At 42.8% G+C, this 144,179-nt stretch overlaps 6 protein-coding genes and 2 long non-coding RNA genes across 17 annotated transcripts in view; 4 read left to right on the forward strand and 4 right to left on the reverse strand.

The window, feature by feature from the left end:
- The first annotated feature begins 4,259 nt into the window (after nucleotides 1-4,259).
- Nucleotides 4,260-27,826, forward strand: fxr2 (FMR1 autosomal homolog 2). 3 transcript variants are annotated; one of them, XM_079491395.1, is made up of 17 exons: nucleotides 4,260-5,070; nucleotides 8,485-8,537; nucleotides 10,153-10,246; nucleotides 11,161-11,232; nucleotides 12,221-12,369; nucleotides 13,237-13,330; nucleotides 14,053-14,169; nucleotides 15,001-15,171; nucleotides 15,773-15,851; nucleotides 16,139-16,312; nucleotides 17,430-17,518; nucleotides 18,817-19,039; nucleotides 20,190-20,369; nucleotides 22,873-23,076; nucleotides 23,900-23,998; nucleotides 24,408-24,496; nucleotides 24,847-27,826. In XM_079491395.1, exons 1-17 carry the CDS (start codon nucleotides 5,020-5,022, stop codon nucleotides 24,955-24,957), a joined length of 2,049 nt encoding a protein of 682 aa, XP_079347521.1. In that variant the 5' UTR covers nucleotides 4,260-5,019; the 3' UTR covers nucleotides 24,958-27,826. The 3 variants fall into 3 exon arrangements, with proteins under 3 accessions (XP_079347521.1, XP_079347523.1, XP_079347522.1); XM_079491397.1 differs by having other exon boundaries at nucleotides 16,139-16,297; XM_079491396.1 differs by having other exon boundaries at nucleotides 4,261-5,070; nucleotides 16,139-16,305; nucleotides 17,432-17,518.
- A 13,510-nt stretch (nucleotides 27,827-41,336) lies between these two features.
- LOC306914626 (RNA-binding protein 4.1-like) lies at nucleotides 41,337-55,280 on the forward strand (the record flags this gene model as incomplete). Of its 4 annotated transcripts, XR_013788714.1 has the most annotated exons (6): nucleotides 41,337-41,469; nucleotides 41,936-42,361; nucleotides 42,441-43,098; nucleotides 44,577-44,679; nucleotides 44,826-44,936; nucleotides 46,761-47,044. XR_013788714.1 is itself a non-coding variant. In XM_079491757.1 (4 exons), the coding sequence occupies exons 2-4, from the start codon at nucleotides 41,953-41,955 to the stop codon at nucleotides 53,271-53,273; spliced, it is 1,065 nt and encodes a 354-aa protein (XP_079347883.1). In that variant the 5' UTR covers nucleotides 41,337-41,469; nucleotides 41,936-41,952. The 4 variants fall into 4 exon arrangements, 3 of the variants coding, with proteins under 3 accessions (XP_079347883.1, XP_079347881.1, XP_079347882.1); XM_079491757.1 differs by lacking the exons at nucleotides 44,577-44,679; nucleotides 44,826-44,936; nucleotides 46,761-47,044 and adding an exon at nucleotides 53,189-53,273 and having other exon boundaries at nucleotides 42,441-43,011; XM_079491755.1 differs by lacking the exons at nucleotides 44,577-44,679; nucleotides 44,826-44,936; nucleotides 46,761-47,044 and adding an exon at nucleotides 43,454-44,207.
- On the reverse strand, nucleotides 48,757-57,370 carry LOC306914627 (TRAF-interacting protein with FHA domain-containing protein A-like). 2 transcript variants are annotated; one of them, XM_079491759.1, is made up of 2 exons: nucleotides 57,247-57,370; nucleotides 48,757-49,592 (listed from the first exon to the last, which is right to left on the reverse strand). In XM_079491759.1, the coding sequence occupies exon 2, from the start codon at nucleotides 49,571-49,573 to the stop codon at nucleotides 48,956-48,958; it is 618 nt and encodes a 205-aa protein (XP_079347885.1). In that variant the 5' UTR covers nucleotides 49,574-49,592; nucleotides 57,247-57,370; the 3' UTR covers nucleotides 48,757-48,955. The 2 variants fall into 2 exon arrangements, with proteins under 2 accessions (XP_079347885.1, XP_079347884.1); XM_079491758.1 differs by lacking the exon at nucleotides 57,247-57,370 and adding an exon at nucleotides 49,730-49,837.
- Nucleotides 57,371-75,798: 18,428 nt separating this feature from the next.
- On the reverse strand, nucleotides 75,799-80,142 carry LOC306914046. Its single transcript, XR_013788636.1, has 4 exons — nucleotides 79,647-80,142; nucleotides 77,774-77,980; nucleotides 77,471-77,673; nucleotides 75,799-76,413 (listed from the first exon to the last, which is right to left on the reverse strand). It is a non-coding gene; the product is annotated as an uncharacterized lncRNA (long non-coding RNA).
- A 1,982-nt stretch (nucleotides 80,143-82,124) lies between these two features.
- On the reverse strand, nucleotides 82,125-89,179 carry LOC306913965 (uncharacterized protein). 4 transcript variants are annotated; one of them, XM_079490809.1, is made up of 4 exons: nucleotides 89,003-89,179; nucleotides 86,321-86,471; nucleotides 82,928-82,972; nucleotides 82,125-82,704 (listed from the first exon to the last, which is right to left on the reverse strand). In XM_079490809.1, the coding sequence occupies exons 2-4, from the start codon at nucleotides 86,459-86,461 to the stop codon at nucleotides 82,429-82,431; spliced, it is 462 nt and encodes a 153-aa protein (XP_079346935.1). In that variant the 5' UTR covers nucleotides 86,462-86,471; nucleotides 89,003-89,179; the 3' UTR covers nucleotides 82,125-82,428. The 4 variants fall into 4 exon arrangements, with proteins under 4 accessions (XP_079346935.1, XP_079346933.1, XP_079346932.1 ...); XM_079490807.1 differs by having other exon boundaries at nucleotides 86,321-86,468; nucleotides 88,999-89,179; XM_079490806.1 differs by having other exon boundaries at nucleotides 88,999-89,179.
- A 4,991-nt stretch (nucleotides 89,180-94,170) lies between these two features.
- On the forward strand, nucleotides 94,171-100,102 carry LOC306914037. The gene is made up of 4 exons (XR_013788635.1): nucleotides 94,171-94,298; nucleotides 95,898-96,000; nucleotides 97,662-97,709; nucleotides 99,320-100,102. It is a non-coding gene; the product is annotated as an uncharacterized lncRNA (long non-coding RNA).
- A 5,045-nt stretch (nucleotides 100,103-105,147) lies between these two features.
- On the forward strand, nucleotides 105,148-106,897 carry LOC306913640 (uncharacterized protein). Its single transcript, XM_079490429.1, has 4 exons — nucleotides 105,148-105,191; nucleotides 105,650-105,773; nucleotides 106,028-106,081; nucleotides 106,325-106,897. The coding sequence occupies exons 2-4, from the start codon at nucleotides 105,663-105,665 to the stop codon at nucleotides 106,601-106,603; spliced, it is 444 nt and encodes a 147-aa protein (XP_079346555.1). The 5' UTR covers nucleotides 105,148-105,191; nucleotides 105,650-105,662; the 3' UTR covers nucleotides 106,604-106,897.
- A 7,465-nt stretch (nucleotides 106,898-114,362) lies between these two features.
- The window catches only part of sema4f (sema domain, immunoglobulin domain (Ig), transmembrane domain (TM) and short cytoplasmic domain, (semaphorin) 4F), a 79,244-nt gene continuing 49,427 nt past the window's right edge, over nucleotides 114,363-144,179 (reverse strand). Inside the window, exons 2-15 of the mRNA XM_079491189.1 lie at nucleotides 129,837-129,988; nucleotides 128,653-128,712; nucleotides 123,685-123,783; nucleotides 122,834-122,945; nucleotides 122,340-122,459; nucleotides 121,392-121,546; nucleotides 120,820-121,001; nucleotides 120,021-120,162; nucleotides 119,507-119,720; nucleotides 119,215-119,324; nucleotides 118,901-119,052; nucleotides 118,589-118,644; nucleotides 117,909-118,099; nucleotides 114,363-116,750 (exon numbers count right to left, since the gene is read on the reverse strand). Coding sequence (XP_079347315.1) covers nucleotides 116,040-116,750; nucleotides 117,909-118,099; nucleotides 118,589-118,644; nucleotides 118,901-119,052; nucleotides 119,215-119,324; nucleotides 119,507-119,720; nucleotides 120,021-120,162; nucleotides 120,820-121,001; nucleotides 121,392-121,546; nucleotides 122,340-122,459; nucleotides 122,834-122,945; nucleotides 123,685-123,783; nucleotides 128,653-128,712; nucleotides 129,837-129,988 — 2,456 coding nt within the window. The 3' untranslated portion in view covers nucleotides 114,363-116,039. The remainder of the gene's footprint in view (nucleotides 116,751-117,908; nucleotides 118,100-118,588; nucleotides 118,645-118,900; nucleotides 119,053-119,214; nucleotides 119,325-119,506; nucleotides 119,721-120,020; nucleotides 120,163-120,819; nucleotides 121,002-121,391; nucleotides 121,547-122,339; nucleotides 122,460-122,833; nucleotides 122,946-123,684; nucleotides 123,784-128,652; nucleotides 128,713-129,836; nucleotides 129,989-144,179) is intronic.

The raw sequence follows: 144,179 nt of genomic DNA on the forward strand, positions 1-144,179 counted from the left end.
CTCTGAAGTTCTGTTGAATTATGAATGTATGTATCCAACTAACTCAGTGAATGGAGGATTGTGCCTGTAACACCACCAGAGGGTGGCGTTGGACTGTGACTGTGTGTGTGTGTGTGTGTGTGTGTGTGTGTGTGTGTGTGTGTGTGTGTGTGTGTGTGTGTGTGTGTGTGTGTGTGTGTGTGTGTGTGTGTGTGTGTGTGTGTGTGTGTGGAGTTATCCTAAACTGCTTTGTATTCTAGGTATAATATCTACATGATGATAGCAAGGAACAAAGGGGAGATAGTCACAGTGAAAACTTCCTCTATTATGGCCTTGGGGGATACTTGGAGATATGGAACATTCCTCCAGCATCTACACAGCATTGGCCCATGTGAAAACAGTGGCGTTGTCATGGTTACTTATGATTGCCATTGCAAATGCCTGCATTAAAGGAAAAAAAATTCATATCTGTTCTAACCAATGCTCATAGTCATCATAGGACTGTACTATTTCTGTTTACTTGCTCCGTCCAACTATGATGTGACTGCAAGTTAAATAGTGGAACTCGGTTCATTACATTGCGGTGTTCATATGGGCGAGAGAGAGAGAGAGAGAGAGGGCCAAGATAATATCTCCACTTCTCCAGGCTCCAGCCACCAACTACTTTTTACTGCCTTTTTATATTTTGTGAGGTGCTTCTCCTTTCTGATCATCACCCTACCACTCTGACTGTATGCCAAGAATGTCAGACTGCTTTTACCTTTTGATCACTTAATTACCAAATCATGCAACATATTGGTATAGTGTAAACAGTAAACACAGTGTAAAGCCCCATTGAATGTAAAATGCAATTAATAAGGAATAAAAGTGAAGTGTTCCTTAAACGATTTATGTAACTGCAACATAATCTCACCCCAAGGTGTCACCTTTGACCAAGAGGCAGTATTTGATGAGTTGGGAGGTCAAATATGATGCCTCAGGGCAGGCATACTATGTGGACGATGTGGTCTAAACATTAAAACAGCCATTAAAACATTGAAAACAACTTAACCACGTAATAATACTTATACGATTAGTTGACCAGGGTCCCCCAGGGTCTGTACCTTGTCCCCTCTTTTTCCTCCTTCTATACCAAATCTCTTTGCCGAAAATAGCTGATCTACAAGCTCACAACAGGTCACCCGTTTAGCTTTATCTCCAGATGAGGGTATCTGTATATTGTTGCTGTGTTTGTGAATGTTGTTATCCACTGCATAAAGGAACGTCTGAAAGTAAACTAAAGTAATTTGAAGTTGAGAAGAAAAATGATTCAGTTCAGTATGTTTTAGGATTTTAAAAATAGCAGAAGATATTCTCCTGCCTTAGTGTGGACCTCATGGAGGGACCCACACGGATCCTGCTCGGGCTCCTGGCTCAAGCAGTGTTGTTCATCAGTAAAACAAAAACAGAGAAACACTTTGGCCTGCAGTATCAACAGAATAGTAACAGCTGTAGTGGTGTAACAACGACACCTTAAACAGGTGCTCCACTGCTGACAGATGCCTGCTGAGAACATTTGCCTGGATGGTTTATGTCACTGATTTCCATTGTCGCGTGCAGGAGGTATACATTTAGAAGAACACATTCCAGAAACATGAGACTTATTACAGTATAGCCTACAAAACGACTTTATACCACAAAAAAAGGAAAAGAATGCAAACATAAAATAGCTTACTGTCCCAAACATACGTAGGCATGGAAGCTCTTGCTGAAGTGAGCTCTGCTGTAGGCCTACTTATGTCATGTATTTGTGATTAGAGGGAGAATGATGTGACACGGGTGGGTGGTCAGAGTAATTTCCGTGGCAGGTTGCTGCTGGTGTTAATTTGGGTTGGGGAGCTATGGGTTTTAGCAGCTGTGGTTTAGATTTTAAGAAATGTCATCCAGTTTGTAACACTACTAATGCTGACCTCTGGCCCATCATGCCCTCTCTTCTTCACACAGCTGTTTTCATACAGCTATTATACCCTGCCTATATTCTGCACAGATATTACTGTTTGCTCTTTGTTCTTCATTCATTTAAAGTGCTTCTGTACCTTCACAGTTACCTCACTACTTTACAATGGTGGAAACTTGGAAAGTATGATAAGTATCTAAGTATATTTACTTCAAGTCAAGTATTAATAGGCCTACATCTCAGAGACAAATGTACTCTTTCCTCTAATACAATTATTTGACAGGTTTATTTTCTAGATCTACTTTGTAGATTTAGATTATTAATATAAAACATACAAGGCTGATGTAGTGGTGATGTAGCCTATTATAGCAGCACACAAAGTATTTTTTTGTACTGTTCATAATGTATAGAAATAAATAGTGAAAATACATAAAAACACATTATCAGCCTTCTTTTTACCCTACCACAGTTTTCTCCACCTCTCACCCCCATGAACCAGGGTTAATAAAGCTTGTTAAAGGTTTCATTACATTAATCACCTCGGCAGAGTGCATTTCTAGTTTTCATTTATTTTTGAGGGGCACTATAGCCCCTCCTATATACAGGTTTATTAATGTTTGTTTTTAGTTCAATGCTTCAAGGTAGGTATATATATTTTATAGAGGGGCTGATCGTAAGTTCGTAGAGGTCGGCAGTATAGGCCTACTTGCGCGCTCTGCTTGCGCACAAGTTGGCACCTCGGCAGAGTGCATTTCTAGTTTTCATTTATTTTTGAGATGCACTATAGCCCTAGCCTGGCTAATAAGCCAGACTAATATCACACAACACTGTCGCGGTATATTAGTCTGGGCTGGCTCCACTTGGATTTCATTTCCCGGGGGGCGGGTTCAAACATTTTGTCTTTGACGCAATTGGTCAGAGCTACTGTCAGTCAAAGGTCTCAAGCATTGAACGTCACTGTACCAAAGCCCGCCCATATTGCATACCGTGTCCCGATTGGCCCGACCTGTTCTCGGTTGTAGGAAAGAGGCGTGCTACTGAGCCTCGCCAGACCCTAATCCGCTGGCAGGCAATTTTTTTTGCCAACGGCTGATTCGGTCTGGTTTATTAACCAGGCTACTATAGCCCCTCCTATATACAGGTTTATTAATGTTTGTTTTTAGTTCAATGTTTGTTTTAAAAACGCAATTGACAATGAAGGGAAAATTTAAGTCATCTTGTCCCTAACACAAACATTAAATCCCATTAACAATAAAGAGAATTTAATGTTTGCTTTACATCATAATTACAACACCTAATCATAGAAACATGAGTTAGACATTAATATATTAGCGCCCCTCACTTCACACGGGTGTGTTTTTTCTTTTTCGTTTTCTTTTAGGTTTTATGACCTCAATTACATCCAAAAAAATCTGAATTTTGAACATTCCGTGGATTTTCTGTGGTCTGGAGTTTTCTCTTGGGTTTGGAAGCTGCAATGAAAGCAGGTAAAACTGTGAAAATAGTGACATCTGCTGGCATATTCCATTGACATATGGGATTGCAGGCAGTGACATCACAAACAGCAGGAAAATCAGAGCACTTGTTTGAGCAGAAAACCCCAGACCACAGAAAATCTACTGAATGTTAAAGTTTTTTGGGTGCAATTGAGCTCAGAAAACCTTAAAAAATTAAGAAAAAATACAAAAACTGTTTCAGTTGTTACTGTTACAATCACCAATAGACTAGTTATAATTTGGTCAAATGTATTGTAACATAATTATAGTAAAAAGGAGGCTTTGGAATTTAGCGCATATTATGTTTATTGAGACAAGAATGTCTACTCTATATGATTGAGAGTAAATTGCCTTCACCAAATGTTGTTTGTATTGTAATTCTGGACTGACAAATAGTATTGCAATAAACATAAAACCACTAACTTTTTGTAAACAATCACTAAAACTGAAATGAGCAAACCCAAAAATTATGCCTCACAGCCTACTGTGAAATTCCACTGTGAGATGCAATTTTGTGAAAATTATTTGTTGGTGCATTTCTTTATTAGTAGTAGTAATGCATGAGATGTTATGTAATAATTTCTATGACATAATGTAAAACATGCAGAGTAGTTTTTCACACTGGTTCTCACTCATCAATGAGTGCGCAAAATTGGACATGGGAGGCATTTAATCTGAGAGAGGATAACAGTCAGCAAATAAAACCAATAGATTAAGTCAAAATGGGATTACGGTTGTTCCATTGGTCAAATGTATAGGCCGGCCCTTATTTATTAAACCAATTAATGGATGCTGCAATTGACTGTCGAAACTACGGACCAATAACATGTCCACGTTTGAGGTTGGGCGGGTGTTGTGCTGTTGAGGGGTGGGGTCTCCCAGGTCATTCAGTACCTCTCTGATTCACTCTATCGGCGTGCGTTTGAGGGGACGGGCGGCTGGAGTAAGGAGTTGCCGGGGCAATAGTGCACCACAAACAGGGTTTTTTTCCCCCCACGGGAGGACGCTCTGCCGCAAATAGCATAACGGACAAAAGAAGAACCGATCCCCCAGCGGCGACTTTTTGTTGTTGTTGCAATTTTCCAGCGACTGCGCCTGTTTACCAAACGCAACCAGCTACCTTTCTATTAGCCAGCTAGGTTAGCATCTCCTCTCCGCACACTGACGGAGTCACAAGGTGTTGATAGCCTCTCGTTATCCCTCCGTCGTAGCATCGTTAGCTCGCTTCGCCTCCCTCTCCTCCTCCTCGTCGAAGCTTCACGACCCAGTAAAACCCCGGAGACACGCACCACTAACGCAGGCTTTTCTCGGCGACCCGGCCGTCGGTGACAACGTTCTGCCTCGCTATCGGTTCATCATCACACCATCATCACACCCATCTCTCTCCCCAACCCCTTCACCTCTCTGCCCCCTCTCTCTCCCTCCCTCTCCCCTCCTCTCTCTCTCTCTCCCTCCGTCTGGCTGTCTCCCCCGCCACCCGGAACACTGGAAATCCACAAGCGACCGGAGAGCGGCGGCGACGGGCCGGTGAAGCTGGGGGTGTCACCGGAACCGATCGCAGTCGTAGCGGCTTCAGACACGCTCAGCCGCGGGGAGTTGCCGACAGCCATGGACGGGCTGGCCGTGGAGGTTCGCGGCTCCAACGGGGCCTTCTACAAGGTACACACAGAGTGGCTGAAAGACCAGGAATCCCCCCGCTGAGTGGCCGCAGAGCTGCTCAAAGTTTCAACCAAGGCAGACTAGTTAAGGATTTAGCGTCCACTTGGCTAATGTTAGCGTAGGGCCGATCCAAACTAACCAGGATGGGCTTGCTTGGCCATTGTGGGGTGGGTTGCTAGCTCATGATAGCTCATGATAGCTTTCAAGCTAGCTCCACTTGTCATCATGCATGGCCTATATTTGAACGTTTTCAGAATGTCAGTGTAATTATCCTCCACCACCACCAACTCCTCCAAGGAAAACAGATTTTCGTAGATTTGGAATGGCAGGCATCATTATTCAGGGTTTTTGCTTGCTTGGTTTGCGAGTGTGTGATGTAAGCTTTTAAAACAATAGCTAGCTCGCTAATCATAGTTGTCCAGATCTTGCATGCAAAGTGTGACAGGATGCAACATCTAAAGCAACCATGCTACAGTGTGTTTAATAAAGATTGGCCCATTATTTTTTTTGCCAGAGTGCTCAGTTCTGTGTATCAAATGTCGTTAGGGGTGCTATGGGAAAGATACGCTGGGTACTTGTGTATGTGTGTAGCTTTCAGTTCTTTATTGTCTTCTAGGGAAAGTAGTCCAGTTTCATATTGAGTCACGTGGTATTGCAGTCATCATTGCTGTCTCCGTGCTTGTTTTTCAATCTAGTAATGATGACATGGCTCTTCCTCACTTGCAATGCTCCTCATTTATTATATTAAAAGGCACTGGGTGGTTGTTTTTCTCTTCTACCACTTCTTGGAAATGGTTGCCACTGTTTGACTTTTGGGCATGTAGAACAACAGATTAAATCTTAAACCAAATGGGACATAACAGAGCAGGTGTCCTGAGGACAGTGAGCCTCAGCAACTGCAAACGTTGCCAGTCAGGGTAGCATCCTCCTCATAGTTTATCAGCTTTTATCCTGCCTCTTAACTTTTGCAGTATCACCTCCCTTGATCCAAAAACACCTTTACTTTGCTTGTCATGCTATGCTATTTGTCACTTTCCTGTCCTCCTCGGGCCTGCATTAGGTCAACTGACTCCCTGCTCCGAGCACATGGCGGTTTAGAGATGAGCCTATATTTACTCCCCACATGCCGCCTCACCTGTCGTTCTGTTTAACTGTGTGACAGTCAGGGTCTGGCATGAATGGTCACTTTCCATTAAACCCTTTTTACTTAATCACATAAGCAGCCTAAGGGTCGATTCATACTCCTATTTTAGAGCCGAATAAAAGTCGGTTCGGCTCTGTAGAGCCTACAATGTGACGTAATTTGAGGTTCGGGGGGGGCGGGTACCGTCCTAAAGTCGGCTCTTCGGTGCTGCTGAAAATTTCTGACGAGCCGAAATCATTTCGGCACTACAGCGCTGAAACAGCGGTAAAATAGGAGTATGAATCTGCCCTTATACCTACTTCATTGACTGGTAACTGTATGTATTCTACTGCTTTCCCTCAACACCAAATGTCTTAGTCAAAAATAGTCTACAAGCTCCCTGAGTTTGCTGCCAGTATAGGGACACTAGGTTTCACGACATGTGGTCAAGTTATCTCATATCTCCCTTTTTTATATATGGAATCTAACCGTTGGTGGCATTATAAATGCCAAATTATAAAGTATTGTTTAACCTATTGTGAGTTTTGTGTAGGTGGAATTGTATTTCAGAGAGGTGCTTTTTTACCCAGCTAATTTGTTTTTACATCATAGCAAATCAGTCAGAGAGGGCATTGAAATTTATTTATGAGTCAACATGGTCATTATGAACCTGTGTGAGTGATTATGCACCTGTCAGGAAAATGGCGCCCCAGCCCTGTTTATAGCCTGCCCTTTGGCAGCAGTACACTACACATACAAGCAAGCAAGCTGAAGAGAGGCTAGATGAGGATTCAGTTGAGGGTTTTTGGATTGCAGTAATTGTGAGCACTATTTGCTTAGAATCTTCATTTACTTGCCCTTGTAAGTGTAGTACTGTATGCTGTTCGCGCATACAGTAGCAAACTTGATGGAGGTGATCTCCACATGTATAAACTAATATAATACACACATCACATAGTGGAGGTGTTGGGTTGGAAAGTGTCAAATTGCATTGGAGTGGGTTTCTTTTTCTTATGATCTATTCTCCACATGGACCCTGTATGTGGCCACACAGGGCGTCGGATACTGGCATCATTAGTAGTCCGACAGTGGCCACTCTACTTTCCTGCCCCCACACCAATCACAGGCCCAAAGGATGGTTTTCCTGCCCTTTGACATGGTAGTACTACACTGAAGCGATCCCTTCCCTGACGTAACCCACACACCCGACTGTGTCCTTACGCAAGCTCTGGAAACCAGCGGAGGATGCTCGTGTGTTTTCTGTTGAGCCGCCTCTCTGTGGTTCTTTTCCGCTGGCTGTCTGAAAACCCTCCAGCTTGACTGACAGTCCCATAGTCAATTTTCCTTTTGACGTCCCCAAGATGGCCATTCATAGAACAGGAGTGGAGCTGTTCTCGGATAATACAACTTTGAGTTCTTCTGGGTTGTTATATGTGGAAATCCCATTGCTGTGACATTTGTAAATGTAGATTACACTCCCTGCACCTGGCCGAAACCCTAGTCAGCTTTCCACCAAAAAAAACAAACTCTCCCTTTCAAGTAAATAAAATTCTCACAGATACAGTGCTCACTCTTGCACTTGCACCCGACTGCCTGACCTCTCCCAATGTCCCATATAAGGCAGCATCACTCTGCATGCCCCCCACTACCTCTACTTCAGAACCCCCACCATTCATTACTGTGGGCGTTGTTGGAAGTTTATAGCACAGTATGATTTGTGGAGTGCCCTAATGGACACAGGACCAATTTAGAGGATCTCTCACTCTTTGGTAAAAGTTGTCGCATCAAAAAAGTTGTCGCATCATGTATAATACATGTCTTCATTTATTTATATATATATATATATATATATATAGGCCAAGTGAGCTCTCCCTTTCGTTTGTGGCTTGATGCACATGGCCTCATATACACATCACTCGCACGTAACAGCTCTGCCACCGACCACACATTAAGCTCATACATTTTACTCTTGTTAAATGAGTGTGATTTATTTTCCAGTGCTGTCGGGAGGAGTCTGAGCACTTCCTCGTCACTAACAGCCAGAGAAAAAAGTGTCAGTGACGTGATGGCTTTGGAAATTGCCCTAGATGCTTTTTTTTCCAGCAGCAATGGAAGTGTCAGACAGTGTAGTGCAGCTCACAAGCCGATTGTTTTGATAATAACTGGAGCTATCCAAGGCAGCGGGCTGTAAATTAATGTTGAGGCTTCCTTTCCTGTACCTCATTGCTGTCATATAGTATTGTTCAAATTTGTCTATTTGTTGGCTTAACATTGCTCTCGTCTCGTTTCAGGGCTATATCAAGGATGTGCACGAAGACTCCCTCACGATAGTATTTGAAAACAAGTAAGTTTACTTTTCAAAAGGTCATCAAATCAATCGGTGGTATGCTCGCTAACCATAAGCAGCTTAACCCCTAGTTATTGGGCGTTGCATTGAGTCCTCATGTCTCCTATGTTAGCCCGGTCTCGTCCTCAACAGCCAAAGAAATCCCCCTCTTTTAGCACCTGTGCGTGTCGCACAGCTGTCGACACAACTCTCTTAACAGGTTTTTACCTCCTATTTTGCCCCTACCCCATCTCCTGTCCTACTAGTGTACCCCCCCCCCCCCACACACACACACACCATGATAGCAACCCCTGTTCCGCTTTATCTACTTGGCTCAGCCTGGTTGTCCCTAAAAATAGTCCCCCGAGGTATGCATGCTGGGCGGGGGGGCAGGACAGTGGCCCCCGCCATTCTCGGGATGGTTCTTCTATTCCACCTCCCCCCTCTCTGTGCCTGACCACATGGAGATGTGGAAGTAGCCATTTGTGTAAGATACTGCATGAATGAATGATGCCCCCCTTTTAACTGTCTTACTACCGGAGAATTTTTCAGAATAAAGGCGCTAGAGTGCCAAGCAGATGGGCAGATTTTACTCTGAAAAGCCCTCTCCTTCCATTTCCTCCCAAAACCGGGAGGTGAATTCTTCCATTACTACTTCGCACTGGGATTAATGACAGTCTGACCAATAGTATGTCTAAACTAAAGCCTGTCTCTTTAGAAACATTAATATCCCAAATGAGATGCTTGATTAAGTCAGTAATGAGGACTGAACATTGTCGTTACGATCAAAACCATGGAGAGCAACGTAGATTTAGAGATGAGACATTTTAGGCGGGCCGTAAACAAGGAAGTGAATGGCAGTGCGCATGCACGAAACATGTCTAGGATGCTACATACTAATTCCTACACGGGTTGTGTTTATAACCACGCGTTACGTTTACTGAGGTTAGGGTTAGGTATAGTTTTCTTGAGGTTAAGCTTAGGGTTAGGTTTAGGCTGTCAATCACAGCGACTGGCCAATCACAGTTCGTCGACTGCACAACCCGTGTCGCATCTAGGATCGCTGAAGAAGGCATGGCCAAGCAAAAAAAGAAATGAAATGGATTACAGAGATCCCGTTTTATATCGTTAAAAGCTTTAATGACGGAGAATTCCATCGGAAGCAGCTCAAGGTTGGATTTTATATGACGGAATATTCCACCATAAGCAACTAATGTGTTAAACGGCCGATGTTGGCAGTTCTTGGGCATCGAGTGTAGGTAAACGTCTCAGCTTGAGGAGAGTTCATCATGGAGTCATCAATGTAGATGTCAGATGAATCACCTCAACCTAGCTCTGAAGATGATGGATGTTCATTTGGTCACGGAAGCCTTATTTATACCCCACGCTGCTTTTGAATGTCAGACGGCAAACTCCAAACGCTCTAGAATTCTCTTGGGTTCTCACCGAGTGTTTTATGTAATCTGACAGTGGCCATACAGTCCAGCAATGCTGAAAAGTGAAAGCCCAATGAACTGTCAAAGCCAATGAACCGATTTTAATTATGACGTTTTGAGGTCTGTTATGTTTGTTTTCTTTGTAGTCTGACTCTTTCTATGTGTGTCTTTCATCTCTCCACCAACACCCCTAAAAGCTGGCAGCCAGAGAGACAGCTGCCTTTCAGTGATGTCCGGCTGCCTCCCCCAGCAGACTACCACAAGGACATCGGCGAGGGAGAGGAAGTGGAGGTAATTCATATCGCTGCCCAGCCCACCTCACTTATTACATGTGCAACGGCTGTAAAATTGTAAACTCACTCGGCATTGAGATTTATTTGACTAATATTTCGGAGCATTAACGGAGGTCATGTCTTTTGTGATGCGTCCAGTCTCCATCACTGCGCGCACACGCACGCGCGTGCACCCCGCCAGCCAGCCTTACAGACAGCATGCCTAATAATCCTAACCTCTGCAAGTGCAGCAACTAAATGCCTTGACAAAGGTTTAACAGCAGCTCTCGTTTTGACACATAATTAGACATGATTATGTTCTTGAAACAGCGGTACAATCTTGATTTAATTGTCACTCCAACTCACAGTTCTGAGAGCTATTTTCACCCCTGCAGATGATATTTATGGATCTCTGTTGGTGGAAAAGAGTCATACATTTGTCCAGCCTTAACACCGTTTCAGATGGGAAGAGACTGACGCGCCTTGGTAATTCGTTTATTATTTAGAGGCGGGCAATTATTTTGGACGTGCTGAGAAGTTGAGGGCCGTTGGCGCAAGCAAGTGTGGTCCTGTGAAATTGTCGCGTGCATGCTCGTTTGTGCAGGTGACTAGAACTGGATTGTGGTGAGCTTTTCTTTTTTCTTTTACGCTACGCGTCCCTCATGTGCAGACACGTTGCTGATCCATGCGTCACTCGGCCCCGTCTGAAACGGCCTTTACTTGTCACAGCTGACAAACTGTCAGAATTGCTTTTGGATGATGAGTTAATTAAACAGATTGTTAACCAATCTATGCATTGTTTTTTACATCCCAGGAACCCCAAGCAGGTGTTTTCTCTGTTCTGCTCTACTAATGGTTTGTCCGCACAAACCGAGCAGTTTTCTGGACGCACATAGCCTCACCATTCTCTTCCATGGCTGTCTCTCCATGCAGGTATACTCCAGAGCCAACGAACAGGAGCCATGTGGCTGGTGGTTGGCCCGTGTCAGAATGATGAAGGGAGAGGTGAGTTCACTTGAGGAATAATGTTGGTGAATTGCAGGTCCGAGACAATGGTATGGCATGTGTAGCTTCAAAGCAGACGTGTGGTAAGACTGACCAGCACCATCAGTTTGGCCTACCGTCATACCTGGCTCAAATGATATCTTTATATTCTCCCCGCTTGGTTGTAAACACCAGAGCATTTTTGGCTTGCATTTTGATGCAGGGCTTTCTGCCATGCCCCCAGTGTGGACTGCCGGTTGAGTAGTGGGTCAGTGGGATGTGTGTTGGGGAGGGGGAGGTGGTGGGGGGGTGGCATTAGCCGTTCCTGCAGTGCTATAGTGTCAGGGGAACTGCTGGTGCTGTTATTTGGAGAGCTGCGTGATAACAGCCTGCAGGAATGTCTAGTGTTGACTGATGGCTCCAATTCTACTCTTGGAGCACAGAGTGCATCGTCTTGACTCGCTCTCCCTCATCTCCCTCACCCTTTCTCTTTGTCAACATGTTTGTCTCCATCTTCCCTCTCTTTTCAGTATTTCTGCTCTCATTTTCTCCTCTATCTCTCTATCCCCCCCCCCCCCCCCCCCTTGAAGGATTATTGTTTCATTAATCAGATGAATAGGGCTGTGGATTGAACATTTAAAACGGAAGTGGCATTTCTGAGCAACTTTGGACAGGACACCTGATGAATCTTTAATGCCATGTACAGGTGTTTATCTTCTTGGCAAGACATCGGGGGCAGCAGGTTATATTGCTATCGCACATTAATATCCAGTCCTTTAGTCAATATTTCACATCAAGGTTGTAAACTGTCAAGCAGACCTGCCATATAAGCCTGATTTATACTTCGTTGTACGACGGTGTTGTGGACCGAAAATAGCAGATCAACACTGTTGTACAACAAAGTATACTATAAAGTATGCATTAGTCATCTCGGTTTACTGTTGACACGCCATTTGTTCCCACATCCCCCTGGGATTCCTGTCCTAATGACGATATCATCTTTTTTCAGTTCTACGTTATTGAATATGCCGCATGCGACGCCACATACAACGAGATCGTCACGGCGGAACGCATCCGGCCACTCAACCCCAACAGCCCTTCCTCCCGGAACTCCTTCCACAAGGTCCCCATCGCTGTCCCAGAAGACCTGAGGGACATGTAAGTCCCTTCTGCTCTCCCACATATTCAAACTTTAACCGCTTATACCTTAGAGTCTCGGGGTCTCTCTCCCTCGACACCAAATGACAGATCTACAAGCTCACAATGCGTCGCAACATCTATATTCAATGTATGGGCTAGAACAGTGGAGAACGCGACATACCTCCCACTGCTTTGAAGACCAATAATGACACCGTCCCGTTTTGTTTTTTAACATTTCTGAATTGTTTCCACCCAGTCTAAGCCTCTAGATTGAATTTACATGTCATTACACATTTGTGGAGTGGAGATCTCTGATATGTCTAACTACGTGAGACTAGTGTCAGTTCTGATGTTTTTTGAGGGGCACTAGCCCCTCCTATGTCCAGCTTTGAGGGTGTGTGTAAACACATTGTCCTAACATAAATATTGAATGCCATTGAAAATGGAAGGCCATTTTGGAGTGTTTGCGTAAACACAAACATTACGTAAATGTATGATGTACATGCACTTCACACGGGTGTGACTTCCCCCCCCCCTCCCTTTTTTTAGATATTGTTTAGATATTGGCCTTTTCTGTTTATTGACAGTATATATATGTGTGTATATATATATATATAGACAGGAAATGGGGAGAGAGATGAGGGGAGTGATTCAGCAAAGGTCCGTCTGGATAAGGGATTTGAACCCATGACACACTGTCAGGCCGGACCAGTTCTGATGGGTTTTAACTGGACTATTACTAATACTTCCCAATGGCTGAATGCGGTAGCCGTTGGCGTCCAACTCTGTTATCGGTCACAGCGTGCAGCGGTGATGTAGTGATGACCCAAAAGCTGTCGCATGAATAACAAGACTATGTCCTGTGGATTGTTTTGTCATCTACAGCTGTGCAAACGACAACATTCACAAAGACTTCAGAAAAGCCATCGGAGCCAACTGTATCTTCTTCAGTGCCCAGTCGCACGAACTCATTGTGCTGGTAAGTACTCTTTGCCAAAGCAAGTGCATAAATGACAAGAACTCTAGTCTGTGATGTCATCAAACACCACTTTTTTTGCTTCATTGTCAACAAAAGAATGAACAGTGGCCATAATCATCATACCTATGTTTTAGTTTGCTGTCAGGCAGAAACCTTAACCTTGTGTGTCCATTTTTCATCTCTTTATGTTTTGTCATAATTGAATGGTCCATTTTGTCATGTGACAATGGCATATAAGATCTGCTAATAATGTCATGCCCAAAATAGGGATGCCTGGTTGTCTGTGGCAGTCAGTTTTGCAAATATGTTTGTGTAACCAACAAGAGCTTGTGAATAACAAAGTACATCCATTGGAATTATTTTTTCCCATTTCCTGAGAAGTGACGGTTTTGACATGCAAGGTTAACGTCCGACAGCAACTGTATACAACGCTACTTAAACCGTACCCATTAACACATGATATTATGATGACAGAATGTGTTTCTCAACTGTTTTATTACAGCAGGAATGCAATTTTAAGTGGCTGTCTGAGAGATTTTCAGTCCACAAGGTTATTCTGTCAGTGGAGCAGCTCTGGAATGTTTATGGATGACATCAAGTAGTAGAGTCTTTGTTCTCGTTTCATGTTCAAACATTGATTTTTAATGCTCCAAGACTACTGGAGTAACATGGAATTGTCTCTCTATCTGCCTCTCTCTTGTCCCCCCCTCTCATCCGTACAGTCTACGAATGAAACCACAGTAAAGCGTGCTTCGCTCCTGAGTGACATGCATTTCCGCAGCATCCGTACCAAGCTCATGCTCATGTCCCGCAACGAAGAGGCCACCAAACATCTGGAGGTAGACGCATCCTGTCTAAACACATGCATACAGTCAAAACATGACCGGGAGAACGCTCACCTTGACCTTTACATTTACATGATTAAAAGCACCTGCATTCTCATTCAGTACATGGTATAAGTGCTATTTATAAGAAGATAAAATGAACATGTATTAATCCCCAGGAGGAAATACAGGTTTCATAGCAGTAACAGCAGTAGGAGTATGCAATCATGTGGATGATGTCCCATCTATTGCTGGATTATATGACTTAAAAGTGTTATAATTAAATTAATATGGATCAGTGTCATCAAATGTTGACATTTGATGTCGTCTTTTTCTAAATGTCCTTTAATGACACAATTCAACCTTCTACTGCCTCTGTTAAGTCTATTTACTTTAATCAGTGTGTGTGTGAAACGTTTAGCCTATAATCATATGTGCAGAATAGGAGCACCATGTTGAAAGCGGTTCAAGATGCGTGAAACCGCAGGCTGATTTTTAAGTTATTTTTAGACAACGCCGCTGCCACTAATAAAACTAATAATGGTTGTCGGATATGTATGCCCAGAGCCATGAGTGAGACCTAGAGTAGTGTACTCGACTAAATGTATTACCCTCATTGTTGAAGTGTTGCTACAACAATGAGGGCACACCGTGACGGTGTATGTACTATAAGGTCTGTCTGTATTACGCAGCCTACCATGTTTTTACCCTGCTGTAGTTTTTAACTGGAACTGGAACACAAACTATTAGAAAGATCAGGCTATGGTTTTGTCGCTCTTTTACGTGCAACCGAGCTCGCTCGCACATTCTGAACACAAAATAACCTCCCCTCCGTCCTCTCCTCAGACGAGTAAGCAGCTGGCATCAGCGTACCAGGAGGAGGTTCGGGTGAGGGAGGACCTGATGGGCCTCGCCATCGGCTCTCACGGCGCCAACATCCAGCAGGCCAGAAAGGTGCTCGGCGTAACCGCCATTGAACTGGAGGAGGAGAGCTGCACCTTCAGGATCTACGGAGAGGTCTGTCAAGTCGAAACATTTATTATATGCAAAACTATTGTAATGAGAATGTCTGGGTTTGTTTTTGTTCGTTTATGCATGCATGTCACCCTGTGTGCAAATCTGGCCTCAGAGTTCTGAAAACACCAAAGCAAACTACTTGAGCTGAAACACAGCTCGACTGTGCATTCTTATTGCCTTATTTCCTAAGCACATTTCAAATTCAGGTTTCTGAAGGAAAGCAAAAAAATGGTGCTCCTAGTGGACCCATATTATAGATGTTTGTGGCTCTGCAACAGGCTAGTCGTCTTAAGACGGGGTGGATGCGTGTCTGGAGCTAATAACCTCGACCAATCAGCGCTAAACCTTTTTAAATGCACGTACAAACTTTCTCCCTTTTTTTTTTTTAACACTTTTCTTTTAAATATGTACTGTAACTTTAATATTCTAATGTGGGCTTTGATCAGGCTGAAACCTTGCCCAAATTTGTAGCCGTACGCCATAGAGGACTTTTGTGTATGGGTGAGGGAGCTTTTAAAACTGTGTATATAAAACAAGTTTGCGTGGCATGTGAGTCAGTCAATGTCTTGCTATATGTTGTTTGTTTTCTGCTGTCCCACAGACCCCAGAGGCAGTGAGGCAGGCTCGAGTGTACCTTGAGTTCAAAGAAGACTACTTCCAGGTACCCAGGAACCTCGTAGGTGAGTGCACAATGTCGAATACGCCTGAGGGAGCTCATTTCGCCAACTGCAACATCATCTCGGATGTTGCAGACCTGTAACTGAACAGTTATACCTTGTTGCGTGCGGGTTTCATGCACCAAACATCTTTTGATGTGCAGCACCAGCAATGCTATATGTTGTCTCTTTTCTGTGTGTAAATTGCATTCATTTATATGCCTCCATACCCAGCCCCTAATGATTCCTTTCTTTTTTTTCAATGTGCCTCGTTTGTTTGCTTTCTCTCTTTCACACACGCATGCACACAGGCAAAGTCATCGGCAAGAATGGTAAAGTCATTCAGGAGATTGTGGACAAGTCTGGAGTGGTTCGTGTTCGAATTGAGGGCGACAACGACAAAAAGAATCCTAGGGAGGACGTAGCCGCCAGGCAGGCGGCTGACCGAGACGACATTTCCAGCAGCAAAGACAAAGAGGTGAATGACCGCTCGCCTGGTCTTCCAACCTAAAACAAAAAAAGCGACCCTCCTTATTCTACTTTTCTGGGCGTTAATGTCCAATGTGTTGTTTCCACCTTTCTGCTGCCTCGTCTGTCTGCCTAAAATCACCCAGTGTTTCCATTGCCATTACATAATGTTTGTCAATTATTTTTGGCTCTCCAACTGAGATCAAGTTTCTGTTGATGGCGTATTCTTTGATTCTATTCTACACTAAATAATGTCATAATTATATCTGCACTTACAATGTTCCCTATGAGAAAGTGGCACGGGTTTGTTTTTTCCAAATCGGTGATCCCTCTAAACCCGTGCCTTGGACTGTGCCAAGTGTTTCTGACTAAAGGTCCTTGCACACAAGAGCTCTTATTAATTTAAACTGCGGTTTGTGTCAGGGGTACATACATGGCAATATAGTAATGTTATGTTTTTTGAGTGGTGTAAACCACTCCTACAACTGGCTTTTGTGTGCATAAAAAAATGACCATGGTTGCTATGTTCAAAATAATTTCTGACGTAATTAAATCACACCCGGGTGAACTGGATGACCGTAGCAACCGTGGTCATTTTCTCTGCACAAAAAAAGCCAGTTGTGAAATCACATCCAGGTGTGATTTCATTACGTCAGATCAGAGCTGATCAGGCTACATAATACCTTACCTTATTTCATTACGTCAGACAACAGCTGATCATGCTATATAAAACCTTACACCACTCAGTTCACACGGGTGTGATTTTTTCACTGCAACTGAAAGCATCACTGAAAGGCAAACTCCTTCTCTTAAAGTGAACACGGATGGCATAGGTTAACTTAATTTATGCTAACAGCTAGCGGTAGAGAGAATTAATGAGGCATCACCAGTTGAATAGTTTCATGTGAAATATTTGCTGAAGGGCGTGTGTCTGTAAGGACCTTAATCCAATACCTCAACACAGACTGACTCTATTTGCTGAAGGGCGTGTGTGTGTAAGGACCTTAATCCAATAACTCAACACAGACTGACTCTCTATTTGCTGAAGGGCGTGTGTGTGTGTAAGGACCTTCATCCAATACCTCAACACAGACTGACTCTGCATCCCTCTCTCTCTCTTCTACCACCACCTCCAGGGCATGGTTCCATTTGTGTTTGTAGGAACTAAGGAGAACATCAGCAATGCCCAGGCTCTGTTGGAGTACCACGTGGCTTACCTGCAGGTGAGTCTGTCCTTCGTCTCCCTTGCACCACTAGAGGGCAGTGTCACCCTCACCTGCCTGCCTTCCACTCTGTTTGTGGTTTATACACTCGGTTACTTTGGTCAAACAGCATTTCTATCTTCTGCCCTCAGTTAAAGCTATTTTGAGTCTGAAGTTCTCCGAATCATTCTTCTCATCAATCATTACTGGTAGTTAATTGGAACTTGGAATTTTGCACTGATCGAGCCAGCGATATTTTGACTGATATTTTGTTAGGTGAAAACTATTTAGAATCAATTTGAAGAATTCAGAAAACAACTTAAAATTCTTAAAAGGTAAAAAAGGGACAGCATTATTGCTGGTGTCGATGACTGATATATTGGCCAAACTGGTATATCGATCAGGCTCTGGTCAAGTAGGGTAGTTTTGGGGTCGTAGGGAGTGGGGACCAAACTCCTATACTAGATGGACTAGAATAGAGGCAGGCGTATGTATGTGCCTGGTCAATCCAAACTGGTCACCTGTTTCTCTCTCTCTCCCTCTTTGCTCCCAATGCCACATGTAAAAAACCTGCTGAGGGCGCCTCATTTTGCCCTCAGCCGTGCTGGGCTATTATAAATAGTAAAGAGGGGGGGGCAGCAGGAGTTTAGATTACCAGCTATCTGGACCCTAAGCATCCTAAAAATAACACCCGACCCCCGTCCCTCCTTCACGCCCCCCTGCTACCACCTCCTGCAACGTGCAGCTGTCGTTGGTGGAGGCAGCTGTCAAAGTTTGAGGCGATCCGCCCCATGACCACAGGAACTGCTGCCAGTGCACTTTAGCCCAGCCCTTAGACGCCGGTGTTGACCCGGTCCATCCTCCGACACCCTTCCTTCCTGTCGGCTGTGACTTGGCTGAAAAAGACGAGATGAGCTCATGGCATTCCTGAATGAAAATGTTGAGCTTTTTCAAGAGTACTGTGATCTCATCCAACATGACAAACATGTCCACATGGCACATGCTAGCAACTGCTGGCTGTGAGCTGACAGACTATGAAACACTGGCTTTTGCCCATCAATGGCCTGGACAATTCAAATAATAAAAAGTCACACCTGTGTGAAGTGAGGGGCACGCTTATCATACAGCTCATTCCGGCCAATCAATTTGCGTCCTCACTTTTGTCTTCAATGTTTGTGTTTATGTATTGTTTGTGTTTACACAAACTCTTCATTGTCTATGGCTCCTTGTCCACTATTTATATTCATACCAACTATCAATAGCGATTGCATACATGTATACAAAAAGTGTTGTAGATGTCATTGTCCTTGTCTTTATAGGAGGTGGAGCAGCTACGAATGGAGCGCCTGCAGATTGACGAGCAGCTCCGTCAGATCGGCGTGGGTTACCGCGCCCCAGCCAGCCGGACCGGGGGGCCCACTGGTGACCGCGAGAAGGGCTACAATACGGACGACAGCAGCAACAACTCGCTCCACACTTCACGCACGTATGGCGGCCGGGGCCGTGGGCGCAGAGCCTCCAACACCCAGTACTCCGGATATGGTGAGACATGAGAGCCCATGATGCGTATCACATTATCATTCAAGAGGTGCGCGCACACAAGAAAATGACTACCCCACACTTTTGGTGTTTTAAGCATCATGTTATGCTTTAGCTGTTGAAAAATAGCAGATCTACAAGCTCATAGCGCAGCACAGAGTGCCGCGCTATGAACTTGTAGGTCTGCTATTTTTGAAAAATCGTGAAAATGTGGCGCAAATCTTTGAATAGATATTCTTTCAGAGCGAACCTGCTTAACGCAAATCTTTGCTTCTGAGGGGTTCCTGGAACAACATATTTTGAGATGTGGGCTGGGGGCCAATTACATATAATTTTTGCGGTCCTTGACATGAAATATTGAGCATCACTGATATAGAAACATGGGTATTTCAGAAAACTGTCAGGATTTAGAATACATTTTTTTTAAAACTTCGACGTTGGGCCTAAATGGGTTAAAAGAAAGGGGAGTCTTAAAAGTCTTAAAAGCTCCCAAAATAATGTATTTATAACCTACTGGCCTAACTGGCCTTCGTCAGGTATACTGAAGCTACCAAAATAATTTATTTATAACAGAGGGGACCTTCGTCAGGTATACTGAAGCTTCAGTGTACCTGACGAAGGTCCCCTCTGTTATAAATAAATTATTTTGGTAGCTTTAAGTTTTAATTTAAGACGGTGTGTGGATCTCCTCTTTCTTTGCATAACCGTACAGGTAGCATCCTTATTCTGGCCATCATAATGTTCAAACTTTCTGCAACAATGGTAGAACGCCCTGCGAAAATGGCACATCTACAAGATCGGCAAAGAGTTTTGGGGTAGAGGGGGGAAAGGGGGTCCCCAAGTACAGACCCCTGAGGGACTCCGTTCAAGGAAGTATAGACTTAAGTGGTTAACCACATATTGCCCGTTTTATACTTTGTCGTATGATGTGACGCTGCATGGAGAAAACAGCTGATCTACAAGTTAAATCTGAGCCTGCCGATCATCTGGTTTCAATACCGTCAAAGGTTTTGCCTATAATAACATGATGCCCAGAGCCCCATATTAAAGATGCCAGGTTGAAAGTGGTTCATTATTTGTCTCGTGATGCGTAAAACGTGACGTGTTGTTCACAAAAAAGCCCCCTCTCCCCCTTGCACTGCTCCTTCTCCAGGCACAAACTCCGAGCAGTCCAACGCCTCCGAGTCCGAGGAGGTCACTGAGCGAGACCAACGGCCCCGCGGTGTGGGAGGAGACGAGAGGGGCTCCCGGCGAGGGGGACGGGGACGTGGTACCAACACGGGCAGAGGTCGTGGTGGACCTGGATCCAGACCCACCAACTCCATCAGTTCAGGTGGGCAAATACCCAGCATCATATTCCCTCAGATCAGGGGTTTTCTCTTCTTTTTTTCACTTGCTTTTAGGAAAAAGACCTGTCCAAAACACAGAAACATACATAAAACAAAAGACAATACAAAGGAAAATGTAAGTGCTGCATTTTTCATACATTACGATTAACACAATCTATAAATACAATATTTGAATTCCTCATACATTGGCAATGGGCTGGAGGAAGACATCCCACTTTTTGTAAAAAAGTATCCTCTTGTAGTCAGAGTATGAATGTTAGTTTTTCCATGACCAATATTTCCTCAGTAATGTCCATCCAATTATCTTTCTTTGGTGGGTCCTGTTGGTACCAGCGTTGTGTGATCGCGTTCTTACTTGTTGCTAAGAGGATCTTGATTAAATATTTGTCATGTGTTAGAATCTCTTCAGGAATATTTCCTAACAATAAAAAGGAACAAGTCTGAGGTACCGTTATCTTAAAACAGAATTGTTTCCATAGGGAATGGATATCCTGCCAGTATTTCCAGAATATATAAGTGTGGCCCGCCTCCTTGTGGCCACACTGTCTCCAGCATGGCTGTTCTGTTTTCAGTTGCTTTGATTTAATTTTAGGTTATAAAAAAAGGTTCTTCCAACAGAATTCCCTCTACATTCTTTAGTTGGCGGACGTACATTGTGTTTTACACATATTTTCCCATTCATCTTTAGTGATGGAAACCTCCAACTCTTTTCCCAACAACTTTTCACATCAAGGTCCATTATTTATTTGCCATATGGGCCCCCAGACCAGCATTTGATGGCCTAGCATCTCAGACCAAAGACTTAGAATATTTTGTTGTCTGCTGTATTGATGGAGAAGAGAGATGACAGGCAAAATACCTTGGTTACCCATGTTCTCACAATCTGCTAACTGTGATCCTTAAATTGTCAAAGTTGTATCAAATCAGGTTTGAGTTAGGTGCTGGTGTAACACCTCGTAAGAACACTTCTATACTTTCAAAAGCTTTTTTTTAACCAGTTAAACCTTTCACAGAATGTTTCCCTATAATGACATGCCTGCCCAGAATAGGTATGCTATGGGGTTAATAGTTTGCTTTGTATCTGGATGATATAGCAGTGAGATAAATAATTCAGCAATAGATTTATACATACTGACCTAATAGTGTAGTCATAAATCAGTTTAACATTATTACAGTTTGGCTGCTTCATAAAAAGTAGAGTGAGTAATAATATTGGAATTTGGTTTTTGTAGTATGCATATTTAATATATTCTCATTTGATTCATGCATCCCTCCCAAATTGTGCCCTAGCTGGCAAAATTACAGATATGCGTCCTGGTAAATAAGCAGCCAGAATGCATTTGCTTTGCTATCCTGGGGATGATTGCCATCAATTGTTACCATCGAAGGCTACGCCATATCTCTTTAACGCTTTCACTTGTATTTCTGACTCTAGCGCACTAAACTCTGAAGAATTTACTTCCAGTGCTTTGAATCTGAAGGAGTAGGGAGTTTATAGTTTGAGGAATTTCTGATTGAGACAAAAATAACTAATAATGGCTTTGCAGCAGGCAGCAGTCCAATCTGCCATTCGTGAGAGAGACTATGGGCTATATCTTCCGCTACCCCTTGTCCCCTTATAGTTCAAATAGCTGATCTACAAGCTCACAACATGTCGCTGTAGATCGGTTAGTTTTGTTTTTCAAAATGGCAAATAAGTTTAGGGATAAGGGTGTCACAAGATAGGGCCCTCAGTATTAGTGTGACAGAACTATATTAGCAGTTGTTATAACTTTACAGTACCATTCTTTTGAAAAGCATACATAATAATAAGGCTGCAATGAGGTTGCAGGATTACTTGTAAACCTGCAAGACCTCAAAAGCGATAGATGGCTACCTACTAAAATTATTTTTCTTTTTCATAAATTGATGCCCCGATATTTTATAATTTGATGTTTGACAGTGTCATACAACAGTGTCACACATTGTGAGCTTGTAGAACTGCATTTCTTTCACGATATTGTGGAAAACATTGCCTTTTTTTTACGTCTTCACGGATGATGACATTGTTGTTAAGTTTCTCACAATGTAAAAACAACAGCACGTCTTTGTCAGACTCACCACCACGCCGCCTCTGTCTCAATGTTCTGGTCTCTTCATTTCACTCTATCATTTCACTCAATCTACACGCAGCACAACCTGAGACACCACAGGCCGGAGGGCATCTTATTCTCCACCCACAACACGCTTCTCAAAGTTTTTTCCCTGCTACTGTGCGACTAGTAGCCGAGAACATTAGGGACGGTAGTCAATATGAAAGATGAACTTAATTATTATGCATGGTTTTTAGGAAGATTATGAAGCACTTATTTATTCTAGGATTGTATGTTGCATGTTTTTTCTTATCTGTCCCTTTTTTTTTTTTATTATTGTTGACCCTGGGAGCTGCGCTCCAAGATTTCTTATGCACTTGTGGAAATGGCAAATAGTCTATTCTATTCTCTGCAGTGCTGAGAGACCCAGACAGCAACCCCTACTCCCTGCTAGAGGGAGAGGGCGAGCAGGCTGATGCCGACACCAGCGAGGCCGGAGGAGACCGCCGCAGACGCTCACGCCGCCGCCGCAACGACCAGGAGCCCAGCGTCATGGACGCCGCGGGCGGGGAGTCGGACGGCCCGGACGGCCAGGCCGGCCCCAGCGAGAACGGAATAGGTTCGGCAGAGCCCCCACATGGGCCTTTTTGTGTCTCAGCCTAGGCTGCAGTTGTGAACGGCGGTTTGCCATGTTTATCCTGTAGCTCGTTGTTCAAAAGATACACCAGTTGCAATCCAGTTACAGGGATGACGTTGATGTTTTATTATACCACAGGTCGTTTCGAGGAAGCAATCTGATTGGTTGAAACAGCCTTCTAGCCGTGGGTTAAACCAGCACCATTCACCACCTAATCAAAACAAAGAATTCAGCTGCTCTGTTCTCCCAGAGCTCTAGCAAACTCGGTGGCTAGGCTAGCTAGTTTCTTGGGACATTTGTGGTCGTAGTGACTACATCTGTCATTAAAAAAATATATTCTTTCAGCGATTTTCTTAGTTTTAAGGGTAACTGTTGTATAATTGCAATATTACACTCGAGGGTGTGGGTTAACGTGATTATTGCCACTTCAGTGATGCTTGCGGAACTCGACTTCGTCTCGTTCCTCACCGCATCCCTGTCGTGGCAATAATCACGTTAACCCACACCCTCTCGTGTAATATTGCTTAATTGGCCAACTTAAATTATTACACAGGACGAAAATCTTATGTTGAACTATGAACATCCTTCCTATACATGAAATCAGGCAGAAAAGCAAATGTGATAAACATTTGGTAGCTGGTGACATACATATGTTAACTGTGCATTCATCTTGGTATTTATAGATTGTATTTGGACCATGTGAGATCCCATGTGAGGTATTTGTGAAGCTGGGGTGTGACGAACCCACCTGATTCACTCACTCACCCTCCATTTTGTGTGGGTTTTTTATTTTTTTTCATGTCAGATGAAGAGGGCAGACCTCAGCGCCGCAACAGAAGCCGCCGTCGCCGTAACCGAGGCACCCGGCCAGAGGGAGGATCGACCAGCCGCGACAGACAACCTGGTGAGCACATTCAGGTCTTTGCAGTCACAGTGAACTGTCATAGCGTTGCTGTTGGGCAAAAACCTCTAACCGCTGGTTTTATCTTGACCGCCTGCTCCCGCCCGCAGGTATTTAAATACCGCCTGCGCCTGCGCCCGCAACATTTGCGCAACATTTTCAAAGGCTATTTTGTCATCCCAACCCTGCCCAATGTGCCCATAGTAACAACATTTTGGATGATACCTCATACTGGTGTAATATTTATTTATTCTCTTTTGTGTTTGCAGGAACTAATACAACATTTTATTTGAGCAACTTTTGATATCATTTTTGTTTTTTCAGAGCGTGTGTATGTGTACCACTGTAGATTTAAAAAAATAAATCCCCCTCCAATGCTTGGCTAATATTTTTCAATGGTGTGTGTTTTCAGTGACTGTGGCAGACTACATCTCCCGCCCTGAGTCACAGAGCAGACAGAACCTTCCCCAGAAGGAGAACCACGCAGGCCCTGAGCCCAAGGTAGGCATGGATACATGCATGTACTGTTCTACATGTTCTACATGCCACCCCTGCTCCGGAGCATATAATGCGTAATGTTTTTTTTTAAATCCTGGTGCAATACTACATTCTTGAATATTTAGATGGTAATGAACCTAGCGTTGGACCAAGTATAGAGCCCCAGGGGACCTCCATCAACTAACTTACAGGGTTAAAGTGATGTGAATCATTTCTGTGAAATTACTGCTTCAATGTTGTAGAAAATGTTTGTGCTCTTTGCATAACGGTGCCATTTTCCAGCTCTGAAACGTAAGTAGGCCAGCGATAACAAGCTCCCCCTGTCCGTGTTTCCCCTCTCCTCGTCTCCCCAGGAGAACGGGAGCAGCAGTAAGATGGACGACCGCACGCCCTCCAAGCGCTCCCCCAGTAACGGCATGGCCTCGGCCAGCGAGACCTTGACCCTGGTCAACGGCGTCTCGTAAAGGAGCGGCACCCGTCCGTCTCACACCCACGTCTAGAGCAAGACTTCATGGCAAACTCTGTCCCTGCTTGCATTAACTTAAAACCATAAACAGATGAGTGAAAAATTACCTGACAAAATACCTGAATTCATACGAGAGAGAAAAACTACAAAAAAACGACAAACGCATCTACTTAAAAACACACGTAATGGTGTATGCTATCCTATCTATCAGTACTTAGTGCTTATTTAAAAGAAGAAGATTAAAAACAACTAGCTTGCCAAAAAAGAGCTGGTGGATATGACTTGATTTTTAAAGAAATACTGAAACACAAGAAACAGGACGAGACTTTTGTGTTTTTGTTGTTTTTGAAACGGTTGTCTTTATTTTTGTTCTTTTGTTCCCTTTTTTTTGTGTCTTGTTTTGTTAATCGTTTGTATGTTTTCCGTTGTTTATCACTGGTTTTGGACTTTGCGGTCGCTCGCTTGCTCTCTCTCGCTCTGGGCCGAAACCGAAGCGTCTCTTAACAGTGTTAAACATGTGGGGAGAGGAGAGACGACGGTACTAGGCGACGCAGGGAGGGCGGCATACAGGCGGGGGCGGTCCAATAGCTTCTGTGACACGTCATTCATACCCCCCAACCTCGGGAGGGTGGAGACAGACCGACAGTCGAGACGAGACAGATGGAAGGACGTATAGTCAAGAGATTGGGTTATTGATAGACATTGTGCCTTGAATTAAAAAGAAAAAAAAACTTGAGTTTTACATTGAGTTTGTTTTTGGTTCTCACGAGGAAGTGAAGAAAAGGGAGGTTTTTCTTTTTTTCTGTGTTTTTTTTCTTTCTTTTTTTTTTTTTTTTTTAAGATGAGGAGAAAAGACACTTGTATTTGGGAGGGGATGGAGTTAGGAGTAAAATGACCGCTTGAGCGGCAACTGTGGTAGAGAGGATACAGGATCGGAGTGAGTGACCGGCGAGAAGATGGAGAAAAAAAATTGCCTGGTGCCAAACATGAAATTCAAGGCGCTTGTCCTCAGTAAGAGTAGGTGGACAGCGTCGGGGGTCAGCGCGTGCGTGGGGAATGTGTGTGCGTGCGTGATTGGATGTGCAGAGTTGAGATGTCTGGTGACCAGCCAACCACAGAGATAAGCTGGGAGGTAGAAGTCACTTAAGTGTCCAGGCAGATCACAAGGCGAGGGCCTCTGTTGGTCATGCGGGCATGAGAGTTGCTCTGCCATTTGGCCACCTTGTCTCACGTCGCTAGAGGGTCCTGGGCAGTTCCTGTGCAAGACAGACTGCAAAAAACAGCCACCCAGACGGAGTTGTGCACTCAAAATATGGATTTAGAGCTATACTGTGCCTCTATTTCCAAGCAAGGAGTAAGGTGACGGGACGGTGTGCAGTACCTTCCAGCGTCTTATAAACTGCCACAGCACACGGCTACCGGCACACGCGAAGAGCGGGAGGTGGGGTGGGGGAGGTGCGCAGAACGTGGGATCGGCACAGTTTTCAGACGAGACGAGAGCTGTAAACACACCCACACTGACCCACACACTTGCAGGTACACTCACACAACAAGGGGTGACCGTGCGCGCGCACAACCACACAACAGAAAACGCTACAAAACACACTTGCGAGTCAGTCGCACGAGGTGGTCGCCTGCACACCGCAAAGCAAGATGGCCGCAGCCGGGGTTTAACGTGAAGCGACGTGGTTTGTCTTGTACCTGGCAGATTAGGCTGACAAACAGGAGGGCTCGTGGAACCTCAGTGGCTCTCGGCTCATGTATTTACTGTTGTCTTGGTTACCGCTCTCAACTTTTTTTTTTTTTTTTTTTTGTTATTTCCACATGATAGAAAATATTAAATAAAAAATGGAAGTGAAATCAACCTCTCCTCTGGAAATGAACTTTTCTGATCTCTGTCTTGTGAGTTTGCGGTCTATTTTTCTAACCTGCATGGTATTAGATCCTGAGTAAATAGGTGGTGCCAGCCCTGTGCATGAGGAAGGGTGTTAATTAATCTGACTGACAAGCCATTGTTTCATTCACTAGAATTGCTGCTAATGTACACATTGAATGTCTGACTTAGGAGCTCTTTCCTTTTTAAAGAGAGAAACATTTATTCGTGACTTGACACAAATTACCCCACTCATAGCCCAGATATATTGTTTTTCTTTTTTCAGGGGGAGGGTGGTTTACCAGTGGAAATGGTCCATCCTTTTCCTGGTCAGTGTAGGTGGCATACAAGTGTTATACTGTAGGGGCCGACATTGTGCATGATAAGCGTGTCCACATGACCAAAGGTTTTTTTGAGACTGATGAATGGGAGCGTGTTTGAAGTGAGATGACCCACATGCTGTTACCCGGTTCTGCTCACCTGTACTGTATGTTTTTGTTTTTTAAGTCGAGAGTATGAAAACATTTGGCTATTTGTACCTTTGGTTCTGTGTGTGTGTGTGTCTGTGTGTGTGTGTGTGCGCGTGTGAGTAAGGGAGAGAGAGAAATGGAGTCCTATCTCCTACCAGTTTGTTTACCTTTATACCTCACTGTGTATAGCCTCATTCATACTCGGGTGCATAACAGCGCCCCGTGCTGAACATGGTAGACAAGCTCACAACACGTCTCATCCACAACATGTGAGCTTGTAGGTCTGCTATTTTCGGCATGGAACGCCGTCATGCAACAGAGCATAAATTAGGCATGTGTGTGTACTGTATTGCCCAATGTATCTGCCCTACCCTCATGTCCTGTTGAAAGGCTGCTTGTGTGGCTGCTGAGTGTCTGTGTGTGGACGCTAGTTGTACAGTCAACTCCTCACTCTGTCAGAATTTGTCTCTGGTTTTCTCACTCATGTTCTGATGGCAATAAAGGACTTTTCATTGTTTGGTATACATTTTTCGCCATTACGTTTGTTGCTCTTGGGGAATTTCAAAACAAAGAATGCCTAGAGAGATGAGGGGCAATGTTTGAACCACTGCAGGCATGACAATATTAACTTCTGACTAATATAACTAATATGTTGTTGAGACACTTATAGCAGCATGTACTTAATTAGGGATGCAACGATCAAGTAGGCCTATTTAATTTTTTCAGGAAGCCTGATTAAACACTAACTATTTTATAAGCTGTACACAGTCTTATGTTCAGCACGTCTGTAGTCTTGCGTTACCAGACAATTTCCAATAGTGGAATAGTTGTCTGGCTACACGAGACTAGCACGTCTGTAAACTCACGTTTCCGTGGCATACTCATTTCCTGTTCCTGTGAATTTTCCCATACCTTCGACTGACACTGCTGCAGATTGTAACTAAATACATACAGACACCTTCATGTTTCCAGTTCAAATCTGCTGCTAAGCCAATGAAATGGAGCTATGGGAAAATGAACAAGAAATGAGTCCTGGCTGGGACTACAGTTGTGCTAAGAGTCTATTGTGTGTGTGCGCGCATCCATTGGTTTTAGTTAGTTGTCAAGTCCATCTTGAATATTTCAATCAATTTCAATGCTTATTTATCGCAATGTTTATACCTGTCCAGTATCAAGCATTCTCATTTGACTTATACCTTGTGGATATAAAAAGCAAGGCTTTAGCACACTGACAGGTGCGTAGGAGACGAGGCACTTATACCTCGTGGAAAATTCAAAGAAACTTGTGTTTTTCCCTGTATAATACCTTCCTGTAGAATGGGAGCTCATTGCCTGCAACTGCTCCATGACTGCTGCCCAGTTCTTAAGTTATAGGTTCGTATACGATCTAAAAGATTTACCTTGACAGCTGTTTCACCGTACAATGTAAGCCAGTGAAGGAGCATATTTAATTTTGGATCAATTTCTAATTTCAATTTCTTGCCCACCCTTTGGGGTTACCTGACCAGAATCAGTAGAGAAGAAGAGCCTGAGATGCAAGTGGGGATGGATAGGGCACTCTGAGGAAACTGGTAACCAGCGCCACATGCCACTGACGCCAGGCCCTGACTTGGAATCCCCAGGGGGAGCGGCCTAAGAACACCTAGAGGTGGGACATGCACTGAGGCGGAGCTGAAGAGACAGGGAACCAGCTGGGGGACAGCCCAAAACCATGTTGGAGAGTCGTAGATGGCCTATACTCCCCTGGGAGCGATGGTAACTACACAACAGTTTGTCCTTGCCCTTTAAGAAGGCTATCTGGTGTTAAAAGGTACTGAAGTATCAAAAGTGAAATAAGTTCCCAGCTTTTCATAGTTGAAAATGTCTTTCTTGTTTCTCTCCTCGCTTTAAAGTTAAAGAAATAAAGAGACTGATAATTTGTCCTATACTTTCCAGTGAATGAGCTCACATGTCTAGCTTACAATTCCAAGTAGCTTGTGGCTAGATTCACTACTTTCAGAATGATGTAGCAATGTAGTTCAGCTACTTGTTTCACCATGTAGCTTGACAAAAGCTACATCACTACATGTTCAGTGGCACATCAACATAAAGAGTTTTGAGTGCAGTTTGTTCATCACATACCATCTCCCTCTATTTGTAGATCACACCAAAGACAGAATTCTCTGTCTCATCCATTATGAGGGTATGCACATGCATAAAGTGAATGGCAAATGTAATGTCGTTTAATGCAATCAAATTCAAGTTTTCTGTTTGGATGTATGAGCTGTCAAGGCCAGAAAGTAGTTTTTTGCCACTCAGTAGACGTTCCTACATAACTTCCAGGTTTGATGATGATGTCACGCACATACCCTCTATTGGAATTATGAGCGGACCCCTTGACACAGTTGTGTGTTTCATCCAATTACTCAATATAGCATGATCCCAGGTTAAATGGCATGACGCACTCTCATCTAATGGTTCATGAAACTCATAGGAGCACAAGCAAGTAGACGACAGTATAGACACACACACACACACACACACACACACAGTGCAGTCTCAGTTAGTGAGAGCGATGCATTCATTGTGCTGTAGGTCCTCCCCTTCCATCCATCCACAGGTTATTCTCCAGTGATCAGAAGGTACAGGTTACATTCACTCTGGTTCTGAACCATACAGTACCACTGCTTATACTCCTCCTTATACTACCAATTACAGAACACAGGTATGTGACTGACACATTTCCTCTTTGCCAGTATAGCAGGTCTAGTGTTGCTCAATTGTTGGTTAACATGTGATTTATTTATGATTATATTTCTCTTTAAAAAAAAAATTAACTGGTAAAACATAACATAAGTTCTTCGATACATTCGTGCAAGCATTTGTTCTGTAGCCTAGTATTGAGATTGTAATGAGTTGGAGCCCGCATTGTAAACATGCCAACAGATATAATTGTAAAGATAATGATTGAGTCATTGTCAGACTTATATCATTGAACTATCTTCAATTAGCAATGTTACTTTAAAGGACCACTTCACCACTCTTCAACCTATCTTCATATTATTGATCCTCACTAATGTTCATGACAAAATACCACTTTTTTTCTACTCGGTCTGTGTCTCAGCTGTGGGCAGTTCAGAAACCTGTCCACTGTTAGACAGATTTTTTTTTTAAACAAGCTTTTTTTTAAAACATATTTTTATTTTTATTATCATGAGAACAATGGCTTCCATTTTCACATTGCAACTTTTCAGGAATAGAAAGCCTGCAGTTTCTATTAGCTTGGATTCCCCATCTATGAGGTCACTGGTGGATAGGTTTCTAAACTGCCCACAGCCCTTCGACACAGTAGAAAAGAATTGTGCTATTTTATCATATGAACATAGGTTATTATATGAAGGTTCATAGATTCAACTATATGAACATAGGTTCAGGGCGGCGGTGGCTCAGGGGTAGAGTGGCCGGATGGTAACCGCAAGGTTACTAGTTTGAACCCGGTGTCCCCCAGAGTCGGTGTCGAAGTGTCCTTGAGCAAGATACTGAACCCCTAATTGCTCCTGATGTGCTGGTTGGTGCCTTGCATTGTTTCCGCCGCCATCGGTGTATGAATGTGTGTGAATGGGTGAATGTAATGCACAATCTATGTAAACTATATAAATGCACCATTTACCATTTAGGTTAAAAAGTGGTGAAGTGGTCCTTTAATAGATACAACATTTACATCTATCCAAGGCAGGTTACAATCCACTAATAGCTCATATTTAACTGGGGAAACTTGACCTCACAAAATTAATTAATTGCCCAGCTAATATAGCAAACTGAACTTTCTACCATTAGTGTGCTTTGCAAAAATAAAATAAAAATCACATTTCGAACACATTAAATTAAAAAAAACAATTACGTTGTTAATGTGCCTGTTGGGCGGGATTTCACGCCCAGCAACCTTTCATTGTGTATGAGAAATGTATGTTGTTCCTGGAAACTGATATCATTAATAACGATACTTGAGATATGTGTCATTTGTATGTAAGATATTGGCGTGTTTGCATAACCTTTCTATTTGCTGCCCAGTATGAGTAATGTTACATCCGTGACTGACTAATTCTTATCAGTAAATCTCCTTAATGTGCGAAACAAAACACTTCTGTATCGGTCAAATCTCAAAGTAATACAGAGTAAACATATTTTCTAAAATACACAAACTACAAAATGAGTAGCCTGCATAAAAAAGCAAATCGCACAAATGCATAAAGCCTATAAAGAAGTTTGATTGATTGATTTCGATACTTTAGTTACAGTTTGCAAATAGTACAGTGATATAGTACGATTCGTTTATGTGAATCGTATCTGTGCAAGAGTTCTGTGCAAGAGAACCTATGCGAATAACGGCGCATGAGGAGTGATTTCTAATCATCCTGTCCTTCAGTAGGTGTGGTTAAGACAGGTGTCCTAAAAACTGTAGGCGGTCAACTTTGTGACCCTACGCCTTCGCCGAGCCATCCAAGTCCATACAATGCATTTTGATGTATCTAGATGATTGGGTTACTTTTAGTTAGTTTTGTAAACTGCCTAGCCTCCTTCACTCTTATGTGTTCCGGTCCATATAGGTAGGATTGAAAGCAATTCAGTACAGAGACAGAGCGCCTGATAGCGGAGTGTAGATGGTTGAGGAGGATGTCATGATGGACAAATGCTGCAGTCAGCTCAAGGAGGATATGAGAAGAGAAATTAAGAGAGATGCCAGCTAGCAGCCATTATGACCTGAGCTTCTCTCTCCAGTGTTGATCTTGACAGCAGATTTTAGTTTTCGTCATAGTCTCTTGAATAGTTTTCATTTAGTTTTAGTCACATTTTAGTCACCTGGTTTTAGTGTTAGTCCAGTTTTAGTCGACTAAATATAAGATTTTAGTCGACTAAATCTACAGTTGATTTAGTTTTAGACTAAAATGTATTTTGGTGTGCCTTGATCGTCATAATGACTGATTTTACACTTTTACACTGTAAAATGACTTACCGGTGTACTGGATCTCTTGTCCACTAGTCCCTTTCTAACATTTTAGTCTAGTTTTTATTTCTTGAAATTATCAATATATTTAGTAGACTCATCTATATAGTTTTTATTTAGTTTCCATTTAGTTTTGAAATAAGTAGTTGAAATAAGGTAGTCGACGAGGTATTGTCATAGTATTAGTCGACGAAATCAACAATGTCTGTCTGTCTGTGTCTCTCTCTCTCTCTCTCTGTCTCCCCATAGACATGACATCCCAATCCCATGCATTTACTGTTCAGCCGGGCGTGTATCGGTCCCCTCCCGGCTCTAAGAACCAGGTGTGGAGTAGCAGTATCTTCGGCTGCTTTGAGGACATGCGTATCTGTGAGTGTCCTGCCATGAAAGGAAGCGTCTGCATGTGAAGTGCCAGATTTAATTAAGTAAAAGTAGCATTAACACAATATAAAAAATACTCTGTTACAAGTAAAAGGCCTGTTAAATATGTGACTCAAGTAAAAGTACAAAAGTATTGGCAATTTGGCATCAAAACATATTTTTGGTAAATTTAAATGTTTTTGAAAATAGCAGATCGGCTATTTTTGAATAGCTGAAATATAGACCGATAATCACATTTTGCTGCAGTGCCCATTTCTATTGTGTGTCTCTGCCAGGCTGCCTTGGTTACTGGTGTACTTGCTGCTTGGCTTGTAAGACTACCTCAGATTTCGGAGAATGTCTATGCATGCCTTTGCTGGACTTCATTCCGGGTGGAATACCTGCTGCTTCTATGACAATGAGGAGTACTCTGAGAGAGAGGTACAACATACAGGTAAATATCACACAGTTAGCAGGGGCGGGGCCCCAACATTATTTACAACTTTGAAGATAAAATTATTTATTCCATTGTGGTCATTTCATCGTCTACTCAGTCTTATCTCTTATCTCTTCCTCACTGGCAGGTGAGTCAGTAGGGTAGAACATGTGTGTGTGTGTGTGTGTGTGTGTGTGTGTGTGTGTGTGTGTGTGTGTGTGTGTGTGTGTGTGTGTGTGTGTGTGTGTGTGTGTGTGTGTGTGTGTGTGTGTGTGTGTGTGTGTGTGTGTGTGTGTGTGAGATTATCTCCTCTAAATTGAAAAAATTACATTTATTGTTGCACACCCCATTGCAATGTGAAAACTAACTAACTAACTTAAATGTTGTTTTGTTCTGTTGCTCTGTCTCCTCAGGGTGATATGTGTGAAGACTGCCTAGTTGTCACTTACTGCTATGCCTGTGCCTGGTGCCAGATGGCCCGTGAACTGAAGTTCCGCAAACGGCTCCAGACAAATGTGACCACGTGGAGAACCGTTAATCCAAGGATATAGTGCCTCTGTACCGTCACCGGTATCTGATAAATATTTATACCTGTAAATCTGTACATGAAAAATAAACACAACCCTTCAGAATTTAGCACTTGAACCTAGTTGCATTCTGTTGCATGCATAGCTAAAGGTAAACTTACCTTATCACTACATTATGTTTGAACACACCCCGAATCGAGGACTTTACTGGCACTCAAATTCAATCTTTTCCTATGTTAAACTGCCCAGAGAATGATTCTCATCCGTATTCAGGCATCGTTTCAATCATTTAATAAAAGATTGTAAAGCACATATATCTGCTACATTTTAAGAAAGAAGGAAAGAAAGAAATAAGTAATTGAAAGATGCACACATATAAAATTCAAATTAAATATCTAATATTGGATCAAGCAATTTAATAGTCTGGGTCACAGTACACACACACACACGCGCGCGCGCACACACACACACACACACACACACACACACACACACACACACGAGAATTCAATGCAACTAGTTAAAGTACCTTTATCATCCCTTTATCTCAACAACAGAGATGTTTTTTGTATGTGCTTTCAGCATTGTGCTTATTGGTGAGGGATACTATTTGCTTTTCTCATTCTGTCAGTCTGTGTCTCCCCCTGTTGGGCATTTACTGTTATGAATATCATCCAACTAAAAACTGATCTAAACATTGAAGTAACAGAATAATATTTAGTGGCACATAATGGAGGAGTTTCTATATATTCGCCATAACAATGATTGCACCTCAGAGTTTTTATTCCCAAGTCCACTCGCAGCACTTGGGAATAAACTGTAGCTTTCGCACTGTCATCACAATAAACAACAAAGAGTACAAATGTCTCCTTTATTCTGTTTCATTGCTTGCTTTCCTCTCCTGACCTGAATATATAACTGCCCTATCAATTTACATGGACAAGATCTTTTGTGCAACTAAATTCCCAAAAGTCACACGTGATGCAGTTAGGTGTTTTCATTTTGCTCCAGAAAGATCACTCACACACACACACGCACGCACACACGCACGCACGCACGCACGCACATGCACGCACACAGAGAGACGTGTGTGTGTTGAGTTGATGAGTTACTGAGTGGAGTCTTACAGTTTGTAGGAGTAATACATTGGGTTGTACAGTAGGTCCTCCCCTTCCATCCATCTACAAGTTACTCTCCAGTGATCAGATGATAGAGGTTAGATTCTTATGAACCAAGAACCATACAGTACCACTGTTTGGTGCTGAACTTCACAAACGATAATCAGGTATGTGACTGACACATTATTATCTCACGCAGTGTTGTTTTAGTGTTGAACATGTGACTCATTTAGAAATGTCATTCTGTTGAACTGGTAAAGCAATTATTTTCAAAATAGTTTTGTGATTTGTTTCCACATTTCTGCATTTCTGGCAGCATTTCATGTTATGTAGCATAGTTGTGATATGTTGGAGCTAGCATTATCATGCCAACAGACACACATGTGAAGGCTGATTTGATTAATTCTCAGAATATCCTGATTTTCATTTAATCTTATCTTGATTTATTAATGAGACTGTTTTTTATTGATTGAATACTTTATTAACAAATTGCAAACAGTATGGAAAGTACAATTACGCAACAAATGCTAAAAGGATGACACAAAAAGCCCTGAGGTCTTGTTTCCATTGCAGTCGATCCTACTGTACACGTATTCTTTAATACTTTAATAGATCACAGTGAAACAACGTGTACATCCATTAAAGACAGATTGCAATCTATACACAGTTCTATATTCTACTAAAAGGTCATTACATGACTGATGATGATTGTCTATAATGTTGTTCATTAGAGAAACTAAAAGCATCGTTCACTGGCTCAGCTTTCAGCCTACTGGGAGCTACTCCCCTTTTGAAGTGGGAGTGTTTTCCTCGAAGGCTGCTTGCCCATGGGTCTAATTGTTTACTCCTGGCAGACTGCTAGACTTTCTCTGTGATCTGCCATTGGATGCGTAGCAACCTTTCCTTGTATATCTGAGAAATTATATATTACATCCTGTCCCACTTCAGCCATTTCTGGAACAAGATACGGTTATAGATCTCAAATATCTTAAGATGTTACTGGCCTAGTTGTATAACGTTTCTGTTTGCCATCAAGTAATGTTACATCCAGCGAAATAATTCTTATATAATATAATTCTCTTGAATGCATAAAACACATCAACAAAACACTGCTGTATCAAGTCATGATAATATCATGTATCAAAACATGTATGCTCAGTTTTTGATGTTCCATTACCTGAAAATAAATGATGAATTAAATGTTTTGGATGTGTTATTGGTTCTCTCTCTCTCTCACTCTCTCTCTCCATAGACATGGCAGTCCATCCAATGACAGCCCCAGTAGTTACAGTTCAGCCAGGCATGTATCAATCCCCTGCAGGCTTAAAGACAGAGACATGGAGCAACAGTCTCTTCAGCTGCTGTGAGGACCTGAATATCTGTAAGTGTCTTGACTGAAAACGTGTGTGTGTGTGTGTGTGTGTGTGTGTGTGTGTGTGTGTGTGTGTGTGTGTGTGTGTGTGTGTGTGTGTGTGTGTGTGTGTGTGTGCGCGCGCGCCTGTGAGAGAGAGAGATTGTGTGAGTGATAATCTCTTTTTATGGCCTTGCCCACGTGTATCACATTTCCATTGTCTGCATCTCTGACAGGCTGCCTGGGTTTCTGGGCCCCATGCTGTTTGGCCTGTCAGGTTAGCTCAGATTTCGGAGAATGCCTGTGCATGCCTTTGGTGGACTTACTAACAGGATGCACTGTCCCTGCCGCTACTCTGGCCCTGAGGAGTGCTATGAGAGAGAGGTACCACATACAGGTAGATATTGAAGAGTGATTCTAAACACTTTAGAGTGCTATCTATGTCTGAGAAAGTGGACAAGCAGTCTAATTAGGGCACGAGCTTCTAGATTGGCTATTTTCACAATTCTTTTTGCCAACACTGATTCATAAGAATCGTTCCAAGTTGTCTTTTAGGATTTAACATGGCTTCATGTCTTCATCAACATAAAATGGAGTGAAAGAGAGAGGTTTATTTACCATTTTGGTCCATATCACAAATGTAGATGTCCGCAGATGCAAAGTTGGAGACAGAATCAAACGGTGAGCCAATTGGACCACGGGACACAAAATGTAAACAATACTAGATCGGTAGTTCTCAAACATTTTATTTCGATTGATATACTGTTACAGTGGTTTCTAACTATCAATCATTTTACTGGGGACCCCCTCAAGGACCCCTGGGCCCTACTTAAATTCCTCTATTGTCATTTAAAAATGACAACATTTTGACATTTGCATTTGCAAAGTGCAGAATGTTTTGCTAAGACAATAATGGAGTCACTCTACAAGTTTACAACAAACTCTTTCTAGCCTTTGCCCAGGTCTTATTTTCTGTGGTGTGGCAAACTGAGAATACATGTTAGTACTGCGTTACAGCCAGGGTGTTTAACACTATACTGCATATACAATTTACATAAAATGATCAAAATCAGAGTAAACCAAATCATACAAAAACCCTGTTCAAAAAAGTGATTCATTTTATAATTATGCATGTGTACTTTTCAGACCAACACAGTATGTGGTCTCTCACATCATTAGCAAATATCAAGGTATAGAGGGTATGCGCGTGACATCATCATCAAACCCGGAAGTTATGCAGGAATGTCTACTGAGTGGCAAAAAACTATTTTCTGGCCATGACAACCCATGCATCGAAACAGAAAAGTCCTATCTGATTGCATTAAACAATGTTAAACAATGTTAAACTCACTTTGCATGTTGCTTTGCCACTCGATTTTCCACTCGATGTGCCATTGACTTTAAGCATGCGCATACCCTCTATTGTATATGAAGGAATATAAGACAGACTTCTGTGTACTTCTCTCACAGTCCAAGACAGATAAAAAGCAGAATAATCAAAAAATAAGCATAATCATAGCATAATCCACACAGCAGGCAGCCACAGTCACACAGCATTTGAGCAATGTTTGCAAGAGAACTGATGGCAGACCCACAGTTCATACAGCCAGTGCATAATCTCTCAAGACTTTGTTTTAACGAATGAGTTCCCAGATTGGCCACTACATAGAACGTTTATGCAACGTCAGTGCAAATGCCAAACTAGCTGTGAGGAGCAGGGTGAGAAATGGGTATGAACCCATTTCTCACCCTGCTCCTGAACACCATCCAACCCAGTTAGTTCCTGGAGATAGCGATTATAAGCATTAGTAAGTGGACAGTAAAATCACGTGTTAATTGAACTCATTAATTAATTTAATCATGTAATTGTCTTCATTTTTGTATAATTATTGATTTTTGTATTTTCTTATATGTATTGAATTTCATTTAAGCACATTGAGTCGTCGCTTGTCGTGTGAAAATGTGCTATATAAATAAACTTGACTTGAAAGTGTACTCAGACTTTACTGTGACACAGTCTGTGTCAATCAAGGAGCACACATATTCACAACATCCCATGATAAAGTGAAACATAGTGACTCTCTGACTATCATCTCTCTTGTCTGCTCAGGGTTCCATGTGTGATGACTGCTGTATTGTCACTTGCTGCACACCTTGCGCCTGGTGCCAGATGGCCCGTGAATTGAAGCAGCGCAAACGGATCCTCCACTGCACTCACACGACCACCTTAGAAGTCCACATGAACCCACCACCGCATGCCCCTGGCTACGCTTCTGGACACCCTCAGCCCATGCCCACCACGCTCTACCCGTCTATGCACTGACATTACGAATCGCTGGTGTAGTGCTACCAAGATCTAGGACAGCCACTTAAGTGGGCTGTTGGCAGTTCTAGAAATGTAGCCAATGTAGCCATTGATAGCAGGTTGTCAACTTGAGTCAAGTTTATTTCTATAGCTCTCACTTTAATCCTATTGTCGACTGGAGTCCCCCATGGGGTCTATACTAGGCCCCCGGCCTTTTTTCCCTTTACACCAAATATGTTCACTGAAAATGGCTGATCTACAAGCTCACAACGTATTACATTGCAATGCGTTGTGAGCTTGTAGATCTGCTATTTTCGCCATAGAATAGGGACGCATGGGTTCAAGTATCACTCAAGGGACTTTACTGGAGACTAGAGGCCCACATTTAACAAAGCTAACAAAAGAACTGCACTGTCAGTCAAGCAAAGGAAAACTCCCAAGAAAAAAACCTTGATGGGGAAAAAAACAAATGAAGGAACCTTGATTAGAATCACAAAAGACTTGGGCAGGGAGGCATTCTTTGTATTGAACCACGAAGGAAACTCGATCAAACTTGATAAATAGGACCATAAAGTGGAGTCATTAAAGTCTTAACAATAAGAACAGTTTCAGTTCAGCAGTATAGCTGAAGTCCTTATAGCACTTTAGAGAACAAAGAGAAGAGAGAGAAATGCAGAAATCTAGAGAGAAAGAACAAAAGCATATGAATCATATAAATGCATATGGTTCATATGCATGTACATGTGTATTTGCCCAGTGGTGTAGTGGGAAGGATAAACTGTGGGTACAACTACATTAAAATTTTGTCCACAGATATTGAGATCAAGTAAAGGAGCAGAGCTAAAAATAATAATCAGAAACATTGACTCTGAATGCTTGCCAAAAATGATATTTTCCTACTGTAGGTTGTCTGATACTGGCAGGCCAGCTTATTCAAAAATAAAGAATCATCAACTAGTTTCTTAAAAGTAATGTATGGACCAGTAGTTTTTGCAGAGTCACTTTACCGCTGCTTCAGTTAATGTTTTCCACGCTGAAGAGACTGCTTTTCTTCTCCTCCTTCCTGTTCTGAAGGATCAACCAAGCAGAGAGAGAGTTCAACCACTGTTCACATGAACATCATTCATTCTATTGGCTGTTTTCAATGGGATATTTGCTTGTACATATTCATATTGGCACACATTTCACATGATCTGCCTTGTGTAATCTACAAAAAAAAACTAAACAAAACAAAACTAAAACAACAACAAAAAAACAACCTTTATTTTTTATATGTAATACTTAGAGGGTTGGTTAATTTGTCTGTCAAATTCAATGTTATAACTCAAGATTCATCTCAGCTCTTTTTTCTTTTTCTAATCATGGGAATTTGCAGAATTTCCCATTAATGATAAATGTGGACCATGAGCAAGGCCATGGCTTATGACTAATCCCATTGTTAGGCTTGGTAGATAGCTTGGCATGTGACATGTGTTGACGATAAGTTCATGGAAATGTCCAACTCCACCTAGGCTCTGGGGAAAACACGTGATATTCCCTGGTGAAGGTGTCCCAAATGCTTTGGCGCTCCTTAATTGCTTGCCACCATGCTAACCTTATGCCAATAAATGTCAATTTTATACATTATGCAGTGTGTTCAATGCCTACTACAGTTTTTAGTCAATCAACTTTCAATAAATTAAATCTGGAAGTCTTTATTATTGCTACATGTGCAAAAATAATGGTCCAGTGTAAAGACTGTGGGAGCTTAATTCATTGTGTGGACAGTTTCTTCCATCTGTAAATTGCTGTTTTTGTCGTGCACTTACCTGATTCTGATTGCATGTGCACTACCTCTCCTATTCTGAATCAGTGGTTCTCAAACATTTTCATGTCAGGGACCACCAAAGTATTTGGATCATTCAACATTTTCAAATAGTCTACAAGCATGAAATACGGTTAAATTGATTCAACTTGTTTTGATGCTATATTAACTCTTAGGGCCCCCTTGGAACCCTGTCAAAGACCCCTGGGGGTCCCCAGACCCAGCTTTGAGAAACCCTGGTGGTAATGAATGGCCTGGTTATGCTGGACAGACACACTGTCAAACAGTGTTATGATCAAGTTTGTATTTCTGGTGATACTGAACATATTATACATAGGCTACATGACCAACCCAATGAGCCTTTTTATGTGCTTTTTGAAACAATATACAGTTGTACATTTAGATGTTGTGATTTAAACCCATCCACTAGTACTGAGCAAATTATTTATATTAAGATTTTTCCTGTTTTGGAATTGTATGCTGTTTTTACTCCAGAGAGGCTAGAAATAGGAAACTGAGGGCAAAGAGAGGGGAGATACATGACAGGAGTTAGATTCAAACTTGGGCCCTTTGACTTTGTGCTGTATAAAGTCGGTACAAGATCTTAACACAATTAGTTTAGTCATTCAACTAATTGAATCAATGGTGCTTGGTATACAAGTAAAATTGGTGCACTTGCAATAGGCCAACAGCTGTTGGTCTATTGCAAGTGCTAGCTTTAGTCTTACTTGTCCCAACAAGTTAACTGGTGTCCCACTTCTGAATTACAGCCTGCAGTAGCCTACACAATAATGCAAAACACGAAGCCCAATCTAAACGAAGCAGTTACTACAATATACTACCTTTCTACATTTTCTATGTGGGGTATTGTTTAGTCACCTTTAGCGACATCTGCTGGCCATTTCAATACACCACAGCATTAACGTACTTCGCCGTACGAGCCATAGTTTGTTTTGGGAGGGGGGGTCGAAAATAGCAGATCTACAAGCTCACTACGCGTCACATCGTGACGCGTCGTGAGCTTGTAGATCGCTATTTAGATTTGCATAATTAATGACGCCACAGGAGCGGTTATTTTGGGGCGTCCGAAAAGTAAAGATTAGACCGCTGATTGGCCAGAACGTTTGACAGACATATCTACCGACCAATCACACTCCTTAGACTGCTACACAGCTTCCGTCTCCTAAGGTCCGCTGTGTGATGAGTGTGACTGCTTGTTCCTGTTCTTCGTCTCGAATCGTCTGCTCTCCGTGGTATCGCGCGGGCCTTTAGTAGTTAGTTGGTAAGTGATGTTATCCTAAACACAGTTTTCTGACTTTATTTTACATGTATTTGTTTGAACATATTTACGGTCTGCGTTAACACATACGTTGTCACGACACCGTGCTGATTTATTACTGATGGGTTAAAAAACGCACGATGTTAGCACAGTATGCTAACATGCTAATCATTCCACCGGTGCTACAGCAGCTTGCCCTGACGACGGTGACAAGGAAGTGCAACTGCAACACGCGATCTTGGAGTTTCGATTGTTTTCAATATTAGTTTTGTATGCTTTTCTATCAAAGCAATTATAGCAGTTAGGTTGACCCTAGTCGGCCTGTGTTGTACTACTCACTCTATCCCAAATTAGTTTATTACTTTCTATTTCGTGATCATGACGTTGTAGCAAAATCACCATTGGCTGCCTTTGAATTGCATGTATGTATCTCTATTCATCAGTTTAATTTCCCTTTTACTTACCTCAGGGAACACTGGAGTCACAATGGTGAAGATTTTCATTGGAAACCTTGCTCAGGAGGCTGAGAAGGATGAACTTGAGGCTCTTTTTGTACAGTATGGCACAGTGACCGAATGTGCCAAATATAAGAACTATGCCTTTGTCCACATGGAAGACCGCAAATCAGCCACCAAAGCCATCCGGGAGCTTCACCTGTACAAACTGTATGGCAGGCCCATCAATGTAGAGCCGAGCAGGGGGAAGAACCAGGGCCCGGCCAAGCTCCACATAGCCAATGTGGAGAAGGGCTATGATGATGAGCTCCGTGCTATGTTTGAAGAGTATGGTACAGTCACAGAATGTGCCATTGTCAAGAACTTTGCCTTCGTACACATGCTCAACTCGGATGAGGCCATGGATGCGATAAAGGGCTTGGATAACTCGGAGTTCCAAGGTAAGTGAAAACAAAGTATTCGTACTGATAATTTGCCAGCCTCTTAGCCTGTTCGTCATTCCCATTTGTGCCCTTTCAGGTAAACGCATTCACGTTCAGTTGTCAAAGAGCCGACCCCGAGGGGGACCACCAGAGATGGAAGATTACGGACCTCCGATGCCAAGGGGAGGCTATTACCCTCCTCGCGGCTACCCCTCAGATAGGCCAGAACCACCGCCCTACAGAGGCCGCATGCCGGGTGGCTACTCTGCCCCGCCCCCTCCACCTCCCCCCCAGAGGAGACCCGGTTACCCCCCAGAGCGTCCCTCTCCCTACGGAGAGCGTCCCTCTCCCTACGGCGAGAGGGACCCCTACGGCGCACCCATGGTTGATTACTATGAGAAGTACAGGGCTCGTCCCTACGGCGCCCCCGCCTATGACCGTCCAAGCCCCATCCCGCCCCCTCCTCCGCCCTCGGGTGCGGTAAGAGATCACCTCTCTGCAGCACCCCGTGACCCGTACGAGCGACGCCCGCTGCCCCCTCCTCCTCCGTCTTACTACGGCCGCGACAGAAGCCCCCTCCGACACGCCCCTCCTCCTCCTGCCCCCGCAGCCGGTAACGGCTACTCCTATGAGCGTTCCCGGCTGTCTCCAGTGCCCAGGCCTCAAATGTACGGACCGCCCCGTCCCTTTGGAGACAGGGTCCCTCCACCACCGCCCCGCTATGCGAGCTACTAAGAACAACGGAAAAATACAAGGTGAGATACAGTACCAGCAACGGTGGTTTGTGGCCTTTTCGTCATTTACATTGATTATACATTCTGATGGGTCGACAATATTTAAAAATAAAACTGACATTTATTTAAATCATAAGTTGAGGCATATTCTCGCTTTAAACTATCACCACAAGATCAGATGTTTAATTTTCGCACCTGCTCCAACCAAGAAATCAATTAAAAAATATATAATAATCAGCCACTGCTGTGCTGAGTCTTAAATATTGCTGCTTTAATTTTAGAAGATGAGACTTGCGCGAATCTTACTTTTTTTTTTTTAATATAGTAAAATGAGTAAAACGCGCTCCCTGACATGTGTGGTTTGCTCTCTTTCCAGGTTTAGAATATGACAAGATCGTCGTCGTCTGCTGATGCACGTGGCGCTATACCCCCCTAGTCTACGGCGGATTGCGTTGCGTTCGCCTGAGACTAACTGGAAGATACTGTATTGCGGACAGACCCGTACTTAAAAACAAAATTCCATGTCTTCGATTCACGTCTTCTTTTGAGCTGTTTTGCCTTTCTGTCCTTCTGCTTGTTTGACTGTTCAAGTCCTTAAACTGTATGTGCAGTGTAGGCTGCTGGTATAGGTGCTTAGTCCATATCAGTTTGACAGTACTGTTAATGGCCAAAAATGTATTTCTCTCAATCTTACGCTAAATGGGATAACATCTGAAAACTAAACGCATTTTGTAGCAAACTCTCATAACAAGGGAATAGTTAATTTCGTTTCGTATGCATTTGTGTAACTTTTGTAAAAAAAAAAAAAGAATTAGATGCAGGTGTGGGTCTGCTCATGAGACGTTCTCCATGAAAGGACTTGCTAATTTCCAGTTTAGCACGTCTTTTAATTTCATATCCTTTGTGTGATATCCTCCGTAATATCCTTTTGGGTGGTAAAATAACCAATCGTTAAGATTTGCGCCGCATGTTAGCATGACAAATCAAATTTCCAGTGTTTTATTTTTACAGTTTGTGTTCATTTTTCTTGCGACTATAGAAACCCTATAGAATCGTTTATGTTTGATTTTATTTTCTTTACAGATTGCTTTTGATTTCAAAGCTTTTTAATAAACAAATATAACCAAAAACGACGCTCAAACTCTCGAATCATTCCTCGTTTTGTAGACTTTATTGTAAAATTTGCTGAGAGGCGATGGGTAACAATCTGAAGATGCTAAATTCCCAGTAATGTAAAGGCGTTTCAAACTAATTCGCTATGTATTTGACGTTATCTTCTACATCCTTGTAAATTGATCCTGTTGCTGTTTGAGTTTTGCGAAGGCCCATGACTTCTTGCGACGCCTGATCTAACATTTGCATTCTCCATCTCGGCCCCTCAATCACACTAGATACAATTCCCACATTGCTTTTTTGTTTATCTTAATTTCTGTCTAGTCTTTGATTACATCCCAACATGAATTTAGTATTGGTGTTCTTAGTATTTGTGCTTTTTGTAGGTTATTAGAACCATGATCTCTGCATAATGTGTTGTGGACACTATGCCGGAGACAGCCACATCATGGTAAGTGGCCGCCAGGTGACGTGCAGCTTCCTGTTAATGTAAGTAACTACTGTAATTGTAAGTAAGTACTACCTTGTATTTGGACACTGAGCATACCAATTGGTGCAATGAGCTTTTTCACTTGAACCACTTCTTTATTTGCATGTGTTCTTTACTCTGGATACAACCTTTATTTTCTTCACAGGCCTAAGCTAAAGCAGCTAGAAGGAGAGCGGACTATCATCGTTCGGTTCTTAATGTTGCAGGCTAATGCGATGACCCCCTCAGGCCTACGTTCGGCTCCCATGTTTTAAAGGTAATGTGTTTATGCGCCCATATATCCAGTACCTCATTTACAAATGTTGGCTCCAGGGGAGAAAAACAACACAATATTAGGATATCCCTAAACCTAATCCCAGACTTTTATCTAGTCTCATATCACAGTAATTATATATTGAAGTGTCACACTTGCATCCTTGTTTAGGCAGTGTCATTCAGTACGATGAGCTTCCATTTCCTCACTATTATTGATACAACTGGAAGCAGACCGATTATAGACCCCTGGAGGATTTTCTCCAATTGATTACATTGATTGGTTAGATTAACGAATTCACCCCTATTTATCTCCGTGTTCCCGAACAGGGCTGCCAACTTTCAGAAAAAGCCAAGAGTGAGACTTTAGTGTTTTAATGCGTTCGATGTGGGAAAAAAAATGGCCTTTTTTAATGTCGATTTGGCCTTTAACATTGATTTAGAGGAATACAGACATACAGAAAAAAATCACACCCGTCTGAAGTGAGTGATGCAACTCTGTGTGGGGGTCCCCGGGGGGTCCCCCCGGAAGTTCCAGACCCACAGGATCGAGCCCAGGGTGCCGGGCCGGTTCCGGCAAGCCGCCCCACGTCCGAAACGGTAGAGAAATGACAGCGTTACCATGTGGGGGTCCCCGGAACATCCAGACCCCCAAGAGCGCCCGCCGGGCCGGTTCCGGTGTGCTGTTTTCATGCTCGGACCCAGTCAGCCAGCCACACACATAGTGCTCAGACCCAGCCAGCCACACACATGGCTCCGAAAGGGAGTGGTTGCACCACTCAAAAAGTCCTAAAATAGGCCTATATGAACATATATTTTTATATGCCACATCAACATATTTGTGTATATATTAGATATATAAGAAAATGATAATAATAACCCACATTTTGAATAGCATTTAACAAAATGAGTGAAAGAGTTGCACCAGGTGAAGACTTGGTCAGTCTCCTATTGGTCATATGGTGCACCTTCTCCATGTGTGCCTATGTCTCCTATTAAATATCCATATTGGTTTACATAAAAGTCACTTTTAAAAACGTATTCTGATAAAACAGACTACATCACAAATTAATCACCCACCTCAGTGGAACATTCTCTGTCTGTATGTATGTCACTGTCACTATGACAGCCACATTCATTCACCCCATAATCTTAGTGGAAATTGGGGAATATGTTGTGAAATATAAAGTCAAACTTATTTTTACATTTTCTTAGTTCAAACCGCATTCCATGATTTTGATGAAGTTGTGGTCTCTCTCTCTCCCCCTCTGAACAGAACTAACGAGTCGCGATGCGGCCACTCCCCCTTCTCTCTCACACACACACTTTGTCCTCATCTCGCGCAAGAGACGCCACACACCAAATATATATATATATATATATATAGAAGAGAGATAGTCACTTGTTGTGGATGCTATATTGTCTTCCATGAAAAATATTTCGAAGCGACGTTAAACTCTGCATGGCTCATTTCCATGCGTCAGTCAGGGACCCTGCTGACGAGTTGGAGGTTACCCTACTACTGCATATAACGGCACTGCATTATCTCATGCAGATCGGCTACTCTGCCGTTTGTGAGGACGTTTGCACACATGGGCGCGCGTTATTACGCGGCGGAGCCGTGGAGAAAATTGTTATTATGAGATTATGGCTTTTTGGCACATTATATGCCCCCCTCGGCGTGCGTATTGAGCGTGCGTGAGAAATGGTGGGTGTGGCGTGAGTGCGTGTGAAAGACATCTCATGCGTGAGTCTCACGCTGAATGCGTGAGTTGGCAGGCCTGTTCCCGAACATCCAGTATTAATCTGCCTTGTGTTCTTTCTGTAGGTAATAGAAGTGGTCTTTCCAACAGGCAGAGGACATGGCCCATTGGACGATAACCAAAGAATATCCGGCTCCTCTGAAATTCCCACTTGGCTATATTCATGTGACAATGAAACGCCAAAATAAAAAATTTAAGTTAAAGTGAAAGCACCTCAATTTAATTATCTTTGGCCAAAGAACTAACATTCATCAAGTTATTTGTATGATTATTATTCATTTGCATCTACTAAACATATTGTGTCTGAACATTTGTACAATAAAATACCACAAGTCAAGTCCTACACAAATTACATTGTAGCTACTTGTTCAACTCAGCTGTAAATACTTGAATGTTACCCTGAACATAATTACCCAGTTATGAGATTATTTGGTGTTGAGACTGAAGCATAATTTAACTATATGAAATGAACTCTTGTGTAATGTTCAGGTAGTGTAATAATCATTTTGACATCACTGTCCAGTACAATCCTCAAATAAAACAATTGAAATTTGACATTCCAATGTTTGTCATACTGGCTTCATCATTTTAATTAGTATTGCATAGTCATACTCTAATACTGCTAATGTGTATTACTGAAGTGAATAGACCCACTGTGGTATACACTGCTACAATACATACTATACTGTAAAATCAATGTGTACATAAATGGTGTTGGGAAAAGTCATGGTCTGATCCACCTAATCTTTCATCTTCCAGATGGCATTTTTATGTACTTTTTTTTTTAAATTTCGATGTCGGGCCTAAATGGGTTAATATCTGATCATCCAAACCGTTTCCTAGATTCTAGTGGGTGCAAGCACCCTTTGAAGACAAACTGTCGAAAGTACATTTTGGTCTTGTGTTGGCTGCTTATGACGGGATATGTGAGGTAACAGTAAGGACATTGATCAAATATAGAGGCACCCGTCTTGCAAAAGTACATACTGTGGTGGCTATCAGTGATTAGGGGGAGAGGGAAACAGTTGGGGTGACTTGACAAACCTTGAATTAATCTGAATTTGGTTAATGTGATACTCAAAGCAGTAGTATTGCTATACATTGTTTGTGCTGTGTCCACTTGAGAAATAATTAGGAAGTGTAATTTATTTGCTTCCCCCTTAACTTTTGCCTCGGGCATGTGTTTTTTTTGGCATGCATTTTAATAGTTGAAATTTGGTTGCTTTTTGCACACCCTCATGGGATGGCAGTAGTGGCTTCAGATCTCATTTGACACAAACTAGAAGTTTCTATTGAAACTTGTTGCCTAGACTGCACTAACTCGCTCTTGCTGCACCTGTCTCTCCTGAAAAACTGGCTTGTGTCTAGTCTAGAACAATTATGCATGCCATGTAGTGTCACTGTATATGTCCTGCTTCCTGGCATGCAAAAATACACAAGGATAACTTGACAAATGAAAATGGCACATGTTTGTGGCAGATCTGCATACAAATATCATCCAAGTACTGTGCTACTGCACAATTATCCCCTTCTAAACCTGTTTCTCCATGGAGAAACAGCTGGCTTCTCCCTCTCAATCTGGTGTGTACCAGAGTTACCAAGACCAGCTTTCTGTTTGCTGATGAAACCCAAACCCACGTTTATGTATTTGAGCTGGTGGCACTGGCAGCAATTTGATCTGTTCTGCTTTGTCCTGTGGCTGATTATAGAGGAAGGGTGCGAGCACATTGCATCACATGCATTTTATAGCAAGATTAAGAAGACTACTCTGTGCTTTGTTCGACTGTGTAACAAGGAAGTAGCCTACGGGCTGAATAACTTGAATTCCTGATAAAAAGATAAGACGATCCAACCTTGTCTGGGAACATGAATTGAGTCTAAAGATCTTAAAAAGTTGGTTTAAATAACCGTACAAAAACACTTGATGAACTTGTCATACTATATAATCAAAGCGATCATATATCAGAAATTAGAAGATCCCATGCAAGTTAAGCTTAAAATATAATTAGGTTGTTTTATAATCTATGGTATAGTGTACACAGGCACATGGATATACCGGTAGGCAACAATGATACAGACAGGGTTAAACATTGTTTAACTAGACTTGGAAAACTTTTCATGTCTTCTGAGAAACATTTTGTGGTACAGCACAACCTAACATAATGTAAAAATATAATCACAACAGATAAACAAATGGAACAACTCTTAAAAACTGTACCTAAACCCTTGTGATCAAATGCAAATTGATAGATTAAAAGGCTCAGATTTGTCCAAGCATAGAATCTGTGTACGATAAGGTCTCGTCTGTCTCCAGTGGTCCTTGACCTCTGAGCTCTGAAGAGAAGTCGTTGGTCAGACAGTTGCATGAACCTGTGTCCTCCATAACTGGAATCATACTTGGTACCTCTGTGCCCATCTCCCTGGATGGAGACGTCATCAGCACTTCAAACTCCACTTCAAAGCTTGCACTCGCCTCGCCCGACACACGGACGACCAGCACCTCGTAGTCCAAGAACCGGATCAGGGCTTTGTCTGGGAGATCCTTCCTCTCCAGGTAGCCCAACACAGACCCATCGACATACACCCGTCCCCTGTGACTCAGGTTCTGGAGGGAGAAGCGCATCTCGGAATCGTTCGGCTTGCGGTAAGCCTGGAAGGCCAGCTGTTTTCGGGACACCCGGTTATCATCCAGGGTGAAGGTGCACGTCTGCCCATCACGGCCAATCCTCAACGGGTCTTCAGCCTGGCGCTTCTGTCTGCTATCCATCGGGAGGAGGCGGTAGAGTCCTCTGGAACTCTGCTGGGGGTGGTACAGTTTGATGTGCAGACAAGTCGGGAGATATTCTTCGGTGTCCATTGTCTGAGTCTGAGATGCCATAATTCATGTGACTGTGACTCTGTGAGCAAAAAAAGAAGATAAATAAAGGCCTACGTCACGTGTAACGCCGGGAATATCAAATACAATAGCATGTATAACATTTACTAGCCTGCTATAGGCGTTTATTATATGCCCGTTTTTGCCTTAATAAATTACCTTAATAATAAAGTTGCTTTAGGTGACGCCGCCGATGTTTAATTCACCAGCCAAACGGAAACGGAGCCCAACCACCGAGCAAAGTATGAGAAAGTAACGGTGTGTTGTGTTGTCCTACCATCACTGTTTAAAAAGGAAACTACGCTCTTTCGTAATCAGAGCTCACAAGACAAGAGAGAGTTGGGGAGGGGAAGGGGAGGGGAGGGTACAACATTCTGGTAGCCTACTTTCCCAGATCTGCAAAGTGAAATTCTAAATAAATATAGGCTATATATAGGCTATATATATAACTTATTTCGTATCAATTCAATTCAATTGGCTTTATTGGCATGAGAAAACATACGTTTACATTGCCAAAGCAAAAGGCACAATACAACAATACAATCAAAACAAAATGTATGTACATTTGAAAGTCTTAATCTTCAATAAATCAATTTCTATCATGTAGGCTACTAAGATCATGCAGATGTGGCAGCGGTGGCCGAACGGATAGCGGCGCGGTCTAGATACCGGAAGGTTCCCAGTTCGAACCAGCCGTCCGACACGTTAAAATTACCACCGCTGAAATGCCCTTGAACAAGGCATCAACCACTACGATGAAATGTGTTCTATGAGCAGGGCCTGGCTGGAAACAAGTTCTTGAGCTTAGCCCAGATACCCTGGGTAAATATAGATTTCATTTCATTTCATTTCAGATAGTGCAGGTCCAGGAATACACTTATCATGTCGCACATTGACCCCTTCAATAGGCCTACCTCATTATAATGATTGTCATTGTTGGTAAGACATAAAATTATGAACTCTGTTTTATCTCTCTATTCATTAATGATTAATCCCAACTTTTGATGAATAATGCAACTTGCAACAACAGATCAGAGGCTAAACACAATACTTCAGCACCTTCTGAGTGATAGCTGATTCAGGTTTGAACATTGATTGATTGATTGATTGAAACTTTTATTCATAGATTGTAGCATAAGGGTGCATTTCAAACTTGTCAGTAAATGACTGGTGCAGCCGTGTTTCAAAACTCAGACAGACATTAATTCAGACATTGAGTGAATCAAGACATTGTCACGGTGCTCGGGTCTGTCTGTCTGGCGAGAGTGATGTGTATCCAAGCTCGCGAATCGATGACGTCACATGGGCGGGCAGATATCAGATCCCCCACCCCCACCCCCACAGTATAACCAAGGATTCAAGGAAGGGTACGAAACTCAAACGCCATTTTTCACAGAGAGGAAGGACGGGCTCGTTAAAGGTACGTGGAGGTTTAAAATGATACTAACACAGTTCAAGTTTATTTCACAACAGATCACAGCTACCAGAAACGTGTAGATTATTAATGAATCATCGAAGGAATGTTAATATTTTGTGTTTAAAACGTGCAGAAGCGTTGTTTAACCGACACCGGCAGCATGGTGCCGCTCTTGTTAGCTAAACCGGCTAACTTAAAATGAACGCGATGAGCTATAATGGTTTTATTTCCTGCAAATGTCTAATGTCCATTTAGTCGTATGCAACACACCCGAGCGAGGATTGATCAAGATACTAATATTAGTACTTATGCTGATGGTTTATTAGATTAATTCTCTTCAATTTAGATGCCGGTCATGTAGCCAGTTATCCGTTTGGACACAAAGGCCTACTAGGCCCTTGTTTGCAATTTACTGTTGCTGACCATCTCCACGCCATTGAATCGGCATTGGATGAAAATCAGACTCATGTTTTATTGTACAATAATATGATGGATGATTGCCACAATATTTTTTAATGTATTTGATTGAACGTTTAGCAATCTGCAGAAAAAACACACAGGGAAGTATATTTAAATACAAGGTCTGCTACCCAAGAAAACACTATGGCGTTGTTCCAAGCCATTGTATTGTCGCATCACAGATTTGCATTGTCACATGACTGGTTTACAGGCGTAAAACATTCGGTGAGATTATGCGCAATGCTCTATTTTGTGGTTGATATAGTTATATCGGGGTCATCCCTATGTTCCCTTAGCTTTAGGGTTTAAGGACTTCAGTGTTTTGTACCATACAAGTGTATGTATAAGTACAGAACAAAGAATGTTTGCTTTTGCCATCTTTGTTGAAGAGTGAGCAATTGTTTTATTTTATGCCAGTGTTTTTTTGTTGGCTAATACTAGATGGTTTAAGTAGCCTATGCAGGCCTAAAGTTCAATATGGATTGTTCAAAGACTGAGCTTAAATCAGAATTTACTACTAAAAGTAAGACTAAGTTCCTAGTCTTACTAGAATTACTAGGTTAGATTTCTGGTTTAGGTTTATTCTAAGTGGGGATTGGGGAACAAAGAACTTTTTTTTGTGGGGTGGGGAACATAGAACCTGAGGAACATGGGTACGCTCCTGTTCTATCAGCTTTACTAACTACAATGCTTTTTCTTGCCAGATCCATCACAATGGTCAAGATTTTCATTGGTAATCTCCCCCGGGAGGCGGACCAGGATGAGATCCAGGCCCTGTTTGCTGAGTATGGCACCGTCACAGAATGCGCCATCATCAAGAACTTTGCCTTTGTCCACATGGAGGATCGTAAGGCGGCCACAAAGGCCATCAAACACCTTCACCTCTCTAGGCTGCATGGGACCCCGATCAACGTGGAGGCGAGCCACGGGAAGAACCAGGGCGCAGTCAAACTGCATGTGGCAAACATAGAGAAGGGTGCCGACGATGAGCTCCGTGCTTTGTTTGAAGAGTATGGCACCGTCTCAGAATGTGCCGTTGTCAAGAACTTCGCCTTCGTGCACATGGTGAACTCTGACGAGGCCATGGATGCGATAAAGGGTATCGATAACACAGAGTTTCAAGGTACTGGGCGTGTGTTGAAATGGTGATAAGTAACGGTTGTTTGTGTTTCACAATGCATGTTATCGTGACTAACTGCTGAACTTTTTTTCCCCTGTCTTTTCTTAGGGAAACATATTCATGTCCAGATATCAAAGAGCCGACCCAGATACGATGAGCGGGAAGACTATCCCCCGGGCCCGGAAGAGGGTGGATACTGGCCTCGTTACCAGACGTATGAACCTCCTCCCTACATGAGGGGTCGCCACCCTCCCCCGGGTTACCCTGCACCCCCCCCGCCACCTCCCCCCCCTAGACGTGCCGTATACCCAGAGCGTCCTTATGAGAGGGAAGGCTATGGAATGGTAGATTACTATGAGAAATACAGGGCCCATCCTTACGGCCTCCCCTCATACGATGACAGGCGTGCAGGCGCCATCCCGCCCCCTCCCCCACCCGCAGGCCGTTTAATGCCAGCCCCCCATGACCCGTACGACCGTCGTCCCCTCCCTCCGCCCCCAGCCGCGCCGTACTACCCCCGAGACCGTAGCCCACTCAGGAGGCCTCCGCCAGCGCCGATGGCCCCGCCCAGTAACGGGCACGGCTATGCCTATGAGCGCTCCCGTCTCTCCCCCGTCTCCAGGGTCCCGGCGTATGGAGTACCCCGTCCCAGGGATCCCTATGCAGAGCGGTTACCCCCACCGCCACCTGCCCGCTATGCTTATTAAGAGAGCCCCCTGCCGTGCGAATCAAGGTGAGAATAGGTTCGATCAATGTTAAATGTCAACTTGAAAAAGTGCCCCTGCACACTGCCGTGCAAAGGTAGAAAAAGGCTGCACCTTATCAGGTCTGGTTAGGAAAAGCAAGATGAAGGATTGACCATACAGGTCAATGTGACAGATCCTACTCTTGTTGGTGGGCCTCTGCTTGCGCTGGCGTGGATCGCATCGAAAAGCTGTCGGTCTTCACTGGGTTCACATTAGATGCAGTGTAAACAAATTGAACAGACGGCAAGACAATCGCTGAATAGTGTGCACGGCTTCCGAATGGCCCAATCAGTTATAATGGGTGCCAAGTTGCCAAACTGGCTGGTGTACGCCGCAGGTCATGAGGCTTCTATGTCGATTGTGAACCCAGTGTTAAGGTCGGATGGGAAATTCGAAGTTAACTGGCCACTCAGTAGGCCTCTTTCTGTACTGACCCATAAAGCAAACTACACGTAGAGAAGTGAAATTCTAGCTAGTGAAGATGGAACAACGTGCCTTTGGTCTACATCGCTGCAGACACTTGACTTGTGTGATTTGCTCTTTTTTCAGGTTTTAACTATCTGACAGGATCGTCGTTCGCCTGCGTCGCCTTCGCCTGCGTCGCCGTCACCTGATGCACGTGACTCTATGACCTCCCCTCGTCTGTGGCTGAGCGCGTTTTGTTCCCTGCCACGCTCACAGGAACTCTAATGCCGACGTCTATCATTTTATTTTTTAAATTAAGTTTTGGGACTTGTCTTACACTCGTTTTTTTTACCCCTGGTTATACTTTGTCTTTGTGCTGTAGCTATTTTAACTCTAAAATCGAAATCTGATCAAGGCGGTTTTTTTACCTTCTAATTAGTGTTCTGATGTGTGACATGAACTTAGTCCTTAGCAACAGTTTTAAGCGATGTGAAGAACACGCGTCATTTTTATGACTGCAGTTTAAATTGATCATGTCAAACCATTTCATGTTTGGTACAAAATCTAATTTGCACGTTGTTTCCATCATAACCTCGCTGATTATTGCTACATAAACCTGCTTTTGGCAGCATTGTGTAAAAAAAAGACTTACTAGCTACAACTTATGTAGGAAAATAATTGTTTGATTACAAGGCGTTTCAATTGTACCTTTTCCTTGTCAGACCTATGTTTTAAATAAATACCCGATCTGTACAGTGATGTTAATGTTACTGATAGATGTGCTCCAAAACCATGCTCATCGATGACCGTAAAACGTTGACTTCCTCTTCTAGTCGTATACTCAGCCGAGTCTCTCGCCTCTACGGTAAATAATCCCTTGTAACTGTTCGACTTGAAGTAAAGAATAATTGACTTGCCATAAACGCTGCGTCGATTCCTTAAGTATCACTTTCCTGACCTCTCAAACACCCCACGTTTGTCACTTATCTACCTCCATTTGTACTGGGTTATAACGGGTGGTGAAGGGCTTTAGTGTTTACCATCCCCTCCTGTCCACTACTGTGTCATAGTATTCTGACCAGCCTACACTAGTGTCTGGCGAGGCCTATGGGCCTTCTGAAACCACAGGTAAGTAAGGGACTGATTTGACAGATGGTTATGGCTGTATTTATGTATTAAATCTGTCAAGAATGAAGGTCTATTTACACCAAGCACTATAACCATTGTTCTAAAATATATATATATATATATATATATATGGAGTTGTGTGGAGCGATTTTGTTATAGTGCTGCTTGGTGTGAATGGCCCTTTACACTTGCACTTGTTGAATGAGAAGCTTATGGGTTGGGCTGGCATTAAGACGGGGAAGATTAGATATAGTTTTGGGGCTATAGTGTACACAAGTCATGCATGTTTTAGTAAATGTTGGTGTAATACAGATCTAGGTTGGTATTGACATGTGAGTGTTTCTACTTCATGACAGGTCGAGTTCCATAAACATACAGAAGCGCAATTGTTTTTGTAGCCTATACGTCTTGCAAGAATAAAATATTTTAAATGGATATGGCTTCTTATTTGTATAACTGTCAAAGGAAATGGGTGACTAAATGTGGCACATTAAACAAGCATAATTATTGCTATCTCAATGTAAATTATCTTAACATCTATAAGACACAAATGAGGCTTTAGTGGTGTTTGAAATTGTAAGGTTTTCAAAAACTTCACTTTTCAATACTCAGATACTGATGCTCATTAAACTGACATGGATGTGATCTTATGCTAGATATTCAATGTCTAGGTTATGGAATAATATGGCCACTTGAGATTATTCTGACTACAATACCGGTTCTTGAATTTAACCTATTGTCTGTCACCACCACCACCATCTACGTTTACGCTGATGTGTGTGTGTGTGTGTATCTTATCCACTGTGGCAACAAGTAACATGGGGTCCTCTCAAGATAATTCTGAAATCTATGGAAGAGGGTGCTTATTTTCCTGTCCATTCTATGGTTTATAAGCAATTAATACTAAGGTAACTAAATAATGACTTCTAACAGCAGCTACGCTTATTGATCGAGGTCCCCCTTGTGTCTTTTCTCCCCAACATTTGTTATCATTTTCAGAATAGGAATGTTTCACTAGGGTTCATATGGTTAAATACCATCATCCACTGTCAGGTAGTGATATAAGCTACTGTAAATATCCTCAGTCTAAGGCAAGCAACCTCAAAGTCTTGTGAGACAATGTGGCCCCTTTATTTTATCTGAGAATTGCATTTGATCTTAATGTCCCAATGTCACAATAAGAAAATGAGTTGGATGATCTTAGTGGACGTTTAGACAGAGTATGAATGTAATGGTGATGCCGGCTGAGATTTTTTATTTGACCTTGAATTAAGGGTCGCAATTTATCTATCAGTTTGTAGAAGCTATTTGGTCTCATTTTACGAGATGTGATCCATGTAGTTGCCCATAATGGCCAACGGGGGGCTTGTGCACTATTCTTTTGCAAATCTTTGGAAAGGCCTCAACATCCTAACCTACCCTTTTAAAGTTATCACTATTCTAAAGTACTAAGTTTAAATAGTATACTGGTAATGTGGAGCTTAGTATTTCGTATAATCAAGGGTGAAGATGATAGATAAAAGCACAGGGTAGGGTGGCTGTCGCACTTGGCGTTTCTAGTTGTAAGTATGTAGGACTAGTAGCATGCCAAAGTTTGTGCTATTGCCATTGAGAATGCATTGGGCGTTTAAGTTAAATAACTCAGAAACTACAAAACATTTCAAAGTCAAAAGTTCCAGCATGTGTCTCCACAGTAAGCTGAATTATAAAAAGTGTGAATGGGTGAAAGTGATTTTTTTGACGTGCCAAAATCTGCCATTATACATTTCTCAAATTTGAAAGCACTACATTTTTAAAACACATTTCAAAGATTCCTTTTCAGGCAAACATGTCCACCGTAAGATGAACCTAAGTAGGTTTGAATGGGGTTTATAGGTGTAAGTATGTAGGACTAGTAGCGTGACGACGAGTATAATAAACTGGAAGAAAAGTAACGAGTGTGTGTTCTGGTCCTGTTGATTGAGCAGAGCAGGACCTATAAACCTTGAAGGTTTATAGTTTTTCTCAGCTCAATCAACAGACATAAGCCCCAACGGTTACTTATCAGGAAACATGGGGGGAGAGCACCGTCTCCCGATGGTCCGTCCTAGCACCTTGATGACATGGGACTTGAACCTGCCAACTGTCTGTAGCAGAGGGAACCGAATCAACCAATATCAAGCACACCATGCCATTGAGCCAAGGCACCTTGGGGCATTCAGCAGATGTCTCCTGGTGCTTTTGAGTTTGCTACAGACAGTTGGCAGGTTCAAGTCCCATGTCATCAAGGTGCTGGAGGACCATCGGGAGACGGTGCTCCCTCCCCCTGTTTCCTGAGATGTAACGGTTGGGGCTTATGTCTGAAAGAACCCTGTCCAGCTAAACTTTTACCATGAAAATGTCCAATTTAACATACTCTTACCAGCTCTCAGTGTGCCCTTTTCCAACTGGCCTGGAAGCCAGACATAAAAGAGGGACTTTCCCATAGACATATATACATAGACGCCTCATTTGCCGCTGCAGTTCATTGGAGCGACGTGTATCCCAATGAAGGCGGAAGTGCAGTGCTGAAGGCTTTTTTTTTTTTAACAAATCTTTATAACAGTCATGACAATATACATTACAAAACAAGACAAACAAACAAACACAAACAACAAAGTTATTAACAATACAACATCAGAGCCAGGGGGGATTAGATTACTAACAGAAAACATTAAAAGAGTGAACACAAAGCAACAGTTCTCCGCAGCTTTCTTATTTAGAAGTGCTGAAGGCATTTGCTGAAGGCGACTGCGTCGCTGCCCGAGTGACGTCACTCATGTGAATCCTCCATGTCTCTCGCTGTCACTCAAGTGACTACTGGCCAATCACAGCGCGTCTTTTCCGGGACTTATGTTACGCACGCGGAAGCTTGACAAGCTTCCGCTTTGCTTCCGCTATTCTTCGCAAGGAATGTCGGGAAAATAGTGCCTTCAATTTTGACACACGCCTCAGAGCCGGAAGGGGCGTCTATGTATATATGTCTATGGACTTTCCCACCAAGTTTTGGGCCACCAATCAGGGCCCAGTATGCAAATACACAGACTATTCTGTCAGATGATGGGCCAAAACCATGAACTATAGTATGTCGTTTTTTCATCATTTTCATATTTGTTTTTTAAATCGTTGCGAAAACCATGAACTATAGTTCATGGTTTTTGCGACGATTACAAAAAAAGATGAAAATGATTAAACAAATATACTATAGTGTGTCGTTTTTTCATCGTCAAAAGTCAAGAAAAATGACATTGCCATTGTCGACGATTATAATCGGGGCCCAGTATGCAAATACACTGACTATTCTGTCAGATGAAATACACAGACTATTCTGTCAGATGATGGGCCAAAATGCATTGCTATTTTATTTTTAAACGTTTGACCTAATTCTTATCTGTAAAATGTTAGGTGGACAGGGTTCTTTCAGACATAAGCCCCCCAACGGTTACTTATCAGGAAACAGGGGGAGAGAGAGCACCCGTCTCCCGATGGTCCATCCCAGCACCTTGATGACATGGGACTTGAACCTGCCAACTGTCTGTAGCAGAGGGAACCGAAGCAACCAATATCAAGCACACCATGCCATTGAGCCAAGGCACCTTGGGGCATTCAGCAGATGTCTCCTGGTGCTTTTGAGTTTTTATTTTGTATTCGAGCCTTGAAAAGTTCAAAGTACTAGAGCATTGTGCTATATAGCAGCAATGGGACTTGAACATGGAATGTCCGTACAGAGAGACTGCTCATTAGACCATTGCACCATCAGTCAGACACCCTCAGCCAAAGTCTCCTGGTAATTGTGTTTGTTGGCCTTCAGTTAGTAAAGTTGAAACACTCCAGCATTAAACTATAGGCGAACAGGGATTTGAACATGTAGAGCTGTATTAACTGAAGCCTATTGTAGCAGGGGCTCACAGCCCCAGCCTGATGACCTCTCATATCTCCCCTGCGCCATAGGCAACTGCTTTGGTTTAGTGGTTAGGATGTTGGCCTTCCGTGCGGGGGACCTGGGTTCGATTCCCGGCTGTTACACTAACATGCAAAAGAAGACCTCAACAGCGCTAAGAAACATCTGATTAATATGATTCTGTGTTATCTTCACTTTACTAACTGAAGCCTAACACACAAAAGATCACTTCAAAAGTACCAGGAGACTTTGGCTGAGAGCGTCTGACTGATGGCGCAGTGGTCTAATGATGAGTCTTTCATTACAGGCTTTCTGTGTTCAAGTCTCATTCAATGCTGCAGTAACTTGAACTTTTCAAGGCTCGAATAAAAAAATAAAAACTCAAAAGCACCAGGAGACGTCTGCTGAATGCCCAAAGGTGCCTTGGCTCAATGGTGTGGTGCGCTTGATCGGTTGCCTCTGCTACAGACAGTTGGCAGGTTCAAGTCCCATGTCATCAAGGTGCTGGAGGACCATTGGGAGACGGTGCTCCCTCCCCCTGTTTCCTGAGATGTAACGGTTGGGGCTTATGTCTGAAAGAACCCTGTCCAGCTAAACTTTTACCATGAAAATGTCCAATTTAACATACTCTCACCAGCTCTCAGTGTGCCCTTTTCCAACTGGCCTGGAAGCCAGACATAAAAGAGGGACTTTCCCACCAAGTTTTGGGCCACCAATCAGGGCCCAGTATGCAAATACACAGACTATTCTGCAGATGATGGGCCAAAACCATGAACTATAGTATGTCGTTTTTTCATCATTTTCATATTTGTTTTTTAAATCGTTGCGAAAACCATGAACTATAGTTCATGGTTTTTGCGACGATTACAAAAAAAGATGAAAATGATTAAATAAATATACTATAGTGTGTCGTTTTTTCATCGTCGAAAGTCAAGAAAAATGACATTGCCATTGTCGACGATTATAATCGGGGCCCAGTATGCAAATACACTGACTATTCTGTCAGATGAAATACACAGACTATTCTGTCAGATGATGGGCCAAAATGCATTACTATTTTATTTTTAAACGTTTGACCTAATTCTTATCTGTAAAATGTTAGGTGGACAGGGTTCTTTCAGACATAAGCCCCAACGGTTACTTATCAGGAAACAGGGGGAGAGAGAGCACCCGTCTCCCGATGGTCCATCCCAGCACCTTGATGACATGGGACTTGAACCTGCCAACTGTCTGTAGCAGAGGGAACCGAAGCAACCAATATCAAGCACACCATGCCATTGAGCCAAGGCACCTTGGGGCATTCAGCAGATGTCTCCTGGTGCTTTTGAGTTTTTATTTTGTATTCGAGCCTTGAAAAGTTCAAAGTACTAGAGCATTGTGCTATATAGCAGCAATGGGACTTGAACATGGAATGTCCGTACAGAGAGACTGATCATTAGACCATTGCACCATCAGTCAGACACCCTCAGCCAAAGTCTCCTGATAATTGTGTTTGTTGGCCTTCAGTTAGTAAAGTTGAAACACTCCAGCATTAAACTATAGGCGAACAGGGATTTGAACATGTAGAGCTGTATTAACTGAAGCCTATTGTAGCAGGGGCTCACAGCCCCAGCCTGATGACCTCTCATATCTCCCCTGCGCGATAGGCAACTGCTTTGGTTTAGTGGTTAGGATGTTGGCCTTCCGTGCGGGGGACCTGGGTTCGATTCCCGGCTGTTACACTAACATGCAAAAGAAGACCTCAACAGCGCTAAGAAACATCTGATTAATATGATTCTGTGTTATCTTCACTTTACTAACTGAAGCCTAACACACAAAAGATCACTTCAAAAGTACCAGGAGACTTTGGCTGAGAGCGTCTGACTGATGGCGCAGTGGTCTAATGATGAGTCTTTCAGTACAGGCTTTCTGTGTTCAAGTCTCATTCAATGCTGCAGTAACTTGAACTTTTCAAGGCTCGAATAAAAAAATAAAAACTCAAAAGCACCAGGAGACGTCTGCTGAATGCCCTAAGGTGCCTTGGCTCAATGGTGTGGTGCGCTTGATCGGTTGCCTCTGCTACAGACAGTTGGCTGGTTCAAGTCCCATGTCATCAAGGTGCTGGAGGACCATCGGGAGACGGTGCTCCCTCCCCCTGTTTCCTGAGATGTAACGGTTAGGGCTTATGTCTGAAAGAACCCTGTCCAGCTAAACTTTTACCATGAAAATGTCCAATTTAACATACTCTTACCAGCTCTCAGTGTGCCCTTTTCCAACTGGCCTGGAAGCCAGACATAAAAGAGGGACTTTCCCACCAAGTTTTGGGCCACCAATCAGGGCCCAGTATGCAAATACACAGACTATTCTGTCAGATGATGGGCCAAAACCATGAACTATAGTATGTTGTTTTTTCATCATTTTCATATTTGTTTTTTAAATCGTTGCAAAAACCATGAACTATAGTTCATGGTTTTCGCGACGATTACAAAAAAAGATGAAAATGATTAAACAAATATACTATAGTGTGTCGTTTTTTCATCGTCGAAAGTCAAGAAAAATGACATTGCCATTGTCGACGATTATAATCGGGGCCCAGTATGCAAATACACTGACTATTCTGTCAGATGAAATACACAGACTATTCTGTCAGATGATGGGCCAAAATGCATTGCTATTTTATTTTTAAACGTTTGACCTAATTCTTATCTGTAAAATGTTAGGTGGACAGGGTTCTTTCAGACATAAGCCCCAACGGTTACTTATCAGGAAACAGGGGGAGAGAGAGCACCCGTCTCCCGATGGTCCATCCCAGCACCTTGATGACATGGGACTTGAACCTGCCAACTGTCTGTAGCAGAGGGAACCGAAGCAACCAATATCAAGCACACCATGCCATTGAGCCAAGGCACCTTGGGGCATTCAGCAGATGTCTCCTGGTGCTTTTGAGTTTTTATTTTGTATTCGAGCCTTGAAAAGTTCAAAGTACTAGAGCATTGTGCTATATAGCAGCAATGGGACTTGAACATGGAATGTCCGTACAGAGAGACTGATCATTAGACCATTGCACCATCAGTCAGACACCCTCAGCCAAAGTCTCCTGGTAATTGTGTTTGTTGGCCTTCAGTTAGTAAAGTTGAAACACTCCAGCATTAAACTATAGGCGAACAGGGATTTGAACATGTAGAGCTGTATTAACTGAAGCCTATTGTAGCAGGGGCTCACAGCCCCAGCCTGATGACCTCACATATCTCCCCTGCGCCATAGGCAACTGCTTTGGTTTAGTGGTTAGGATGTTGGCCTTCCGTGCGGGGGACCTGGGTTCGATTCCCGGCTGTTACACTAACATGCAAAAGAAGACCTCAACGGCGCTAAGAAACATCTGATTAATATGATTCTGTGTTATCTTCACTTTACTAACTGAAGCCTAACACACAAAAGATCACTTCAAAAGTACCAGGAGACTTTGGCTGAGAGCGTCTGACTGATGGCGCAGTGGTCTAATGATGAGTCTTTCAGTACAGGCTTTCTGTGTTCAAGTCTCATTCAATGCTGCAGTAACTTGAACTTTTCAAGGCTCGAATAAAAAAATTAAAACTCAAAAGCACCAGGAGACGTCTGCTGAATGCCCAAAGGTGCCTTGGCTCAATGGTGTGGTGCGCTTGATCGGTTGCCTCTGCTACAGACAGTTGGCAGGTTCAAGTCCCATGTCATCAAGGTGCTGGAGGACCATTGGGAGACGGTGCTCCCTCCCCCTGTTTCCTGAGATGTAACGGTTGGGGCTTATGTCTGAAAGAACCCTGTCCAGCTAAACTTTTACCATGAAAATGTCCAATTTAACATACTCTCACCAGCTCTCAGTGTGCCCTTTTCCAACTGGCCTGGAAGCCAGACATAAAAGAGGGACTTTCCCACCAAGTTTTGGGCCACCAATCAGGGCCCAGTATGCAAATACACAGACTATTCTGCAGATGATGGGCCAAAACCATGAACTATAGTATGTCGTTTTTTCATCATTTTCATATTTGTTTTTTAAATCGTTGCGAAAACCATGAACTATAGTTCATGTTTTTTGCGACGATTACAAAAAAAGATGAAAATGATTAAACAAATATACTATAGTGTGTCGTTTTTTCATCGTCAAAAGTCAAGAAAAATGACATTGCCATTGTCGACGATTATAATCGGGGCCCAGTATGCAAATACACTGACTATTCTGTCAGATGAAATACACAGACTATTCTGTCAGATGATGGGCCAAAATGCATTACTATTTTATTTTTAAACGTTTGACCTAATTCTTATCTGTAAAATGTTAGGTGGACAGGGTTCTTTCAGACATAAGCCCCAACGGTTACTAATCAGGAAACAGGGGGAGAGAGAGCACCCGTCTCCCGATGGTCCATCCCAGCACCTTGATGACATGGGACTTGAACCTGCCAACTGTCTGTAGCAGAGGGAACCGAAGCAACCAATATCAAGCACACCATGCCATTGAGCCAAGGCACCTTGGGGCATTCAGCAGATGTCTCCTGGTGCTTTTGAGTTTTTATTTTGTATTCGAGCCTTGAAAAGTTCAAAGTACTAGAGCATTGTGCTATATAGCAGCAATGGGACTTGAACATGGAATGTCCGTACAGAGAGACTGATCATTAGACCATTGCACCATCAGTCAGACACCCTCAGCCAAAGTCTCCTGATAATTGTGTTTGTTGGCCTTCAGTTAGTAAAGTTGAAACACTCCAGCATTAAACTATAGGCGAACAGGGATTTGAACATGTAGAGCTGTATTAACTGAAGCCTATTGTAGCAGGGGCTCACAGCCCCAGCCTGATGACCTCTCATATCTCCCCTGCGCGATAGGCAACTGCTTTGGTTTAGTGGTTAGGATGTTGGCCTTCCGTGCGGGGGACCTGGGTTCGATTCCCGGCTGTTACACTAACATGCAAAAGAAGACCTCAACAGCGCTAAGAAACATCTGATTAATATGATTCTGTGTTATCTTCACTTTACTAACTGAAGCCTAACACACAAAAGATCACTTCAAAAGTACCAGGAGACTTTGGCTGAGAGCGTCTGACTGATGGCGCAGTGGTCTAATGATGAGTCTTTCAGTACAGGCTTTCTGTGTTCAAGTCTCATTCAATGCTGCAGTAACTTGAACTTTTCAAGGCTCGAATAAAAAAATAAAAACTCAAAAGCACCAGGAGACGTCTGCTGAATGCCCTAAGGTGCCTTGGCTCAATGGTGTGGTGCGCTTGATCGGTTGCCTCTGCTACAGACAGTTGGCTGGTTCAAGTCCCATGTCATCAAGGTGCTGGAGGACCATCGGGAGACGGTGCTCCCTCCCCCTGTTTCCTGAGATGTAACGGTTAGGGCTTATGTCTGAAAGAACCCTGTCCAGCTAAACTTTTACCATGAAAATGTCCAATTTAACATACTCTTACCAGCTCTCAGTGTGCCCTTTTCCAACTGGCCTGGAAGCCAGACATAAAAGAGGGACTTTCCCACCAAGTTTTGGGCCACCAATCAGGGCCCAGTATGCAAATACACAGACTATTCTGTCAGATGATGGGCCAAAACCATGAACTATAGTATGTTGTTTTTTCATCATTTTCATATTTGTTTTTTAAATCGTTGCGAAAACCATGAACTATAGTTCATGGTTTTTGCGACGATTACAAAAAAAGATGAAAATGATTAAACAAATATACTATAGTGTGTCGTTTTTTCATCGTCAAAAGTCAAGAAAAATGACATTGCCATTGTCGACGATTATAATCGGGGCCCAGTATGCAAATACACTGACTATTCTGTCAGATGAAATACACAGACTATTCTGTCAGATGATGGGCCAAAATGCATTACTATTTTATTTTTAAACGTTTGACCTAATTCTTATCTGTAAAATGTTAGGTGGACAGGGTTCTTTCAGACATAAGCCCCAACGGTTACTAATCAGGAAACAGGGGGAGAGAGAGCACCCGTCTCCCGATGGTCCATCCCAGCACCTTGATGACATGGGACTTGAACCTGCCAACTGTCTGTAGCAGAGGGAACCGAAGCAACCAATATCAAGCACACCATGCCATTGAGCCAAGGCACCTTGGGGCATTCAGCAGATGTCTCCTGGTGCTTTTGAGTTTTTATTTTGTATTCGAGCCTTGAAAAGTTCAAAGTACTAGAGCATTGTGCTATATAGCAGCAATGGGACTTGAACATGGAATGTCCGTACAGAGAGACTGATCATTAGACCATTGCACCATCAGTCAGACACCCTCAGCCAAAGTCTCCTGATAATTGTGTTTGTTGGCCTTCAGTTAGTAAAGTTGAAACACTCCAGCATTAAACTATAGGCGAACAGGGATTTGAACATGTAGAGCTGTATTAACTGAAGCCTATTGTAGCAGGGGCTCACAGCCCCAGCCTGATGACCTCTCATATCTCCCCTGCGCGATAGGCAACTGCTTTGGTTTAGTGGTTAGGATGTTGGCCTTCCGTGCGGGGGACCTGGGTTCGATTCCCGGCTGTTACACTAACATGCAAAAGAAGACCTCAACAGCGCTAAGAAACATCTGATTAATATGATTCTGTGTTATCTTCACTTTACTAACTGAAGCCTAACACACAAAAGATCACTTCAAAAGTACCAGGAGACTTTGGCTGAGAGCGTCTGACTGATGGCGCAGTGGTCTAATGATGAGTCTTTCAGTACAGGCTTTCTGTGTTCAAGTCTCATTCAATGCTGCAGTAACTTGAACTTTTCAAGGCTCGAATAAAAAAATAAAAACTCAAAAGCACCAGGAGACGTCTGCTGAATGCCCTAAGGTGCCTTGGCTCAATGGTGTGGTGCGCTTGATCGGTTGCCTCTGCTACAGACAGTTGGCTGGTTCAAGTCCCATGTCATCAAGGTGCTGGAGGACCATCGGGAGACGGTGCTCCCTCCCCCTGTTTCCTGAGATGTAACGGTTAGGGCTTATGTCTGAAAGAACCCTGTCCAGCTAAACTTTTACCATGAAAATGTCCAATTTAACATACTCTTACCAGCTCTCAGTGTGCCCTTTTCCAACTGGCCTGGAAGCCAGACATAAAAGAGGGACTTTCCCACCAAGTTTTGGGCCACCAATCAGGGCCCAGTATGCAAATACACAGACTATTCTGTCAGATGATGGGCCAAAACCATGAACTATAGTATGTTGTTTTTTCATCATTTTCATATTTGTTTTTTAAATCGTTGCAAAAACCATGAACTATAGTTCATGGTTTTCGCGACGATTACAAAAAAAGATGAAAATGATTAAACAAATATACTATAGTGTGTCGTTTTTTCATCGTCAAAAGTCAAGAAAAATGACATTGCCATTGTCGACGATTATAATCGGGGCCCAGTATGCAAATACACTGACTATTCTGTCAGATGAAATACACAGACTATTCTGTCAGATGATGGGCCAAAATGCATTACTATTTTATTTTTAAACGTTTGACCTAATTCTTATCTGTAAAATGTTAGGTGGACAGGGTTCTTTCAGACATAAGCCCCAACGGTTACTAATCAGGAAACAGGGGGAGAGAGAGCACCCGTCTCCCGATGGTCCATCCCAGCACCTTGATGACATGGGACTTGAACCTGCCAACTGTCTGTAGCAGAGGGAACCGAAGCAACCAATATCAAGCACACCATGCCATTGAGCCAAGGCACCTTGGGGCATTCAGCAGATGTCTCCTGGTGCTTTTGAGTTTTTATTTTGTATTCGAGCCTTGAAAAGTTCAAAGTACTAGAGCATTGTGCTATATTGCAGCAATGGGACTTGAACATGGAATGTCCGTACAGAGAGACTGATCATTAGACCATTGCACCATCAGTCAGACACCCTCAGCCAAAGTCTCCTGGTAATTGTGTTTGTTGGCCTTCAGTTAGTAAAGTTGAAACACTCCAGCATTAAACTATAGGCGAACAGGGATTTGAACATGTAGAGCTGTATTAACTGAAGCCTATTGTAGCAGGGGCTCACAGCCCCAGCCTGATGACCTCTCATATCTCCCCTGCGCCATAGGCAACTGCTTTGGTTTAGTGGTTAGGATGTTGGCCTTCCGTGCGGGGGACCTGGGTTCGATTCCCGGCTGTTACACTAACATGCAAAAGAAGACCTCAACGGCGCTAAGAAACATCTGATTAATATGATTCTGTGTTATCTTCACTTTACTAACTGAAGCCTAACACACAAAAGATCACTTCAAAAGTACCAGGAGACTTTGGCTGAGAGCGTCTGACTGATGGCGCAGTGGTCTAATGATGAGTCTTTCAGTACAGGCTTTCTGTGTTCAAGTCTCATTCAATGCTGCAGTAACTTGAACTTTTCAAGGCTCGAATAAAAAAATAAAAACTCAAAAGCACCAGGAGACGTCTGCTGAATGCCCAAAGGTGCCTTGGCTCAATGGTGTGGTGCGCTTGATCGGTTGCCTCTGCTACAGACAGTTGGCAGGTTCAAGTCCCATGTCATCAAGGTGCTGGAGGACCATTGGGAGACGGTGCTCCCTCCCCCTGTTTCCTGAGATGTAACGGTTGGGGCTTATGTCTGAAAGAACCCTGTCCAGCTAAACTTTTACCATGAAAATGTCCAATTTAACATACTCTTACCAGCTCTCAGTGTGCCCTTTTCCAACTGGCCTGGAAGCCAGACATAAAAGAGGGACTTTCCCACCAAGTTTTGGGCCACCAATCAGGGCCCAGTATGCAAATACACAGACTATTCTGTCAGATGATGGGCCAAAACCATGAACTATAGTATGTTGTTTTTTCATCATTTTCATATTTGTTTTTTAAATCGTTGCAAAAACCATGAACTATAGTTCATGGTTTTCGCGACGATTACAAAAAAAGATGAAAATGATTAAACAAATATACTATAGTGTGTCGTTTTTTCATCGTCGAAAGTCAAGAAAAATGACATTGCCATTGTCGACGATTATAATCGGGGCCCAGTATGCAAATACACTGACTATTCTGTCAGATGAAATACACAGACTATTCTGTCAGATGATGGGCCAAAATGCATTGCTATTTTATTTTTAAACGTTTGACCTAATTCTTATCTGTAAAATGTTAGGTGGACAGGGTTCTTTCAGACATAAGCCCCAACGGTTACTTATCAGGAAACAGGGGGAGAGAGAGCACCCGTCTCCCGATGGTCCATCCCAGCACCTTGATGACATGGGACTTGAACCTGCCAACTGTCTGTAGCAGAGGGAACCGAAGCAACCAATATCAAGCACACCATGCCATTGAGCCAAGGCACCTTGGGGCATTCAGCAGATGTCTCCTGGTGCTTTTGAGTTTTTATTTTGTATTCGAGCCTTGAAAAGTTCAAAGTACTAGAGCATTGTGCTATATTGCAGCAATGGGACTTGAACATGGAATGTCCGTACAGAGAGACTGATCATTAGACCATTGCACCATCAGTCAGACACCCTCAGCCAAAGTCTCCTGGTAATTGTGTTTGTTGGCCTTCAGTTAGTAAAGTTGAAACACTCCAGCATTAAACTATAGGCGAACAGGGATTTGAACATGTAGAGCTGTATTAACTGAAGCCTATTGTAGCAGGGGCTCACAGCCCCAGCCTGATGACCTCTCATATCTCCCCTGCGCCATAGGCAACTGCTTTGGTTTAGTGGTTAGGATGTTGGCCTTCCGTGCGGGGGACCTGGGTTCGATTCCCGGCTGTTACACTAACATGCAAAAGAAGACCTCAACAGCGCTAAGAAACATCTGATTAATATGATTCTGTGTTATCTTCACTTTACTAACTGAAGCCTAACACACAAAAGATCACTTCAAAAGTACCAGGAGAATTTGGCTGAGAGCGTCTGACTGATGGCGCAGTGGTCTAATGATGAGTCTTTCAGTACAGGCTTTCTGTGTTCAAGTCTCATTCAATGCTGCAGTAACTTGAACTTTTCAAGGCTCGAATAAAAAAATAAAAACTCAAAAGCACCAGGAGACGTCTGCTGAACGCCCAAAGGTGCCTGGGCTCAATGGTGTGGTGCGCTTGATCGGTTGCCTCTGCTACAGACAGTTGGCAAAAAAATACGAAAATCACCCCGAGACCATGGGCTATAGCCCATGGTCTCGGAGTCATTTTCGTATTTTTTTCAAATCCTCAAAAATGATGGAAAACGACATGCTATAGTATGCCATCCGATATGGGCTATAGCCCATGGTCAAAAATGATGAAAACATGTCCACCGTAAGATGAACCTAAATAGGTTTGAATGGGGTTTCTAGGTGTAAGTATGTAGAACTAGTAGCATGCCAAAGTTTGTACTATTGCCATTGAGAATGCATTGGGCGTTTAAGTTAAATAACTCAGAAACTACAAAACATTTCAAAGTAAAAAGTTCCAGCATGTGTCTCCACAGTAAGCTGAATTTTAAAAAGTGTGAATGGAGTTTCTAGGTGAAAGTGATTTTTTGACGTGCCAATATCTGCCATTGAGCCCCATTGTAGATTTCTCAAATTTGAAAGCACTATATTTCTAAAACTATGACACATTTCAAAGATTCATTTTCAGGCAAACATGTCCACCGTAAGATGAACCTAAGTAGGTTTGAATGGGGTTTCTAGGTGTAAGTATGTTGGACTAGTAGCGTGATGACGAGTATAATAAACTGGAAGAAAAGTAACGAGTGTGTGTTCTGTTCCTGTTGATTGAGCAGAGCAGGACCTATAAACCTTGAAGGTTTATAGTTTTTCTCAGCTCAATCAACAGGACCAGAACACACCTGGGCTGGCTGCCAGGATCACATCCAATCTAATGGGGAGGATGTCTGTGTCCTGTCATGGTTTCTCCTCTGTATTATCTGATTAACATCCACGATAACACTTAAAAGCACTAAAGACACCTTTGCTCAGTGGCACCCTTGTTAAGATGACGTCCATGTGAGCCAGAGGTTGTGAGTTCAAATCCAGCTGAGTTCCTCCTACTTTCACTCTGCAGCATGTTTTGGAGAATAACATCCAGAAGAGAACTCACTCTGTGATAAGCTGCTGTCTATGTGAGCCACAGGTCGTGGGTTCAAGTTCAGCCCATGGCCTCAGACGGCATGCCATTTTTCATCATTTTTGAAGATTTGAAAAAAAGACTATAGCCCATGGCCTCGGACGGCATACTATAGCATGCCGTTTTTCATCATTTTTGAGGATTTGAAAAAAAGACGAAAATCACTCAAACTACAAAACATTTCAAAGTGCAAATACATGCGCCAAAAAGTTCCTAACTTTTCCTCTTACATTTCTTCCTAAGTGAATTCCTAAGAGAAGTCCAGTCAGATTCATGAAAGGTTCTTAAGTAGGCAGAATTGTTCGTAAGCATGTTCTTATGATGATGAATCCAAATCCTAGTAACTTGAAGGGGTGTGCCAGTTCATTCAAATTATCATAGGTAGACGTCCCATATATCCTAATTAGCATCCTAATTACCATAGGGAACCGCCCCACCAATCCCATATAAGCCATTGGGAATTCACTCTCCTACCTGTGTTCACCCAGGTGGGTGTGGTTTTGCATGACTCCATGGCCTTGACTGCAGTCACACCTGTGTGTGGTTGCAGCACACAGAAATCACAGGACCTCACACATAGAAATAAAGTTGAGTGAAGTCAAGAATACCTAAACTAAAGTCTAAATATGGTGGAACACCAGACTCCAAACATTAAAAATCAATAATACTGTGGAGGTACTGAAGTGAACAGACATTTTCATATTTTCAACATTTCAATATTTTCAATGTTCATGAATGTATTTTATTATTTATCTCACAATAGTCAACTTGGGGGGGGGGGGGGGGGGGGGGGGTTATGTGGTGGATATGGTGCGTTTGTTTGGGTAGGGTTGTGAACTCTAAACCAGTGGTTCTCAAACATTTTCATGTCAAGGACCCCCAAATTGACATGCATTCTGCAGACCCCCATATGAAAATATTTTCTGCTAGGGAAATGTTTTGAAGATTTATTAAAATGTTTCGAAAATAGCCGATCTACAAGCTCAAAATGGGCAGTAATGGGACGCGTTTGTGAGCTTGTAGATTGGCTATTTTCAAAGTATAAAATGGGATTAAAGTGGTAATAATTCCTTTATGTTTTCAGATTGCACTTAAGAAAGAAAAAGGCACCCTAAGGGTGCTCTACAGTGTGCGTAGATTCTGTTCTTACCTACAAACAAATCACAGCTAAGAAAAGATTGAGGGATCCCAAAACCTTCTTAAAAACTTCCTAAGTGGGTCTAAGAACAAATTTCCTCTTAAGAACTTCTTAAGAACGGTTGGCGCATGAGGCCCAATGATGATGGCCAAAACTTCCATCAAGACATTAGCATGAAAGACATTTTGGGTAGGACTATTCACACATCTTCGTTGAGGGCAGTTAGAACTTAGAACCAGGCACCCCATAGTCTCCCCTCATAGACAGCATGATGATGATGAGACACTTCAGTCTCCCCCTCCATAGACAGCATGATGATGAGACAGTATACTGTATTCTTCATCCATATCATTCATAATCATTTCCCAGGTCCACTCTGTCACCTTAGCTGCTGCAACTCCATGGAGCCTGCAACACTCTCTCTCTCTCTCTCTCACACACACACACACACACACACACACACACACACACACACACACTCAATAGAACATGAATAGAAGAACCACTGGCACAAGTTGGCGTCTCGGGAATGTGCATTTATAGTTTGTATTAAGTGGACTTTATCATATCGTATTGATCATCCACATGTGTAACACGTGACGTGTTACATATCTGAAAATGAATACAAATTAATTTCTCTACACAGAACAATAGTACATTTAGTGTCAATATCGCTTGCACAGAATTAATTTAAGGGGGATTTCCAGCTCACACAACACTGAACCGCTTCCTACAGGAAGTGCTATGCTAACTTGTGTTTCCTTATAAGGAGGTCTCTGGGTCTGTGTCAAAGTCACAAAAGCATGTCACCAACGGTTTGTCTCAGCAGTGTTACAGTATAAGCTTCCTGAAGGAGGGTCGAGGGGATGAGTCAAACTGTAAACACCTATACCAGGGGCAGAGTTGGGGATTTTTCAAATCTATTTCGTCCTTTCGCACACACTCCACGAAACCTTCACGGTGTGGTGTGTGTGTGTGTGTGTGTGTGTATATGTGTGTGTGTGTGTGTGTGTGTGTGTGTGTGTGTGTGTGTGTGTGTGTGTGTGTGTGTGTAGTGGGAGGGGGGGCTGTCACAAACCTACTGATAAGTCAACTTTAATTCTTTAATTTGATAATGGAAGTCAATGGGGCTCGTCAAGCTACTTTGTGGATACTGTACATACTGTAGCATAAACATATGGGCTGCAAAATGTCACAAATCTAAAAACAATCACAGTGATGACTAATTTAATATTCTTATCACAGAACAGGTTTGTATGTACCGGTAACTATTGTGATCTTTTTGGGCGACCTCTAGAAGTCTCCATCTAACCTTGGGGTGGTGGGTGAGGAACATATGCCAACAGTGATGTATTACACATACATTCTAAAGTGTATTACACACAGAGAGAAATATATACAGTAATAACAGTGGATCTATGACGTCGCTAGTAGATTATGGAAACCATGAAAAGAACAGAATGAGCAGGAACAAGCATGTATCTCATATCATATTGCACATAGTCAGTCCCTCTGATACAGTAGCGGACAATCATGTCATGGTTATATGCTTATGCAGATAAATGTTTTGTCACCGAGTCAGACAGCTGAGGCCATGAATCACAACAACTATAATATGCACATATAATATGCACATGTCTTTCCCCTCAACAGTAGAACAATCACATTTCATGACACTTTGATTGATTGATTGATTGATTACTTATTATTAGTCAGAAATGCAGCACAACATATACAAAAATATGTCTGGGGGACTCGTTTCCATTGTGGTCATGTACTACGTATGTCCATGAAGTCACAAAGTGCACGTCCAGCCATGAAAGCCTGAAGTGCCATGTGAAATAAAAGAGAAAGTTAAGATGAATGTGAAAGTTATGTCAAGTCTAACACTAGTATAACTTCACAATGCTGAATTACTTGACTGGAATGGACATATAGGCACATTTGAGCAAAATGGTCCCACATTTGACAATTTAAGTTTGTAGAATTCACATTGACCTTGGGAGGCAAAGATGTAAGTTTCAGACCTATGGTTATGTGTTTGAAACTTCTGCTTTCTATTGTACATTCTCATTTAACCTATATACTTAGTTGACTGGAGTCCCCCAGGGACTATAATAGCCCCCCTCATTTTTCCCCTCTACACCAAATCTCTTCACAGAAAATATCCTCACAACATCCTACACAACACAAGCTCACAACATACAGTGTTGCGATGTATCGTGATCTGCTAGGGATGCTAAATGGTTCGTATTTGTTCGTTCATTTGACATGGACGCCAACGCGGAAGTTAAATTGAAGTGTCAACACTTCACCATCCCAGCCAATCACATGAAACCACATTTTAGGTGCGTTTTGCAAATGTAAGCACTTTCCACTCAAGACATTGTATTTCCTGAGAATTACAAAAACATTAGGTAGGTCATTGTGGCTCACTGTTATCAGCCAAGCAACAATTAAGGGTGTCTACCCCTTTACAACGCACTAGACCTCTGGGAAGATAGGTTGCTGAGGTGGAGCGCAACATCTGACATTAGCTCCCAGTTATTACTCTGTCTTAGTTACGCTACTCATATGATGAAGCTGTATATGATGGTTGTTCTCTGTGGAATATGTAAGTCTAATTTCAATGTAAAAGGTGATTTGCCGGCCAGTCATGCCGCTAAAGTATAAATGATGCTTCAAATGTATATTAAATGGTGGCACCTCTTTTGTTCAGCTCATGTTTCAGGCATCAGGAATTCTTCAACAGTGAAACAGGACAGCGGTGTGATGAGTGCCAGCGTCGGGGCCAATGTCACTTTACATTGCTTCTATGACAGTAATGTGGCGATGCATTTCTCCTGGTACCAGCAGACATTGGGAGGCAAGCCTCTGCTCCTTTCAACCATCTACAAGTACGATTCAAGGACCAGTAACACACCGTACCTCCAGGTGAAGAACTCCCGATTCTTGGTGCAGTACGAACCAGGCATCAATCATCTACACATCACTGACATTGAGCCCTCAGATTCGGCTACCTATTACTGTGGCAGCGCCCACTCCAATGTAGTGGAGTTTGGAGATGGAGTCTTTGTCAGTGTCAAAGGTAATGTGTTCTTATTTGTGCATACAGGTCAATACAAAAGACTTGTTTACATCAGGGTCCTCCATTTTCAATTCATCAGAACATTTATAGACATCCAAATATATACTTCTATGCAACAAAATAAATCCTCATATAGGCCTACAGATAAAAACATTTTTTTTTTAATTGCAGCTCTTTGAGAGCGGTTTAGGAGGAGTCTAGGGATTCACATTTCTTAACGGCTGTTTGTGGAACTTTGTGCAAGGCTCTTGAAGTGGTAGCCTATACGGTAGGGCGTAGGCTATAGGTCTGCAACTATAGATTATTTTCTCAGAAATGATCATAATAGTTCATGTTCAATGTTATAAATCAACAAATTGGTGCGAAAATAATTTGAATAGGATTTTTTATTATCAACTCAATTGATTAGATTGAGATTATTATTCTTTGACACATTTGTGGTTTTAGATCTGGTATATTTGATTCTATATATTAATAATCGATTTAATCGATTAGTTCAATTAACTCATAATTATATATATATATATATTTATATACACATAAAGTACACAGTAGTTTATAATAATAAAAAGGCCATGAATTCTCTTTGACCAATTCATCTTGTGTGGTTTAGAGTCCAGCCCCAGTAAAATCATCCAGCTGCCTTTAGTGGAGTTGGTCCAACCTGGAGAATCTGTGACTCTGAACTGTACAGTATTCACTCAGACCTGTGATGAAGGACGTGTCAGTGTCTACTGGTTAAGGCAAGGTCCTCACCCTCTCATCATCCACACACGTGGCAAGACCAAGACCTCTAAAACGAGCTGCGTCTACCATCTGCAGAGGAAGATACTGAACTGGACTGATGCTGGGATGTACTACTGCGCTGTGGCCTCATGTGGGGAGATACTGTTTGGCAATGGAAGCAAAGTGGACATTGTCACGTTACCGCAGATACAAACCTTCGCCATCCTGTCCATTTGTAGATGTGGAATTATGTTGTTATTCATAGCTATTTGTACTTTTTTTTACTTTATCAAGATGCAGCTAGTCTGTGAAGTGAGGAGTCTAAATATATCTCAATAAAAACATTACGAATTGGTAGAATGCCTCACTGCATTCTTAAATATACTTAGAATTAGTCTTGCCCAAGGGTGTGTTTTGAATGCAAAATACAATTGGGTTTGTTCAGAAATAATATTCTACTTCAGGTGACTTTGATTTATAAAATTGCTTTATTGCTGATTTCTTTTTAATACATGGACAATTATATCCAGTGCATTTATTAAATGAATTGAAAATCGGCTTGAGATCAGCGGTGCAGAAAGCTGCCTCAAAATGGTTCGATTTTACAATCCAAAGAGATCCTGATTAGATGTTTTAGCCAGACAAGTCTTTCAAGGCAATCGAATATATATATATAGATCTCATTAACCTTCTAATGTCACTTATCGTGGTTTTGCCAAACCAACAATAACCCACACAAATACAGTAACAATATGCCACTTGACACTGGACTGTAAGACTGTATAAATAAATGAAAATATAAACTGTAATATGACTGTATGACATACTATAGTACGTCGTTTTTCATCATTTATTTATCGTAAAAACCATGAAAAACGACATACTATAGTATTTATTTGGTCGATAACAATTCCAAGTGGTCCTTGGAACCCCAACCAACCTGTAGGAGTCGCACTTGCCCAGTGACAGTCAAAAGAAATGTGTGATATGTGATGGCAAAACCTGTAATTCTGCATGTAATAAAGGCTCACAAACAAGAGTATCTTTCTTGTTATTTATTTAAATACACTGCAAGTGGACAAAACCAACCTCTGAGAGCTTACAACTGAATGACTGCCTTCTCTGCTGTGCATGATTTCCCCCTATGCAGGAATCATACAACGTAACTGAACAATACAGTGAAAACTTTGAATATGGTGACAAACAATACAAAAATACGAAATACACCACAAATAAAGTTTTATGCATGTATATAGGCCTATGAAAACTCTTATTTTCCAGGCGATCAGTTGCAAAACAATCACTACAATTAAATACAAAATCACCACAGCAAAACAAAATGTAGGCATATAAAAATAAATAATTACAAGCCAAAATATAACTCCAAAATACAGCTGAACAGCTGGAAATTAAGAGTTTTAAGGGGGACGGTTGGACACACATTTTCTTAGACGTTTCAATAATATTACAGCTCTAATAATTAAAGGTGATCAATCAAGCTGCTTAAAGACGGTGGTTTGCTCCTGGGACAGCATGTTGTACATTGTGGTTGTGCGAGTGGTATACAAGGGCTGTCTGTGCTGCTTCAATTCACGGGCCATCTGACACCAGGAACAAGGTGTGCAGAACGTGACAATGGCGCAGTCATCACACATTGAACCCTGACAGCAGAGGGCAGAGTCACAGAGAAACAGTATGTTGATTTTGACAGCAAATTTGGATTTCAGTTTGGATTTTCAGTCTCTTGAATAGTTTATTTCGTTTTAGTCATATTTTAGTCACCTGGAATGTTTTAGTGTCAGTCTAGTTTTAGTTGACTAAATATACAGTTGATTTAGTCGACTAAAATGTATTTTGGTGGGCCTTGCTGAAAATAGCCGATCTACAAGCTGGTATATTTGGTGGACATTTGACCCAATTTCTCCTTTCATTGTCAATGGCAAATATTGAGACAAATATATGTGGGGACAAAAGCTGTACCCTCAAAAATAGAAGATTTAGAAGACATTTTTTTTAAAGAACAGAGGAGACTGAAACACCAAGGATATACATCAACAAAACAGCAATTATTATATTGCATGTCCATATTTCATGAGGAGCTTCTCACATGTGTGCAGTCTATGATTTACATCTCACGGTAAATTTAGTAAAAATACAAAGAAAGAGGGGAAAACTTTAGGGGTAAACTCCTGATAAAAGCCAGTCTGAAAGAGTCTGTTGTGTGTTTTAAGAAGGTATTTAAAGGACAATTCACTTCAAACTGCATTTGGTTGCCCAGGTTTCTCAGGCTCTGAACTGAAGTGCTTGATTGATTAGTATTTATCAACAGTTTGTATATAACCGTTTGGAGAATTACAGTCCATTTCAAGCACAACTCAATACAAAACTGTTAACTGTGGACGACACCATAAAGCATTACACTTGTGTACAATAGGGTCCACCATTTTCAATTCATCATAAACATTTATAGATGTACAAATATACACTTCTATATAGCCAAAAACAGGAAATCAGAGGTAAAAAGGTATTCCGATTCCGATTTTACGGGAGCCAGTTTCGAATTGCAGCCGTCCGTAGGTGCCCTTTGAGAGCAGTTTTGAAGGAGTCAAGGGATTTCCCATGTCTTAATGACTGTTGGTAGGGCGTTCCACATTTTGGTGGCATAGGAACGAAATGACTGCTATGACCTGCTATGACCTTTAACTGCGTGATATTTACCTGTATGTTGTACCTCTCTCTCAATGCAGTCCTCGTGGCAAGAGCAACGGCAGAAACTGCGCACCTGGCAAATGCTAGCGGTGGGCTCGCTAAAAATGCCAGCGGGAAACAGGCACAGTCCACCATAGGCATGCACAGACCTTCTCCAAAATCTGAGGTAGTCTTACAAGCCAAACACAATGGGCACCAGAAACCAAGGCAGCCTGTCAGGGGGACACAGACAAAATGAAGATATGATGGGTCGCATCATTGGCACCAAGTTCACTGACTCCATACACATGCTTTTCAGGGAAAGACACTTACAGATATTCAGGTCCTCAGAGCAGCCGAAGAGGCTGCTGCTCCAAGTCTCGGTCTTTAAGCCGACTGCAGGGGATTGATACATGCCTGGCTGAACTGTAACTACCGAGTCTGTAACTACAGATGTCATTGGGTTGGCTGTAATGTCTGCAGCGGATGTTACCGAGTAGGCAGGAGCTGTAGGGGATGTTACTGGGTAGGCTTCCATGTCTAAGAACACAGAGCGAGAGAGAGAAAAATTAACTTATTAGTACTAAAATGACTTATAGACCAATTATTTGTTTGCAAACATTGGGACTAGGCGCACGCAGCACGGGTGACTGTTTCATGTAATCAATTCCCAACAGATCTCCAAACCTGTTGTTTTGGAGAGCGCTGGTTTCAGTTCATTCAACCTCCTCTCTCTTGTGTTGGCTAGTGAGATGCACCCTACATTTATACTTCAAAGCGCAACAGTATTGCGCACAGAGAACAGCTGATATACAAGCTCACATCGCATCGCGGATGCGACTGTTGTGAGCGTAGAGGTATGCGTGCGCGACACCATCGCACACAGTACAGTGACAGTACAGTACAGGGTACAGTAGAGGGACCCCCACACGGTAACTCTGTAATTTCTCAACCGTTTCGGACGCGGGGCGGCTCGCCGGAATCGGGCCGGCACCCTGGGTGCGTTCCTGTGGGTCTGGAACTCCCCCCCCCCCCCCCCCCCCCCAGGGACCCCCACACGGAGTTGCACCACTTACTTCACACGGGTGTGATTTTTCTATTCACTTGGTCATTAAGGTCCACAGAATGAGAGGCCTGCTCTGCCGGAAACATCGCGGAAAAAAAGTTATGGACATTTTTTTATACCAAACCAAGCATAGACGACCAATATAAGCCAAAATTTCCCACATTTCATCATGCTTTAAGTAACACTCCTTGGCCTAAAAATGTCACAATTGTCACATGCTACTTAAACCATGATGAAATTTGGAAAATGTTGCCTTATATTGGTTGTCTATCTGGTGGGGTATATACAAATGGCCATAACTTTTTTTTTGGCAGAGCAGGCCTCTCATTCTGTGGACCTTAATGACCAAGTGAATAGAGAAAACACAAATAAAAAGTACGGCATCACAGGTTAATCCGTTGAGCTGTTGAGCTTTTGGGCCTGTGGCTCCCCGGCTATGATGTAAATTACCATCCACTCCACACGCGATTTTGGAAGGCTTTCCTCCAAAAGCCTGGTAACGCGAGGTTACCACTCCTGAATGAAGTGACTGGTGCTGGGAGTCACCAGAGACATTTTTCTAACTTTTTTGTTTTGTCCAGGCTATTCTTCTGTTTTATGCATAAAATTAAAAAATAATTATTCAGTCACAGATAACATGGCCTACCTTAAAGTTATTGACCACACACAGTAGGCCTACTAGGCCTGGCCTACATATTGTTGCACCATAGCTGTGTGTGTGTGTGTGTGTGTGTGTGTGTGTGTGTGTGTGTGTGTGTACCAAAATTACCCTGATGATTAGCCTATAGTGATGTCAAACAAGTCTATGAAGTTGACTGAGTAGGGCCTATATGAAAACGTTGAATCTGCAACGTCAACGTGCAACACAATTTTATACATCCCTGCTTCATCTCTCTCTCTCGCTTCAGCGTATGTGGTCGGCATTTACGAGAGTCTAAAATATTGGACTACGGTCGGCAGGGGCGAGCGTGTTTTGGTTACCACGTGCGAGATCAGAGTAAACAAAGTAGCCTATTATGAACCCAAAAAACAGTAGTAGAAAACTAGTAGAGTGCAACGAGAACGACATCTTCTGCACCCAAAGAAGCTCCCGAATTTCTAATTAAAGTGTATTAGCGTTAACAGATAAAAGTAACATACCTTTTCCTACATTCAGTGATTTCAGTCCGTCAATTTGGTAATCCGGCCATACCTTGAGGTGCTCCCTGACCCTGCTGCCTTCTCTCTCTATAGTCTGGCTGGCGAAGGTGAACCATGAGGAGAACTCCTGCTATGTACCAGGCACACACACCAGAGCTAGCTCCCTGGCAAGAATAGGCTATGTCAATTATTAACTTGTTAAAATGAATTATGAAATGCCTGTGTTTATCTATGTGAACGTGATTATGTTATTGAATTATTAATTTGTAACTAAAAGACAAAACATAACAAAATGATTGATTTCAAATTTCACCCCTCAACACTTGAATTCCCTCCATCTTGACCAAATGGTATGTTCCACCTGTGGCCGTGGGGTAGGGTAGTATAGGTAGGCTCAGTGCATGCATTATTATTAATACTGTATATTAAAGTCTAACTCATGTTGATTAGGTGATGTAAAACAAACGGTGCCAACACAAACAATAAAGAGACAATATGACGTCATATTGTCTGTAATTTTTCCCTTCATGGTCAATGGCGCTTTTAAAACAAACATTAAACCTGTATAGGCCTAGGAGCCCCTCAAAAATGGAAAGGAGGCAGCCATCTATATCATTTTCCTAAAGTTGTTCTTTTCTTAATTTTGCTCTCTCCCCTAGCCCCCACACATGTAAAGCATGTGATCAATCAATCAATCAAGCGTCTTTGAGTATAGGCTACCTAGAAAAGCTCTATATAAATTCCAGATATTATTATTTAGACAGATTCTTCACTAAAATACTGATGTTTGTGGTTGCTCCAGCTGGTGGCTTCAAATTTGAGTTGACCTAATTCATTACTTCACCAATTTGAGACAGCAGTTCTAATGGTAAGAAGGTTGTCAATCAACACCGTTGTACTAGTACAGACTAGGCATAGATGCACCCTTCAGGCTTCAGTAGTGTAGTTTTTATCAACTGGCCTCACATATTTCTTTTCTGCACTATGCTGTCTGCTGCTCACTGTCCATGGTGCTGAGAAAATGGCAATTATTGATTAACATGTGTTAATCAATAATGCGCCATAGGCCTGCAGTGTACAGTACAGTACAGTACAGTACAGTGCAGTACAGTACATTATTTCTGAATTTAGTAGATGGATGAGACTGCATTTGAAATCTAAATTTCGTTCCAAGACATTAACCATAACATTTGTCATGTTACATTTTGTTTGAGTGTTTGCTGGCCATTTATATTGATGCTGTCAGGTGATCATGCCAGACCTTATCTTTTGCTGAATTGACAAGATTGATGCTTATTAACTGTCAATTCAGCTTAAGAGACCGCCACACCATAAGATGAATGCAATATGTATTGATAATTACAGATGTTAAAGGGATGAATTAAGTAGTATTTATGAATACACTTATGTTTCATATTTGAATACAATTATGTTTGATAATGATAGAAAACTTTGGTCGCAGGAGAAGAATCGGATCAGATTCTGCCTGCTGAAGGCAGGGGGCTCTTCAGGAGCCAACCACCCATAGATAGGGCCAACCTGGTGGTGCCTGCTGCTTGGGCGGTGTTGGGTGACCTGAACAGAGAGCATGAGTGAGACAAGGGCCCTTTTTGAAACTAGCTCCTCGCCACTCGCCCTACACACTTCCACTCGGTTTGCGTATAGATGTATAAATAATAGAGACGGCACCAGGATTCCCCTCCCATCCAGTGCCATCTCTATTATTTATATATCTATGCTCAAACCAAGTGGAAGTGTGTAGGGCGAGTGAGTCATTTTAAAGGGACTCTGATTGGATCAGATTCTTACCTGATTTTGAACTTTATATTTCACTTGATGCAAGTAATTGGAGTACTAGCTGGGTGAGGGAGGGGATGCACCAGTGCTTGAACACAGACACACACACACATGTTGCATAGAGGTGCCTTAATCCGTAAGCTTTGGAGTAGGCTCGATAGTGTTGAAGTCCCTGCAGAAGTGGAAGAAAATGACTTTAAGCCAGGTCTGATGATGCCATCGTCTACCTCTGTAGATGCTTGACAGAAAGTCCACACACCTGGAGAAGTCACATAGCAGATATTTTTTGTTTTTGTCACATTCCTACGCCTAATAATTTGATGACCGGCGGTCTTATACGGGAGACATTAGCATCTTTCCACCGATCATCAAATGACTGGTAAATGATGCATTTATATAGCGCCTTTATCCAAGGCGCTTTACATAGATTGTGCATTACATTCACCCATTCACACACACACATTCTTACATCGATGGCGGAAACCATGCAAGGCACCAACCAGCACATCAGGAGCAATTAGGAGTGTCTTGCTCAAGGACACTTCCGACACCAACTCTGGGGGAGCCCGGGTTCGAACTGGCAACCTTGCGGTTTCCATCCAGCCACTCTACCCCTGACCCACTGCCGCCACTGGGGTAGGAATGTGACAAAAACAAACCAAAAAATAAATCAAGGCCTCATTGGGTGTTTAATTGACAGAAAACAAGTCCTTTAATGAAAAGACACATGGACAGGGTGAGACTGGAGACAATAATATAACAGGCATTATACTGTATATTTTCATTACATGTGCATAATATGCTGAACTGCAAGACGTCGTCAAACCAACCTCGATCTGTTAAATAAGTGTTACCTTTTTGTTTATGGTATGTCTTGCAGTAAACAGTGTAAACAGTTAAATCTCAGATCTACAAGCTAAATAGACTGTTAAAAGACAGTTTATTATAAAGCAAGTTTTAAGAATAGGGACTGGCCTGTGATTTGTCACAACTCGCCTTTGTGAGGCTTCTGCCGCTTCTCTAAGTAAGCCACCAGCTCTTTGGCTTTATCCAATTTCATAGCCATTTGCTCATTCTCATCAATCATCGAGAGCAAGTTCTCTCTGACTTCGATGTTCACGTTGTCCATGAGTTGAAATATGGGCTGCAGCTTCCTCATCTGGGGGGCGCCTCTCGCAATGATGTCCTGCAACGTGTCAGCATGCCGATCCCATTCAGCGTACATCTCCACAGAGGTTTGACCGATTAATCTTTTGCTCTCCTGACAGGGGAAAGTTCACATTTGTAGTTTAGCGGGTAAGGCATTGAATATTACAACACTGTCAGTTGGATGGATTAAATGGGTTAAATTGCACTACCTCTATTCTAATGTGAAATATAATTGTTGTGCCGACAACCCTTTCCATAATACAGTGATTGCTTCAATGCTTAGTGACTTTAAGTAATTTTAATGTAGCTGACAATTAAGAAGTAGAGATTCTCACCTTTGCATCTTCTGCATACTGTATCATACGACGCGCCTCCTTCAACTGCAATTAAGAGTAAAGATAAGTGATAAAGAATAAAATGTTATTCATATCACCTGGCTCCTCCACATTCTGTGTGAAGTGAGGTCGCTCTTATCGTCATACATCATCATACATTATACATCACATTCCATGCTCAGCCAATCAAATCATTTCAAATGTGGTACACACAGACACACAAAGCTGGGCGTAGGAGGGGCTCCTCAAAAATAGTGCTTTTATGGATCATAACTCTCTGGGTGAAATTAAAACCGGTTGCTTGTATAAGCCTGGTTAAATAGTTTATCATACGATGGTGTCCACATTAAGATGATGTGTGGTATTAGCCACAAGCAACATATCCTATTTTTGAGGGGCGCTAGCCACTCCTATATCCAGCTTTTGGTGTGTGTGCACAAACCTTGTCCTATACAAACATTAAATTCCCATTGACAATGAATGGACAGTTTTACGTCATAGTGTCTGAGCAAATAGACATAGTAACCTTAACGCATGTTCGCCAACCTTAATCCGGTCGTTGTTTCTGCATGTCGGTCCTATGGTGTGTCGGAAAAGGGTGCGCAGCCCGTCTATTTTACGATTAGTGTATGATGATGATGTACGATGATAAGAGCGCCCCTCACTTCACAGTCACACAGGTGTGATTTTTTATATCTGGAATCTAGAGTTGCAATACCAATGACAGCCCATAAATCCAAACAGAAAAGTTATATCTGATTGTATTAAACTATGTTAAACTCACCAATATTGCAGCTGTAAAATGGTAAATGGTGCATTTATATAGCGCCTTTATCCAAGGCGCTTTACATAGATTGTGCATTACATTCACCCATTCACACACACATTCATACAACGATGGCAACAGAAACCATGCAAGGCACCAACCAGCACATCAGGAGCAATTGGGGGTTCAGCGTCTTGCTCAAGAACACTTCGACACCAACTCTGGGGGAGCCCGGGTTCGAACTAGCAACCTTGCGGTTACCATCCAGCCACTCTACCCCTGAGCCACCGCCGCCCAGCTGTACGGGAAGCTTGAATTATCGTCTTTACCATCTGCAAAGTTTTTGATTTGGAGTTTGGAAGCTCGTTGAAAATCACTAAACGGTCCTGCCTACCAACTCAAGTGTAATGCTTTATGGTGTCGTCCACAGTTAACAGTTTTGTTCGCCAACCTTAATCCGGTCGTTGTTTCTGCATGTCGGTCCTATGGTGTGTCGGAAAAGCGTGCGCAGCCCGTCTATTTTACGATTAGTTTGATGTACGATGATAAGAGCACCCCTCACTTCACAGTCACACAGGTGTGATTTTTTTTATATCTGGAATCTAGAGTTGCAATACCAATGACAGCCCATAAATCCAAACAGAAAAGTTATATCTGATTGTATTAAACTATGTTAAACTCACCAATATTGCAGCTGTAAAATGGTAAATGGTGCATTTATATAGCGCCTTTATCCAAGGCGCTTTACATAGATTGTGCATTACATTCACCCATTCACACACACATTCATACACCAATTGCAGCAAGGCACCAACCAGCACCAGGAGCAATTGGGGGTTCAGTGTCTTGCTCAAGGACACTTCGACACTAACTCTGGGGGAGCCCGGGTTCGAACTAGCAACTGTTAGGAGAATATTAATTCTCCTCTCGCTAATATACAATTAATTCTCTATAATTTTTCATTTCACATGTGTATTGAGATTTCCATATAATGCTGAAGTCTGCTGTTCTATTTTTTCCATGTGTCCTCCTTACATTCTTACATTTCAAGTACTCAGACCATGCCCTCCTCGGTCTCCTAGTTCCTGCTGGTGCGAGGAGGTTTACACTGATGAATTAAGGACAAGGTCAGAGGCGCTGAAGAGAATGGGCATCTGCCGAGCGTACAGTATTCGGCTAGGCAGACTGTACCTTTTTCTCAGACGCTTATCTTATCAGGTCGAGACTCCCATGCTACAATTCATCAATGGGTCACTGTCTTGTTCCGGCCTAAACTGCACTCCTTGCTGGAAGCAAGCCAGTTGTTGTCGTGTAAATTAAGAACTTGTCATGATAGGACCACCTCTTTTGCAGATTCTGTGTGTTTATATACTCGAACCAAAGTGCATTTATCCATGTTCACGCGAGGTCTCTACTTGGATAAGTCGTGTCTGCATCATTTTGTATACTTGTGCATAAAGTCTTGTTTTGACACAACCTTGCGGTTACCATCCAGCCACTCTACCCCTGAGCCACCGCCGCCCAGCTGTACGGGAAGCTTGAATTATCGTCTTTACCATCTGCAAAGTTTTTGATTTGGAGTTTGGAAGCTCGTTGAAAATCACTAAACGGTCCTGCCTACCAACTCAAGTGTAATGCTTTATGGTGTCGTCCACAGTTAACAGTTTTGGATTGAGTTGTGCTTGAAATGTACTGTAATTCTCCAATCTGTTAATAAATACTTAAATCAATCAAACCATGTTGCGATATGCAAAACGAGCGCTTACAAACTCCAACACTTAGAAAAGTAATCACTTGCATGGAATTCATTGATATAAAGTAGCTCATAGCGGTGGATTCTTTTTATGAAACAAAAAACACGATAATTCAAGCTTTCTGTACGTACAGCTGCAATTTTGGCGAGTTAAACGTTGTTTTATACAATCAGATATGACTTTTTCATTTGGAAGTATGGGCAGTCAAGGGTTGGTATTGCAACTCTAGATTCCAGATATTAAAAATAGGATCTAGAGTTTGTTGGGGCTAGCGTGGTATGTGGTGTTTCAACTTTCAAGTATAGTATAGTATAGTTTCAAGTATATTCAAATCTGGAATTTTATAGCAAATGAATTTCTTTCTTCATAATAATACATTGTTAGTCTAGTCCATACATGCGCAAATGGCGGCCCGGGGGCCACATGCGGCCCCCACCTTCACTTAATGTGGCCCTCATGTTAATATCAGAATACTGATAAATTATTGATTTCAGCTGTTACAATTCCAAACATGCAAACATGACCCGCTTTTGTATGTCCAATGTGTTTGGATTTAGTTCATAAAGTTATAACTTAAATTAATTTGAAATTAAATAAAGTTTATTTTTCAGGATTTCAATAAAAGAAATTGCCATATTTTTTCAGGATTTCAATTCAAATATAGCAAAAATAGCTCATCTACGAGCTCAAAGCGCGTCGCGGTGTGACGCGTTTTGAGCTTGTAGATCGGCTATTTTTGCTACGACAGTAATATGCAACGTGGCCCTCTGGAGTGAATGGGGAAATATAGTGGCCCTCTCCATGACATCAAAGTTGCCCACCCCTGGTGTAGTCACATAAATAGTTAAATACAGCAATTCCTTAATTACTTACCTGAGCGGCGGTGACCGTAACATCATCTCCAAAGTTACTTTCCATGCAGTTGTCCAGACTAATTAGACACAGCAGACACATCAAGCCCAAGACTCTGGCAGGTCCAGTCAGACTCCTGGACACTCCACTGCCTCCAAACATTGTTGTTCTGCTTAAAGATCACAAACAACCAGCATACAGGACATAGATTAAACACACACACACACGCACACACTTTTTCATCAACAGCTCATCAATGTCATTCTTTTCCGACCATCCAAACAAAATGGAGGAGTGGCGAGACTGGCTGGATAGCTGCTGGCCAGAAGGTCAAGGCTGTTCTGGACTGTCACCTATGCTGCTGCTTAATGTATTTACTATTTTATGGCTTCAACTTTCTCAATAAAACCTTCTAAACTTCACCCTGAGTGGAATATCATTTTCCATAAAAGTTCTAGAGCCCAGAGGCTCTTTGAATACTTTTAAAGGTTGTAGTAACAGGGAAGATCATTACAATAAACAGATAAGGCGAATACAGGACTTTTAGAGCAGTGGTTCTCAAAGTTTTCCCACATGTAGTCGTCGGAGTAATGGGATGTCAGTGTTATGGGCAGTCCCCTTCGTGCCAGGGACCCCAGAAGATAAGGTTTGTGTTAAAACATTCTCTCTCACCGTGGCTCTGCTCTGGAACATTAAAGATAAAAATGGGGTTCAGGTCATTTTCTAGGTTTGCCAGACCCAGGAAACACATCTGTAGCCAACCACTGATTGGTGCCAATTTGGCCAAACCAACTCCTTTAAACTGTTGCAGCAACAAAATAAGTTTGAAACCCCTGCGTGGATTGGAAGTGGAACGCTACAGATCAATACATTTTTACAGTCACTCTCTATAAGTACCTACCCTGTCTGTCTCCTATTCGTGTGTAGCAAAATCATTACTGCACACAGTATGACACGACACCATGAACAACATATCTCTTTTTGAGTGGTGCAGCCTCTCCAATGAACAGCAATGTGTGTCCCTATGTCTGCCTGTCTGTCTGTCAGTCTGTCTGTTTAGGGTCCCTATGTCTGTCTGTTTGTCTGTCTGTCTGTCTGGGGTCCCTATGTCTGTCTGTCTAGGGTACCAACAGGTGCACACTGTGCAGTGTGCACAGGTGCATGATGAGAGGCAGTACAGTACAGTACAGTACAGTACAGTACAGTACAGTACAGTACAGTACAGTACAGAGTACATAGTCCGACAGCCAATAGTCTGACAACCAATAGTCCGACATGCCAATGTACTAAGAGTCCGACAACCAATAGTCCGGCACCCAAATAGTCCGACATGCCAATAGTCTGACGTGACTGTGTACTAAGAGTCCGACAGCCAATAGTCCGACAACAATTAGTCCGGCACCCAAATAGTCCGACATGCCAATAGTCTGACGTGACTGTGTACTAAGAGTCCGACAGCCAATAGTCCGACAACAATTAGTCCGGCCCCCAATAGTCCGACATGCGTACTAAGAGTCCGACAGACAATAGTCCACCAACCAATAGTCCGTCACCCAAATAGTCTGACACCCCAATAGTCTGACGTGACTTCTCGCCCAGTATTCATGTATGGTCCACACACACTGGACTTGGACAACTGGGCACCTAGGGACAGACATGTGGCCACCTCACCTGGACAACTCGGCACAGAACGAGGACACACACACACACACACACACACACACACACACACACACACACACACACACACACACACACACACACACACACACACACACACACACACACACACACACACACACACACACACACACACACACACACACACACACACACACACACACACGTGATTCTTTTTCTAAGTGGTGGAGTTTGGAAGCACTCTAGAAGTCACTGAACGGCCCTGCGTACCACCTATTTCGAATTTGCACATAATGCAGGAGGCAGCAGCGCGACCAGTTAAAGGACCACTTCACCACTTTTCAACATCTCTTCATATAATTGGTCCTCACTAATGTTCATGATAAAACACCACCATTTTTTCCTACTCAGTCTGTGTCTCATAGGAGGGCTTTGGGCAGTTTGGACACCCGTCCACAAGTGACATCATCATTAGGCAGATTATTTTTTAAACAAGATTTGTTTTCAAATATATTTAGATTTGTATTATCGTGAGAACGATGGCTTCAACTTTTGCATTGCAACTTTTCAGGAAAAGAAAGCCTGCCGTTTCTATTAGCTTGGATTCACCATCGATGATGTCACTGGTGGACGGGTTTCTGAACTGCCCACAGCCTTTCTATGAGACACAGACTGAGTAGGAAAAAATGGTGGTATTTTATCATGAACATTAGTGAGGACCAATTATAGGAAGAGAAGTTGAAAAGTGGTCCTTTAATAAAAACGAGTGCTTCCAAAATCCAGACCGCATTAATTCAGCACTTAAACTATAAATTATAGTCAGAGTATAAACACACCGTTAGTCTTTCGTAGCCTGTGCAGACTAGTTGGGGTACATTTCAAACGAAAGCACAAGTCAATACAAAAACTGTTACTTTGTGGACGATCCATGAAAAAGCATTACACTTATTTACAACAGGGGGGAGGGTCCACTATTTTCAATTCATCAGAAAATTTAGAGACGTACTACAACAAATGTTGTCTTATCGGCGGCAAGAATAGTCCGTTCAGTTCCTTACTTACAGTCTCTGTAGCGATGTGAACCGTAATTCCCAAGACAAGAGAAAGACACTGTGATTGCTTTTCTTTTATCACATAGCATGCAACTTTTCTTGAAGCTTCAACCACAACATGATAACAAACACTAGTCGTCCCTCCTTCTTCTTCGTTAGTCTCCGCCCGGCAGGCTGTGCAATGCTGCCCTCCACAGGTTTCGATTATAATAACTCAAATTGGTGAAAATTGGTGCGAATTATTTATAGTGCCCAGTGCCCATGCAGTGCCCAGCCAGTGATGAGTGATTCCGACCCGTAGATGAATTAATTTAGGGATCACTGGATACTTACATTACTTACATTTAGTATTAGTTCTCCTACGCCGCCTGTGTGAGTCGTTTGTGTTTACAAATCTTCACATATTAAACATGGAAAATACCCAATACCTCGCTGTTTCAAAATAACAAATAGTCAAAGACTTATAATAATAAAATCACACCCGTGTGAAGTAAGGGGCGCTCTTATCATCATACTATGAAAACTGCTAAACCCATCAGTCACACGGTCACACCATATGGTCACGCCTCGTGACATCACACCTCCATAGGCTATAATTATGGTCACGCCTCATGACATCACACCTCATGACACGTCACGCCACCATATATGGTCGTCTCCATATATGAAGATCACTACACTGACCTCATCTAACCCTGGATAACCATACATGGAGAAGACTCGATGATCACCTAGATCTGAATATGGAGCCGGCCAGCAACTCTACATCTGACCTCAAACCCTTAGATCTCCATATATGGAGCTGAGCTGTTCTGAAATTCCATATGTTGATCCTCCCCACCCGTCCCTCTTCGATGTATCCCTTTTGACTGATACCTGTCCATTCAAGACAGGTCCGCCCCAAAATTATTAGTGCAGCCGTGCATGGCAGTCGGCGACAACTAGAGTTCTCAACAGGCCAGAAAATTAAGGCCCGGCCCTACCTGGGCCCTCATCAAACCCTGTACACTCAAGACACTGCCCCCGCTGCCACCCTTAGATCTCCATATATGGAGCTGACATGTTCTGACATTCCATATGTTGATCTGACCTCATCAAACCCTGTAGCCTACACTCGACACGCTCCATATATGGCCAGTACAGACATCATTCCATATGTTGATCCCCCCATGCCAAAGCGCCAGCGCTCGCCCATCAGTTGCCGTCACCCAGGCGGATGTGTGCATACAACCTCGCCACTTCTCGCCCTCAGGGCTTCTTACTGGTAGATACAAACAGGGGAAAAACATGAGGCCATTTGTGAGAACCTTGCAAGAAGCTCGCATTAGGTGTACAGATAACATAAGGTTACAAGTTCATCAAGATGTTGCTTATATCCTTTTCAATTATATTTTTGTCAAATTATATCCTGTAATCTTGAAAGTGGCAACCAGTTGTTTGTGGCATAGTGTGATCATAGTTTCTCTGAATATTATGAGTATATTATGGTATTATTATGTGTCCATGCTTAAACATTATAACCACATTGTCATGTGTAGGCTGTTTTGCAAAAGGTAATTTCCACTGAATCATCATTTCTGTGCGTCCCCTTCTGGGAGACTTCTGCTTTTTCTTGGAGTGACATATTGGTCATATAGCCATTTTCAACCTAAAGAGAAAAAAGACAACACAGCCTTTAGAATTATGGGAACTAATGGGTTAACAGTCATAGCTTGAACACTTGAGTTGCTATGGATGTATGTTCATTTCTCAATACTTCCTGAGAGGCGCCTATTTCTGGCCTGGTGTGACAGCATGGGGATTTTTGTCTGGGTATCATGTTAGCATCGATTGAATGAACTGCTTCATGTGGTATTCTGTTGGGAAAATTAACCTACAAATAAAAATGTGGGTCAAGTATTCAAGCATACACACACAATAACATAATATACTCATAATATTCAGCAAAACTATATTATCATAACTAATTGGCACTTTTCAAGATTAATGGATATGATTTGACAACAATATAATTGAATAGCATATAAGCAAAGGATATCTCAACAGAAGGATATTCCAACACATAGTGTGATCATAGTTTCTCTGAGTATATTATGGTATTATGTGTCCATGCTTAAACATTATAACCACATTGTCATGTGTAGGCTGTTTTCCCAATAAAAAAAACCCACATGGAGCATTCCATTCAATCGTGCTAACATGCCACTCACTCTCAGTCATGTTATAAACATTGTGCTCAGTGTGCCACACCATAAAGTGCTATAAAAATGCAATCCATTATTATTATAAGTTTCGCTGGGACAATGGTGTTGAACTGCACACCTCAATGTGCATACCACAGTCGGGGTGCTTATCGCACAATCTGCAACACACTGTATGTATGTGATATTATTTCCTGTTAGCTACACCTTGTTCCACCGAAGTGGAAGTTTCTCGCTGGGCAGGAAGAGACACAGGAAGGATGGCAACAGGGGCCTCTCGTCTACTCGTCTAACCAAACTCTCCACCTGCACATCAATATGAACTTTGTGACCTCATAATGTATCTTGTGTAATCACGCAACCTATTGACTGCCACGTTAGGACCTGTAAAGTAAAAATGATGACTCCTAATTAAGTTATACGACATGTTGTGCTCTGTGTGACATGATTCTGACCTGTACGTGGGACATGTTCTTTGTGAGAATGTTTATGTTACCATGTTACCAGTAGGCAAATGTAAGATGTCAGGAGAGGCCCCTTAGCTGTATCTTACCCTCCAGGACACAATGTACGTATTGTAGTTGCATATTTGCAGTCTCATGGTGCACAGAAGGAGGAGCACAGAAATACACAGACCACAGTCTCAGACACACAGACCATAGATTGCAGATTAGATGCATCTTTACTAAGTGTTGCATGATACATTGAAATACAGTGGTGAAGTACAAATACAGTGATGAAGTACAGTACAGAGAGGGAGCAGGGAGCATCGCGACCCCCACCAGTTGTACAATACAAGTTGCAGCCGTGCGCGAGCGTCATTTCCATCCACCAGCTGTTTAAAAACCCCGGGAGAGAGACCTGGTGTGCTTACAACCACATTGCGCAACGACATTGCTCCCTTCTCCTCACTGGCTGGAGCAATATGGGCTATGTGCAGACACGCCATTTTGGAAAGAACTTGAGCCTTCATTAGTATCAGCGGTAACACCTGTGAAGGAAGTAGGGAAGCAGCCCGGAAGTAGGAAGAGTTATTATCCTGTGTGCATATAGCATAGATATTAAAAAATATAGATGCCTCATGGCCACTGCAGTTCATTGGAGCGACCTCCAATGGGTACCAAGTGGTGCTAGTGTTTCGGAAATTCTTCCTTCGCACCTCCGCGACCTCCAAGGTCAACAGACACTGCTCGGCTCCACAAGCCAGTCAGTTCCTCTTTTTACTTGTTGCTATCTTCCCAAAGTCTGCCCAGAGCAGCCCCTCCCTTTCTGATATCGTGTGTGAAAGAATATATACCCTGTGCGTGTGCCCTCACCTTTTTTATTTGTGTTCTTGCAACGGCTATCAACCGCGTGCAACTTCATCATTTGTGTGCACACATCTCTCTTGTATTAAAGCCACAAAGGCAACTATCCTTCCTTCAATTTGGAAGTATACAGTTAGACTTTGTACTCAATCTGCAGCCTGCGGCTTCTCTAAGACTCAGTCACTCTGTGTTTTTGTGATGCTGTCAAACAACAACGTATCTAGGTCATTTGTAGATCTGGCATCCTAAATTATATAGTGTACTGTATAGTATACAAATCTACAAATTGTATACAGTGTATACAACATGGGTGCCCACACTTTTTTGACTTGAGATTAGATCTACTTTTAAAATGACCAGCTCAACAAAAAAAAGTGCTGAAAATACGTTAAAAAATAGATTGATTGATTGAAGTATTTATTAACAGTTTGGAGAATTACAGTACATTTCAAGCACAACTCAATTACATTACATTATACAAACACTTAGTGGGACATGAGATGGGGGTGGTCTTCCTCCCATTCTGTATGGAATTGGTAGGTTTTTGGGTTCTTTGCCGCACACATTTTTATATAGGCTAACTAATTGAAATGGGGATTTGGCCTACTTTAAAAGTTTAAAAGTTTAAAGTTTCGTGATTTTTGTTTACAAATATGTTTTTATATTTTAATTATTTTTAGGGGAATGTCATGTGGTCTACCTGCACAGCCTTTGTGATCTACTGATAGATCGCGATCTACCTTTTGGGCACCTCTGGGTGTAGTTTCAATGTATGTAGATGTGTACAATTATTAATGTACAGTTGTACACATTGTAGTGTCACTGTGGTACAGTGTGACATCAAATTGTATATTTGAAAAGTATAGTTATGTAGCCTAAGTATAATTAACCAAATGGCTATGCATAATGTCCCATTTCAAGTTTTCAATGAATAAAATAAAAAATATGTTTTGTAATAGCCTAACTAATAATCAAAGTTTTCAAATAAATGTAGTGGAATAAAAGTACAAATTTGCCTCTGAGATGTATTGGAGTACAAGTAAAAGTATTGGAAATTGGGACATACTCAAGTAAAGTACAAATAATATTGTACAGTACTTAAAGGGGAAAACCACCCATTTTCAATATTTTAATGTCATTAATATACCTTAGAGCTGTTGTGTGGAAATAATAAAAAAGTCCCCCCATTCTGTGTTTCCTAGAACTGTAATTATGAAAAAAATCATTAACATGGTGAAACACATCTTGATGACATCATCAAGATGTGTTTCACCATGTTAATGATTTCTTTCAGACCTCTAGTTCTAGGAAACACAGAATGGGGGGACTTTTTATTATTTCCACACAACAGCTCTAAGGTATATTAATGACATAGTAAAATGTTGAAAATGAGTGGAATGCCCCTTTAAGTAAATGTACTTGGTTACTTTCCACCACTGAAACTTGGATTGCTTGTTTCCGTCTAAAGTTCTAAACCGAATCTCTTTGCCAAAAATAGCCTGCAACGTGGTGTAGGCTTGTAGATGATCAAAAGACAAAAGGGATAGAATATCAGAAGATGTTCTGCCCCCCGCATGTTTATTTTTTATGACATCTAGTGGTGAAATGTTATATTGCATTCAGTATTTTTCTTTTTTGTGTACTTTATGGCCCGCCTGTCTTTCCGTACCCAGCTCAAGACAGGCTGTGTTTATATATACGACTCACAACACAAATAGTATGAGAGCACAAAGACAGTTCAAGCTTCAGTCTCCAAGCGTACTACTTTTTATGTTGTGGATTTTGAAGGTCTAAACCTGTAAGTTTCTTTTGAATGTAATATGCAAATGAATTCTTTGATATATTATTTGTGCATTTTCAGTTTAAGACTTCTTTTAGTTTGATTATAGTTGTTATTGTTGGAAGCTAATTCATATATAGCATTGTATCTCTAACAATGTTAGCTTGGATGCTAAAGCCTCATAATATGCTACTATATGTTCTCATTTTGTCTTAAATGTGCATAATATGCTAGTGCAATTAACATGCTAGTGCAATTAAATTAAAGGTTTGTGCGCACGCGCTTTGAAAAGCCTTGTGTAGCAGTAGCTCGACCGTTTCGATTGATTGAAGTAGTATTTATTAACCGCAGAATTACAGTACATTTCAAGCACAACTCAATACAAAGCTGTTAACTGTGGACAACACCATAAAGCATTACACTTGTTTACAATAGGGTCCACCATTTTCAATTCATCATTATATTTAGAGACGTACAGTACAGATATACACAAAAAACAGGAAATCATCAAAAAGGAAAACAAACATACAGCGAGGGTAAAAATTGGGTGGGTGGGGAATTCAGATTTTACGGGGGCCAGTTTCGAATTGCACCCGTCCGTATAGTGCCCTTTGAGGGCGGTTTTGAAGGAGTCGAGGGATTCGCATGTCTTAATGACTGTTGGTAGGGCGTTCCACATTTTGTTTCATAAGCCAGTTGAGTCCAACTTTTCACCATACGCAAGTTTTTTTGGCCTGAGCAAGGACAACAGATGTTGCTTATCTGTATTAGCCATGGCCACAGTGCCACACATCCCGTTATTCGGGAGAACAGGAGTCTCTGTGGTCTCTTTATGTAGTTTGGCAAACAATGACAGGAAAACCAGTGTCCCGGATGCCAGCATGCAATGTGTTATGAAGTATGGCTATGTATGATTTATTGCTCAAGTAAATACCCATGACTCCAGTACCAATATTAAAAAGGTAAAATAGAACAAATATGGTTCATAATTGCGACTGAAGGTTAACTATGGAATCGTGTGTTTTTGACACCTAACCCACAATCCCCGTCACTCTGTCATGACTCACGACACTCCCATCACTCACCCCAGGCAAGCCCCCGGGTCATCGTGACATCACATGACATCAGCCCCCTGGTCACCCCAGGCAAGCCCCCATGTGCCCAGGTCATCGTGATGATTCCATAGTTAACTGCGACCTTTGCAGCAACCACAGTGGTTATCATGAGACTGTCGCAATATGATCATATATTTGCATTCCCAAATATGGGCTTAATATGGATCATAGTCAGGGATCTCCATATATGGGCATAACAGGGGTTGTATTAGGGTATCAGCTGGAAATTCCCATATATGGAACTTTTTTCCCTCCCTCCTATATACAGCTTTTGTCCCCACATGTTTGTCTCAAGATTTGCCATGGACAATGAAAGGGGAATTCAGGTCAAATGTCCGCTAAATCTTGTCCCCACACGTCTCAAGATTTGCCATTGACAATGAACGGATCAATTAGGTCAAAATGGGCTGTCAATGGAGGGTATTGCAACTCTCGATTCATTGTGTGTGTGTGTGTGTGTGTGTGTGTGTGTGTGTGTGTGTCCTGTATTCCCTCTAAGCAGCTGCAGAACAACAATGTCTGGTGACGGAGCTGCAAGAATCCTGGGCTTGATGTTCAGTCTGCTGGGTCTGCTGTCTCTGACCAATGGTGCATGGCGGTGCACGGTAAATACAAGGAATACCGGAGAACTCGCCAGTTTACCAAGTCGCCACGGCGAAAATTCGTCATCAATGTCTTCATCGTTATGCTAACATACTGTCTTCATCAGTGTAGTATGTCAAACTCACAGATGTTATAGTTCATTTCCAAAGTGATCAAATTATTTTGTGCAATTAAATGGTCAGCTATATGATGATAAAAAGGTGAGTATGTGAATACCAATGATAAGTAGGCCTACCATTTCAGGAATTGTTTACTAATTAATTACATTGTTTCTGTACTTTGGTGTTTAAACTTTTAGCATTCCTACTTTCTCTAGTGTTAACTCTAAACAACTATCCCCTCTCTCTCTCTCAATGCAATTTAAATGAAGGTGAAGTAAAACTAAATCGCGGCGAGTTGGTAAACTGCCGAGTTCTCCGGATACCAATACAAGTACCACCACCTGGCCACGTAGTCTCGCATGACCAGAATTGTTGCCTCTCGCAATTTTCCATCCCTGAAGTTTTCAAATAATTGTAGTAGTGGAGTAAAGTACAATATTTGACTCAAGAGATGTAGAAAGTACCTCAAACTTGTACTTGAGTAGATATAAGTAAGTAGCCTTGCCGAGCCATGAGGCCCATAGGGCAGGAGCCTATCTCCTGTTTCTGTAGCGTGAGGCAGCTTGATGTACAAGTACACCCCCTGGACATGACGCTAGTATGTCGCAGGGACTTACCCCCAATCCAACCCTGCTTGAGTGTCAAGCAGGGAGGCACTGGGTCCCATTTTTAGAGTCTTTGGTATGACCCGGCCAGGGATCGAACCCCGACCTCCCAGTCTCAGGGCGGACACTATAACCACAAGGCCACTGAGCTTGAGTAAATATACTTTTCCACAAATAGCAGACCTGCTACACGCTCATAATGCTTGTCTCAGACTCTATATATGTAGAGTAGTAATGACGACAACTCCATAGATGCATACAAAAGAAAAAAGTAGGCTACCAAATTCGTGGCACTGCATCTTGAAGTATTTTCTTTTTAAAGGCAAGTTCTCCAGTACTAGTAAAAAACTAAACCGAGCAACTTTCACTTGAGCCCTTCTCCTGTTTACTTAGCATAAAGCACCTTGCTGTACAAGTACACCCCTTGGACATGATGCTAGTATGTGTATGTCACAGAGACGTACTCAATCCAACCCTGCTGAGTGCAGAGCGGGGAGGCATTGGGTACCCTTTTTTTTACAGTCTTTGGTATGACTAGACCAGGAATTTAAATCTCGACTTCCCTTTGTCCAACATTGTGACTAATGCGTTACAGCGAACACTCTGATCACTGCACTTCTCCCCAGGTGTTTGAATAACTATCATTTTGTTCTTCAGCGTCTAGGCAGGGCTTAAAGTTCTCAGTCCTGGGGACTGATTTCAGTCCTGAGGATCTCATAGGGGTCATTTAATGAGATCAGTGCAGATTTGCAAAAAAACATTTTCAGTCTTGGGATTGTTTTTGGCTTTAAGCCCTGTGTCTAGGGGTTTGATCATGATGTGAGATGATTTTAGTTGTTTAGCTCCGGTCATTCTGTTGGAAGGAAAGGAATCGTTGTCATTTTCATAATGCATATCACTTGATTCGCACTAACCTCAACTTCTACACTTGTGTTTATTGTTTACTGTTAATTGCAGGACTCGGTGGCGGTGTGTCAGACCATAGAAAATGCAGAAGCTGCAAGGGTGAGAACATTTTTATTTTTCAACTGTTTCAACTACAGTAGAACCCCTTTTGGTGTTTTACCCCTTCAGGTCGGGAACCCATTTTGGGTTTCTGTACAGTATGTACAGTATTCAAAATTTTTAAAAAAATGATGGTGCTATATAAATATTTGAAGTTTTTCAGAAAACTTAGGTCAGGATTTAGAAGGCGTGTTTAGAATCGACCTCAGGCCTAAATGGGTTAAATCTGTTAAGAGTCGATTTAACAGCTATTTAAACTTTAGACTGATGCTACTGTAGTGTCTACAGTCCTATACTTAATGGCACTACTGGTTGCCGACGGCCAGGTGGAAGTTCTTACGTGTGCCAGTACAAACTGATCTCCAAAACATGTCCGTTGAGTTTGACTTTTGCTTTATTTTCTGCAGTCATTTTCCTATACAACATACAGATAAAATAATAAGAAAGAAACAGTAACACAGGAGACCAGCCCTCCTGAACACAGTGGAAAACTGTTAGGAAGACTTTCTATGGGTGCCTAGTGGTATCAGTTCCTCCACCTCTGGGCCCCAAGGTCACGGACACTCATATTTGATGTCCAGGCTCTCTCTCTGAAACCAGCCCCTCCCTTATGGTATTTTCTGTACTGATAAAAACTCTGTGTTTCTTTGTTCATCATGTTACTTGCACCCGGACTAAGCCGCATGAAACTTTCATCAAGTGTGTGCACATATCTGTGACTTAAACCCACAAAGACAGCTTTGCTTCAATTCCTTCTCATTAATTTGTACACTATAACGGTTGAGGAATAAGTATTGCAAAAGCTGTCTCAAGTGATTCAAAGTGATAATTATTACACGTATAAATACGCAGATGTTAATTGACAGATGTGCTCATGGCTGAATCTTCAAGCAACATAACATGAGAAAGCAGGACACAAGTATTATATTGTCCCAGTTCAGAGAGAGAGAGAGAGAGAGAGGTGAGGGGGAGAATGAAGCGAGAGGAAGAAGAATGCAGGGAGGACCCAACGCTATCTGTGTGCGAAGACCTTGACAAGTTTCCCAGAGTCGGAGAGAAAACATTAATATAATTGCACAGAATAATGATCAACCTTTTTATGAAAAATGCTAAATCTTAGTGATTTATAATTGGTTGAAGACATGCACTGATGCACATAACCAACACAAAGTAGACAGGCCCTCGAATAGCCATTCTGGGGTCAACATGACTTGATCTCAAGGGGCCCTGTGGGTGCTATATGAAACAAATACAGTAGTAAGATGGTTACGTTATATTACTTGAGCGTTAGGGCCAATTCATACTCCTATTTTACCGCTGTTTCGGCGCTGTAGTGCCGAAATGATTTCGGCTCGTCAGAAATTTTCAGTAGCACCAAAGAGCCAACTTTAGGACGGTCCCCGCCCCCCCGAACCTCAAATGACGTCACATTGTAGGCTCTACAGAGCCGAACCGACTTTTATTTCGGCTCTAAAATAAGAGTATGAATCGGCCCTTACTTACACCGAACACCCTCTAATAGAACATTCTTGCATACTGTAATGTGTTACTTTACGGTATGCAATGCATTACCTGATGACTGACTACAACTATGTACCTTCATCCACCAGGATAGCACTCAGTCAGTCCGTACAACCGCTCAGGAGTTGCTTGCTGAATTTGCACGCCATGCAGAAACAATGCGGGACATCATTGGGAGAGGCCCCACGCAGATGGTGCTGAAGTTACAGCCGATGTATAAAATAATGGACACCTTGATTGCCAAAGCCAATCAGGACTTACTTGGGTTGAAGGAAGAGCATGAGCTAATGGAGCTGAGCTTGGCTCGAGCTAAAAACCAGTTCGGTCATGACATCAACGAAACCTATGCAATTGCTGATAAGCCCCAAATTTCTCTTTAAGGGAAAACAATGGAATAGGAGCGCACACCAAAGGAAATAACTATTTCAAAGAAAAGTGGTCGCACAGGCACAGCTCATAGTCACAATGCAATAACCTTTTTTATTATTTAAGACCAACGTTTCTGTATCTGTCACTCTTCTTCAGTGTATATGAATTTCAACTTTCTCTTAACGACTTGAAGTGCAGCTGGCTACTCTGGGCTGGGGGGAACATTTGCCAAAAATTGTTCATGTACAAGCATAATGTGAGATCATAATAATTATCACTTCTGTTCTGTGTCTGCATCCTGTTGACCTGACTGTTTGAGATTGCCTTCCATTGGTACTTCTACTACTTAGCAATGCTCTCAGCAAACACATTCTCTTAGTACTAACTAGACTAGAGTGCCTCCATCCTGTTCTGTTACACACTGCCATAGCCTTCTCTTTTTGCTCCCGTTCTTGAACAAAGCCTTTTTAATAAACTTTTAATAAATAAACTCTTTACCTCGAGACCATCTCAGTATTTTTCTTCTCAGATGGTAGAAGTTTTGTTAACGTATAATTTCTACCACAGTAGGCAGTTCCTCATATTTGATGTCCAGGCTCTCTCTCTGAAACCAGCCCCTCCCTTATCGTATTTTCTGTACTGATAAAAACTCTGTGTTTCTTTGTTCATCATGTTACTTGCACCCGGACTAAGAGCCGCATGAAACTTTCATCAAGTGTGTGCACTTATCTGTGACTTAAACCCACAAAGACAGCTTTGCTTCAATTCCTTCTCAGTAATTTGTACACTAACGGTTGAGGAATAAGTATTGCAAAACCTGTCTCAAGTGATTCAAAGTGATAATTATTACACGTATAAATACGCAGATGTTAATTGACAGATGTGCTCATGGCTGAATCTTCAAGCAACATAACATGAGAAAGCAGGACACAAGTATTATATTGTCCCAGTTCAGAGAGAGAGAGAGAGAGAGAGAGAGGTGAGGGGGAGAATGAGGCGAGAGGAAGAAGAATGCAGGGAGGACCCAACGCTATCTGTGTGCGAAGACCTTGACAAGTTTCCCAGAGTCGGAGAGAAAACATTAATATAATTGCACAGAATAATGATCAACCTTTTTATGAAAGATGATAAATCTTAGTGATTTATAATTGGTTGAAGACCAACACACCAGGCCCTCGAATAGCCATTCTGGGGTCAACATGACTTGATCTCAAGGGGCCCTGTGGGTGCTATATGAAACAAACACAGTAGTAAGATGGTTACGTTATATTACTTGAGCGTTAGGGCCGATTCATACTCTTATTTTACCGCTGTTTCGGCACTGTAGTGCCGAAATGATTTCGGCTCATCAGAAACTTTCAGTAGCACCGAAGAGCCGACTTTAGGACTTACTTACACCAAACACCCTCTAATAGAACATTCTTGCATACTGTAATGTGTTACTTTACGGTATGCAATGCATTACCTGATGACTGACTACAACTATGTACCTTCATCCACCAGGAGATCATTCTGTCAGTCCGTACAACCTCTCAGGAGTTGATTGCTGAATTTGCACGCCATGCAGAAACAATGCAGGACATCATTGGGAGAGGCCCCACGCAGATGCTGCTGAAGTTACAGCCGATGTATAAAATAATGGACACCTTGATTGCCAAAGCCAATCAGGACTTACTTGGGTTGAAGGAAGAGCATGAGCTAATGGAGCTGAGCTTGACTCGAGCTAAAAACCAGTTCGGTCATGTCATCAACGAAACCTATGCAATTGCTGATAAGCCCCAAATTTCTCTTTAAGGGAAAACAATGGAACAGGAGCGCACACCAAAGGAAATAACTGTTTCAAAGAAAAGTGGTCGCACAGGCACAGCTCATAGTCACGATGCAATAACCTTTTTTTATTATTTAAGACCAACGTTTCTGTCACTCTTCTTCAGTGTATATGAATTTCAACTTTATTTAAGACCAACGTTTCTGTATCTGTCACTCTTCTTCAGTGTATATGAATTTCAACTTTCTCTTAACGACTTGAAGTGCAGCTGGCTACTCTGGGCTGGGGGGAACATTTGCCAAAAATTGTTCATGTACAAGCATAATGTGAGCTTATAATATCACTTCTGTGTCTGCATCCTGTTGACCTGACTATTTGAGATTGCCTTCCATTGGTACTTCTACTACTTAGCAATGCTCTCAGCAAACACATTCTCTTAGTACTAACTAGACTAGAGTGCCTCCATCCTGTTCTGTTACACACTGCCATAGCCTTCTCCTTTTTGCTCCCGTTCTTGAGCAAAGACTTTTTTAATAAACTTTTAATAAATAAACTCTTTACCTCGAGACCATCTCAGTATTTTTCTTCTCAGATGGTAGAAGTTTTGTTAACGTATAATTTCTACCACAGTTGTTAAATGTTGTCACAAAGTCTTTACTGTAGAAGAATGGTTTGTTCATCCTTGATGTGTTCAGTAAAAGTGTTATTCACCACATACTATACACATGTACAGTATGTGTACACAATAAGTATACAATACATTGTTCACAAACCAAACGCTTGTACTGTAACATGGACACGGACACGTCAACGCTATGTTGTGTGTGCGTTCTCGTACACAAGATATTTGGGCTGTCAATTTGGTAAAGAGTTTGAGTGTAGTGTGAGAAGTCGTCGGAAAAATACATTTCCAACTTATAAAAAATAACATAACACACTTACTAGAAGGCACACTGGGCTGCCATGAGCATAATTTAATTTAGTCAAAAGTGAACCTAATCTGATTTCTGATTAAGTGAATGTGACATATGTGCATTTACAAATGTACTGTGTATGCGCGCGCACACACACAGACACACACACTGCTGCTGCTTAAATGCTGTTCCTGTACTAATCATTTTAGAAAAGCATGCCATGCAGAATTTGAATACACAATACTGTACTGCACTGTGACTATTCTAGTACGTTATATTCATCAGTTATTGGGTTCTGCGGCGGAAGGTGTGATACTGGAACCTATGTGGTGTTTGGGTAGTTATTGTACTATTGCCAGGCCAAAGGCATCATACAATAAACATCATTTCCCCTTGGATTCCTCACGCCCATTTTCACTGGACAAGGTTTCTGCCATGTTTGTTATGAATTAAAAACTTTTTTTTCAAATGTAATTAAGTAGTGAAAGTAGCTGACTACAAGCTCACACAAAGCGTGTCACATGGCTACGTGGATACTGGGAGTATGTCTGTATAGGCCTACTGTATGTCCCTTTTATGCCCATATAGGCCTACATATAGTATGGTGATCCCTGATGTCATCAACATGATGTAACATCACAGTACTGATGTCATAGACTGCCATCCAAGTACTATGGCAATGGTGTATTAGGAAAAAGAAAAGAAAATGGTGTATGAATATTGTTATGGGGGCTGATGGACTATTCTTTAATTGGTCAATAACATATGCACAAATAGGGAAAGCTCCTATAGTGCCCCATGCGTGCGCGTGCACACACACAGCGGTGGCAGCGGTGGCCGAACGGATTGCGGAGCGGTCTTGATACCGGAAGGTCGCCAGTTCGAATCAGCGGTCCGACACGTTAAAATTACCACCGCTGAAGTGCCCTTGAACAAGGCATTGAACCACTACGATGAAATGTGTTCTATGAGCAGGGCCTGGCTGGAAACAAGTTCTTGAGCTTAGCCCAGATACCCTGGGTAAATATAGTAATCATTTCATTTCATTTCACACACACCAAGGACACCGGTGCACTCCCACTGCACCACAATGATAACATCTGGACACAGCTGTATGCCATAGATCTTCATACTCTAGTCAGATCTGGGATAGGAGTATACGACTGACAGGTTTATTATGATGCCTAAGCCAAATAAAGCTGACCAGAACACTGGTCAGTGCCCTCTCACTTGTCCGGTCAGAAAACGGTCGAGGTGATAAGGTGGCTAATCTCCCTCCTTCATCAATCAAGATACTACCCAAACCCCCTTTTCCAGGAACCCACTAACTCATTTTATTTTCCCATGTGACTGAACATGGGAAAATGATGAGGAATTTCCCCATCACGCATTCACTCAAACTCGGTCACCAAAAGGACATGTAAATGTATTGAAATGAGTCTATACAAACGCTTTGAAGCTCGGAACCACGCTGTGATAACAACAGTTATCACGCTGTGATAAAATAAATCACGCGTGCCTGACACATAGCTCCTGTGACCTGGGATTGTTTCCTGCTCACCTGTTCCCCTCCTTTACCTCTGCATCCTGTTCCTAAACCCCCCCTCTCTCTCATGTCTCTTTCTGCCCCACCTTCTGGCCTATGACTCGACTGTGCTGCAGCATCCGTGCACTGTGCACGTTAAATAAACATCATCAAGACAGTGCCTTGCTCGCCTCGTAATTCTCACGCGTTTAGTGTGTAAAACTGCCACATCAGGAAACTTTGGGAACTTCCCATATCACCGGTGTGCCTTTCTTTTATTCATCCTGTCTCAAACAGATTAAATTATTTTTATGTTGGTTCTGTAATCTGTATTAAAGGTTATGCATGCCAAATGAAGACAATTGTTTTCACCCTCCTTATGCTTTGATATGCTCAACTAGTGATGTGGTGGGCTAATGAATGTGTTCCAGTGTTAATAGTTATTTATAGTAGTTATTATATAAGTTTGATATTTAGCAGTAGGTCATTAGACTTATTGAATTCATTGTGGGCTCAAATTTGGAGATGATTCAATCAAGTTCCTGACAATTCTACATTAATGTGTAGAAACCAGATAACAGTAACATCTCTCTCCTGTTCCAAAGGGGGGTTGGGGATCACATCAGTTATGCTAATACGCTAAAGCTGGCACAGAGCCCTCTTTATCTACTTTAGGACTAGTAGTTCACTCTCTCTTAAGTCATGTCTGTCGTTCTGTATCATTGAATGAATTGACCCACATACTTTGGTTCAAAAAATGCATCCATGCCACCCCTGAATTACATTGTTACTTTTGTAGTACCTTACATTTCTGTCATATACGTAAATGTCAATCCTTCCCCCTCAGATACAGTATGTCACAAGGAAAATGTGACAGAATATCAGTTTCCATTAGGACAGATTGAAAATAAACATTATACTTGACATATAATCCACTTGAACCCCAGCATCCCTATTCTGGGGGGGAACATATACTGTAAGTATAGTATAGAGGGTTTAAGTGGTCAAATTGAAGTGATATTGATGAATTCCAAATATTATCAGTATCAAGTATCAAGTATTCTGCAGCTCTGTTACTTGCGCCATGGCAATCATCTTGGTATTCACTTTGAGAAACACTGAATTATACTGCACTGAGGCATTTTCTGTCTTCATTCTAATTAAATAATATTATTAGAATGTTATCATTCATTAGTTAATAGGTGTGAAATGTGTTGGTGAGAGAACAAACCCACACACACACACACACACACACACACACACACACACACGAAAGTCCTAGCTGGAGGGAGGAGCAACCTTGAAGATAAAAAGATTGTGTTTTCATTCACATGCCTGGCCTGCTTCTCACAGTCACACATCACATCAGTATCACAACAACACAGGTAAGGAGTAAGGACACAAACTTACGCAGCATAGATACATAGATGTTCTCTCATTTCAAAATGTAACATTTGTAATTGAGACATTTCAGTGTGTTTTTCTTTGGATTATTGCTTTGATTCAGATGATCTTGCTTATTTTTTAGCAATTGAGTTTTTGTTTTATTATTATTATTCTTACTAAGCCAGTCTATACTTAATAGTTGAAAGTGAAATAATGAATGGTACTTTACCCTTTTGTAATTGAACCATGGCTATTATTTTAGCAGGATAACCTTCCTTGAAAAGACAGGCTGTATAGTTGCCATTAGCTTGGAATTCCTACTGATAACATTGTAAATGGGCAGGTACATTTTCAAGCTATCAACTGCGTGCCTCAGAGACCCAGAGTGAACAATCGTGGACAAATTACAATCATATATTCTTTTCTAATCTCTCATCACCTGTGTTCCCTCTAACAGCTGTAGAACAACAATGTCTGGAGACAGAGGAGTGACCAGGAGTATGACTGGAGCTACCAGAGTTCTGGGCTTGATGAGTCTGCTGTCTCTGGCCAACTGTAGGATGATGGACAGACACACACTGGTACAGAACTATGTTGTTACACCCTGTTTAATATTGAGTACCAAGCACATTGGAAGCAAGTGTCTGTACATGGTACAACATTGGAGATATTGTTTTCCATGGTTGATGGTTGTGGGCGTTGAGTCGTGACTGTGTTACAAATGTCAGCTGCCTCATGTTTGTTTTTATACTCATTGTGTTAGAATGCCACAAGCGGTTTTGAATGTATTTTATATAAAAGTTGACTTCACACTTTTGTTTACTCTTAATGTCAGGACCAGACCAAGGAGGCACTAAGGGACCTGGGACAAAACGCAGAAGCTATAAAGGTGAGTGATTCAATCACCATTCTTAACAACTTTCAACACCTGTGAAGAACCATGTGTGGAATGACTCATTAAGCAGTCATTTGATAAGGGCCGTAAGGAACATTTCTCATCATCCAATTATCATAACATCTGGTATGCAATATACTCTTAACTTATTCATAATAACTGACACCAGTCAACAGATATGGATATGACAAAACAAAACATCAATGTAATGAATGCATGTCTACTTTCACTCACCAGGAGCGATTTGCGTCTACACGCAACATCCCTATGGAGATCCTGGATAAAACGGAGCATTATATAAACAGTGTGGAGGGTATATTGGAGGGAGATTCAGAGTTTGAACAGATATTGATGCCTGTGTTTCGTGATGTGATATCCATGTTTCTTTCAATCAAAGAGAACCTGACTATGGCTGATGGCAATCAAGAAGAAATGATGCAGGACGTCAAAATGAACATAGAAAGAATGAGAAATGAGGTGATTGAATACTTAGAAGAGCTTCAGGAAAAACAGTGACATTACACAAGCAGTTCCCTTCGCATCAATGATTAGCATTTTCTGAGTTTGTTCTTCTGGTCTGAAGTGTTAGTGTTTCTAACTTTTCATAACCTTGTATTTTAATCAACTTTACCTCAATTGTCACATGTGTGTTGTTATTGTGTTGTCTGAAAGCCTTGATGAACTTCACATCCTTTCTGTCATGTACATGTGTGAGATGATTCATTACAAAACATGTGTTTACTATTGGTTGTGCAGTGATGTAGAAGTTATAAGGGAATATTTTAAGCTCAATAAAAATAAATACATAACTTTTAGGGTGTGGTTCTTGAATGTCTATTATGTATCAGTATCACACACACTGACACACATGGGTTATTTACAGCCATAAATGTGTGTTGTCTCCAACACCATTTATTTCCTTCAGGGCAATAAACATCCTTGGTTGCAAGGATGCTAGAATCAGGTTATCTTTTCGGTGTGGTTCAGGTTAAATAATAACTTGGTCCCCACTCCTTTGGGGTATTTTTGGCACTGTGTATTTACACGTTTTCATGTGAAATTTGTCCTCTGCATTTACCCATCCTAATTATTAGGAGTACAGCGGTCGGGGACGAGTTAGACTTAGTGGTGTTGTTGCTCAGAGACCGGGGTCAGGGCGCGAACCGGGGACCTGCTTCCCAGACGGCCTCACCACTGCAGCCATGGTCGCCCCCAAAAGATGAATGGTGCTGAGAATATCGCTAAAAACTAGTAAAAATTGGGTCTTTTAGAGAGCTATGGAGCTGTGACCCATACACAGGTCAGTCCCTATAAGTGAAGCCTCTTTCATAATGCCCTTTCTTTAAAAAAAAACAACATGTCTTTTAGTTGCCTTAAATTTCACAAAACTTGTTTTGTTAAATCAACCTTGATGTGTTCACCAAACGTTATCTATGATTATAGCACACTAGTGACAGAGAGTATGTTCTAAGGACGGCAAAGCCGTCCTTACGAGCCACAATCACAGAAAAACAGACGTAGATTTAGCTCTGAACTAAGTAACTCTGACTGACTGTAACCATGGATGTAAGAATCCAGAACTAAACTAAATTAAACTGAACTGCTTCGTCTGCTATGTGACTGTGCGTCTGATTTATGACGTGAATGAATACAATGACTACAGGAGTTACTTACCCCTGGAGTTTACAGTAAGGAGCGTGGTAGCAGGTGACATAACAACAAGGCACTATAGATCAAGTAATAGTACAACACAGATATATAGGCCTACAGAGATATATCAAATGATTGAAAAAGAGTATTATAAAAAAGAGTATTATATTAACCACTAGTATGGGTGAACATTCAGCAAAAATAGCAGATTGGCTATTTTCAGCAAAGAGATTTGGTGTTGACAAAAAGGAACAGACTTAATAGAGCCCTGGGGGACTTCAGTCAACTAATTGGATTCAAGTGGCTAGAATCATGCTATCACAATAAATCACAATCGATTTTTCAGATTTCAGATTTTTAAAGGGATAGCCCCTTGATGCAGCATCTCATTTTTAAGGGGGACCCAGTTGTGTCTTTCATCAACTAGTATCTCAACAGTTACAACAGTTGACCTGTTGGAATATCCCTTGTACTGTATGACAAAAGGGTCTGTGCAAACCCTATCACCCCCACACCAATCACAAGGCACCCAGTTTACACAAACAATTATTATTATTGTATTTTTGTGTTTTATCCTTTTGACAGATATTTACAAATATATGGTAATGTATGCACATTTTCTCAATATAAACTATCAGAAAATGTTCCAGTCCCAGAAATCCAAGGTGCGTGCGTGCGTGTGTACCGATATACAGGTGAAATAAACATCAAAGATGCTTCTACAAGATGCTACTTACAGGTGTTGCAAGTTCCTCCTCTTGCTGGTAATCCTTGGTGGCAGGATGGTCGGAGCATTGTGAGTACCAGCTGTCAGGGTCATCCTTTAATACTCTATGGGTCATCAGGTGGGAGCCATCCTGTTTTGAGTTGACCCTTTCATCCCAGAACATCTCTCGAAGGTGAGGCCCACGGTCAGGACGTCTCCCTGGACTCGGGACTATGCATGGCAGGGGCGTCCTAATCCCTGAGCCAAATCTGAACCTGGCCGCATACCTTCTGATTCTGTTAGCTGTTAGCCTACATTAAAATACTGTACAAATTGTTATAAAACTTTAGGCAGTGAACACAACACTGCTGTGGACATGTTTAGGTCAATACAACATAAAACGTTGCTGTCACCATTGTTATTATTTGAATATTTGAATGCTATTATACATTTTTAATTTCATTATGATTATGATTAAGATTAAGTGATTAACTATATGTACTTGCTTACAGAGTCAGTTTATTTATGGAGATTGGACATTCCATCCAATCTGGACATTCCATGGTGAAAATGGAAACTACACTACATTACATTTTGTCTTGTCTTTGTATTGAAGCAAAAGTGAAACTCAACCCCTTAGTGAAGCAAGATGAACACAAACAAACTGGAATCTGAATGTGAATGTTTTTTTTTTCACACTGAAGAAAAAATATATAGGCAATAGGAAAGAAAGGAACTCACTGGTTTTGAAAAAACTCATGGCTATGCATTAGCTCTGGTCCATAGCCCTAATGCTATGCATTAGCTCTGGTCCATAGCCCTAATGCCGTTGCATTAGAGCTATGGGACTTTCAATGAATTGCCCTTGCATGAAATGCAGACCAGCCTCTTGACTTCTGCTACTCACCAATACAAAGGCGGTTTTGGTCATTAGAAAGACTACTTTCCCCGCGGACGCACTCTGAGCCCGGCCCCACCACACATATAAAATGCACTTTATGGCCAGAAAAGGATTTGTTTTTCCACTGGAAGAAAAATACTTAGTCCACTGCACCCTCTACCGATATTGCCAAGAGAAAATCCCATAGACAAGATTTTTCCTCATGTGTTGACTGTACCAGGCCAGTCCAGGTTCACTTCCCTCTCCACATAGTTGACAGCATTTTTTCCCCTCGTGTTCTTGTGTTCAGTGGATGTGACTCTGGACTGTAACATCCTATATAAGGCAAAAATGTCATTTTTGTCAAACTAGTATAGGGGATTTTCATGATTCTGAATCCATTCAAAGCATTCGTTTTGAACAAAAAACACTCCTTGAGCTAAAAACGGCCATAGCCATCATCACAAATGTGATGAGGGCAGTACATTTTGGGCACATTTGGGCAAGTGGCTATGGCCGTTTGAAAATCTTGCCTTATATAGGATGTTAATGGTATGGTCACATATAAACCCCTATAAAGAATTGCTCAATGCTGACAGCCGGTCAGCAAGTGGATTCATTAATGTAGGTATATAGACAATATTTTAGGCCAATAAAAAAAAAACAGCTGCCGTAGAAGGCTCCAGAACTGTACCCTTCCTACCCCAGGCTCCAGACAATTCTGACACATCACTCCATCATGTGTCACTTGCTTCCTGTCTGCAGACACCACAAGGGCGGCGTTTGCATTAATGGTATGGTCACATATAATATAAACCCCTATAAATGCTGACAGCCGGTCAGCAAGTGGATTCATGAATGTATATAGACAATATTTTAGGCCAATAAAAAAATACTTTAAACAAAAGAAGCCTGTTGACTGCCGGACTATTTGAGGTTGGTATCCTAACCAGTTTCACTCACTGTTTTGGGAAAACATTTTTTTGTTTAAATTAAAAGAAATCGAACATGACAGAGGGAGATGAATTTCCTGTACCTCTGATAAAAGAAAAAGATAAGAAGTTAAAACATGTCCCAGAGCCATATACTGTTGCTTTGGTCAACCTAAATCACGGCAATATACTGTGGCATCGTAATCCTGAAGCTAATTGCAAAGCTTCAGTGACTGCTATCTCCCTCCCCATGGTTGCAGACAGATAAACAATACCCTCCCTGTAGCTTATCTACCAAATGATAAATTATTCTAGAAAGGAAATGCCTACTGACATATAAAATGTCTCTTCCTTTAATTTCATGCTTGCCTAATATCCATTAATTTGATTTTTATTTACACCAGGTACAAGTGGAGAACAAGTCTAGCTCGGACATCGGGGTCGCCCTGAAAGCTGTGAAGAGAAAAGGCTCCGTTCTCCATCCGAGTCAGGGCTACTGTGTCCTGATGCTGAGGGACAACAGTACGTTTCTAGCTTGTGACCGGACCCACGTTGTTATTGAACAACTCTCCAAGACGCCCCTGAATGTTGGGGTGTTTGTTGATTACGACACGGGAGAGGTCGCGTTTTACGATATTATATTTACTCCTTTACCAGAATGAAGTTCCCCAACAATCTGTTCCCTGTTATTTGAACCCTGGGCCCTGAACCATATGTAATGGTGATAACTCAGCCCTAATGGTCATCACCCCTGTTGTGAGTTAAAACATTCACCTCTTCTCAATGAAGTGATTGTTTGCCTTCCCGTTTGAAGTGGGTGACTCATCTTATCTGTTTGTTTTTATTACATCCCTAGAGTATTTGTGGTCCTATTAGATTGTGACCTCTTCCCAGGCAAGGTTACCAGAGAAGTTACGAGAGCAGTTTGTTTTGCTTGCTGTAAATCTGCCTTGAGATTAGTCACAAAGTAGCTCATCACAACTGTCCAATCAATACCCTTTGATTTGGTTGCAATAAAGCGGTATAAACCCTATGCAAGTATACAAACACAACGCCAAATGCAACAATATAGTATCTTGTTTAATACGATTCAGTTAAAAGAAAACAACAATTATACACTGTACTGTATTTCAGTTTCTATTCAATTAAATGTACCACTAATGATTGCTTGGTGTTAAGGCGGTGTTTCAATCATAGATCGGTTTCAATGTGGAAGTGTGGTTTCTTGTGACAACAACAGGAGGAACTGTGCTGAAGGAAGTCAAGGACTTCAAGTAACTGGACTCATAGGTCAACTCAACCGAGCAGGATCTGAAAGTGAGGAAGGCACTTGCATGGAGGGCCCTGAATGGCATGACCAGTGTATGGAACTCCAATCCAATGGAACTCCCCCGACAAATCAAACTCAGCTTCTTCTATGCAACGGTGGAATCTGTTCTCCTATATGGCAGCGAATGCTGGACCCTGAAGCCAACCCTGCAGAAGTCTCTAGACGGGTGCTACACCAGAATGCTGTGTGCAGTACTTAACATCAGCAAGAGCGTGCATGTGACCAACAATACCATGTATGAGGGAATACCAAGGGTAAGCAAAGCAAAGCAAAGTTCTTTGTTTACCCAGGGTGAATGGACTAAGCTCGAGATGCTTGTTTACAGCCAGACCCTGCTCATAGAACATTTCATGGTAGGGGTTCAATGCCTTGCTCAAGGGCACTTCAGCGGTGGTAATTTTAACGTGCCGGTCCGGGGATTCGAGCTGGCGACCTTCCGATAACAAGACCGCTCCGCAAACCGTTCGGCCACCGCTGCCCACCGCTGCCCTGGTGAGCCAGAAGCCAGGAGAATGAGACTAGCAGGACACTGCCAAAGACATCAAGAACTGCCAGCCAGCAAAGTAGTGCTGTGGGAACCAACACATGGGCATCGATCAAGAGGACATCCCACATTAACATATGTGGATGTACTCAAGAAAGACGCAGGAGCGCAAAGCACCAACGAGCTGACCAGATGTATGGAGAACCGGAATGACTGGAAGCGACGATGGAGGGCTCGTCTGAGGACGACCTAGAGATAGAGAGAGAGTTTCTTGTGATGGGCTGTCCCAACACCAGAGCTTTGCAAATAATGGAGGTGACAAGGTGACATATTAATAAACAAAAAGATGAATTAAAATAAAATCATCTGGACTTGCATATAGTAGATACCCCTGTGGGATTACAGTAAGTAGTAGGCCTAACTGATACATATTAATGGTGGTTAATATTAATTCACAAAAGATCAAAAGTATGCTTCTCCTTGAATAAGCAGTGTTCTGTATGAAGTAGATTTATAAATTCAATAACACATACATTTTGTAGGAGGTAGGTAGGTAGCTTTATTTATGTACAGAAAGTGGCCTCACACACAAACACACACACACACACACACACACACACACAAACAGGCTCCAGAGGTGGTAAAATATTGACATTCAAAAAGGTACGTTAGAAAAAACCTATCAGTTACTGTACTGTGTAAACCTTGTGAAACCTCTTGAAGGTAGATGTTCCATGTGGACTGGATACTTGTAGACCTTTGACATCCAATTTTTTGCTTGATATTGAGCCATGAGTGGGAAAGAAAATATGACTATATTGGCGAGAGTTGATTAATTGAACTGACGCCGTTTGCATCTAAAATATTAGGAATAACTCCATTTAAAAACAAGGACAGGGCTGAGAACTTCAACAAAGAAAATTATGCCCTCTGACTTTGGTAACAAGGAGGGGGGTTATATACTGTGATATAATTGCCAAACATTCCACATTTTCTTACCAAATCAATGATCAATGTTAGTTATTTTGTTATTTAAATACATTTATTTTAAGGATAGCAGGTCAAGTCCTCATTGATGATGTGTGGATTCTTTCAGATCCTTTATTTATGAAACAAATGAAATGGGTATAACCTAAACCACCACACACACAAGCTCACACACTCCTACCCACAGTACTGTACAGTCTTTTTAGCTGTTTGTCTAAAGGGGAATTGAGGAGGTAAGTCAAGTAGTGGCCTTGTCTTCACTACTGAAACATTGTTTACTGCTCCTTACTGCTTCATATCAATATATAGAAATGGGCGTATAGTGCAATTGACTCATACAATAGCAATTAATCTCTTATGCATAATTGTTCTCCTATTCGTACTTCATTGGATTGTGAACATTATTTATTAACAGTATTTTCATATACGCGCCTCCTTCACTGAGATACAAAGTATACAGTAGAAGTATAGGAGGTTGGTGCAAAATCACTTCATCTTTGTTTTTATTTCTTTACCTCATTCTTAGTTCTTTCCATTTAGATGGCATTCCTTCCCCCTCCTCTCTCTCTCTCTCATCATCCACTCCACTTTGGTTGTCCTGTTCTGCCTATTCAAGCAACTCCAGTACATAACTCACCATGGCATTCACTTCGTTAACTGAAAAAGACAACACAGTAAAATGACACGCATAAACGTGTAATTCATCAGGATACAACAAAGATTGAAGGTGCACACATTGTTCAAATGTTGAAGCAAACACCAGTGAGTTGAACTATAGTCACTACTTGACAATGCTTGTTTTTTGTTTTTTTTAAACGGTACCACTTGCATTCAGGTGCTGAATCTCATGGGTCACAATCCAAAATAAGCTATCTACCATTTGAAAACAACCGACATTTAAGCTTAAAAAAATATTAACAATATATTAACAAATGTATATAAAACAAAATATAGCACTTCTATGATTAATAATAAAAGTGAAAAACATAACAGTAACATTTAAAGAGCAGATTCTCAACATTTTAGTTATTAAATGAGGAAATGTAAGGTTTTGATTTAAATACGTTTCATCCCAAAGTGGACTATAGCCTTTTTTTGAAGATGAGCTTTTCAAACATATTCCCAGATTAGAGGAGGTGAACAGTGGAATAATGGATGAACATTGATGAATAATCAATGTTACAAACACATACATACACAAACACACAGCCAACACACACCACACGTTTTCTAAATGCTATTATTTGAAGGTTCAGCTCTTGTAGCTGAACTCTTCTCTCTGGTATACAGGAAGATTAATACCAGGTTTTCAGGAACATTTTCAGAGTTTATTACCAAAAATAAAAACAGAACAAAAACTAATACAAGACATTTGGATTTCTTTTTTTTCCTTTTTAACTATTTACTTGAAGTCCTCAGTTGTAGCACAAGGTGTCGGTGTCCATGTATCTGGTAAGGTCCATTGACAGACGATCTGTGTCCATGTATCTGGTAAGGTCCATTGACAGACGATCTGTGTCCATGTATCTGGTAAGGTCCATTGACAGACGATCTGTCATTTATTCTTCCCATTTCAGAGGAGCATATTCTTTCTGAAAGTCTCTTCTGTATCAATGAATATTAACTTCATCCGATCTGCATGCAGTGCATCACAGGGTTTCCACATGGGTTTTATGGAGTGATCTCGAACCTTCACCTTTGACCTTTATGGCCCAGGCCAGTGTGGTGGTCTTTGCAATTTGAATTCATCTACAGACAGTGAATGAAAAGCCTGCATGTCCTGGATTCAAGAGGGCAGACCTCTCTGTCCACCCCCAACCCCATACATAGTGCAGTCTGTCTGGGCAGCACACAGACCGAGGCCCCCATGGCACCTCTGGTTCCCTGGCATGGCTCTCAGGAGAATGTGTGTTAGCACATTTTGTCAGAGTGAAGACAGAGGGGGAGGGGGCTTAAAGGTACTTTCGGACGGGCATCGATTAACGCAGACGTCGCCTGGATCAACGACAGGTCTGCTCATGAGGAGCTCGCCGGCGTGTGCACAAAACGAGCAGGCGCGCGACAATTTCACGGGACCGCGCCCAGGTAAATATTGAAAATCAATAAATGACTAGGCGCGTTAATCGCTGAAAGGACCGTAATTCCTGATTTTTATTTGGTTGCAATGTCGTGTCGTGCGCCTGAACTAGCCAATCTACAAGCTCACTGTGAGCTATTTTAGGTGCGCGACATCAGTGCACAACTTAGTCTGAATCAGGCTTAAGAACTCAATGGAACAAAGTGCTACTTCAGCAAAACTTGAGAACTTGGGAACAGAGGAAAGAGAATGAGAATATACAGTATGCAAGAGTGGAGATAAACTAGTATGGCTTTTCCATGTCTACAAACGTAGGCATTTCATCTTTGATTATAAGTTAAGGGATTAAATGCTCTCGCGTAGACTCTCAGTTCCATTTTTCACAGTCAAGTCTTTCAGACTGTACACTGTACATTGACATAACATTCTACATACTGTACATATTTTACACATTTAAGCAGGCCCTCTTATACAGAGTGACCTACAGTAAATAGTCTATGTCAGACCTCTCCAATAACGGTTGGCTATGAGCTTTCAGGGTCACAGCTCTCTGTACGGTCTCACGTCTGCTTGATATTCAATGTGGGCTCAATAGTACATACACAGATATACAAGTATACAGCAGTATCGCTCTCACATGCTTAGAACAGAAACCTCTCATATACACTTTTTACACTTCTGTTATCTGTTTTACACTTCGTTCCACAGCTTCCACCTCTGGACATTTTTCGGACGGCTGTTTTGCATCGGTCGTTTTCGTGCGGTGGGCCACTTTGCACCCTCCCCTGTGAGCTTTCAGTTTTGATTCATCGGGGAGGGTCAAAATAGCTCTGGGTGAAAGCTGAACCTCGATTGGCGTATTCATCCCGTGGTGCTCGTGCGGTCGGGTAAGGCGTCCGATGGCCTTCATATTGAACTCTCCTCGCACCGGGCCAGCGGCGCCGGTGACTTGTACATGGGCATGGCCAGCTCCACCTCCAGTCCCCCGTCCTCCTCGCCCCCCTCGCCCGCCTCCCTCTCTCCCCCCTCGGGTCTCCCCCGCTCCCTCTCCCCAGTCCTGGCGTCCAGTATGTCGGCCGATAAGATGTCCGAGGGGAACCTGAGCCCTCCGCTGCTCATGCTGAAGTCGCCGCTGGAGTACATGGTGTTCCCGTGGCCGTTGCCCGGGATGCTACTGCTGCCATGGAGCGGGTTGTAATTGTTGTTGCCGTGGTGACCGCCGTTGCCCTGGTTACTGTGCAGCGTGGTGGTGGTGGTGGTGGTGGTGGCGGTGCCGTTACGCTTCTCCGTCAGAGGGAACCCATCGGACAGCAGGCTGGCACTGCTGGGGGACTGGGGCGTGGCCGAGGAACCCAGCAAGTCCCGCCCCTTCTCGGACGACAGGGAATTGTCCGGCAGCCTGGCCTGGTGGCCGACGCCGGCGCGTTGCCTGGTGGTCAGGAAGTGGAGGAGGAATCCGCCGATCAGGACCCCCATGCTGAAGCACAGGATGTAGATGGCCAACACGTGTCGCCCTCCGCCCAACGCCACTGCTCCGCCCACACTGGGACTTTCTAGAGTCAGGAAATAGGCCGCTCTGCGACACGGGGAGGCGTCTCTGATGCTTGGCCCCGCCTCCTGGGGTAGAAGAGGAGAGGGGACAGAATGACTACAACTGTGTTTATACAAAGGCAACCAAGTAAAGCGTACTTAAGGTGACCGGAGTCCCCCTAGTGGCCATTTCCGTCTACACCAGTGTTGTACCACCAGTGGTCCTTGAGGGGGTTCCATGTGGTTCCCAGCTAAATGATGAAGAGTTGGTAACCAAATGGACCCCGATTAGATCTTTAACTCTTGACAGTATAAAATGAGAACAAACTAACCCTTACGGGTCCATTTGATTTAATTTTTACACTCAAGAGTTAAATTATTGTTAAACATCTGCATTATTTAATTTACAAGAAGTCTACACACAATTAGAGAATGTAGATTTTCTTTTTTTTTAATCAACATTTGCTTGTTATCTCTCCTATGTTACCACATCAATACAGCATGGAATTGTGGACAAAATCTTATCCAACGATAACAAAATATTCTTTAGTTTTGGATCTGCGAGGCTAAATCACATCAAATTGTGGTCCGTGGCTCAAATGCCAAATAAATGATGGGCCTTAATATGAAAAAGGTTGAAAACCACTGGTCTACGCCATTTCCCCTTTTTTCCCTCTACACCAAATTATCTTCACTGAAAACAGTGCGATGCTTTGTGAGCATTCTGCTGACCGTTCGCCCCCAGAATAGGGAGAGGGAAACACTCGCACTGCTCACATGCACCCCAGTTCATTCTTGTTGTCCATGGAAATGATATTTAAAATACTGTACATCCCATATTGACAGGAAAAAAAACAAAACAAAATAAACCAATGATATATATTTTTTTGTCTACGATGATGATCCCAAAATAGGGACGCTAGGTTGAAAGTGGTTAAAATGTTGACTTAAGGTGGCCTTACACTAGCCGATAATCGGGCATTTTTTACGCTCGGGGGGTGCCCGACTCAATCGCGCACCCCCCGCGCGCGATCGGGATCGGCCCGATCAACATCAAGAATGTTTGATATCTGCTCGGCCTCGCTCCGATTATCCTGTAGTGTGTGGTGCTGTCAGATTTCAAATGCCCGATTATCGGCTAGTGTAAGGCCACCTTTAGAGACACATCCACAGAGGAGAGGAGACGGGAGGGGAGAGCACAATGGGTCTGGGCGAATCGCACTAGCAACCTCTGGTCCTGCGTACCTGACATGTACAGACGTAGTCCCCCAGGTTGTCCTCCGTGACCGTCACCTCCAGGTCAGAGTGGTGCTGCCTGGTGTGTCTGTGTGGAGGATGCTCCCAGCTGCAGGGCCTGGGAGACACCTGGACACAGGGCAGCAGGAGACGCAGACCCAGCGACACGCGCACCTCCCTGATGGCGGGGGCGCAGCGCCCTGCAGGAGGAAGAGGAGGAGGAGAACGTTCATATATTCAGCAACATTCAAACCAAGCAGTTCTCTGTATTGTTCAAGTTCAGTGTTTCTTGTTTAGACCAGTGGTTTTCAACCATTATTTATTGGGCATTTGAGCCACGGATTAGATGAGATTTAGCCTCTCAGACCCAAAACCAAAGAATATTTTGTTGGCGTACGGATACGATTTTGTCCACAACTCCATGCTGTATTGATGTGGTACAATAGGAGAGATAACTGGCAAACGTTGATCAAAGTAACAATTCTTTTACATTCTCTAATTGTGTAGACTTCTGTAATATCGATGTTTAACAAAAATGTAACTCGAGAGTTAAAGATCTATAAGGGTTTATTTGGTTACCAACTCTCCATCATTTAGCTGGGGACCACCTCGAACCCCCGGTCCCCAGACCACTGGTTGAAAACCACTGGTCACATCATCAACTAAGTGAATATTGTAAGGACTTTTACCTTCTCCGCTGTTACACCTCTTCAAAGCATCCTCGACCTCGTCACCGGGACCTGGCCTGGACAGAGACAATGCACAGAATGGATGTGAACATGTGAATATATTCAAGTGAGTTCACACATCTAAAAACCCACCTGTTGCTTTTGTCTTCTTCGTGGTTCTTTCTCTTTGGACGTTTGCATTTCTCTTTTTCAGTTAAATTGTGTTGAAATGTAGTTGTTCTTTCTCTCCTCTGTGGATGCCATCGTCTACTCTACTCTACTCTACTCTAATCTGTGTGCGTGCGTGCGTGCGTGTGTGCGTGCATTACTCACTCAGTCATGGTGGGCCTGCAGGCTCCTTCCTTGGCCCCCCACACGCAGCCCAGACCCCTGGCCCGGGCACACACCTCACAGCTGTTGTAGAGAGAACAGCCCTCTGCCTGGACAACAGCCAGAGACAATGATGAACCCACCAGAGCCTTACCCTGGAGGAGACAGACAGACGGACAGACAGACAGAGAAAGAGAGCATTAACGAATTAATTAAATTATTAATTATGTTTAAAGGATGTTGCACATTTTGGAAGTGTGTGTGTGTGAGTGTGTGTGTGTGTGTGTGTGTGCATGCGTGCGTGCGTGCGTTCTAACCTTATACAGCAGGATGTTATTAATTGGTTCCTGGGCAGTAAACAGAGGGATCTCTTGCAGTAATGTTGATTTGTGGCGCACTACTGCCACCCGGTGGAGCTCCCCATGGTCTGCAACACACATACAGCATTTCCCATTTAAGTATATATTCAGACTTTGTCTCTCCTCTCCTTCCATCCCAACCTCTCCTTCTTCCCATCCAATCCCCTCAATCTCTGACTTCTGACTCCCTCCAACCTTACAATTAATTCTCCCACAATGTCTTTCCATCCGTCCATCCCTATTGTCTCACCGGTTCCGAGGTGCAGCACGGCTCCTTTGCGTTCCTCCTCGCTCTCTGCGAGCGTCACAGCCAGCTTGGTGTACGTGATTCCTCTGCGGACCAGCAGGGGAGCAGAGATGACGCTGTTCTCCATCAGGGGGTGGTCCCTCATGAAGGTCAGCACCTTGTCAGGCAGTTTCAGCGACGACTCGAAACCTTCTGCCTTTAGTGCGTTGTTCAGACACTGGGTGGACAGAAAAACATAAACAATTAGTGAATTACAAAGGATAGAAGGTGATTGAAAACAGAGATTCCAATGTTTGAAATAGAGTGTATGTGCAAGCATAAAGTGAGTGGCATATCGAGTGGCAAAGTGAGTTTAATGTCGTTTAACGTAGTTTAATGCAATCAGATGCAATTTCTGTTTGGATTTATGGGCTGATTTATCTTTGTATAAATCTGTCTATTTTTAGCTGCAAACGTGCAGTCACCTACTCCATATATTGACCTGTTTCAGTCTTGCTAATCACGTGTGGTTCGTTACCTGTCCGGGGCGGGGTGTGGGGACAGGCTCAGGGTTCATCCAGTTCTCACAGGTCTTCTTCAGCTCTTTGAAGGAACCGTCCATCACTTTACTGATGTCTGATAGGCTGAACACACACACGGCTGACAGCTGCTCACTCTCCCTACAGGAACACATAGTCAGAGGGAGAGAGACTGAATAGGAGACATTTTAACATCATTTTACTACAGTACCTGTAAAGCAGTGGTTTTGGACCACCAGTGGTCCCTGAGGATGTTCCAGGTGGTCCCCAGCTAAATGATGGAGAGTTGGTAACCAAATGGACCCTTATAGATCTTTAACTCTTGAGAGCGTAAAATGAAACCAAATAGACCCGTACGGGTCCATTTGGTTTCATTATACGCTCTCAAGATTTAAGTTATTGTTAAACATCTGCATTACTTACTTTACAAGAAGTCTACACAATTAGAGAATGTAGTATAATTGTTATTTTGCCTGTTATCTCTCCTATCGTACCAACATCTATACAGCATGAAATTGTGAACAAAATCATATCCAACGACAACACAATATTCAAATTCAAATCAATCTTTTCTCTATGGGCAATTTTTTCAGGTAGATAGGTAGACACAGTTCATGTTTTTCATACAGAAATGAATGAATTCATTGCTTTTCAAGTATACCATGAGTCAAAAAGTGATACATTTGATACTAAATGTATATACTCCAGTCTGTAGTACAACAAAAATAGATTTTCAATGAGGCATTGCATCGTGCGATGAAATGGAAATTAATAAGCTGGACTCTCCCCTCTGTTTACCATTGGGAGGTGAACAGGCCGTAGAAGTGTGTGCTGCGGGGGTCTCCGGGCGTGTGTTGCGTGGTGAACACGTCGGTGAGGATGTTGTAGCGTTGACCGCTGGCTTTGTCCTCACACACCAGCTGGGCCTTGAGGAAGGTGGTCCACCGTCGCTGTAGAGTCTTCATTCCCCCAATGTCAGACTGATGAACACACACAGAGAGGTTTGAATGTTATGCCAGCATGCAGCAGTGTGTGTATGTGCACACGCACACAGAGCTTTAAATCTGGCCTTATTTAAAATTCAAGCTGTACCCTTCTGCCCTCTAGTGTCTCTTCTGAGATATTGGAAAATAAGTCATTCTGACCCCCTAATGGATAGGATTCTAGCTCAGGTCAAAAAAGATTTTTGACCTTATTTGACATTTGACCTTGACAACATAGGTGGGTCAGGTAAAAATGTGCACTCTGTGACATATTTCCACACAATATTAACACACACACACACACACACACACACACACACACACACACACACACACACACACACACACACACACACACACACACACACACACACACACAAATGTTACCTTGCAGACTCGTGCGACCCTGGGAACTTTGACCTTGGTGTAGAGGTCGTATTCTTTGGCCACCTCAGTAAAGAAGAAGTAGATCTGGTCATCGTCTCCGGTTGGGTTGTTGTCTCTGTTGTGCTCTATAAAGGCTGAACTCACAAACTCTGGATCTGTCAAACACACATTTTTAACATCTTTATTTGCATTCACATGAAATTCTTGAACACAAACAATAGTAAATGCACAAGTGCTTCAGGATACAGATCACGGGTACAGGAAGCATCGCCTTCTCCATATATGGCGACTGCCAATTATTACAGACACTGAACAGAATTTTGCCAATGACTTAGCTCTCGGTTTGGGCAGGCCCCTCACAACTGATTTATGGACATTACTGAGGCTTCCAAATATGAACACAAGTAGTTTACATTTGTAGCCAAGCTGTATAATAGCATCCTTAAGACGTTGGTACTTAAGCATCTTCCAGACTGTGGTCAAATGTACATGCCCCTTCCAAAATGGTCACTTCTCTACTGTCCTCATCAACAACCAGTCCAGTGTTGTTGTTTTTACACGCAGTGGTGGAAAGTAACTAAGTACATTTACTTAAGTACTGTACTTAAGTACAATTTTGAGGTATGTACTTTTACTCCACTACATTTATTTGAATACTTTAGTTACTAATTACTTTTAATAATTTTGATTATTTAAAAAAAAACATACATTAACCACTTCAGTTCAGCCCTATATTCATTTAGACCAATTTAAAATAGCCGATGTACTGTTACTCAAGTACATTTTGAACCACCACTTTTACTTGTAGTATTTCTACATTGCAGTATTGATACTTTGACTTACCGGTAAGTAAAAAATGTGAGCACCTTTTCCACCACTGCGTGTGTGTGTGTGTGTGTGTGTGTGTGTGTGTGTGTGTGTGTGTGTGTGAGAGAGAGAGAGTCTCACCACTGAGCCAGTTGATGGATCGCTCAGTGCGGATGCGTTCCTGCTCTGGACCCGTGGCCCTGGAGATGTCGAACAGCGTTCCCAGGAAGTTGCTAGTGGCCGCAGTGTACAGGATCCCACCTAACACACATACATGCAAGCACACGCACATGCACACACACACACACACACACACACACACACACACGCACACACGCACACACACAAAATAACACGGTCAGAGCTATGAGGTGACGAAAGCTTGCTCGGTATAGCAACGGTTGCTAAACTATTTGGATTGGCATTGGACAATCACTTTTGGGGTGGGGTTTAGCAAAGGGATAATTCCAAGTTCTTGTCAGGGTGGGGGGTCCGGGTTCCCAGCTCAAATCATGATTATTTTGGGAGGTTGTGGCCTGAGAGGTTTGGGAACCCTTGTATCTATCAACCAACTAACCAACCAACCAACCAACATAGCAATCAGTTTCATTAAGCTCCCAGCCTTGTGTGTTTACCTGCCATGACGGCGGTGTAGTGCTGACTGGGCTCAAAGGGACACTTCCCCTTCCCCGTTTCCATCCTCACTCCTCCATCCTCCGCTTTCTCCAGAGAGAAGCTAGACAGCTCCTGGTGGAGGGGAAGAACACAACAGAGGCAATGTGTGGGTTCAGTGTGGGTTCATGGCAGATTCATTTTCAGCTCATCCCACAACCCACATGCACACACAAAGAAATACACGCACGCACATTCCCCCTCTTTATTCTGCACATTCCCAATGAGTTTTATTTTCCTACAACTGGCTTTGTTAGTGCAGAAAAAATTAGCATGGTTGCTATGTTCACCCTGTTCACCCGGGTGTGATTTCATGGCTTTGTTAGTCTGTGCAGAAAAAATGAGCATGGTTGCTATGTTCACCCTGTTCACCCGGGTGTGATTTCATTACGTCAGACATGATTTCATTACGTCAGACAGAATATATAAGACCTTACACCACTCAGTTCACACGGGTGTGATTTTTTACCATACTTGCCGTCCTTGCCTGTACTTTAAAATGAATTTAATCTTACATATTATCTTGTCTATTGTTGTCTTATAGCAGTCTTTATATACTGCATGTCCCACTAACATTTCACTGTTTCCTGTATGAGTGAGTGACAAATAAACCCCTCTTTATTCTTGATTCTTAACACACACACACACACACACACACACACACACACACACACACACACACACACACACACACACACACACACACACACACACACACACACACACACACACACACACACACACACACACACACACACACACACACACACACACACACACACACACACACACACACACACACACACACACTTACAAGAAAGGCACACTGGGGATCGAATGCAAAGGTGCCACAGGCGTAGACGCGTCCATCCCCCAGGAATTCCAGCAGGCGTATGTAGTTGTTACAGTCCATCTGTAGGGGGAGACAAAGGACCACAGATGACTTTTGAGCCTTCCTCCCCTAGGAGATGAAAAGTTCACAAAAGTTTCCTTGGAATGATCCTTTAATTTGTAGCATTATAATATTGCAATCTAATATCTGTAATCTTTATTAGTCATAGTTTCAGTGCATCTGCACCATGGTTGATCTCCACCGTGACCTTGGTGTTTATAAATGTACTAAACAGGCAAGCAAACAAACAAAGATCTGGTTTGCGATCAGTTAATTTATCCCATAATATATAAGCTATAATATTTTGATGCATTCATCTTATTAAAAAGGAAAAGAAAACTTTAGTTTGGCCAAAAAGGCTTCAATCCAAAATGATTTCAAAAAGAAGGAAGCACGCACAACTCCAACTGTCTCAATCTCTCGGAACATTTTACCGAGTGCACGGTCAGGAAACACTTTAGAAGGAGAATACCAGCACTCACGGAGTAGTCCTTTAAGGCACTTTATTGTTTCATCTTAAATGGGAAATGCAAGCAGCAACACAACAAACTCGTTTCGGCCAAGGGCCTTCGTCAGCGTTTTAAATGCTGTAAACAAGGCGAAGTGTCACATTTATACGGTCCGACGGTGCAACATCCTCCCCTGTCCGGGTTGATACACACAACAACCAAGCTAAACCCATTAAATAGGACAAGTATGCTGCAAGCAGCAACACAATGAAAGTGCAAACACAATTAAGTTACATATTCAACAAAAAATGTCACAATGTTTGTCTATAAGACTTCGGGAATTCATAAGGCATTCCAAAATGAAGCATTCTTTTTTCCCCTCTACACCAAATCTCTTCGCAGAAAATAGCTGATCTACAAGCTCACACAGTGTCTCAAGCTTCTGCTTTCTAGATTCTAGATCTGGTATTTTGGCTGAATGTTCACCTAATTTCATTTGACATGCCCAGAAGAGGTACGCTAGGATGTTTATTTTTTTTTCTCCTTTTTTTAGACTGTATGTTTCAACATGACAATAAAGCTCAAAGTCACTGTGACCTCTGCGAGACTGGCACAAGTGGATTCTGGGAACTAACGCAATATCAATGATTCTGATAGGAAACTGGAGACCCCCACTGCTGAAGGAGACATACGAGACCCCCACTGCTACGAGACAAGACCACCCACCCTCCATCACACACGCACATACACGCACACACACACACACACACACGCACACGCACACGCACACACACACACACACACACACACACACACACACACACACAGTTGTGGAAAATTACCACCAAGTTCATTTCATGGCAACCATGAACGAAAAGATGACTCAGGTTTCTCTGGAAGTATGTGCATGCAGGTTGTGTGCGTGTGCGCGTGTGTGTGTGTGTCCACTCCAGTGTGGCAGGCCTCTCCTGTCTCCCTGGCTGAGCTCCAGCCTTGAGTCAAACCCACCCCCGCCCACAAACTCCCCACCCCAGGGGACACGGTTGTCCTCGGATGTTCAAGTCACCATCACCCTACATCAGCCTGGCTCTTGGCCTCCAGTCACCCCCCTGCTTGATGACCCACTGGACAGCTGGGGAGAGGGGGGCTGAAAAAGGGGGGAGAGAGAAGGAGAAAGATATGTACCAGAGAGAAAGGGAGGCAAGTGGAAGAAAGAAAGAGAGGTGTGGAGGAGAGGGATAGAGAGAGGAAGGCAGAAAGGGAGAAAAACAAGAGGAGGTGTGCGTGCGTGCGTATGCAAGGATAGGGCTTGAGGGTGCTGTGTGTGAATGAACAATCTTAGGATAAACACACATCCATAATGTATGCTTAGTCGTACTAATGTGTCGCACAGCGAGATGTACAGGCCACAGTCCTCTCTCCCTCTCTGGGTCAGCTGTAAGGTACTGTAGCATCCTGTTGAGTCTCGCCGAGTCATTTGTGTTGTCTTCCTAATCAGCATGTCTCCATCGCTTCTTCCTGTATCTCTCCTGCAAGGCCTCCATTTCCCCTCTCCCCTGTCTCTCTCTCTCTGCGTGTCTGTCTCTCTCTCTCTGCCTGTCTGTCTCTCTCTTTCTCTAGTCAGAGTCTAGTGTGTCTGTGTGTGTGTGTGTGTGTGTGTGTGTGTGTGTGTGTGTGTGTGTGTGTGTGTGTGCGCGCGCGTGTGTGTCTGTGTGTATGTGTGTGTGTGTGTGCGCGCGCACGCACACACCTCTGTCTATCTCTCTCTCTCTCTTTGTCTCTCTTTCCATCTCTCTCTCATTCAATCTCACTCTCTCTCTCTCTCTCTCTCAATATCAGGAAAGAGCAATATCCACTGCCCTTCCTTAGTCTCACGTCGCTTGCCGCTTCAGTAAAGTAAAAATCTATTTCAGGATGGTATTCAGCTCTTGAACAAAAGAGTATGGGAAAAACAATGGATCAGCAGAAGAGAGCATAACAAATATGATTATTCTGCTGTCTTCTACTTCTGCACGCACGGAACGGAGTCTGCATAATGAGGATCAAAGCCTAGGCTGTACAGTATTCTGCATGTAATGAAATGATGAATCCATAGACGTTACTGAACCTACACACACACACACACACGCTCCAGATATGGTCTTGGCTTGAGTCCCAGAACTTTCTTGTCCTAATGATAGGGATCATGTCTCAGGCCGTCGCTCTCGAACTCACACACGCACACGCACACGCACACACACACACACACACACACACACACACACACACACACACACACACACACACACACACACTCTACTTGTGCTCTACTTGAAACGTCTAAATTCAATTTGAATTAATCCATAAGACTCTGACATCACAGAGGCCATCATGTGTTGAGGACATCAGGGTTTATATCCTTTGGCAGGTGACTTCTAGATGCAGACAATGAACAGCATTGTGACTTTCCCTGCAATCTGTAAGCCTCTGAAAGTTACATTTTAAGGCCACCAGCTGTGCGGACCATAGGCTTATACACATAAACATGCACTGCGATACGGTAACGGCACGCAGCTAAAGGCCCTTCTAAGGCCAGTATATATAAGGTTTTGTTTTCAGAATAAGGCAGCCTATCTGAAGACAAGCACAACTTCAGTCTAGTCTACACTATCAATAACAAGCGATGCCAGACACAAACAACCGGCCAGCTCTGGGTTTTTGGGGAGTATTGATACGTTTCCAAGTTCACCCGAGGTCTTCCTATTTGTGGATAATAGTCCATCTCCTTCCTTGTCGGGGCAGGTTAACCCCTTAAGCTCCAAAAAAGAGCAATCCTATAGCCGTTCAACTCATACTGTAACTACTCGTTGCAACGTGATGCATTGTGAGCTTGTAGATCTGACATTTGCTCTATTAACATAAAAATGCACAGTAAATGTTTTGAATTTAGCTGAAAATCTTTGCCTATAATGACATCAGACATGCCCAAAATAGGGACTGTCACAGTGTCACTTTCAACCATCACATGCCAGGCTGAAAGTGGTTAATGACATGAAGGGTGTTGGCAATAAGGAGCAACATGTGATCTTCACTGAGCCCTCATCCTCTGAATGGTTCAATAAGGAGCAACATGTGATCTTCACTGAGCCCTCATCCTCTGAATGGTTCAATAAGGAGCAACATGTGATCTTCACTGAGCCCTCATCCTCTCAATGGTTCAATAAGGAGCAACATGTGATCTTCACTGAGCCCTCATCCTCTCAATGGTTCAATAAGGAGCAACATGTGATCTTCACTGAGCCCTCATCCTCTGAATGGTTCAATAAGGAGCAACATGTGATCTTCACTGAGTCCTCATCCTCTGAATGGTTCAATAAGGAGTAACATGTGATCTTCACTGAACCCTCATCCTCTAAATGGTTCAATAAGGAGTAACATGTGATCTTCACTGAGCCCTCCCCCTCTGAATGGTTCAATAAGGAGTAACATGTGATCTTCACTGAGCCCTCATCCTCTGAATGGTTCAATAAGGAGAAACATGTGATCTTCACTGAACCCTCATCCTCTGAATGGTTCAATAAGGAGTAACATGTGATCTTCACTGAGCCCTCATCCTCTCATTGGTTCAATAAGGAGTAACATGTGATCTTCACTGAACCCTCATCCTCTGAATGGTTCAATAAGGAGTAACATGTGATCTTCACTGAGCCCTCATCCTCTGAATGGTTCAATAAGGAGTAACATGTGATCTTCACTGAGCCCTCATCCTCTGAATGGTTCAATAAGGAGTAACATGTGATCTTCACTGAGCCCTCATCCTCTCATTGGTTCAATAAGGAGTAACATGTGATCTTCACTGAGCCCTCATCCTCTGAATGGTTCAATAAGGAGCAACATGTGATCTTCACTGAGCCCTCATCCTCTGAATGGTTCAATAAGGAGTAACATGTGATCTTCACTGAGTCCTCATCCTCTGAATGGTTCAATAAGGAGTAACATGTGATCTTCACTGAGCCCTCATCCTCTGAATGGTTCAATAAGGAACAACATGTGATCTTCACTGAGTCCTCATCCTCTCATTGGTTCAATAAGGAGTAACATGTGATCTTCACTGAGTCCTCATCCTCTGAATGGTTCAATAAGGAGTAACATGTGATCTTCACTGAGCCCTCATCCTCTGAATGGTTCAATAAGGAGTAACATGTGATCTTCACTGAACCCTCATCCTCTGAATGGTTCCAAAAGCACAGTAGTGTACAGAAGACATTCAATCATCTGCTGCTATACATTTTTATGCACAACAGCCACTCCCTACATGTGGAAAGGGAGTGGTTCAGTGACGCACGCACGCACGCACGCACGCACGCACGCACGCACGCACGCACACGCACACGCACACGCACACGCACACGCACACGCACACGCACACGCACACACACACACACACACACACGGTTCTCACCTCCGTTTTGCCCTTCGTCACACAGGACCTCCTCTTCTCCTCTGGAACATCCCATTTAATCTTGAGATTCACACAAACAGAGAATCAGACAGGATGTCAGTCACGTACGTCAACGAGTTAAAGCTGCAATCTGTAACTTTTACATCATATTGGAACCTGGGTTGTTGAGCCATTAATGGAAAGCCCATTTGGGCAGAGGATCAATTGCCCTTTGACCTTCATGCAATACCAATAACCAGTAGTGGTCCTAGCTGACTACAGGCACTAAATGTCTCAATGGAAGAGCAGGGAGACCGACTACAAATACCAGTTATTGAATGCTGCATGCTGCTTATGACCCAGCGGTCCGTTGTTACAGACATGGACTGCACACCTGGATGATATCAGTTAGCATTGCTTGTTTCTTGCCGTGTCCAACGCGGCGGCCATGGAATTAAACACACAATGTCATTGTGCAGCTCAACAGTACACTAAAGCTGCGTTCAGACCTGAATATATATTCACCTCGGTTCGTCCTGTTTGTACCGCACCAGGTCGCGCCGTGCCCGTTCGCGCAATTCTCGTCTTTGCATTGACTTTGTATGTAATGACGCCGCTCTAACCATCCAAGTCTGAACGCACCTTTAGGAATGTTTTTGAGAACATTTGAGTCCAGGGACACGCTGTAGAAGACACTGTGTATCTAATCATTCGGCTATCTGCCATCGGGTAGCCCCTGCAGTAACAGAATCCTGATGCATATTTGATCAACATTTTGCAAGTCGACTGCATTGCACTGGAGAGACCTTGCATCATCTAATGGACTACTTTCTTTACCGAAAGCAACAGTATATTTATTAAGCATCCGTGTAGTAAGTGGGATAATAAACAGTGGTCAATATTGAGAAATAAACCCCTTCAGGGTGATTAAGATCTTATCACTGTTATGGGTTTATGTTTTTATGACCGGCTCATTGTTCATTATCCCTTGCTTAACATACTCGTGTATGAAAATAACATTGTATTCACAAACAAATTACAGCTTTAACCTCATGACCTGTAACTGTGTGCAGTTGAAAAGTTCAACACATCACAGCAAGTTAATTATGCAACATGTAAAGAAATATGTAATTCCACACCCACACACACACACACCCACACACACACACACGCACACGCGCACACACAACACACACAGTGCTCACCGCGAGTGGTTTTCGGTTCAGGTTGGTAGTGTCAACAGCCAAAATGGCGTCCTTGCCACCCATAAACAGCATGCCAGTGGAGCGGTCCAATAGGAAGGTGCTAAAGTTCCTGAACTCCTTGAACAGCTCTGGGCCCAACATGGCGTCATTCTCTGTGTGGAGGAGAGAGAGAGAGAGAGAGAGAGAGAGAGAGAGAGAGAGAGAGGGTTAATGGTTGCCGTTAGGGGGATACTGTATACAGTAAAATAAAATATGTGCATTATGTACTGTCAAATTCTATTGATTTACAAGCTCTGGTAACCACATGAACCACATGAACCACATGAAGAGAGAGAGAGAGAGAGAGAGAGAGAGAGAGATTGTACATACATTTATTGGTTTCTTTTTATTGCACAATTGCTTTGGCAATGTAAACGTATGGTTCCCATGTTGCCTTTTGAATTTAATAGAAATAGATGATTATAATGTATTAAACCACTTGAACCCAATATACTGACTGGGGTTCCCCAGGGCTCTATATTGGCGCTCTACTTCATTCCCTCAACAAAAAATCTATTCTACAAGCTCACAATGTGTCGCATTGCGACGCATGCTTGCAGATCTGCTATTTATTCACCCCAGAATAGGGACGCTAGGGTTGAAGTGGGTTAAGCTGCAGCCACATGCTTCACCTCTCCTCTCTGAGACAGATGACCTCACTAAACTCTGTGTTTCTCTCTCCTGCTACTGGGATTTCCATCGTTGAGCCGTGCAAAGCGAATGCAAAAACAATTATAATGAGGCGGTCTGTTAATCTGTCTGTCTGTATGTCACTCTGTCTCCACCGGAGGGCGGTAAAAATGCAGCTCAACTAAGCACGTCTCCCTCTACATAGGTTGCTTTGTTCTCTTTCGCATCTAGCATCCCATTGACCACTCCTCACTATTCACCACACACACACACGCACACACTGTTTTAAGTACTGTACATCCCAAAAGCTTTTGCCTCACTCCCTCAACTCTCTCTCGTTCACACTCACTCTCTTGCTGTTCTTTTCCCTTCCAATTCCACCATCCCTAATCACACACTATAGGACAAAGCTTTGCCTTGTCTGTTGTGATACAGTGTGTGTGTGTGTGTGTGTGTGTGTGTGTGTGTGTGTGTGTGTGTGTGTGTGTGTGTGTGTGCGTTTGTGCGTGCGTGTGTGCGTGCGTGCGTTCATACACAGCTGCTTTCCACGAGAGCACAGCTGTGTGCTGTACTTCAATGGAGTGGTGGTGCACGAGACTGTGTGTGTGTGTGTGTGTGTGTGTGTGTGTGTGTGTGTGTGTGTGTGTGTGTGTGTGTGTGTGTGTGTGTGTGTGTGTGTGTGGGTGTGTGTGTGTGTGTGTGATGAAGGCTATAGTTTGCTTTCAATAAGTTGTACTACTACAGTGCAAACCTCTGTTGACATTTCAGGAATAAAACTAGTCCACGCAGACAGAGACATAGAGCGAGCAAAAGGGAACGAAAACGAAAGCAATAATTACTGTAAATTAAGATTAAACATCTCAACCAACAGACAAACTGTCTCTCCATCTCACGCACACGCACACGCGCACACACACACACACACACATGCACACACACACCCCGGGCGGTAATTTACAGTCGACAATGCAACAGGGGGAACTCTATTATTGACATAAGCCAACTACTTGTGCAAGCAAACAGAAGCACATCGATACACGCCATGCCTAATCATCCACCACAGGACAAAGCCTGGCCTTGTCCGTCATGGTGTGACTCATGGTTTATATTTTTGTCAATGAAAAAAAAAAAGAAATAAATCAATCTATCAATAAGACTTGAGCAAACAAAAGCATGTCATGATGAGAATACTTCACCTGTCCTGACATTGGCATTACGCTACATGACGTCACCACATACCCAATATGAACAGGTGATGAACCCTCTGCCAACGAGCACACAATGAAATATACAGAGAGAGGTATACTGTAGACAGACAGACAGACAGACAGACAGACAGACAGACAGACAGACAGACAGACAGACAGACAGACAGACAGACAGACAGACAGACAGACAGACAGACAGACAGACAGAACGGTATGAGTAAAAAGTGCGCATCAGAATAAACAGATAATAAAGAGCTAAAAGGTTAATAAAGGTTTTAAGAGAGAGAGAGAGACAGATATAGACAGAAAGAGACAGACAGACAGAAAGAGAGAGACAGTCAGAAAGAGAGAGAGAGACAGTCAGAAAGAGAGAGAGACAGAGAGGGGAGAGCCTGGCAGTAGCAAATAGCCACAGCGGCACAGAGCTGAAGTAAACAAACAGCATTCATCTCCATAATGGAGTTCTCACACTCTCCTGATAACACCAGCAATTACAAGCTGTGGAAAGAAATACACACACACACACACACACACACACACACACACACACACACACACACACACACACACACACACACACACACACACACACACACACACACACACACACACACACACACACACACACACACACACACACACACACACACACACACACACACTGCATGCACAAAACCACGTTATTAATGGTCCAATACAAAAGGTGTAGAAAGGAGGAAGAGACGGATGAATGGAAGGAGAGTGGTTGACAGAGAGGGGGGGGGAGATGGGGGGGGCACAGGGAGGCATGGAACAGGTGCAGGAGATATTAAACGAGTCTGTTGCATTGCCTTCCACTTGCATTAAACACATTATTTGTCTGCGAGCTCGAGAGTACCTGCAAGGCCAACTGCCCCTAGAGAGTCCTATGAATACATAGAAATTAAGTGTTCTTTCTTGCAAGACATTATTTGTTTGGGGAGAGCACCTGTAAGTAAACAAATATTATCATTTATTGTAACTTTCTGCCGTTTGAATTTTTCCGAGGACAAATATTATATAATAGTTATACTGGCTAAGTATTTGTGCACACCTGCTTACAATGGCCAGGTGTGTACTGCGTAGGAGAGAACAGCCATTGTTGAGAAAAGGAGAAGTCCGCACACTGCCTTCACTTACATAACACATTTATTAGACTTTTATTAGCATTTAATAATAGCATTACTATTTAGTATTTACCTTGCTATATTAGTTTATTGTCATCCACACACACTGTTGAGGAAGCTATAAGTACAAGAAACCCTACTATTCCAAAAGTTAGCAAAATGTATTTTGTAGTTCTGAACAATCTGGCATTCTATTGGTTACGTACACAGGCCTTTAAGTGTACAGAATCGGCCTGGGCCATGGCTCAATGGTCCAGGCACCTTGGCTGGTAATCCAGTCTGGCAGTGTGCCGCGGGTTCGACTCCCGATCCCGACGGCCTTTACTGCATGTCTTCCCCCCATCTCTCTCCCCATTTCCTGTCAGCCTACTGTCTGTCCCTCCATAAAACATATAAAATAAAGGCGAAAGCCACAAAACAAAAGATTTAAAAAAAAAGAAAAGTGTACAGAATGGGCCTCTGGACACTCAGTATGTGCAATAGAGGGTATGCACATGCATAAAGTGAATGAGAGCCTGTCCCATTCTCCAAATGAAGGGGGCTCTGAATGCACTCACATCTGTCTGGATGGAAAGCCAATCTCTCTCCTCCCTCTCTCTACTAGTCAATATGTCTGGTTTCCAGTAACCTCTAACATGCGTGTCACTTCTCATTTGCTAAGATGCCATCTGTTCAGCTCCGGGCAGCAAGCTGCACTCTGACTGGTTGAGAGAGAGAGGAACTCCACTTTCTGTGAATCACATGTTGTGTGACGACAGATCACACTATGGTCATAATGGAGAAAACCTTTGTGTGTGTGTGCGTGCGTGCGTGCGTGTGCCTTTACCAGCAGTAAACCCCTCTCCCTCTCTCTCTATCTATCTCTCTCTCCATGCAGTCTTTCCCAAATATTTCACTCTGTCTCTCCCCCTATTTCTGTCTTTCTTCTCATCTTTCTCCTCCATCCATCCATCCTTCCATCCAACATCATCCCACTTTAAACTAACTGATTATAAAGTCAGTAGCAACACACACACGCACACGCACACACCAGATATGACATCAGTGTGCGCTAGTGACACAGGCCGAAGGCAAGGTCTGTAGAAATGTCCTTGTAAACTGGTCCTTACTGTCCCTCTCGGACATGGCCGTGCACCCGCAGATGCACACCCACACACTGCCACCTGCTGTGCACTCTAATGTAGCGATGGTTCCTATAGCTACACCATCTGCCCCCCTCCACACACACACACACACACACACACACACACACACACACACACACACACACACACACACACACACACACACACACACACACACACACACACACACACACACACACACACACACACACACACACACACACACACACACACACACACACACACACACACACACACAAAACACCCAGGGGCTGTTATGTGCATGCATGGGCGACACTGCCAGTCAAGTGAGAGAAGAAGTGTGAAAAAGAGAGAGAGAAGAAGGCAAGGACACGGCCACTGTAATGAAGAGAAGAGAAGAGAAGAGGGACAGAATGGAGAGAGAGAGAGAGAGAGAGAGAGAGAGAGAGAGAGAGAGAGAGGGGGGGGGAGAGAGAGAGAAAAAGAGAGAGAGAGAGAGAGAGAGAGAGAGGGAGAGGGAGAGGGAGAGGGAGAGAAAGAGGGAGAGGGAGGGAGAGAGAGAGAGAGAGAGAGAGAGAGAGAGGGAGAGGGAGAGGGAGAGGGAGAGGGAGAGGGAGAGGGAGAGAGAGAGAGAGAGAGAGAGAGAGAGAGAGAGAGAGAGAGAGAAAGAGAGAGAGAGAGAGAGAGAGAGAGAGAGGGAGAGAGAGAGAGGGAGAGAGAGAGCGACAGATGGATGAAATATCTTTCATTGGAGTCCCTCGTCTTTGCACAGGCAATGTGTGAAAGAGTGTGTTGGAATTTTACTTGACACAAATCCAAATAGGGGTGTAACAGTTAATTTAACTGTGATTGATTTAATCAATTATAACATAAAATATAAAATGAAATAGCTGAACTACAAGCTCACAACACGTCACATCATGTTCACATCAGCTCGTTTCTGGAGATTTCGTTTGGCGTATAAGGAAAAAAGAAGAGGGGTGAAGGATAGAGACCTACCAATGAAATATATATATTAACAGGGCCAATTTGCCAAAGGAAAAACATTGTAATGAGGATGTCTATTTGTATTTGTATATTTGCATGTTTGTTGCATGTATGTATGTATGTATGTATGTATGTATGTATGTATGTATGTATGTATGTATGTATGTCACTATGGCCACAGATCTGGCCACCAGATGCCGCCGAAAATGCCAAAACACACTACCAGATAGCTCAAATGAAGATACAGGTGTCACAGTATGTGGCTCTGTGTTGCCATACTGTGGCTGTGTGTGGGCGTCGGCTTTCCTCCCAGCTTCCAGCCTTGGCACTCCTGTCTGTGGTCACCTCATCGCACTCAATTGACACACCTGCCGGCCATCAACTCATCAGCCCTGACAGTATTTAAGCCCTGGTCTTCACTTCACTCATCGTCAGATCATTGCACAAACTTTCATGGTAGTACTAGAGCTCGACTCTAGCCAGTGTTTATGTGAAGTTATAGTTTAGTTATATTTCCTAGTATTTGCTCCTGTGTTTCCTGCAAACTCAAGCTCTTCTCCTCTCCTCCAGAACCCAGCTCACCTATTCTACTGCCTGCTCGTCTGCCTGCCGCCTGCCTGGACTGCTCCCCTCATTCTCCATGTTTGTTTTCCATGCAACCTTCCACAATCTCCAATTCACCATATTGTGAATAAATATCTTAATTTTGCTCCTGTGTTTAGGCTCTGCATTTGGGTTCAACTTTCTGCTACCGTGACAACAGGTAGATGAGCCACGTGGCTCCACTGTGTGTAGAATGCACTGCATCATTGCAGCCCTGCAGCTTTGTGCAGGGAATTTCTACTCTGTTCCTGTGAGGTGTTTGTGGAATTTGTGTGTGAAAAAAGCGTATCCAGAAAATCTGGTTAAATGAAATACACCTTAAAAATGGAACATGTCAGGCGACTGGCGGAAAGCAATGAACACAATGAATGAATGAACCTGACACCCCTGATTACATTCTAAATAAGAGAACAGCGTGCTTAGAGTAAATATGAATTCCTAAAAATACGAAGTGCCGCCCATCTCCATCTCTCCCCGGCCATGAATCATTCATTTATTATGCATTAAACATGACCGACACGCAACCAGGGGGGAAGTGAGCAGGCCTGTGTGTGTGTGTATGTGTATGTGTGTGTGTGTGTGTGTGTGTGTGTGTGTGTGTGTGCACACATGTGCATGCACATGCGCACACTAAAGGTTTAATAAACAGGCTGTTGCACCAAAGCGACAGACCCTGGTCTCTGGCTGCAGGGCATTGTGGGATTGCACACATCAGGGAAGTGATAAATTATACACCTGCCTCCTTCATCTGTCAATCAAGACGGATGGGATGGAGAGAAGATATGCGAGAAGAGAAGAGAAGAGAAGAGAAGAGAAGAGCTACATGTGATGTTAGTTACAGTATATCTTCCCATCCCATCCCAATAGAGTGCTAGCTACATTGCATTGGTCAATTTGTTTGACCAAGCAGGTTTCTGGCAGCATCAGTTTGTGACAGAGCGTTAATGGGTGATGTCATCCAAAGGTTCAGCCAGTAGCCAAGTTGTCCTTGCCAGCAACGACCAATCACCATCAGAGCTGGCTGACGCTTCTCTAATCGCAGAGAATCAAACGGCATCACTAGGCCGTGATGTAAACGCACATTTATACATCCAACAGGTTGGCAATGTTAATCCAGTTTATAACACTTGAGTGAATCATATAAACTGTCAACTCCCACACAATGGCGTTGGCGAACACACACTTGTGCTCACACGCGCACGCACGCACGTACGTGTGTGTGTGTGTGTGTGTGTGTGTGTGTGTGTGTGAAGGCTAACCCTTCTCATTGTTCCTAAGCGGTTCATTGTCTTTGCATTGATGGATGATAGAGGCCAGCCATTCAGGCACATCCTGTCTAAAGAGCGATTTCTAGTGTAGTGTCTGTGTGTGTCTGTGTGTCTGTGTGTGTGTGTGTGTGTGTGTGTGTGTGTGTGTGTGTGTGTGTGAGAGAGAGAGAGAGAGAGAGAGAGGGGGGGACAGAGAGAGAGAGAGACAGTACATAGAAAGACATGTTTAACATGCATTCGAGAATGCCAGAGGAAAACAAAAAGTGGGAAAATGCATAGACATTGGAAATTATAAGCGACAGACGAGCACAGACAAGCAATAGAGAGAGAGACACAGACAGTCAGACAGGGGGGTGGGGGTGATTAAGGGGGTGTGTCTGGTGTTTGGACAGAAATATCTCTAAAGCTCCCTTGTTCTTCAACAGCCGAGTGATAAAAACACCAATTTTCTACTCTTGTGTGTCCATTTTTATGTATGTGCGTGTTCGTGCATGCGTTTTATTCATAGGCTTACGCCTGCATGCAACTGATGTTGTGTCTGTGTGTGTGTGTGTGTGTGTGTGTGTGTGTGTGTGTGTGTGTGTGTGTGTGTGTAGTGTGTGTGTGTGTGTGCACACGTGCGTGTATGTGTAGAAAGAGTGGGAGGACAGGACTCCCCTTGTAGCGTTCATGGTCTATTTCAGCCTATTTAGTGCCAGTGAATGGGCCTCACAATGACATCAAAACTTCAAAGGTCCGCCATGCCTTACATCTATGGACAACGAGCCCATAATAGTCATTTATCTCCCGTTTGCATCAATCACGGCACACAAAAGCAAGTGAACTCTACATGTTACGCTAGATAATGCTCAAAGTTAGCATCAGGCGGCAGGCTACTGGAATCTATAGTTGAATGCTAAAACCCTATGTCGTCACTATCAGGCGGACAAACTGGAGATACAGTACAAGTTTTCTGCCCTACAGCGAGTCAGCGACACTCTGCTAACTGTTGCAGGGAAATGCAGACAGTGTATGCATGAGTGAATAATTCTGCACTGATTTTGTGATATGATATATTATGGGAGCGAATCCCCAACTTTTTAGGCCGTGCACCGCCTATCACCTCCTGACCTAGCTGACGCAACATATGTTTATCATATATGTGACAAATTATTCGAAATTGTCCGTCTGCATATGTCTCTACAGTATATATGTATATCCACACTGTACACTACAGTATGTGGCATAAATATGGACGTATAAGGCATAAGCTATGAGACATATATTTCCTATATATCCACATATATGCACATACAGTATATGTAGCTGTGTATGCAGCAAATATTCTGCATATACTTGCCATATATTGGCATATGTTCATATATTTAAATTAACACCATAGCACCACCTTTTCATGTCACGCACCCCCTAGAAGGCTCTCGCGCACCACAGGGGGTGCATGCACCACAGTTTGGGAATCCCTTATGCTAAAGTAATGAATTCCCTGCAGGGAAATGCATTACAATTCTACATGTGTTGATGCAGTGCTCCTGTATGCGTTTGTGTTGCTCTACAGAACGAGGGAAATGCTGTGTTGGAATCTTAAAGCAAAAAACGTATGCTTCGTTCGTACTAATGATCTTTTTGGCATGCGACACAGCCACGCAATGGGGTATAATAAATTAAGCTTTCTACACAGGGTTTAAAGTCGTCTAGACACGTCCGACCATGAGAATGCACCGAATTACCCAAGTGTCTGCACTCTGCAGCTGTGGATTGATTCAAGTACCTCATGGTCACGCAAACTGTGGAGATGAATTCCAGACTACAGCTGTGAGATGCAAGCACATATAGGGTTAGCCCCATATGGAACCCCTTCCATCCGCTACTGTAGCTCCGAGATGAGGTCCCACCGCCTTACCGTTCCGCCGCGTTTCAGAGCCGGCGCATATTTTCCACTATACACAATTCTTACCCTTTTCCGCACATCGTATCCAAAAAGTAGAGGTCGGAGCTGCTGCTCTCAAATGTTTTGTTTATCAACAGACAAGAACATCTAAGTGACGGGTTGAAACGAGCGTTTAAATCACTTATTTAGTCAGATTGGTTTTTCAGAAAGTTGTGGCCGCAGAGGCAACATTACTGCCTCCCCTGGTCAGATGTTGAATTGGATTTTCCCCCTGCATGTTCACGCACAAAATTGTGTTTAGTCTGAAAATATGCGGCGGCCCTGTAACGCGGCGGAATGTAAAGGCGGTGGGACCTCATCTCGGAGCTACAGTAGCGGAGGGAGGGAGAGGTTCCATATGGGCCTAATATATATTCATAACTGTAGCATCGAGAAATTGTACACACGCTCCTGCATGGATCCCAAATCAATTTTCAGGGCACGCGAGGTCGTTTCCAATCCGAGCATTGTAGAACTCAACCAACCGTGGACAGATTATGGACCAGGCCAATGGGGCCAGTGCCCAGGGGCCCTTGACGACCAGTGGCAGTTTATCTTCATGCTAGGGGTAAATCGATGTTCACTGAATGACCTGGAAATACAGTAAATATGCATGTTCTGTGGTCCTATAAGCTGCATGTTTATCAATAGTAAATGGTGCCTTTATATAGCGTGCATTACATACACCCATTCAGACACACATTGATGGCGGAGGACACCATGCAAGGCACCAAACTGCTCAGTTAGGGGTTCAGTGTCACGCTTAGTTGCTCAAGGACACTTGACACTTGAGGTACACAGTGGGAGCCCGGGATCAAACCGGGAAACTTTTGATTCTCAAACGGCCACCGTACCTCCCGGGCCACTGCCGCCTCTCACTCACATCCTTCATTACATGTTGCCAACGTCTTCCCAGCTGCCTGCAGATTCCTGGACATGGAGGGCTGTAGGAGGGTGCCATGATGAGGAACCTCTGATCCTGCACACATCAAACACCGCAACATGACCCCCACACACACAATGTCAACCTCTGCTTTGAGGGTTTTATACTCTGGGGCAGCAAGTAATGCAACGCACGCACACGCACATGCACACACACACACGCACACACACACACGCACACACACACACACAATACAAAAGCAGGCCTCGGGAGACGGGAGATTATCGGGCATTAAAAACAAGAGATGTGTGGGAGACAAGAGTTGACTATGTGACGGAAAGACACAGAGAAGAGCTGATAAAGGAAGACATGGAGAAGGTAGGAAGGATGAAAGGAGACAGGAGGAGGAGGTGTTTAGAGGTTGTGGGCAGTGGAACCTTTTTCTTCTTATATACATTTAATTTCATCCTATATGAAAATAAGACATTTCTGATGTTTGATGGCAGTATTGTGAAAGACTCTCTCTCTCTCTCTCTCTTCCACCCACTCAATCTCAGTGCCTTCTTCATTCTTCTTCCTTCCTTCCTAGCCCCGTCTCTCTCTCTCTCTCTCTCCTGAGGCTACTGGCTCTAGGTGATAAGCAGTAGCACTACTAATCAGGCTTGGCCTAAATTTGGCCATACCTCCGGAGGATTAGTGGGATTGTGTGTGTGCATGTGTGTCTCTGCATGCATGCGAGTGCAGTAGTGCACGTGGCAGTGTTGGTTTAGGCCTGGTGCCTGGAGGACCCGTCCAACCAAATACAACAGAAGTGTATGTGTGTGTGTACGTGTGCGTGTGTGCGTGCGTGTACTCATCTAACAGTAGGCTAGTCTCCAGAAGCTGCACACCTATCTCTGGAAGTTACATAACACATGAGCATAATATCCTATCTGATGATGGATATTTGAATACACCGGGACATCTGGCCAACTCTTTCTAGCATGCTGAGAGAGAGTGAGAGAGAGAGAGAGAGAGAGAGAGAGAGAGAGAGAGAGCGAGGGGGGGGTCAGGGGGGGGCGCTACCCCAGAATGGCAGCACGCCCGGACCTTTCCTGGTGGCCAGCCGCCTATTGGCCTGCATGCCTGTCAAAAAAAAGAAAAAAAAAAAAGAAAAAAAATGGTCGCGGCCCACCGGGAAAATGCCCGGTATGCCCGGTGGCCAGTCCAGCCCTGGTTGACTCCATTGCAGGGAGCAACTATCAGCTGTGGGGTGTGGGGAACATACCAACAGTATGATGGTTTGTTTAGAGTTTATCATTGTGTATATAATGTGTGGAATATTATGTAACACTTTAAATGTGTGTATATGAAATGTGATGTCTCTGGACATTGAGTAACTGGGGAAATTGTGGAATAAATTTAGGGTTGGTATGGTCCGTGGGAGGGGCTTAGCCTATATAAGTAGGGAGACTTCCCACTGCCAGTCAGTCAAAGCAGAGGTGTGAGGACCGATGGCCAATCTGCCCAGTTGCTGTGTAAATACCTTCGTTCAGTTTTGATGGTCTGTGAAAAGGTGAATAAAGAACAGACTTCTCTGCATCCAAGGTCTCACAGTCTGACAGTTTTCTCCAACTTTTGGCTGTTCTTCCTACATGTGCCTTATATTTTTGGCAAACACTACCCACACTATAGGGCAAAGTCTGTCTGTCTGTCTGTCTGTCTGTCTGTCTGTCTGTCTGTCTAAACACATTTGTGTTTAGTCCAACTCTCAGAGGTTAAATAAACACAGCAGATTTCAGAGCGCCTGCAGTGCACACACCCCTGGGTTTTCTCGTTCGATTTTTGCAAGAGTGTGAATTCTGCTTTGATTGACATTTTACACAACTGAGAGCTGCCCAGTGCAACCACAGCCTGTTGAGCACTGTTTCCACTGGAAACCAGAGATCAACTTCAATTATTCATGTTGGAAAAACAAAGCATAAGGTATTTTTTGACCGCATTGTCCAGGGTCACTGAAACACATGTACTGTGCAGTTTGATTCCGCACGCACACACACACCAAATTGGGAGTATAGACTGTATTGCGGCAGGTCATGATCCTTCACGTGTGAATGTGGGATCATTGCACACACACACACACACACACACACACACACACACACACACACACACACACACACACACACACACACACACACACACACACACACACACACACACACACACACACACACACACACACACACACACACACACACACACACACACACACACACACACACACACACACACACACACACACACACACACACACACACACACACAGTACAACTCTTTGTCTCTGTACCTGACAGTCAGAGTTTGGTTTCAGGAGGTTGGTCTCAGTCTAAACAGAGTGATGATGATGGGTCTAAAGTAACCTCTCTAAGGCCAACCACACACAGCCTATACAGCCAACAATGTGGGTGTAAGCTAGCCACAGTAGACTTCTAGACAGAGTAGAGTACACAAAATCTAGACAGTGTACACCAAAGGTCACTCCCTAGTCCTTACTCACTCCCTAACTTTCCTCTTCTACCCCGGATTTGAAGCCGGTTTCCTTACCATTGAGCCAATAGAGCCTGCCTGTTGCTGAGGGGATACATTTAATCTTGACCGTCAGGTCAATAGAAGAGAAGGGAGACGAAACCACAGCACACCAAAGTTATATTGTATTAACACGGAGCATGCCAGAAACCTAGTAACCGTAGAATTACTTTTGTCTGGCAGCCCGCCAGGCTTTATATTATATTATATTACTAGGCTTTATATTACTATTATATACTAGGCTTTATATTACTATTATATTACTAGGCTTTATATTCTTTAATCCGTGTTTTTATCGGATCGAATCATTAGCTGCCGCTCGTCAGCATCACAGTGTAAATGGGACAGTGGCCGCGGCCATTTTGAAGATGCGCGCACATCCACTTGCACTCTATGTGCTGCTTTCAATGGCCTGTATCTCCAAATCGGCGCAATGAATGTCGTTTCTGGTGAAAACAAGGTTTTTCAACGGCCGACAGCGGGCGCTGTGATACTCGCGCTCGAGTTTTTTCTGCACCGAGCGAGAGAACAACAACCCGTCAAGACACCACACACAGCATCATGTCATCGTAACACCCGGTTACGGATATTTGGCTCTTCAAAATAAAGGTTGAAAGGGGGAAAACCTTGGCAATGCGCGATGAATAGATTAATTAATCCTGGCGGTTTTAATACCCTACCATACAGAAAATTACATATCATTCATTACAAAAGTTACATGGTGCCGCTTTTACAGCCACATGCTGGGAGATTATTCAGATTAACCCACTTCCTCCAAACGCCACAGGAACGTGTAAACACCTCACTGTCAGGAACACACACACAAGTGTGTGTGTGTGTGTGTGTGTGTGTGTGTGTACTGTATATGCCATGTGTAATTGTGAAATCCATGGAAAATCCTTAGTTTCCTTCTTGCTTTATGATTGCCTTTTAACTTATCCTTGGTTTTAACTGCTGCACCCACCATTCCTTGATGGTTTGTAAACACACACACATCGGACCCCACACACGCACCCCACACACGCACATCGTTAAAATAGGAACCATAGAAATCCAGCTAACATCTGTTTGAGGTGCCTGGCTGCTCGCTCGCGCGCGATCTCTCTCTCTCTCTCTCTCTCTCTCACTCACTCACTCACTCACTCACTCACTCACTCACTCACTCACTCACTCACACACTCACACACTCACACACTCACACACTCACACACTCACACACTCACACACTCACACACTCACACACACACTCACACACTCACACACTCACACACTCTCACACTCTCACACTCTCACACTCACACACTCACACACACACACACACACACACACACACACACACACACACACACACACACACACACACACACACACGTTGTAGTGCATGTGAGGAGGCAACAGATGGCATGTGTAGCATATGTGTCAGCCATGACCTCTCTATCTGACACTGAGGTCAGGGGCCAAAGGTCAGAGATCACACTATTACAGCTGGTAGATTAATGACACACACACACACACACACACACACACACACACACACACACACACACACACACACACACACACACACACACACACACACACACACACACACACACACACACACACACACACACACACACACACACACACACACACACACACACACACACACACACACACACACACGAGAGGACCCGTAATAACAGACTGGCCTCCATTCTGAAAACCAGGGACAAACAAAGAGTCATGCCTTGAACCACGTTGACAACAAGGTGCCGTCAAGGTTCAGTAGAACTGTGACTCAGAACTAGTCACCCGAGGGACAACTAACAGGACGTTGTGGAAAAGATAACACTGTTTAATTTGACGACATCAGAGAGGTAGAAACTTTGAAAGTGTATTGACTCTGACAGGGTCGGTTGGGTGCGAGTGTGTATTTTGTAACAAGCTTACAACTCGTCACAGAGGAATGCCTCGTGAGCATGTATGAAACCCTTAAT

Source organism: Electrona antarctica, assembly GCF_951216825.1.
Source record: "Electrona antarctica genome assembly, chromosome: 21".
Classification (NCBI taxonomy): Eukaryota; Metazoa; Chordata; class Actinopteri; order Myctophiformes; family Myctophidae; genus Electrona; species Electrona antarctica.

Bases quoted from the DNA above. Each gene is read 5' to 3' on its own strand.
- fxr2 (XM_079491395.1), top strand. From the start codon at position 5,020: ATGGACGGGCTGGCCGTGGAGGTTCGCGGCTCCAACGGGGCCTTCTAC. The intron at 11,233-12,220 runs GTGAGTTCACTT...ATCTTTTTTCAG, and splicing joins TCAGAATGATGAAGGGAGAG to TTCTACGTTATTGAATATGC. The intron at 20,370-22,872 runs GTGGGCAAATAC...TATTCTCTGCAG, and splicing joins CACCAACTCCATCAGTTCAG to TGCTGAGAGACCCAGACAGC.
- LOC306914627 (XM_079491759.1), bottom strand. From the start codon at position 49,573: ATGGCATCTCAGACTCAGACAATGGACACCGAAGAATATCTCCCGACT.
- LOC306913965 (XM_079490806.1), bottom strand. From the start codon at position 89,081: ATGCTATGTGATAAAAGAAAAGCAATCACAGTGTCTTTCTCTTGTCTT. The intron at 82,973-86,320 runs GTAAGTAATTAA...TCTTAATTGCAG, and splicing joins TTACGGTCACCGCCGCTCAG to TTGAAGGAGGCGCGTCGTAT. The intron at 82,705-82,927 runs GTGAGAATCTCT...TTCCCCTGTCAG, and splicing joins AGTATGCAGAAGATGCAAAG to GAGAGCAAAAGATTAATCGG.
- LOC306913640 (XM_079490429.1), top strand. From the start codon at position 105,663: ATGTCTGGAGACAGAGGAGTGACCAGGAGTATGACTGGAGCTACCAGA. The intron at 105,774-106,027 runs GTACAGAACTAT...TCTTAATGTCAG, and splicing joins TGATGGACAGACACACACTG to GACCAGACCAAGGAGGCACT. The intron at 106,082-106,324 runs GTGAGTGATTCA...TTCACTCACCAG, and splicing joins AAAACGCAGAAGCTATAAAG to GAGCGATTTGCGTCTACACG.